At 42.0% G+C, this 126,931-nt stretch overlaps 1 protein-coding gene, 2 long non-coding RNA genes and 1 other non-coding gene across 4 annotated transcripts; 3 read left to right on the top strand and 1 right to left on the bottom strand.

Moving 5' to 3' along the window:
• The first annotated feature begins 18,426 nt into the window (after window positions 1-18,426).
• LOC143654771 (uncharacterized) lies at window positions 18,427-22,317 on the top strand. The gene is made up of 3 exons (XR_013161930.1): window positions 18,427-18,695; window positions 19,647-19,834; window positions 22,059-22,317. It is a non-coding gene; the product is annotated as an uncharacterized LOC143654771 (long non-coding RNA).
• Window positions 22,318-44,170: 21,853 nt separating this feature from the next.
• LOC143655544 (uncharacterized) lies at window positions 44,171-50,783 on the bottom strand. The gene is made up of 3 exons (XR_013162150.1): window positions 50,484-50,783; window positions 46,171-46,214; window positions 44,171-45,033 (listed from the first exon to the last, which is right to left on the bottom strand). It is a non-coding gene; the product is annotated as an uncharacterized LOC143655544 (long non-coding RNA).
• On the top strand, window positions 50,722-76,135 carry TMX1 (thioredoxin related transmembrane protein 1). Its single transcript, XM_077126776.1, has 8 exons — window positions 50,722-50,951; window positions 53,895-54,010; window positions 55,413-55,458; window positions 57,231-57,359; window positions 61,108-61,153; window positions 61,250-61,351; window positions 61,477-61,543; window positions 74,763-76,135. Exons 1-8 carry the CDS (start codon window positions 50,800-50,802, stop codon window positions 74,933-74,935), a joined length of 831 nt encoding a protein of 276 aa, XP_076982891.1. The 5' UTR covers window positions 50,722-50,799; the 3' UTR covers window positions 74,936-76,135.
• An 11,960-nt stretch (window positions 76,136-88,095) lies between these two features.
• On the top strand, window positions 88,096-89,053 carry LOC143656667 (18S ribosomal RNA). Its single transcript, XR_013162572.1, has one exon. It is a non-coding gene; the product is annotated as an 18S ribosomal RNA (ribosomal RNA).
• The last annotated feature ends 37,878 nt before the right edge of the window (window positions 89,054-126,931 follow it).

Genomic DNA, 126,931 nt, shown 5'->3' with positions numbered 1-126,931 from the left:
AATCGGTCAAACGACAACAAGGACCTCTCCTGTCCGTGGCATGTGGGGTGTGGAGACCCTCTGGTAAGTTGTGCGTTCAGATTGCTAAGAGTCCTGTGGGTGAGGGTTTGGGTAAGTTTCAGATGGAAAGTGGGAGCATTCCCTTCCACGGTAGCTGTAGTATTCATGAGGGGAAGTGTGAGGATGGCGAAGTTGGCCACTTCTGTGATCTGTTCTAGGAACCTTGAAGAAAGACAGCAAATCACAGACGGACCAGCTGTCCATCCAGGGGATGCTAGGAGACCCAGAAAAAGGTTACCTGGCAGATTTAAGTCGATGCTTATCTCCTCCTGATGAGGCCTAGGTGTGCATTCAGGAGGCTCAGTGATCACACCTGACAGGTGTCCTTCAGTCAAATCTGAGCCCTTATAAAGAAGGAGTAAGATGCTGAGACGTGGGTCTGAAACTTTGAAGCCCTAGAATTTCCTGAACCCTCTAGCTTGGAAGAAGCATTTCTCTCCTGTCTCTGGAGAAGACTTGCCCCTCTCTGCCAAGAGATGACACAGAGACCCCACCCAGGACAGACGCTTTCGCCCTTTTCAAGCGCTACACTTTCTTCCACTATGGCCTCCAGAGCATTTAGAGTGAGACTCAGCGGCGCCCACGCAGTCCCTGCTGTCGGAGCAGCCAGCTTTCCTACTGGTCTTACCGACGTGTCCTGAGAGGAACCTGAAAACACATGGGAGTGGGTCTTGAACGTGTTGGGCAGAGGGGTGTGGAATGCAAGGTGGTAGAGGTATTCTTAATTTGCTAGGGGTGCCATGATAAATAGGATGTACTGGTTGGCGTAAACAGCAGGAATTTATTTGCTCACAGTTTTGGAGGCTAGTAGTCCAAAATCAAGGTATCGACAGGCCATGCTTTCTCTGAAGTCTAGAATTCAGGTGGTGGCTTGCTAGGAAGCAATCTCTGCTTCTGTCACATGGCAACCTACAGCCTCCTTTCTCCTCCTGAGGCTGCTACTTCTATGCCCAAATTTCCTTTGCTTAGAAGGACTACAGTCGTGTTGGATTAAGGTCCTCCCTAATTCTATTTGGACTTATCTCAAAAGGATATTTTTTTTTTTTCACTTTTTTTTTTTAATTAATTAAAAAAAAGAATTAACAAAACAATTAGAAATCATTCCAATCTACATGTACAATCAGTAATTCTTAATAACATCACATAGTTGCATATTCATCATTTCTTAGTACATTTGCATCGATTTAGAAAAAGAAATAAAAAGACAACAGAATAAGAATTAAAACAATAATAGAAAGAAAAAAAACAAAAAAAACAAAAACAAAAAACCTATACCTCACATGCAGCTTCTCAAAAGGACATTTAAAGACCCTGTTTATAGATTAATTTACATCTAAGGACTGAGGTTAAGAGTTAGGACTTGAACATGTTTTGTGGATGACATAATTCAATCCCCGACAATAGGGGAGCACCTACTGATCCGGGCATACCTTGTGTGACTCAGGACTTAGCTTCACGGTAAGAATGCTTCATATGCTGCTGGCACGGCTCTTTGACAATTGGACCTGACAGTGTTATAGTAAATGAGGCCCAGGTGCCACAACTGCCTCGGCAAGGGATGGAGAAAAGAGGCAGGAGGACATGTTTATTACATGACACCAGAGAAACTGTCAAATGACTATGGTCCCCACTAAGGAATGGGATGCACCAGCAGACGAGGCCCTGGTGCTGTCCTCCCAGTCCTAGGGCCACATCCCCTCACCCGTCTGATTCCAGCGCAGGCCTCAGGATGGGATGCTGGCACTGGTCAGGGGACAGTCCCTGTAAATAGTCAAAGTCTTGCCTGTGCTGGGCGTTCTCTCTGCTTTTCACCTTACAACATGGTTTTAGTTTGCTGAAATTGCTCAAAACAGATACCATAAAATGGGTTGGCTTTTAACAATGGGAGTTTATTAGCGTACGAGCTTACAGTTTTGAGACTGAGAAAAATGTTTAAATCAAGGCGTCATCAAGACAATGCTTTCTCCCAGACTTTTCATCAAGACTGGCTGCCGGCAATCCTGAACTTCGCTGTCACATGGCAAGGCACTTGACGGTGTCTGCTGGTCTCTCCCTTCTCTTCGGGGTTTCTTTGCTTCCCTGCTTTCCTCTCTGTTTGTCTGACTTTCATCCTCTTGACTCCACTAAGAGGATTAAGACCCACCCTGAGTGAGATGAATCACATTTTAATTTAAGATCCTACTCACCAAAAGATACTACTCACAGTGGGTTCGCACCCACAGGAATGGATTAATTTGGAGAACATACTTTTCTGGGGTGCATACAGCTTCAAACCATCACAGACATTCTCCAAGGCCTACTCAACCCCACAGATGTGCTCTGGAAGCGTGGGGAAGCGAATACCTTTGAAGACAAGTTCAGAGAAGTTGGCAAATAAACCCACAGCCTCTCTGTTCTTTACTGAGAGAATTCGGAGGCGCCTTCTCCCAAGTCCCTCCGAGGGTCTGTGGTGAGACTGAGCCCCGATGCCCACAGCAGTAAACAGTTAAAAAAGACCCCCCTCTACCGACTGTCTTGGCAGCCTCACTCCTGGGATCCCCTCTTCATCTTCCACCTCCCCATTCTTGTCTCAGGCTATGTTTTCAGGGGAGCCCAAACTTAGGCTCCTCTCTTCTAGAACTTTGAGCTCCTAAAATTGATGTCTGCATCATCTGATGTGCTGGGTACCTCATTCAGAAAACACATCCTGGCCTAGCCTTCACTGATTGTTATAACTCAGGTACACATTTTACTGTCTGCCCCAAGTCCATTTAAGGGAGAAGCAGTAGTTTCCCTGTGCATTCCCAAAACCCTCATGGAGTCCTTGATGGCAAAGTCAAGTTATGCTCACAATATGTATGAGTAAAATAGTCAGAACTACTGTATTTCATAAAGTGGGGTTGCTATTGAAAGCGATGAGGGGAATTAATTAGACTTAATAATTAATGCAATTAACAGCAATTGCATTTTCTCATATAAGCATTTTAGGGCATCTGAGCTCTTAGCCTTCATTCTCCACACTAATTCCCGTTAGGTGTTTGCACCGCCACTTGCTAAGACCTGCCTCTCCTAGAATATTATCATTCGTGTTGCTTCTGGAGCCCAGTTATTTGCAATGTCTAAACCATTAGATGGCTCTGCTCCTTTATTTATTATGAAGAAAACCTTTGCATATTTTGATCCTAGATCTTGAAATGTTTCTCTCTGGCAGACTCCTGGCCTTGCCACTTCCTTGGAAAGGCTGCTGGGTTTCCGTTTCCTCTATAGGTCTACTGTGAGGAATACGACATTGCCTTGACTCTCTCCTCTTCAAATTCTGAGCTCCCCAGAGCCCTCCTTTCCAGATATCCCAGGACAAGGCGCCCTCAGCAAGGCAAGGCCTGAGATTCAGACAACTCCTCAGGGGCCTCTGTGTCTTTTTATGCCTCTCCAAACTGCTGTGGTCCTCCAAGGGGAGATTTCTTGACCTCAAGGATAGTGGCTTTCTAGTTCAGTTCTTATGCAAAGGACACATAAGAGAAAATCTAATACATAAAAATGCGTTTTTATGAAGATTGAACCAGACATAAATTCAGGGAATACAAAGGAAAATTTTAAATTGTGAGATCTTAATCCCCAACAAGTGAACAGTATTTTGCCTTGGGTTAATATTAGAAGGCGCAGTGAGCGGCTTCACATGGCTATAACATACTTCAACAACATTTAGGTAATTTAGGTTTTCTTAAGTAATTTTAAAACTCAGACTACAATAAGTTATATAAGCTGGAGAGAGGGGAGTCACAGAACCAATCATAGTCCTATATACTTTTTTTTTGGTATGCTGTGTGGTAGGCGTCACGTTTCATTCTTTTTCCATGTGTGATCGCTGCACCATTTGCTGCTTTTCTCTCTTTGGGGTGCCTGGGTCGGGATCTGAGCCCAAGTCTCGTGTGTGGCAGGCGAGGATTCCACCGCTGAGCTACCATCCTCTACGCAGAGTGACATCATGCATCCAGCATCAGTGGTTCCCTTGAACCAAAAGGGTGTAAGAAAACATGGCACTAGACAGAAGACAGATCCACAGAGAGAGTTAAGGCGTCAGACGCGGACGGGACAGCGGGGACTGTCCAATTTCACCCCTCATTCTGCACCCGTGGGCGTCCAGCTGGTCAGTGGCATCTTCTCACTCCTGGGTCCAAGACTTTCTACCACGCCATGTGCATGTGGGCAGTGAGCTGCTTCGTTCTCCTCAAGCTGTGAGCTTATCTGGAAGACAGGAAGGAATTCTAGGCATCTGCATAAAGGGAAAATTTTTGAAATGCAGAGTAAATTTTTATGAATAAGGATATTAGTTATGAGATATTTATAATACCAAGAACATATCTAAATCCTAAGAAGAAGGGTGTTTTGGTTTGCTAATGCTGCCAGCATGCAGTATACCAGAAATGGAGTGGATTTCACCAAGGGTATTTTATTAGGTTACAAATTTACAGTTCTAAAGGCAAACATGTCCAAATTAAGGTACCAGAAAGAGGATAGCTTCTCAGAGGAAAGGCAGCCAGTGTCTGGAGCACCTGGGTCAGCTGGGAAAGCACATGGCTGGCATTGGCTGGTCCTTGCTCCCGGTTAATTGCTTTCAGCTTCTGATTCCAGTGGCTTTCACTCTAAGCATCTGTGGGCCCTCGCTTAGGTTCTCCAGGGCAAACCCCAGATTTCACCTCTTAGCTTAGCAGCTCTGAACATCTGTGTCTTGGTTTCACCTTTCTGCTCTGTGTTGGTTCTGAGCTCTTTGCTCTTTTAAGGATTCTGGTAAACTAGTTAAGACCACCTTAAATGGGCAGGGGTCACATCTCCATGGAAATAATCTAATCAAAAATCCCACCCACAATTGGGTGTGTCACATCTCCATGGAAACAGTCTAATCAAGAGATCCCACCTTAAAATGGGTCTGCACTCACAAGATTGATTAGGATTAAAAAAAAACTGGCTTTTCTGGGGATCCTTAACAGTTTCAAACCAGCACAAAGGGAATAGTTAAGTAATTAATGGGGTAATCATGCAATTGAATAATGTGCACCATTAAAAGTACTCTACAAAATTTCTAATGCTGTTATGGGAAAAACAGCACATTTAATTTGTGTATATAATATTATCTCAACTGTATAAACGTATATCTACATGTAGAGAAAACCAGAGAAGTCATACAATAATGGTAGCTGTGGTTACTGTGAACTTTGTAAGCTGGAACTCGGTGACGATTTTTTTTGAATAATGCTACATAGTTTTCATAAAGATTTTGTAACATGAAAAATCTTTTACTTTCTTTTCTTTTTTTTTTGCATGGGCAGGCACCGGGAATTGAACCACAGGTCTCTGGCACAGCAGGCGAGAACTCTGCCACTGAGCCACTGTGGCCCACCCCAGGAAAAATCTTTTAAAAAGTTCTGTTACTCTAAGACTATATATTTTTATGTGAAGGTAGTTTTCAATGACTCAACATCCATCTTTGAATAGAAATGGGTATATATCAGGAGAAACCAGGCATTTCACCATCACACTGTGTACTGGGGATATACTGACGTGCAAAGGGGAAAATATCTACTGGTTTTACACTTAATTTTGACCCTGGAAAGAAAGGCATTAAATGTTCCATTTTTTTTCTTACTCTAGGCCCCTCATTATTTTTCCCACAATTTAAAATAGATTTTATAAACTACAAGTTATCTTGATTTTACTTCCTGTGATGATATAAATATCACAGTCTGTGTTAGTTCGGGTCCTCTGAGAAGGATAGGATAGGAAGAGTCCAGACAGGTGCAGGACAGGCTCTGAGATGGGGAGCCCCGCACCTCCAAGGAACGCGCCGACACGTGTCTCCGTCCTTCCCAGGCCCTGGTCGGGAGATGGTGGAGACCGTGGACCGGACCTGAACGCGGGGTGGACCCAGAGGCGCAGCCACCAGTCTGCAGGGAAAGATGCAGGAGGTCTGAGTGGCCCAGGTGTGGGGCATGTGGTGGTTAAGGCACACGTTATAAGGACTGGGTAGATGTATGGTTCCCTATGTCTTTGAAACACAGAATGAGTGGCACTGACATTTTCTTGAAGTTCATTCCTGTAAGCAGATGTGCATGCTTTTGCCAAGAAGCAGTGCCATAAAGCAACTTGGAGTGAGGCACATTTGAAAATGCTGGCTGATAATGTGTATTATTTTCAAATAATTACTGGAGAGCAGAATGTAAAGCTGTCATACAAACCAAAGTGTTTCTCCTACAACTCTGAAACTGTAATCAATCTGGTCAAAGCTATTTATTAAACTAGTTGTATTTTGTTATACATTCCACATAGTCTAATGACTAACTGGTTTCTTTAGGTTTAATTGAGTAGATGTTGAACTGCTGTGATAACGTAACCAGCATGCCCAAATGACTTTTAAGATGACAAGATTGCAGAAAATTCACTGGAGCTAACATTAATGAGTAAAAATCCATCTCCTCTCTATCATTTTGCACTTCAGACAAAAACACTATTGCATTATAAAATAGTCAAATTACCCAGGAAGCTTGGATAATACCTTAAGTGCTCACTGATGTTCTGAAGAGTCTTGCCATCACTGAGGCGGGAGTGTAAGTGAAGCTCAGTCTCTGAGGCCGTCTCCCTTAGGGGACTGCATTCCCCACCCACCTTGCTGGTGGAGGGACCCAAGCACTACTTCTGGAGCTGATCTGTGTTACTCTCGAGTCCAGAGTCCGACGTCTCAGTCACGAGGCACCCACACCGGCGGCTTTCAAAGTGTGGGTCAGGGGCCAGCATCACCAAGGAGCCATGAGAAATGCACGTTCCCCAGCCCACGCCAGACTGACTGGATCTGAGACTTTGGAGCTGGGGCCAGCAATTTGTTTTCTAGCACACCCTGCACTTCACCCCAATGCATGCCACGAGGAAGTCTGGCTAACCCCATTTCTCAAAGTGTGTTCTTCAGAAAAGTATTATGTGGCATATTAAGTGTTATGCAACAAAACGGTTCCTAGTTCAGCTAAGCTGGGGAAATTGTGGGCTAAAAGTTAAGTACAGCCCACGGACCGTGCACCTTCCCAGAACCACTTCTCCTTACCTGTCACTAAGTGAAACCAGCACCTCCATGGTGTGACTCAGGCGCGTTCACCTGAGAATCTGGGTCCCCACTTTTCTCATCTACTCATAGATAGAAAGAGTTCTTGCTCTCTCTTAGAGGTTCTTTCTTTTTTCACCCCAGGCTGCAGGCTGCAGGGAGACCCACCATGCTCTGATGATCCCCTCCCTCCACGGCAGGGCGATCTCAGTCACTAACTGGCAGAGCACATCACCCAAAGTCCAGGTTATTCAGTCCTCGATAACTGCCCCTTTGGGACATTCAGTGCAGTCCAAATGCATCTGCATGGGCAACTCCTATTACTAAGCTGAATTAAAACATCTCAGTCTAATCATCTGTATTTGAATTATTTCAGTGGTCCAGGGATTTCCTGAAATTAGTGTGGAGATACCTGCTTTCTATCTGCTTGCAGTTCAAAACCTTGCAAAGACTTGTCCCCAAGAATCATTCCAGTTTCCACTTGAGCATGCACAAATGGGTTATGGACCCCCAAAGGGCAGTTTTTCAGTTTCAGCAACTTAAATCTCAAACTCTGTCTCCAGTGTCAGGAAGAAACCGCAGGCAGCTTAAATATCCCACTTTCTGCCTGATACAGTGACTATTTAGTCAGACTTAACTGAGAGCATCCAAATTAGCTTTTCAGTTAAGAAAAAAATCTCATATTGTTCCGATGCTTTTGACGTTTAGTTTATGTATCATTGTGGCTCCCTACAGTAAGCAGGACAGGCACGCGGAGAGAGGGATTATTTTAGTCTCTACAGAAAATAACGTGTTTCTTGTCTTTCACATGGGTCAATATATAACCCCACGCGGTGAGTGACGGACCTCTCCTGGCGGGCCCTGACCGAGGCTGGTAGAATCTGCGTGAGACAGAATTTGGAGAACAGCCCAAGCATGACTTTAGATTTCAAAGAGGAATTATACCGAGCTGCTCGTGCCTGGTTCTAATGAGAACTGTTCAGTTCTGAAGGAGAAAGGGCATTGATTTAAGGGTTGGTTGGCACAGCAAACAATAGATGATGCCTCGTCCCTTTACATCCTATACTAAGTGTGCGTCATCCTAGCCTACTTCCGGTTCCTCTGACTCAAATTCATGTTAAAAACTTATTAAAAATACATTGAATCAGGGCACTTCAGACAACAAAAATAGAGGCAGTTTTTGACATCAAGCCAAATAATGTAGGCTTTTCATCCAAATATTCATGTAAACAAGCTGTCAGACACCCATACATACGGATGGAAAATTATTCATAAAGAGGGTGATGACAGATTCTGAAGACAGGCCCCACTGCGGGGAGTCACTGGCGCGTTTGCAGAGGGCTGTTCCTTTGCTGCAGTGTCATGCCACATTAGCAAATATTTTATCTTGTTTTCGATCACTAACACAAAACTCTTATGCAAATTACAGTAATTAAAATCCAGGTCTTTCAAAGAAAAGTTAGTAAGCATTTTCTGCATGTGGTTTCTGCTTTCTCCATAGAAGAAGAGAGGGAAAATGTACAACAGTTTCTAAGGTTCAACCTTAGAAAATGATCACAGAAAAAGCAATCACATCATTAAATAAATGGTAACATCAAAAACTTACGTTGGATTTAGAAGAACCTGCACCTAGGAAAATGAGAGCAATAAAAATGTAAACGGATTTAATATGTTAAACTACGCTAAAGATTTTGTTCTGATTGGATGAGGGATGGTTGATTCTAATTAATTCTTGAAGTATATCAGAAAATCAAAGTTTTGGTAGCTTTGGCAGATGACTGCCCATATCTTTCTGCATCTTCTTTAGGCATCAGATTTGTAGCTGGGCACGCAGTCACCCAGAGCGTCTGCATTTCACAGGCTCCCTTACAGCCAGGTTATGCTTTGCCAGGGATGCTGGGACAATATCTCACCCTGGTTGGCCTAAATTTTGGGAATTTATTGACTCATACTTCTGGAGACTAGAAATTCTTTACTGCACAGATTCATCTACTAAAAGTCTGGAAAGAAGGAGAAACAATAGCAAACAGGAAAGCATGAGAAACAGAATTTAAAATAAAAAATCAGGAATATGACTAAATATATTGGTGATTAAAAATAAATGTAAGTGGGCTAAATTCCCCCAATAAATATGTTAACATTTGTCAGGTATGACAATGATTCAAGCCTGGAGTTGTTAGGAAATGTGGGTCTTTTAGAGAAAGAACAAGAGCACATCAAAGGAGCAAAAACAGAAGGGATTTTATGGGGATAGAATTTTCTGGAGAAAAGAAGAACTTCACTTTCAAGAAATTCTGTGTGCAAAATTCCAGGGAGCTGGGGCAGGCCATGGTGGCCTGAATTCTCACCTGCCATGCCTGAGACCCAGGTTCAATTCCTGGTGCCTGCCCATGCAAAAAAGAACAAAAATTCCAGGTAGCTGTTAGTAAGCTGATTAACAGAATCAGTAATTATTTCAGCCAAAAAAGCATAGAGGCTGAAAGCCAGCCTTACCGCCTTAGCGATCTGAATGGGAGCTGCTCACAGGACCTGGTGGCAGGGGGCAGTTAGGATGACCCAACAATCAGTTCTCACAGAGAGAAGGACAAGCTCAACTGGGCTCAAGTGCTTGGGAGTCATCCAATTAGCACGAGTGCCGACCCCAGCCTCGTCTTGCGCTTAATAAGACTTGCAGGTTTGAGCACGTGTGGGACTCTCACACTGGGAAGGGTTGTGGTCCTGTGCTTGGGGCTTCTCCTCTGGGGCTACCCGGGGACAGAAACGGGGAGGAAGCCTGTGTTCTTGTGGGGCGCTGCAGACGGCGCTCTGAACTCTTGTCCTATCACCAGCTCACTCAGGAAGTTGTGTCCTATGTGTCCTGTCCATGTGACATATCACGCAGGGACTGGGGATGCCGAGGGGGATGAAATGCCCTCTGCCTTCGAGGAATTTACATCCGATGGGGAGAAAAATCTAGGATAAGTGCTCTCCCTTTCTCCTCCCATCAATTCCCCTTGATACAAAAATATAGATAGATACACCCCAAAAGTTTTTAACATATGTGCCAACTGTTGGCCTTACAGTTGAATTCTACAGGTCCTATCCCCACACTGGAGTGAAACCTAGAAATTATGGGTCCATTTCTGCTCCCAGATCAGTTGTCTCTGAAAAGCTGAAAAGAGGAAAATAAGGGCCTCATGCTAAATCCATTTTTTCTGATATTTTAGCACTACCAAAATTTAGGGGTAAAGGGAAAACTTAGACTGAGTTTTTAAAAGTAATTTCCATGTCTCTTAAAGATCATTATTTAATTTGTGCTAATTTTTGACACCAGTTGTGACATTCTCTGGCACCAGCACATGCTACCTGAACAGTAGACTAATGAAAAATCGCAACAGTGCATTATGGAAGTGACTTGAGCTCATGTCACAAATGTTTTGAAGAGCTTTGGTTTATTTTTGCTGGGTTACTAACAGCTTTCTGAAAAAGAAACTCTATTTTAGGGCTTACAGCAAAAGGAAGCAAGGTTAAACAAGAAGCTTTGGGCCAAATTTCTATCTTAGAGATGCAATTTTGAGACTACAGTTTTCATTCACTGCATGCAGAGACCCATTTTATCCATAGCAAATGCATTGTATGCGTAATGGAACCAAATGAAAGTCATTTGAATTATTACAGTTGTTCCTCTTCTTTTTGATTTTTATCATCAAAGAGTTGCACGTTCTAGGGTTGGCTTTACTCAAAATTACCACAGTTATCCAGCACTTACGCTTTGTCCTTGGCACCTCTCACTTCCTCTTTCCAGTCTTCCTTCTCCCCTTTTTTTGTTTGTTGTTTGACATGGGCAGGAAGCGAACCTGGATCTCCAGCATGGCAGGCGAGAACTCTGCCACTGAGCCACCATGGCCTGCCCTCCCTCATTCTTTCTAATATGCTCAGTTCTGGTGCCCGAGTCCTGTTCTCGCCATCACTAGACCCCTCACACTCACTGGGCTGGCTTTCATCGCTCTTTTTCCTACCAAAATTGAGCTTCTGGTGTCATCCCCGTAGAACTCTTTTCCCTCTTTCCCAAACATTGTAGAGCTACGCTGCTTAAGTAGACAGAGTTAATCTATTTGTGACTGTTAAATGTTGTAAAGCAGAGATCATTGGCTTCACTGAGCTTTGTTTTGAGGTTATTGCTTCAAATTTTATCAAAGGTCAATGTAATGAATGCTCACAGGAAGGATGATTTTATATTTTTTCCTAAATTACTGTTGAAAAAAAATTGTTCTTCTGCTTCCTAGACACAAGAGTCCCTTTTAAGAACTTAGTATCAGAAAACGTTATCTCCTCTGACAAATGGCCTTTTCTTTTAGCAGGTGATAAAAGTCATATAAAGCATCATAATAAAAATTTCATTTGGCTGACCTGAGGAAACTGAGAGCTCAATCAATGTTTAAATGTAGTGATGATATTAGTCTACTATTTGGGCATTTTTATTCTCTTTTGTGGTCTTAGGGTAAAGGTCTCATATTATAGGTTGCCTCATATTTTCCTAAAAGCAAAGCAAGCAGATATAAAATATACATTAATTTTGTTTTCATCACATAGTTGTGTAGTCATCATCATGATCACTTTTTAGAACATTTGCATCACTCCAGAAAAAGAAATAAAAAGAAACAACTCATACATACCATACCCCTTATCTCTCCCTCTCATTGACCACTAGTATTTCCATCTACCCTATTGATTTTACCCCATATTCCCCCTATTATTTATTTATTTTTTTATCCATTTTTTTTTTTTTACTCATCTGTCCATACCCTGGTAAAAGGTTTTCACAATCACACAATCACGTTGTAAAAGTTATCTCTTTATATAACTGTCATCAAGAAATACGGTTACTGGAATTCAGCTCAACAGTTTGGGGTACTTCCCTGCAGCCACTCCAATACCCCATAAACTGAAAAGGAATATCTATATAATGCATAAGAATAACCTCCAGGATAACCTCTTGACTCTGTTTGAACTCTCTCAGCCATTGAAACTTTATTTTGTCTCATTTCTCTCTCCCCTTTTCGGTCAAGAAGGCATTCTCAATCCCTTGACGCCAGGTCCTGGCTCATCCCAGGATTTCTGCCTCACATTTCCATGGAGATTTACACCCCAGGAATCATGTCTCAGGTAGGGGGGAGGGCAGTGAGTTCACCTGCCGAGGTTCTCTAGGAGTGACTCTTGGAGTAATTATAAGTAGACTTAGCCTATCCTTTGCAGGAATAAGTTTCATAGGGCCAAACACCAAGATCGAGGGCTCAGCCTGTTGATTTGGTGTCCTCACTGCTTGTGAGAATATCAGAAATTTTCCAAATGGGGAAGTTGAATATTTACTTTTTTCTCCCCAGTCCCTCAAGGGAACTTTGCAAAAACTTATTTATTCACTGCCCAAATTACTCTGGGATATACTGGGGCATCACACTAACCTGGACAAAGTAACAAAATCTCACGCCCTGTTCAAGATTCCATGTACTTATGGTGCTCAACTAAACTGACCATACAAGTTAAATTAGGAAATGTACTACCCAAAATAAAAATTTTGCACCGAATCTTTCTTTTTGGTCTCACACAGAAATTGAAGCTTTAAAATATGGACAGAATCATCCTTTACGCTGTATTCTGCTCTACCTTAGCCCTATCCAAATCAGAGTCCTTCATATCTCTAGTTGAAGTCTGATCCTTTTTTTCACCTTATTAAACATTTCCTTTATGGGGTACTGCTGTCTTTCACAGCTTCAAAACTTTAACTCTGAGTCTCAGGTGTCACACAAATACCCAAAGTTTCTGGGAATGACCAGGTTATATACAAACAGCTCAGTATCTCAGAATTTATTTGAATCTATTGTTTGGGGTATGCTGCACTTCTCGGATCTGTAGGTTTAAGTCTTTATTAAGATTTGGGAAATGTTCAGTGATAATTTCCTCCATTAGTTTTTCTCCTCCTTTTCCCTTCTCTTCTCCTTCTGGGACACCCACAACATATATATTTGTGCACTTCATGTTGTCATTCAATTCCCTGAGTCTCTTGATCATATTTTTCCATTCTTTTCCCCATATTTTCATTTGCTTGTCAGATTCAGATGTCCCATCTTTCAGTTCACTAATCCTATCTTCTGCCTTTTGAAATCTAACATTGTAGGTTTCAATTGTTTTTTCATCTCTTCTACTGTGCCTTTCATTCCTATAAGTTCTGTGATTTGTTTTTCAGACTTTTGATGTCTTCTTTCTGTTCATCCCTTGCCTTCTTTATATCCTCCCTCAATTTGTTGATTTGATTTTCGATGAAGTTTTCCATGCCTGTTCGAACATTGTGAATTAATTGCTTCAACTCCTGTATCTCATTTGAATTGTTGGTTTGTTCCTTTGCCTGGGCTGTATCTTCAATTTCCCTAGCATGATTTATTATTTTTTGCTGGTGTCTAGGCATTTAATTTCCTTAATTAGTTTATTCTGGAGATTGTTTTCACTTTTTTTTACCTAGGATTTTCTTGCTGGATCTTTGCGGTCTGTCTGTTCTTTGACATTCAGTTCAGCTTATTCTAGACATAGAGGTTAAGTTTTATTTAACAGATCAGAATTTTTCAATTCTTGTTTTTCTGTTTCTTGCCCTGCCTGTATGGTGCCTTTTTTTTTTCTTAGAAATGTCTACTTAGGTATAATAGACCCCAGTTAGATTTTCCCAGACCAGACTGGCCTCCTCTCAGGAGGAAAGAGTCACCTGCATCAGTTTTCCCCGAAGGTGAGATCCATTAGGTTGAAAGACTTTCCTGTGAAGTCTGGACTCTGTTTTTCTTGTCCTGCCCAGTATGTGGTGCTTGTTTGCCTGCAGGTCCCACCAGCATAAGGTGATGTGATTTTACCTTCAGCAGACCCTCCCTGATGGGGGTGTGGTCAAGACAGAGGAGAGGTTGTAGGCTGGCTTTAATCCCTTAGTTTTCCAGTCCCTGGGGTCTGAATTCCTTGAGGGAGGGATTCCACCTGAGCTGGGCCCCACCCCTCTCCTGGGGAAGGCCCAGGCTCCAGGAAATTACCTCCTTTCACCTGACCAGCCTCTTTGTCTCTCAGACAAGCTTAATTCAGCCTAGGCCTGGGGCAGTGGGAGCCTGAGAAGTCCTTCAGTTGTATCCAAAGAGTAGTCAAGCCATAGAAACACAGCCACTAAAAAGAAAAAGAAAAATCCCTTTCAGAGCAGGACCCTGTTTCTCAGGTTTGCCAATCAAGAGCTTAAGTTGGTTCATTGCTCTGTGTGTCTTCAGGTCCATTATGCCACCTCTTTCCTTCAGGGCCCAGAGCCTTTCACGTATTATGTGCTATCTGATCCAAAAAACCTCTGTTTGTTTTTTTTCTTTTTCCATCAGCCCTGACCCCTCTGCAGTGGGGCAAAACCCAGCAACCTCAGCTTTTACTGGAGGTCAGCTGAGCTGGGGGCCTATCATAGTAGGGAGAATTAGTTAATTGGAGCTTGGTTGGGCTCAGCCCCTGCTGCTGGTAAAGTCCTTTCCTGTCCCCTCTGGGAAGCAGCCTGTGGGGGAGGGGTGCCGGCCTCTGGGCTTGGGGTCCTAACAGTTCTGGGGGGGGGGAGGTGCTCACAGCTGGTCCAGCTGGTCCAGACTGGGCTATGCTGTGTGTCCAGTCACTGCCGTGGGTTTTGTCCTGTTCCTGGCTATTTACTAGCTGCTCTGGAGGCTGAACTGGATTCCACACCTCACTAAGCCGCCATCTGGGCTCCTCCTCAGTATCTGAGAATTTAGAATTATCAGTTACACCCTCCGAATATGTGTGATGCTGTAAGAGCTTACCATCAGGACCCTTTACACTAGGCCCCAACAAGGTAACCCGTGCTCTCGACTTCAGTTCACCGAGTTTTTATATTACAGTTAGTCCATATGAGTGAGGCAGGATAATATTTGTCTTTTTGTCTCTGACATTTCATTCTGCATTAAGTCCTTAAGGTTCTTTCACCTAGTTGCATGCCTCACAGCTTCATTCCTTCTTCCGCCCAGCAGTCCGTTGTGTGTGTACATCACAGTTCCCCCCTCCACTCCTCAGTCGTGCACCCTTAGGCCACCTCCATTTGTTGTGGGTTGTGAACACTGCCGCCAGACACCAGTGTGCAAACGTCCATTCCTCTCCCCACATCAGCTCCTCCAGGTGGGCACTGAGCAAAGGGGTTGCAGGGTCTTATGGCAAGTTCCACCCACCTCCTGTCTCCTGTGGAGACACCACGCTGCCCTCCCAGGGGCTGCGCCCCTCATTTCCCGACTGACAGTGAATAGGTACATCTCTTTCTCCACATTTTCTCCAGCACTTGTTTCTCCCTGTTCATTTTTAAAGTTTTATTTGCACATCATACAATCTGACCTAAATATGTGGACATGCCTTCACCACCATGAACTATATGAAGATATTTCCTTTTTTTCCACAAAGAATCCATGCCCCTCCCCTATGCCCCCGCCTGCTGACATTTAGTTTTGGAATAGTGCCTTTGTCACTTTCTGTGGAAGCTTCTTACATATACATTACATTTTAAAATGTGACTCCTCCCAGAAGCATATTTGTCATTTCCCAGAATCACTGGACACAACTGACTTACCCCAAAGCAGTGGCTAATAAGCATCATCTGGGAGATAATGTGGCGTTGGGGAGACCTGGGGCTGTGGTCCTTCCCTCGAGCCGCAGCCCGCAGAGACCTGCTTTCCCAGGCCCGCTCCTATGCGGCCTGGTTTGACTTCTGAGGAAGGGAAATGGAGGGAAAGCCTCGTAGAGTTGAGAGAGACAACTGTGCAAAACGTGCACAATCAGTCTGGTGTGGAAGACCCGGTGAGGGCCGAGGACGGAAGAACTTCCCAACAAACTCCTCTGACACGCAAAGTCAAGCCTAGTTTTCATTGATCTAAACGCTATTTTTGTGTCTGAAATGGTGCCTTGCGGGAAGAAATCCAGGGCAACCACGGCCGGTGAGCGCGAGGGGTTGCATAACAGTTTTAGTTCTAAGAAAAGGCTCCGTGTTTTTCCAGTCCACCCCCACCTACCCCCAACCTACTTCCCGTCTAGTCCCCCTTAGAAGAAAACCTTGACTTAAATAGAACTCAACCATGGCTCTCCTTGAAGTGCTGGGGAGCGGCCTCTTTCAGAGCTCAGTCCTCCGCAGCTGGACCGGCCGGGGGTGTGTGCAATGCGGGCTCCCCAGGAACCCCGTTGCTGCCGGCGCTTTAGACTCGGCCCCTAAAGAGGAGGCGTCCCCTGCGCCAAGGTGCCCTCCCTGCCTGCAGCGCGGCGGGGGCTTCTAAACGCGGCGCCGAGCGCCCGCCCGCGCGGGAATGGGGCGCCCTGCCGAGGGGGCGGGCAGGCCCCGCAGCAGATGCTCCCCGCGGCTCTGGGAAAGCGGCGTTTGCAGAAAAGGAAACCGTTTTCCATCCAGCGTAAGTCACACACATTTCAAAGTCGAGGTGTCCTGAAATGACCCAAGAAGTAACTAGAACTGCTCTCCCGACTCATGCAAGACACGGAAACCTACGAGGAGCGCGGATGAGATCGCCGCCTGCGGGGCCCTGCGCCGGGGCCGCCACACCCGCCTCTGCCTCGCGGTCCCGCGGCCGCCTGGACATGCCCGGAGACCTTCACCTTCCGAGGAAACACCCGGCAACTGGGCTCCTTCCCCCAAACCTTGCTGGAATCTGCCTTTCTCTAACTGCTGCTCGGGGTCCTCTTTGTTCTGCCCTCTGCAGCAAGCAAGATGGTCAAATTGTTGTTTTTTGTCCTGATATGATGTCTTCACTTAATACCAAATGGAACGATGCGCCCCCGTCGCTCTGTTTTCCATCATCCCCCGAGAGCCCCTGGGGAGTCTGTGCTTCTCGTTGCCGCGCCCTGTGGGTCCAAGGCCCCGCTCACAGGGGGGCTTCCTTCCAAAGACCCCATAAGCCTCCGGCTGCGGCTGCCCCCGGCACTGGAACTCCTTGTGCCGCAGCGGCGGCCGGGCAGGAGCGCCCTGAGGAGGCAGGCCGGCTGCAGAACGGAGGAAGGAATGGATTTGGCACCCAGGTGATCTCGTGAGGCAGCCTTGGGTTCTCCCAGGCCCATCGTCCTGCACGTGGGCGAGAACGGCCACAGATGTATCAGGCCTGGTGAGAAGGAGCCGATATCCCTCAGCGATGGCGTGCTGAGCCATTCTGCCAAACCGAAGATGAGCCAAGGAAGAGAAATGAGTGTCATGGATGGCCCCAGGGCCATCTGCCCAAGGAGAAACCTTCTTTGTTTCCCTCCCCTGCCCTCTGGAAGCTTCCCCAGAAGTCGTAACCTACGCGAATCCTGCAGATGTGCCTAGATGGAGAGTACGGGGATGTGAGAGGCCAGCGGGTGGAGCGCTTGTGGGCTGGTGTGTCATGGACGTGCTGGCCGTGATGGCCCGGACCACGCCTGTGCCCATCCCGGGCTCCCTTCCAGTCCTGTGGCCAGGACACTTCCGAGGCCGGAACCCTTCCCTGGGGCGTGTGTGATGCTCCATTCCAGGCAGGACAGTGCTGCACGTGATTCACACCGCAGAGCATCCTCCCCTCCACATACACACGCACGCGCACATGCACACACACGTGCCCACACGTGCCCACACACACACGCACACAGGCATGCGTACACACACGCACACACGCGCACATGCACACACGTGCGCGCACACACGCACACAAGTGCATACATACACAGGCATGCACACACATGCACACACGTGCACACACGTACATGTGCACACATACGCGTGCACACACATGTACATGTGCACACACACATGCCACAGCAGAGCAGGCCAAAGCTTGACTTTCCCTCATGCCACCTCCTTGCTCAGCTCCTTCTCTTTCCTCACCCCGCCGCCCTCATCCCTCAGAGGATTTTCCTGAAAACCACCCAGATCCTCTGAGGGATGATACCCAAATCCCCACCACAGATTCTGCTTCCTGGGAACCTAACCGGAGACCCTGTCGTTCCTGTTACTCTGGGAGCCGGACACAATTTACAAGACGACTTGGACCGATAATTCAACAGTGGGTGAAGTCAGAAGGGAGGAGAACCCCATGCTATTTTAGGGAAAGTTAAAGAAAATGTTCCCCAAATAGAAATTTAAGTTTCAGAAGTTCTGATTAAGCCTAAACACTGAAATAAAAATACAGTTGGTCCCATAAACTAAATGTTAACTAAGAATGACAGAGCTACTGTTAAACATGTTGTCATAAACGAGGATACACTGTTGCTATCCTTGTGATGGTTTGAGGCCGTGTGTGCCCCAGAAAAGCATGTGCTCAGGCTAATCCAGCCCCGTGGGTGGGCCCATTGCCCGTGGGGTCTTTGGGTCAGCTGGCGCTTACGGTGGGACCCCCTTCGTTCAGGGGTTCATCTTCTTACTGGAATGCTTTGTAAGGGGCTGAAATTCAGAGGACACAGAGAAAGCCTCAGAAGCTGAGGAAGTTCTGGAGCCAGAAGCTGGAAGCAGCGAGACCTGAAGGGAGGGGAGAGCCCAGCAGACCCGCCGTGGGCCCGGCCCCAATCACCGTCCTAAAATGTAAAGTTTTACGACGGAAATATTGACTTATAGATCTCTATATTTTGGTCATACATAATTAAAAACTTAAGAGTTTCAAGAAATTTTACAACTGAAAACATTTTTGTTATGAACTGATGCATGTTTCCAGAATGAACACTTCCCCTGTTTTTAAATATATTTATATCCCTTTTTCGCTTGCATGAAAGCCTTTTTGAGTTTCTTGTTTTCATGTCTCCTTATTTATTGTAAACATTTTTGTGTCACTCCTTTTAACGGGTATACAAATTGCACTCTGCTGAGCTACCCAAAGGGGACAGTTCATAGATTCGCGTGTTGAAACTGACCAGTCCTTAAGATCATCTGACACGGTAATTTTCAGACCTACATATTTTCACCTCTACAGGTGGAACTCTGATGGAGGCAGAGGGGAAATAGGAGACCCCCCGTGACTCCCTCTCACCGCTGGCCCTCAGGGGCCCCTGAGGTGTAGCCAGGGAACCCCTAAACTCTATAGCATAGAACGAAAACTCATCCCCTTACTGTATAAACGAAGAGACTGAGCTCCATAGAAGGAAAGCAGCCTGCTAAGGCCACCAAGCGTTTCCTTGGGGCACATTTTTCTCTAATAGATCGAAGGATTTAAATGGTGCTATAGTTCTTATTAAATCAGTCTTCAAACAGACTCAGCTTTCAAGATCTGATGCATGTAGCACATTGGACGGCTGACTGTATTCTCCTGTCCAAGCCTTATTTCTTTTGGGGTCTCATCTAGCAGCCTTCAAATATCTCCACAGTCTAAAAATGTCCACGGGGCCCTTTTACCAGACAAGTCATCACAAATGTTCTAAATTGTTATTGTTATTATTATGTTTGGTAGAAACTTTCAAAGTTTTTCTTCTGTGAAAATTAGAGAAATGTTTTAATTATGCAAACACTAACTGTTTGGTAACTATTTGATCAATTCTCCAGTTCTTGGTGATCTGGGCAGGAATGTCGCGCTTTGATTTCTTCTGGCAGTGCAACACCAGCAACGTTCGTCGCTTCTCTTGGCACTCTTCTTTGAAATTTTGTTCTTTTGTCCTATTACCTTCTTAAAGTGGGTCAGAGCATGGGCATTTCACCACTGCTTACTCAAGACTGATTTTAACTGCCTGCAGGTATGCTGTGCTTGATCACCTCATCCTAAAAGTCACACCAGAAAAGAAGATAACTCAGAAAATCACAGATAGATATCGTTTTTACTTTCAAATCTACAGTTTTGATAGTAGAAATATTTAATGTAACAGGGGTTGGAGACATAAACTGTATCCCGAGGGGGTTCAATGACTTCCGCTCACTACAAACGTGTGCTCAAACAAAGGAGGGCGGTCCTGGTGAAAATCCGCCTCCCCAGCATGCACGCTCCCCGCTGAGCCCTTGTTTTGGTTCTCCTACTACAGACAAGAGTCCTTCTGCAGTATATTTAATGTCAGCCTTTTTTGCATTTTTGTGTTATTTGCTGGTGATTTTGCTGCTTAAAATGGACCTGAGGAGTAGGGCTGACGAGCTGTCTGGAGTCCCTGAGTGCAAGAAGGCTGTGCTGGGCCTTACAGAGAACTCCGCGTGCTTCATCCATGTGCTGCTGTCTGAGTTCAGTGCTAACGAGCCAACACCACATATGAACCAGGGGGTTTTAAACAGAAGTGCCCACAAAACACGCTCATGTGTTGATCAGTTGACAAAACAATGTGACCCAGACTCACAGGAACCTGCCATGTGTTTTCCCGGGGAACATTGCTTCAGTATCCACCAGTTCAGTTTCTGCAGGAACTTTAAAGAACAAAGCTACCATAAGTAATAAGAAATGACTGTCTTCATCTATTTTTATTATATTTCATTGCACTATTGGACTGTGACAGGGAATTTTAAAAAATAGTCCTTCTCCACAGATACTTTGAAAAAGTGTTAGATTTGTGCTCTTCTGTTGAATTACAGGATGTACTGTAAATGCCTTGACTTAAAAAGATGGTGACTTCTCATGAATCTATGCTAAGAAACACACCGAATGAGGGAGCTTCAGGATACAAATGGGTTAGAAGCTGCCAGACCTGATTCTATTGGAATATAGCACATTACGTTAGAACTGTTTAAACGTTCAGTTGTCCTGGGACACACTTAATGTGGCTCTCCCAGGGTCAGGCCTATGGGCTCTGAGATGCTCCAAATGTGGCCCTTTAGGCTGCTGGTTTCGGGATGTGCTCGCCTGAAGGCAATGGGCTGCAGTTACATGAGTCTTTGGGAACAGTTTTCACCTTTAATTCTTTCTTAAGGCAAAGTATGGGCCATGGAATATTGTAGATATTTTTTTGCCACTTCTTATAATGGGTATGTAAATTTCACCCTATATATAAATTGGGAGGACACGAGGAATGAAATTAGTAATCTATGGATACGGGTACGAGAAAACATAGGAGGGATTCAGTATTCAATCACAGAGGAGCAATACACTGGGTCGACTAAGGTGGTGTATGAAAGAAGAGATTTCTGGTTGAAATAATTAGGAGAATAAATGAAGGTATCAATCTCTTAGTGACAGGGATTTCTTTCTACTCCAACTTTAGTTCCATTTCTCTCTTGGTTCTTCTGTCATTTGAAGAACAGTTTGGCATTCCTTTTTCAAAAATGCCCCAGTCATGACTCCACTCGCGAAATTAGTTCCACAATTTTAACTTTCTCTGTGTTTAGAGCACAGGGTAGGAAAAGGAATAGTTATCCTGAAAGGGATTTGAAATCTGTGACTTTTATTATTTCTGTTATAGATATTATAACTATAGCTATTGTTTTCATTTTATTATTCACCCACTCATTTTATACTTTATGGTGTGTTAGGATGAATCCTTCTTCAGGAAATGGATGGGTTAGATGAAGAGAAAATAGACTGGTATAGATTTAAGTTTGAAGAATGGAAGATATTCTTGCTTATGGAAAAAGATGATTTTTTTTCCATTCTAAATCTATTATGTGTGGGAAAGAGTCAGAAAAATATGTTGTTCATATATTCCGGTGGTCATGTGGGCTAAAAATTGTAGGTATATCAAGGTTCAAATGTTTTGTGCTCAGAAAATCTCAGATGAACACAAGTAGGTGTTACCTGCATTTTGGAAAGGGAGACCAGGGATATTTCTTAGATAATCATAAGGCATTATGGAAACAATTTTTGATAAGATAATCCATTATCCAATCTAGCTTTGTTCCTGTGCTCAAATTGCTATTGAATCATCAAAAATACTGTGATATTTTTAATAAGAAGTCATATAAATCTTGCCTCTGCGCAAGATTTGCCTCTTTCTATGTCTAACTTGAAATTTTTTTCTGTAAATTGATTAATCCCTGTTTGTATAGCTTCTTTAGGTCGTAGCTTCTTTCAAGAATTACTTCTGCCCGGCACAGAGAGCAGATGCCTGGAGACAGAAACTCAGAGAGGAGGCCCCTGGCACCCGGAGAGGCGAAGGCTGTGAGAGAAAGACAGCAGATGTCACCTTCCCGTGTGACACAGGATCCCCCGCTGTGATCAGCCTTTCTTCAGAGAAGGTAGCCTCTTGTTGGTGCCTTAACTTGGACATTTTCACAGCCTTAGAATTGTAATTTGTCATCTTAATCAATTCCCTTTATAAAAGCTGAAAAAAAATAGTCCTGCAGCCACAATTATTTGATATTCTGATTGAACTTAAAAATTGCTGGACATTTTTTCCCCATCCATATACAACATGAAGCAAAGCAGAACCCTCAAGAAGAAACCAGGAAATAAAGACGGAGGAGGTGGCTGTGTCTCCTGGGATTTGGTCAAGGAAGGTGTCATGGTTAGGGACATGTGTCAGCTCTGCCAAGTTGTGGTGCCTGTTTATCTGATTGGGCAAGTACTGGCCTGTTGCAATGAGGACATTTCATAGGATTGGGTCATGATCACGTCAGCTGCATCCACAGCTGATTCCATTTGTAATCAGTCAAAGGGGAGTGTCTTCTACAATTAGTGATGCTAAATTGAATCACTGGAAACCTTTTAAGGAGGACTCAGAGGAGACAGGCCCCATTCCTGCTTTGGCTGGCGAGCCTTTCCTGCGGAGTTCATCCAGACCCTCCATCGGAGTCGTCGGCTTCACAGCCTGCCCTGTGGATTTGGACTCTGCGTTCCTGCGGTCACGTGAGATATTTTTATAAATTTTGTATTTGCAAGTGTTCCCTGTTGATTTTGTTTATCTAGAGAACCCTAATTAATACAGAAGGCTTTAAATCTCCAATGTTTCCCAGCCGTGATCCAATCTCCCCGAGGCTAAAAACTTCTGGTTGTTTTTCATGTAGTATTTCCAGAAGGAATATTACCTTTTAAAACAAATGCCACACACCAAATACCCCTGAAGAGTGGGAGAACGACTAAAGGTGCTAGTAGAGTTATACAGAGAAGGTCGGGTTTAACAATGAGTATGATTGCTGAATCAGCACGTTGATATTTCTTTTAGTCTCCGGTGTCCTAAAGCAGCTAGAAGTAAAAACCTAAAATTGTGGACTGTAACCCATACCAAACTCTGATATCTGTTCTACTACTAATTGTTGTGCTGTGTTTTGAAATTTATTGCTTTTTTTGTATATGTGTCATTTTTCATAAAAAAGAAAAAAAAAGTTGATTGTGATGCTAAAAAAAAAAAACATTTATTCCTTCCAGCCTCCTGTATTCTGGAACAGCTAGAAGGAAAATCTGAGAGGATGGTATGGTGGCCCATGACAAGCTCTGGGAGCTGTCCTGTAACTGCTTGAGGAAGAGTGCTTTGAAAACTATCGCTTTTTTTTATTTCTTTGCTTTGTATATATGTTACATTATATAATTTTTAAAAGTTAAATAAATAAATACTACAAAATATCTGAAGTAAAAATGGCAACTGGATGAATTAGAACTTACCAGCTCCCACATTACTTATCCCTGGCGAGGTGAAGTCTGGGTGAGCCTAAGAAAGCTGCTGAACACTAAATTTCAGGTGGCCGCTGAATCTGCACGCGGCCCGCTAACACATACAGTGCAGCTGTTATTTTCATTGATCAAAATTTGGGGAATTTTAAGAAAAACTTGTAAATGTATGCAGCATAATTTACTGAAAATTAAGTACAGAATCTTTTGTCTTCATATTAACTAAGTTAGAGCTCTTTCCTGTAATAACCTTACTAAAGTATTTCTAATGGGGTGGCATTTTTGGTACAATAAACAATTACATAATTTTCCTTCCCCTCAAAGACATTGAGTTCTAAGATAAGCAATACTATAGATATTTTTCAACAATTAATTGTTGTTTGAGGCTCTGCAAATAAAATTTATGTGAAATTACCCCCTACTTACTTCAAGAAAACCTTCACAGGTTCAAACATAAGTGTTATAGAAAAGTTGACATTCACCCCTGTGGTAAAGCTTCCCAGAGGGGAGTCTGGGATTCCTAAAGAATCGGAATTAATGTTGGTCTGTGATGGTTTATTTATCTTTATTTTGTTATTGAAAATTGAACCTTTAATATAATTCAGATTTCTCCCTCTATACTTGGATTGAAAGCAGAATGTAAACATCTTGTCTAGTATCTATTTAAAGGGTGATAGCCGCACTTACATTTTCATGATTAATTTGACTTCTGTTTATTACTTATTTTATAGTTCTTAGGCATAGAGAACAAACTATTGCATATTATTTTCATTACATTTATTACATTTATAAAATGGTACATTTGTATTAGGAAGTTTTGGAAAACCTTAGTATTACAAATGCATTTGTAAATATAAAATGTTTCATTTCTTTATGAAAATTCCAAACGAAGTGTCAATGAAAAATTATATTTAATCTGCATAAATTTCCTTTTTCATTTAAGAAAAAGTAATGATTGAGCCAGTTCATGCATTTGCACATTTTAAGTTTAGCACTCTTTCTATAATGAGAAAGAAATATCCATTTATTATTGGCTAGGCAACTTTGCATATGGCATTAATTATTTTTTTCAATGAGAAATGCTAGATTCTGGGGCATGGTAAATATGGTGGAGAGCTGGTGGCTGGCTGTGTGTGTTCTTTGGTTTCAGTAACACTTGAGTCCTTGAGTCCAGTTGTCTGCTTTCCGTGAAAGTGGGGGAGGCGTGACCTGTTAAAACCAAGGGACGAACACCTCCCAGTGTCCAGCGCACAAGCCCGAGAGTGGATGGCCCACTGTCCCCTGAGGTTCTGGTCGAGGCTCCCCTTGCAGGTGCCTCCCCAGAGCAGGTCAAAGGTAGGAACAAACCCTGTGAGCAAGGACAAGTGTGGTCACCTCCCCTGCTGGAGGGTTCCTGAATCCTCTTTTTTCTTGTAATACCGTCTTAGTTTGTCAGGGCTGCTCTATCAAATCCTGCGAACTGGTTGACTTTCACAGTAATTTATCGGCCCACAGCTTGGCGGCTGGAAGTCCGAAATCAAAGCATCGTCAGGCACACCTCCTCTGAAGACTGCGGCATTCTGGTGGCAGCTTGCTGATGACCTGTCCCTGCCTGCGGCACATGGAGGTCCATCTCTGTATGTCTCCTCCTGCGGCTTGAACTCCCACATCGAAATGTTCGTTCATAAGGGCTAGAGTCGTACGAGATTAGGGTCCATCCTAGTTCGATTTGGCCTTGTCTAAATGGGATCTTTGAAGCTCGTGTTTACAAATGATTCACACTTGCAGGGCCCTGGGTTCGGACTTGAAGATGTCATGGGGCCATGATTTGAACTGCTGAAGAAACACGCTTATAAATGAGGTCTTTAACCTCCATCCTGTGGTGTGAACTTAGTTGTTAATAGGACCTATGAAGAGCTTATTTGGGTGAGATCCAAATTTGTGTGATTCTTTTTCATGTCCCTTACCTTCTCCTGTCACTGCCTTCTCCCCTGCCTTAATCTACTATGACTGAGGAAATTGGGACACATCAGTCAGTAGAAGCCGCAATAGGAAACGGAGAGGCAGACGATCCTGCGACAGAGACAGAGCCTGAGTCCTGGACTGCAGGAAGCCATCGTGGGGGTGCCACACACTTTGGAGAAAGCCTGACCCTGCCAACACCTTGATTTTGGACTCCTACCCTCCAAACTGTGATCCAAAAACTTCCTGTTTAACCAGCTTTAACCAGTGGTGTTTTCTTACAGCTGTCCTGGACATTGAGACAGTCACGCTAATGTATGCTTCGTTAGTGGCCACACGGGCTTGTGGGGGCAGGGGCAGCGACAGGAGAAGGTAAGGGACATGATAAAGGGTCACACATCTACTGTTCCAGTTTCCTTGGCTCCTCAAGCAAATACAGTACAGTGGGAATGTATTGGCTCATGGTCTGGAGGCTCGGGAAAGATCCAAATCAAGGTGTCATTGAGGTAGTGTGTTCTAGCTTCCTCCTGAAGACTGGCGCTCCGGGGCTGCTGCTGGTGACCCCGGGTTCTGGCTCCTCTATCACCCACCAATGCACATGGCGGCCGCTCCTGGCCTCGCCTTCTCTTCCAGGTTCCATTGACCTTCAGCTTTGTCTTCCCATGGCTTTCTCTCTTTCTGTCTGGATTTCATCCTGCTTGTAAAGGACTCTAATAACAGGATTGAGACCCACCTCAATGGGACTGGGCCACACTTTGACTGAAATTACCTCATCGAAAGGTTCTACTTACAACGGGGGGGGGGGGTTCCCCCCATAGGAATGGATGGAGTTGAGGAACATCCCTTTCTGGGGTGCACAGCTCCCAGCACCATACCCACTCTGCTCATCAGATGTGGGACCAACAAGATGGGAAAGGAAATAGTGTAAGATTCCATCTACATGAAACATCTAGAATAGTAGATCCATAGAGATGTCAAGTAGCCTAGTGGTTCCCAGGGGGTGGGGGGAGGTGAGGAAAATGGGGAGTTATTGCTTAATGGGAAGGGAGCTTCTGTTTGGGGTCATGAGAATGTCCTGGCGATGGACGGTGGTGGTCATCAGCACCAGCTTTGTGACTGTGATTAATACCACTTAAGACAGCTTCAATAGAAAATATGTATTGGCTAGTTATAGAAAATATTTACTATATATTAAGACAAAATAAATTTTTTTAAAAACAGGAATGAGCTGAGCATTTCCTACCTCATGCCCCTGATGGGCAAACACCTCTTTTACGGTCCCCAGAGGTGCTGTGCGGCCCCTCCTTCGTCTTAGAGCCCAGTTTCTAGGTGAATAAAAATTACCATATCCTTAAACATTCACTCACGTACTCCATTTTTCAAAACTTGAAGGTTTTAGGTGGGTGATTTTTCTTTGAGCTCTTTATTGTTTGTTTTTAAACACATTGAACACATGCAAAGGCAAAATAACTTCAAGTTTAGATCAGTGGACGCTATGGTTTATCCGTGCTGAACATGAAAGCACTGAGACATGGTCAGCCCCGGTCTCTGCCCACAGAGCCCGAGAGGAGCACCGACCCTCAGGGAGCTCGCCTCTTCAGTTCACATGCAAGTTTAAATTTGTGTGTTGGTCCAGATTTCTTTCCTGAATTCTAACATTCACCATTTACAACTATTTCATTGATCGTGTCCCATTTGTCTTCCGGAAGGCATGTTTTCTTCAAAAGTGCCTCATTAATCACTTTCCCCCAGGCTCCCGTTCGAGCAGGATATGTTCTTTCCCAATCATACGTGCTATGGCACAATTTGTTCTCAATCTAAATGATACAAAATCGCTGTAAGCCGCTGCTCAAATTTCTATTTTTATATTCCTCCCTGCTTTTGTAAAAAAAAAATACCTCCTTTGGACTCTGAGTTCTGATTCCCCTCAGTAAGATGCATATAACTTTTTTTTTTTTTTGCTTAATTTTAGAATTATTTTGCTCGGTTAATCTTAATAATCCCTGCATTTTGTCAAAGTGAACCAGAATTTCTGTAGAATCATGTCTTATATCAAGGAGCAGCTAACAAATCCTTTAAATATTGTTTCACTTTTTAAGAATATTGCCACCGCCGGGCCCGGGGCTTATCGTCACAGCCTAGTGCAGTAAAGGTCCGGCCGTCACCCACGGACTGCAGGGCTCTGAGAACAGGAGCAGCTTTGGGTTCACTGGTTTGGGTTTGCATGGAGGAAGGAAGCTGCTGCCGGGCCAGCATCCCTCTGCGGACATGGCCTTCGCCTCGGTCCCGGGCTCCCTGGTGGCATAGCCGCGACACCGTCCCTTCTGCCTGCGTCAGGTCGGCTCTTCCCGGGGCCTGGGGCTGCTGGCCCTGCTGGCCGCCTCAGCCCTTCCCTCTCCTTCCTCTGTCTGGAGTTCCTGAGGTCCCAACAACCGGGCGTCCAAATGGAAGCACGGGGCGCTCCCCGCAGCCAGCCCTGCTCCCTTCCTGGGAGGAAGAAGGAAAGCCCCAGAGACACTGCAGCCTGAGTCCTGAAGGGATCTTGGAATGGACGTCCACAAACTGACAATGTAGCCAACCATGTTTCTGACCTCCGAGACCATGATGGAATTTTTACAACTCCCCTGTGTCATTTCTATGAGAACAGGAGAGGTTCATCAAAGGAAAATACATATATTTTCTCTGTTTCCATGTTAAGACTTTCTTCCTGGGGAGTGTTCTAATTTCGCTGAGGATTATCGAGAGCTGTCAGTTTATAACGCATCCACCCGCTCCTCCTCCCTAGGATAGATATTCCAGACTTCTTCCCATGTTTAAATGGCATTTTCCCTTTGGAAGAAAAGTTATAATCCAATTATAACATTTTCCCCAGTAGTCGCAAAGTGTTTCTCTCAGTTTCTGTCAGCTTTAGTGTAAGATGCAGAGTCTACAAGTAATCTGCCAGCCTGCCTGAGGATGTAAGAGTGATAGACCAGTCAGGTAACACGAACCTAAATCAAAAAGGAATAGAATGACTACAAGTGGCTCACACCTACTCCCCTCCAAACCAAGAAGCAGAACTGCCACGAGACAGAAATGCCATCTAAAGGAAGTAAAGACAAAGCGATGCACTTGGGATAAATTCTACAGTCATGAAATACAATATTGAACTCATAATACTATTAAAATTCTGGGTTAGGATGGAAGAAACTTCTACTAAAGATAGCCTGTCCTTTGGGACATATGCTTTGGGGTAGAGTATTGTTTGATTGCATTATATTTTACACAGGAGGATATCTTATGATTTAAAAGAGAAATGTCATTTGATCTTCATAGTATAAAGGAGAAAATAACAGGTTTGATAGCTTTACTCAGTAATTCATGAATGGAAATCATAAATACCTGGATGTAGCGTGCTCTTACTCTCACATTAGGCCACAAAACAGAAGAAACAAGCTACGGACCTGTCTGTGTAAACTCTGTGTCGCGTGACACCAAGCACCATTTCCTGCAGCAGCGGAGCTGACATGCCTCGCTGGGCGTATTCCTCAGCCTTGCCGCATGGGCCAGGCCGCCTGATGCACCCAGCAGGGTCCTGTGACCTGGCAGCAGGCGCCCCCATTCAAACACATCGCCACGCCTGTCCTCCCAGCCCGGGCCTCTCCTGTATCTCGACAATGGGGAAGTCATGCCACTGGCTTTCATTCCACACGGATTTCAAATCTCTACAGGGCTAAGGGGAGCGAAGATGGAAGGCAGTTTTTCTGAGCTCTCAGCTGCAAATAAATAGAAGTGGATGTAAATGCACAGAATGAAAAGCGAGAGCTGTGCGGTGTGTAAGCGGATGCGGCCAGGAGGTGGATCCCTCTGCTGGACCAGGAGATGGACCCCTCTGCTGGACTAGGAGGTGGACCCTCTGCTGGACCAGGAGGTGGACCCTCTGCTGGACCAGGAGGTGGACCCTCTGCTGGACTAGGAGGTGGACCCTCTGCTGGACTAGGAGGTGGACCCCTCTGGACTAGGAGGTGGACCCCTCTGCTGGACCGGGAGGTGGACCCTCTGCTGGACTAGGAGGTGGACCCTCTGCTGGACTAGGAGGTGGACCCCTCTGCTGGACTAGGAGGTGGACCCTCTGCTGGACTAGGAGGTGGACCCTCTGCTGGACCAGGAGGTGGACCCTCTGCTGGACTAGGAGGTGGACCCTCTGCTGGACTAGGAGGTGGACCCCTCTGCTGGACTAGGAGGTGGACCCCTCTGCTGGACTAGGAGGTGGACCTCTCTGCTGGACTAGGAGGTGGACCCCTCTGCTGGACTAGGAGGTGGACCCTCTGCTGGACTAGGAGGTGGACCCCTCTGCTGGACCAGGAGGTGGACCCTCTGCTGGACTAGGAGGTGGACCCCTCTGCTGGACCAGGAGGTGGACCCCTCTGCTGGACTAGGAGGTGGACCCCTCTGCTGGACTAGGAGGTGGACCCCTCTGCTGGACTAGGAGGTGGACCCTCTGCTGGACCAGGAGGTGGACCCTCTGCTGGACTAGGAGGTGGACCCTCTGCTGGACCAGGAGGTGGACCCTCTGCTGGACTAGGAGGTGGACCCTCTGCTGGACCAGGAGGTGGACCCTCTGCTGGACTAGGAGGTGGACCCTCTGCTGGACTAGGAGGTGGACCCCTCTGGACTAGGAGGTGGACCCTTCTGCTGGACTAGGAGGTGGACCCTCTGCTGGACCAGGAGGTGGACCCTCTGCTGGACTGGGAGGTGGACCCTCTGCTGGACTAGGAGGTGGACCCCTCTGCTGGACTAGGAGGTGGACCCCTCTGCTGGACTGACCATCTGCTCTGCAGCTGTGACATCCCGGAGGCTGTTAGACAATTAAGTTAGTCCTGTGAGGGCCGCTTGTGAGGGTGGTGAACAATCTTTAACCTAAAAACAACCAAAATGCCCCAGAGGATAGTTGATGCCAACCTATAGTCTATTTAAGACGATTTGGACAGCAAAATCCTGAGGTAGAAGTATAAAACAACTTCTTTTAACTTTTAGGGGGCAATATCATTAAAGCAAAGTTTTACCCTGGAATTCCATTTTTTCTGCAATTATTTGAAGGTATAAGCTTACTATTCAGACAGTTTTGCCCCAGTGGCATAAATAGAAGGGCTAGTTGTAGACTCTTGACCTTAGAGAGCAGGGTCATTAGGTAATGTGACGAAAGTCATATGCATAAAAATCCCTGAATGGTCTCGCTCCATTTTTTACTCTACTGGACTCTGTTTACTATCAAGTGCAATTATAGGTAACTATACTATAGAGAGTCAGTATTTTTATATGCTCAACTCCAACTCAAAAATTCAGGTGTTATTGTTAGTTTGAATTAGGGCAAAGGGTAACCTATAATTTAAAATAGAACACAGCCAAGCCATGGTAAAAGTAAATCTCAAAAGTTCTTCCTTAAAGGGAAAATTAATGAAAACTGAATCAGGCCATGGGGCAGAGGGATTTCTAATTGTAGAACGAACCAAAGCAGGACATTAGATTGACAAACAGGTTGGCTATCTGGTTCTCCAAGCGAGAGCCACTTGACAGCTGCCACACAGGAAGGCTTGTACTGGGCCACATGGAGGAGTAAGAGCAAAGCTGAAGAGCAGCCGGAACTGGGAGTAAATGCAGACCTTAGCAGTCCTGTTGTTTGCATCGCTCCTCACAGAGTAGTCTAGTGTTGTGCTTGGGGCCATTAAAGCAAAGTGCTCCCCTGGACTTTTCTAAAACCTTTTAGTGAATCTTGGGGCCACGTAAGGAAGGCAACAGGTCTAAAAGTGGCAGGGGAATGGCATCGAAGCTGTGACACGGTTCCTAAGGGCAGCTCTGACTTTCCAGAACCAAACTGGGTATAAGAGAGCAGACCGAATAGAAGGGAGAATCTGCACGTGCGAGTGTGTCTTCGTAGCTTCTGTTGTAGCCTCTCTGCCTCCCTAGAGAGCAGGGGCTGCTGGAGGCTGCCACATGGCAGCTTGTTTGGTGCTGGAGATTCTGAGCTGGGTGAGAGGGAAAGTCTTAAAGTCAAGTCAGAAGATAGCAGGAGGAAAGGAACAGGAACTAGAACGATTATCATCTTTCCCATAACACTCCTTCTGGTTGAGAGTCAGGAGGAAAGAGAAACAGGAAAGAAGGAAACAAGCAAAACTAAAGGAAAGAATAGAAGAAAAATTAAACACAACTCAAAAAGAATAATGGCTAACATATTTTGAGAACTTACAGTGCCAAGCACTGTTTTGTTTATATATATATATCATATATTTATGTGTTATGTTATTTATGTTTAACATGCTGACATGCTAATACATAAATATATACCATAAATTACATACTTTTACACATATATTTTTAACATATTATCATTACAACTCTATGGGCACTGAGTTGTGTTTGCAAAGATTTCCATGGGTGGCCAATATTGCTTTACCAACATGATGGCATCGAGCACGGGAGCTGGGAAGAGATTGCAGTAGCACATCATTGTATTATTTCCCCAAACACACATACAATAGACATAACCCCAAAGACATAGATCATCATAAAATAATAAGGAAGTGATGAGCTTTAAGTATTTATTACTTTTGCTTTAGTATAATAAATTTCTTAAATTGCATAATTTAATTTTTAATGTTGGCCGTGTTTAACAATGGCTTGCAGAGTTCCTGAAAACTTTATGGGATTTACAGACAGACACAAGCCAGCACACCACTGCTTATGGGAGTACTGCTATTATCCCTATTTTTTCATTAAGAAGAAACTAAAGGATACAGTTTAATAATTTGTCTAAAGTGCCATAATTTATGAATAGTCAAACTAGGATTACAAACCCAGTTTGTAATCTGAAAGACCCCAAATTCCTCTCTATTAACATCTAATTACTGGTTGAGACAAAAACCATTTTGATCAATCGGTTGGTGGGGAAGATGGCTTGAGAGAGGGGTGCCTGAGTCTCCAACCGGGGTGCGTGGGGGCTTATTAAAAAGAGAGTCCAAGGAACTAACAAGAGCTCCCTCCTTTCTGCTCTCTGCACCCCAGCAGGAGAGGCCATCTGATCTCAAGCTCAATGTACAGAATCGTGTTGAATATCCTTTGGGGAAAATGGCAATATGAATTTACTTTTCTTCTTAAATTAAAATAAGCATAAGATGCCATTTCTGGCCAGATAAATGAATTTATAGAAATGTAACAATCATTTAGGCTAAATCCCACATTTTCTCCAGAATCATGACAAAGATTTCCGAATAAAACTTTCTAAACAAGAATGACACAGCATATAGGGCAAGAATGTCAAATGACACTGAATGGGAAAAGATAGAAGAGGTCTGACACAACTATAAAGTCCTTAATTAACTCTTTATTCCATAGGGACTCTAAGGATTAAGCATGACCTTGGAAATATCTGAAAATATCTGAAACCAACACATCTAACACTAATCCCATCGGAGAGCGGCTAGCATCCAGAAAGCTGGAAGTGCCCTGCCAGTGCCGGGGCTCCCCACGGCGGGGCCGGATGCCCATGTCCTGAAGTCCAGCACACCTGGCTCCAGCCTGGCCCCTGCTGCCCGCCGGCCACTCCTCGCCGCTCGGCCCAGCCCTGCAGGCGGAGAGCACAGCGTCTGCTGCTCGGGCCCGGTCCCTGCAACAACTGGACAACGTAGCATGTGGGCACCCCTCGGCCTGGTGCCTGGGCACAGAGAGAGTTCCATGCATGTTCGTGGTTGCTGCTATTGTTGTTTTTATTACTACAATGCAGCTTATAAGCCAAATTGGCTGATTGTGGGACCAAAGGAGACTCATATAACACGTTAACCCATGAAGTCTATAATACAATTTTTTATTATGTTTTCCAAATCCTGTTTCCCACTGAATTATTTAAAAAATGTTTTCTTATTACAATCAAAAGGAACACCTTCTGCCACCTTGTGGCTCTTTGTGACTAGTCAAGAAAAGACATAAAAGGCACCAAAAAAAAAAAGAAAAGAAAACTTACCTTTAAACAAAGGATCCATGTAGTCGATTTTGAAAAGAAGCAATACATAGAAGAAAAGAACCCTTAGATGTAAAATACTGAAAAACTGTTACTGGTTTTCGCCATAGGCCCATAACGGCTGAATCACGTGGAATATTTCATTGTCCACAGGGTCTCCACAGAGCGATGAGGAGTCGCTCTGGCTTTTAGGTCACGGTAACGTTCGCTGGTTTCTTCATGGCAGAGATGGCACATCAGCACAAGGGTTCTCAGCTTCTGTACTTGTGAAATATAAATATCAGAAATACCGATAAAAAATGTACTCAGTGGCCTTTAATTTCAGTTTCTTAACTGGTGATCAGTACATATTTAATTTGTTATTATTATCTAAGTTGACTATTATGTTTTATATGCAAATAGTAGACTTCACCAGGCAGAAGCAGTGAGAAGGATGGCGCAGACAGACGTGGCCTCAGGTGTAAGGGCAGAGGGTACATCTGAGCAACTGCCCCAGCAGTTCAGGTTCGGACTTGGGTTATGGTGACGGCAGGGGACAGGGGGGGACACGCAGACCCGATTCCCAGAGGCCCTGAACGTCACTCTGGACTTCATCCTTTAGGGACTGGGAGCTTTCATAGGTCTTTATCACAGAAATTAGGTGATAATCATAGAAAACAATGATAAGGGCAAAAGCTACCGCTGAATAAGTAACCTACAATGGGCCTGACCCTTTTTGTTTCCGCTGTTATCTCAATCCTTCCAATAATTTTTAAAACTTTTTTTAGCCTCATTTTAGCCATAAGGAAACCGAAGGTCAGAAAAGTTAAGTAATTTGCTTGCGATTGCACAGGAAGTAAATGAGAAGGGAATCTGGATTGAAAAGAGGTCGCTCTCTAAAGTCCATATCCATTTTACTAAACTACAAAGTCTGTGCCATGTTTCCTAATAGGGTCACATTTATTTTACGATGATGAATTATGTTCTCTTGTTTTGATTGACTCTTTGAGAACTAAGAAACAAACTTACAGTGGGGGGAGAGAGGTGGTGCCTCTTAAAATGTTTATGTACATCACGTGCACAGTAAGTTTTGCTCAGGTTCTTGCTGTGTGGCTCACTGAGCTCTGCAAACCTCTGACTCCTGAAAAGTGGTGGAAGGTTTGAAGGTGAAACCTACTTAGTTGGAACTGCACTTCCACCCAGTTGGTCACCATCGCATAAGGGAGCACTATTCGAACAGCCTTCCCCGGTTTTCTGGGCTACCTCATATTAACCAGCAAAGTGTCTTGGGCACTTGTTGCATGTATAAGTCATGTAAGCCTCACAACAATCCCATGTGGAAAAGCCAGAGGCCCACAGAGGCTGCACGGCTTGCCTAAGGCCTCAGGCTAGTAAGAGGTAGATGAGGAATTCAACCTCAGGCACCGGACTCGAGAACCCTGGCTCCCAAACACTTTGCTACCCAGGCCCCACTGGACTGGGCTGTGTCTCTGCAAAGCTTCTTTCTGCTCGACATTGCTCAGCAGGCACAGTGGGCTCAACAGCAGCCCCTCCAGACGCATCCCCACCTGTCACCTCACAATGTGACCTGATTTGGGCATCAGATCTTATTTAGAGATTGGGTCTCAGCAGATGCAATGACTAAGGCTGGAGATGACCTCATGACTGGACTAGGATGGGCCCTCGTCCACAGCTGGTGTCCTTAAGAGGAGAGGACACAGAGACACAGAGAAGGCCATGTGAACACAGAGGCAGCGAGGGGAGCCATGCAGCTGTGGGTCAAGGCGTGCCAAGGATGTGGGGGTCCGCGAGGGGCTGGAAGAGCAGGGAAATCTCCTTCCCAGAGCCCTCAGGGGAGCGCGGCCCTGCTGACCTCTGGATTTGGTGCTCCAGACCCTGAGAGAGTGTATTTCTGCTGTTTTGAGCCACCCAGCATGCGATACTTTGCTGCAGCAGCTCTAGGAGATGAGACCAGTAGGTTAGTGGTCTCTAGGAGGAGTGAGCTAGGGGCAGCCTGTGGGCAGCGTGGAGCTGGGGCTTCCACTGCCCATCACTGTGGTCTTGAGCAGCTGACCCTGGAGCGAGGAGGGCTGGACTCCGTAGGCTCTGCTGCCTCGGTCTCGTTCCCTGGCCCTGGGCCCCTGCACGGCTGCCTCCGCCAGGAGGGAAGGGCTCTGTAGGCTAACAGCAGCCCCACAAGGGATGGTCGGGTCAGGATGGGGAGAGAGGAGGGGACAGTGCAAAAGAAATTACTAATCTCATGGGAGAGTTCAAAAGTGCTGGAGAGTTATAAAACATGATCTCCTGCTTAGAAGGATCCAGGGCAGGGCTCAAATCTAGAGATTCTTTTAAGAGCCAAGTCTTAAATAAATTCAGAATGACCGATTTATAATAAATCGTTTCCCATTTAAAATAAATTTTTAATATCTGTCAGCCAAGGTGAAAAATATGGTAGAGGGAAAATTAGATTCATAAATACTCAACTTGTCTGCAGTAGAAATGATCACAGCTGAGAAGATTCCTTCCAATCATCCTGCATCAGATTATACTGGCAACTTGAACGTTTTTTAAAAATGAAGCAAACCATGATTATTTTTTAAGACTGCCATTATTACTAAACTAGAGCAAACATTCTGCGCTGGTGCATTTCCGGAGCACTGGAGGTGTGCATGGTGTGTACTGAATGTTATGAGGCAACAGTCAAAAATGCAAACAGCTTGCGGTCGTGGTCATGATTTTTTTTAAAAAGACAGAAATTCAAATAGCAGAATAATGAAGGTTGTGGAATCACAGAAACAGTTGGGGAACATGTAACTTATCCAGAGCTGTTTCTGACTGAGACGATGTTCTTTAAGGAATGGGCCTCCCCACCCCCCCACCTCGACAGCCAAGTTCCTGAGTACAGCTCTCCTTCGAGGCAGACCCCATTCCAGAACCATCGTTAAGGGGATCCTTCCCATCTCGCTTTATAAAGACAAGAACACAAGTAACTGAACATGATTAAATTCTTATTATGCAATGAGATTTCTTAAAGTCTTTGAAACATTTAATTTAATAGAGATGGACAGATACACATTCATAGCAGCTGATATATTTTATATCTCCCACCACCCTCTTCCTCTTGTGTTGTGACGTCTGACTTACATTAGACCCTCTCTGAGCTTCTAGCACAGTGGACAACATTTTCACAATGGGACATCTTTAAAAAATAATTCTATTAAACATGCTATAATTTGAAAAAGAAGAAAAAGATTGTTCTAGTTTGCAAGCTGCCAGAATGCAATGTACCAGAAATGGAATGGCTTTTTAAAAGGGAATTTAATAAGTTACTGTGGTAGTTAGGTTCAGGTGTCAAGTTGGCCAGGTGAAGGTGCCTAGTTCTATTGCTGTGGGCATGTGCCAATGGCATGTGAACCTCATCTGTTGCTGATTATATCTGCAGTCAGCTAGGAGGCCGACCTCATCTCAGCATTCGCAGGTCAGCTCAGGCCTTTGGAGATGCCGAAAGGAATCACCCCGGGGAAAGTTGTTGGAACCCAGAGGCCTGGAGAGAAGGCCAGCAGAGATCGCCCTGTGCCTTCCCATGTAAGAAAGAACCTCAGTTGAAAGTTAGCTGCCTTTCCTCTGAAGAACTAATGAAATATATCCCCTTTTATTAAAGGTCAGTCCGTCTCTGGCGTGTTGCATTCTGGCAGCTTTGGTGGACTAGAACAGTTACAAATGTACAGTTCTAAGGAAGTGAAAGTGTCCAAATTAAGGCACCAACAAGAGGTTCCCTTGACTCAAGAAAGGCCGATGGGTCAGGAAGTCACGTGGCTGCACCTGCTGGTCCCTTCCTCCTGGGCTCTGTTACTTTCAGCCTCTGCTCCTGTGGGGGTTCCTCACGTTGCTTCTCCAGGGCTGGCTTTTATCTCCTGGCCTCCCTTGGCTCTCTCAGGTTCTGGCTTGTTCAACATCTCATGATGATGTCTGCTAGGCTCCAAGCATCTGCAAACATCTGTGTCTCTCTTCTCCGTGTGTGCACATCTGTGTCAGCTCTGCTCTGGAGTTCTGGTCGGCTCTGTCATTTCTGGCTCTCTCCAAAATGTTTCCTCTTTAAAGGATTCCAGTGAACTAAAAGACCCACCTGCAATGGGTGGAGCCACATCTCCATGGAGATAATCTAATTAAAAGTTTCTGCCCTACAGTATAGAATTAGGATTAAAAGAAATCAGCTGCCTCCACAAGATTGGCTCAGGATTAACACATGGTTTTCCTGGAGTACATAATATTTTTAAACCAGCATAAAGATATAGGAGATAAATCCTCCCCTGACTTTTATTACATATCAGAACATACCCAATTATAGCTGCACGGTCACAACTTTACTTGTAAATGTATTATTATTTACTCTTTGTAAATGACAAAAGAATGGTGAAAGCTCTAAAAACCTACACATGTTAAGATACTAAGGTGGGCAGGGGATGAGGCGATGGTAGTTGTGCTGGTTTGAAATTGTTATGTACCACAGGAAAGCCATGTTTTCTTTCCTAATTCAGTCTTGTGGGGCAGACCTAGTACTCAGTGTGGTAATCTTGATTGGATTGTCTCCATGGAGATGTGACACATCCAGTTGTCATTGTGACATCTTTTGTTAGACAGAGATGTGACTCTGCCCATTCAAAGTGGGTCTTGATTAGCTTACTGGAGTCCTTTAAAAGGGGAAACATTTTGGAGTTGCCTCAGAGCTGACAGAGATGCAGACATCTGGAAATGCTTGAAGTACAGACAGAAAGAGAAGACGCCTAGACACAGACGCTTGGAGATGCCGAGCCCAGCAGACGCCGCCATGTGACATCCCATGAGATCCTGACAAGTCAGAACCCAGAGTTGTGTCCTAGAGGAGCTGAGTGAAGCCCACAGATGCTTAGAGAGGAAACCACTGGCATCAAAAGCTGGAAGAAATGGGACCGGGAACAAGGACAGCGGACACCAGGCGTGTGCCTTTCTGTGTGACAGACATTGGTTTTCCTTAAGTCAAGGCATCTTTCTCCGGATGCCTTAGTTTGGACATCTTTATGACCTTCAAACTGTAAACTTGTAACTTAATCCCCTCTTTAAAAGCCATTCCATTCCTGGTATATTGCATTCCAGCCGCATTTAGCAAATTAATACAATGGTAATGATAAAGTCAGCTAAGATTTATTGAGCTCTTATGATGCTGTGGGTCAAGCAATGTGCTGTGTCATTTACGTGCATTATTTAAATTTTAAACAGACTTTATGAAGCACTATTGAATCTATTCAAACACATTTGAATCTATTTGGTCGTCAACGAGACAAAGTCCTCAAAACAGGCAAATACATAATATAACGCCAGGTCATAATGTTATGAAAAAATAAAGAAAGCTAAAGGGAGTAAAGGAGTAGTCAAGGGAAGTCTCTGAGGGGATGACAGTTAAGCAGAGACCTGAATGAAGTGGGTAAATGATCCATTAAATCAAAAGGAAAAAAACATTCCAGGCAGAGGGAACAAGTGAAAAGGCGCTGACAGAAGAAAAAGGTTAGCATGTTTGAGGAACAACAAGGGGACCAATAGATGGATTAGGGTAAGGGAAGGAAAAAATGAGAAGAAACAAGGTCAAAGAAGAACTTCTTGCAGGTCTCATAGGGAGTTGGGAAACGCATGATCTGAAGGAAGGATCATCCTGTCTGTATTAACATATTCAGTCCTTACAGCAAACCCATAAGGAGGATGTATTATTTCCACATAATAGATGAGGAAGCTGAGGATGAGGAAGAGAAAGTAGGTAATGCAATCTGTCTGGTTCCAGATCCAAGTTCTCGGCTGCCAAACCTCTGCCACCATGCCAGCACCATGGGCTCGTGGGGGTGGCAGCCGGCCTCCCAGGTGACCCCTGGTGATCCTCACCTGCTGTGACCACTCTCATGGGTCCTCTCCAGCACTCAGTAGGTCTACTTGTAATGTGGAAGTGACGATGTATAGCTTCCGAGGCTAGGTCAGGCAGATAATTGAGCAAAGCTCATGGAGAAGTCTCCACGGAAAGGATTAAAGCCTGGCACTCACGGCCCTAGGAAGGCCACCTGGGAAGAGGGGCTGCGTCATCAGGAAGGCCTGCAGATGACTGCACTCCCATCCACATCTTCACAACCACGTCGTGTGAGACCCAGCTGGTACCATCAGGAGCCACAACTGAGCTCCTGGCCCTTGGATTATTCTTGCTTTCAGTTACTAGGTTTTGGGGCAATTTGATACAGTAATAAATAAATAACATATCAAGCTTTTATAAAAACAGATGCTGCTTATACTATTGGGTCAAAACATTAGATAAAAAGGAAATATTAAAAAAACAAAGGCATATTGACTGGCTGCTTTTAATTTTTTAAAATGATTAAGTGGTCATTTTCTATAATTAGGAAGAAATTATTATGGGTAAGTGTGTATATCAATGTCCAGATATAAAATCTGATATTTATATACTTAATAATATATAATACATACTATAACGTGTGCTTATATATTAATATATAATTAATGCATTAGGTAAATGTAAATTAATATACAATGCTGTACTGATTAGAACTCAGAAGCAGGGAAACAGGGCTGTCCATGGTCAGGTCCATCTTGCCCTGACCTGGTTCAGTTGCTTCATGTGGTCCTGGCTCTGCATTGATTACGTTCTGTTCCTATGCCACCACGTGGGAAGAGATGCTAATGGTTCTCTTTTTTTAAATTATTTATTTTTTATTGATATATATTATATATTCACATACCACGTAATCATACAAAGTGTACAATCGGTGGTTCACAATATCATCATACAGCTGTTTATCATCACAATCAACTTTTTCTTTCTTTTTTGTGAAAAATAACATATATACAAAAAAAGCAATAAATTTCAAAGCATATTGTCATAAATAGTTGTTGAACAGACTTCAAAGTTTGGTGTCAATTCCACAATTTTAGGTGTTTATTTCTAGCTACTCTAAGATACTGGCGACTAAAAGAAATATCAATATAATGATTCAGAATCATACTTGTTTGTTAAACCCTATCTTCTCTGTATAACTCCAACATCACCTTTGACCTTTCTCCCATTCTTTAGGGGTATTTGGGTACCATTCTAACTTTTTCATGTTGGAAGGGGCTATTGATAAAATGGGATGGGGGATGGAACTACCTGATGTTCTGAAGACGTTGAGCCCTCAAGGTTTCAGGACTTGTCTGGTCCAGGGACCCAGCTGAGGTTATAGGTTTCTGGAAAGTCACCCTGGTGGATGGAACCTTTTTAGAATCTTATATAACACCCTAGGTGTTCTTTAGGATTGGCTGGAATGATTTTGGTTGGGCTTTGGCAAGTTATGATAAGGTAGCAATGTCTAACTGAAGCTTGCGTAACAGTGACCTCCAGAGTAACCTCTCAACCCTATTTGAACTCTCTCAGCCTCTGACACCTTATTGTTATACTTCTTTTCCCTCTTTTGGTCAGGATGGCATTGTTGATCCCATGGTGCCCAGGCCAGGCTCATCCCTGGGAGTCATCTCACATGCCACCAGGGAGAATTTCACCCCTGGATGTTATGTCACATGCAGGGGGGAGGGCAATGACTTCACTTGCAGAGTCGAGCTCAGAGAGACTGAGGCCACATCTGAGCAACAACAGATGTCCTCCAGAAGTAACTCTTAGGCATGCCTACAGGTAGTCTAAGCTTATCTACTACCTATGTAAACTTCACAAGAACAAACCTCAAGATCAAGGGCTTGGCCTATTGATCTGAGCATCCCTAATGTTTGACACAGTATCTGGGGTTTCCCCAGTGGTAAAATTTAATAGTTCCATATTGTTTCTCCCATCCCTCAAGGGACTTTGCCAATACTTTCTATCTGCTTAATATACTCTGGGATGTATCTTGGCATTACATTAAGCTATACAGCATTAAAGGCCCTCATTATTATTCTGGGTTCCCTGTGTTTGGACTGCTTAAATGATCTATCTAGACAGGTTGAGTTAGGTTATGTGCTACAGAAAATTTAGGTTCTGGACAGAATAAACTTTTCTTCCTTTGGTCTCAAAGAGTAGGTGAGGTTCTAAATACAGACAATGTCTTCCTTGCCCCCGTGTTCTGAATAACCTTCATCCCAACCTGATCAGTTTCATTCTTATCTCTACGTACCAGTTTATACATATATAAAACAACCCCTCAAAATCCAGAAATACCAATTACCACTCTGGACTTTGTCTGCTATAAGAGCTTACACTCTAGGCCCCTGTTTTCTTATAAGTATTTTTCCTAAATGAGATAATGGTTCTCTTTTAAGACTTCTCTTTCTCCATCTGAAATTGGCCAAACTTCATAATATAAGACTGGTGCCTCTAGCTTTAGTTTGCCTTGTGCCTTTTGGATAATTATGATACTATATATCAAGGTAATCTTGAGCTACAAAACCCCTGTGACATGCCAGATGATTATGGCGTGACGCTAACCTTTCAGATGACCAGATCTTCACTTATTAATGCTAATCGAGGGTTTCATAGGATGGGAACCCTATGAAGATTTAGAAGATTTTTTCGAGTTAGATTTCAACATTTTATTCATGTGCAAGAACATTATAAAATATTTAATAAGCTTCTTTAAGGTTAAATTTCATAGCCAACCTCATACATTTTGGACGGCTCTTGCTTTTGACTTTCTGTGCCCAGGTGGGGAGGAGAGCTCTCAGCCCTTCCTAATCTTTGGCTAAAGAACCATGAGCTCACCTGAGGAGCTAGTCTTTTCATAAAGATTCTTGGCCCCATGATTCCCCACCACTTCCGACATCCTCACCAGGCCTGCCGGCTGTCTCCTGCTTCCACTGACCAGGCAATATGAAATGACTTCTTCTGAAAATTCTGATATACAAAACTTCTCTACCTCTATCAGTGACACTGTCTACGACTGCTATCTGTGAGATAACATCCTTCCTGTTTTCCTCTGCCGCTGTGGACATTTATAAGGATCTTTTCACACACATGTTGGAAAATACCACTTTTAAGTTCATTCCTTACAGTAAATTAGCTGGAGTGAGGTGCTAGAGTGATTGAACACAGTCTCGACTCTTAAATATATTGCCAAGGTGGTGCAAAGTGGCTCAGTGGCAGAGTTCTCGCCTGCCATGCTGGAGACCTGGGTTCAGCTTCCGGTGCCTGCCCATGCAAACAACAAAACATATTGCCAAATTATTTCCAAAGTACATGCTACTAGCTAGGTCTGATCACTAAAGTGTTGCAACTATTGGGTATTTTTAATCTCAAGAGCATAAAAGGTAAAAGACAGCCATCATTCTCATTTATGTTTATCTTATAAAGGTATAGAAAATTGTATTACATTTACTGAATGAATGTGTGTGTGTGTCTGTTATGAGATAAGCACATAAAACTTCTGTGTCTTTAAGTATGCTCAATTTATTCTTGGTGCCTCTAACTCCATGAGCTGTAGATTTCGTTGGCTTACTGAATTTGGTAATTCAGTAATTACCAATGACTTGTATGGTTGAAGAAAAAATTACAGATATGATAGACAAAATTCATATCTGGGGGCAAATACAATAATGTATGATAAATGCTAAGATAGAAGTTCAGGATTCTGTGGCTGATACTTCACCCAAACCAGTGGGCTCAGGAAAGGCTGCCTACAGAAAGGGAGACATAGGTAAAATATGAAGATTGAGCAATTAGTTATTTAACAATGGAGCACGCAGCTGGAGAATGGAGAAGAAATATTATTAAGAGATCATGGCTTGGTCAAGGTGCTGTAAAAAGTCCAGTGTGGTTTCATCAGCTACTGTAAAAGAGATGAGCTATATTGATTTTTTTTCAATGCTGTCAAAATGCAATATACTGAAATGGAATGACTTTTATAAAGGGAATTTATTAAGTTACAAGTTTACAGTTCTATGGCCAGAAAATGTCCAACTAAGGCATCCAGAGAAAGATAACTTGACTTAAGAAAGGCCAATGTCTGTCAGCTGGGAAGGCATGTGGCTGGCGTCTGCTGGTCCTTGTTTCCAGTTCCATTGCTTCCAGCTTCTGCTGCCAGTGGTTTCTGCTCTAAGCATCAATAGCCTTCACTTAGCTCCTCTAGACACAGCTCTGGGTTCTGGCTTGTCAGCATCTCATGGGAGGGCACATGGCAACATCTGCTGGCCTCAGCATCTCCAAATGTCCATGTCTACACATATGCTTGCTCTGTTGGCACTCCAAGCATCTCCAAATGTCTGCAACTCTGTTGGCTCTGTCACTTCTGAAATTTCTCCAAAATATTTACTTTTTAAAGGACTCCAATTAACTAATTAAGACCTACCTTAAATGGGTGGAGTCATATCTCCATCTAATCAAAAGGTCCCACCCACAATTGAGTGGCTCAGTCTCCATGGAAACAATCTAATCAAAGGTTTCTACCCTACAATATTGAGTCAGGATTAAAGAATGCTTTATTTTGTCCTAAATTTTCTGTGGCACACAGTCTAACTCAACCTTTCTGTATAGTTCATTTAAACAACCCAAACACATGGAGCCCAGAATGGGAATGAAGGTTTGTAATTCTGTATAGTTTAATGTAATACCTGTATGTTGGGCAGATAATTAAAAAGTACTGGAAAAGTCCCTTAAGGGACTGGAGAAAAAATATGTTAAATAGTAAACTTTCCCACTTGGGAAACCTTAGTATTCTCTCAAACACTAGTGACTCTCAAGTCAACAGGCCAAGCCCTAGATCTTGAGGCTTGATCTTATGAAACTTATTCTGTGGTGGAGTAGCTAAGTCTACCTTTAAGTATGCCTGAGAGTTACTTCCAGATGTGGCTTCTCTCTCTCTAAGCCCAATACTGCAAGTAAAATCATTACCCTTCCCTCTACATGGGACATGACCTCCAGGGGTATGGGTCTCCCTGGCCACGATGTGGGACATGACTTCCAGGGATGAACCTGGACCTTACAGTGTGGGATCGACAATGCCTTCTTGACCAAACGTGGGGAAAGAAATGTAACAGATCTGGTATCAGTGGCTAAGAGATTTCAAATAGAGTCAAGAGGCTATTCTGGAAGCTATTCTTATGCAAGCTTCAGCCATATATTGCTAATTGCCACAGTTGGCCAACCCCCAGCCAACATCATTCCTATTAACCCTAAAGAACACCCAGGGCTTTATTTGAAATCTTATGGAAATTGCAGGCACTAAATTTACTTTTCAAAACCTGAAACCTTCAGATGGTTTGTAGACCAGATAAGTCCTGAAACCCAGAGGTGCCAGTATCTCCAAGAACATCAACTAGTTCCATACCCATTCCATGCTGTTGACACCACTTTTCAACATGAAAAAGTTAGAATGGGCATAACAAAACCCAAATATCCCTAAAGATTGGGAGAAGGAGGAGTTGTAACAGAGAAATTAGGATTTAACAAATGAGCATGCCTACCAAATCATTATATTGATATTTCTTCTTTAATCTCCAGTGTCTTGGAGTAGCTACAAGGAAAAACCAGAAATTATGGAACGGTAATCTATACTAAAATCTGTTCTATAACTACCTGTTAAACCGAACTTTGAAATTTGTTGCTTCTTTTGTATATATATTTCACATTTAAAAATGTTTAAAAAAACTAATTGTAGTTCTATATTGTAATGATGAACAAACTAAAAATAATATTAAGAAAACAATTCCATTTACAGTAGCACCAAAAAGAATAAAATATTTAGGAATAAATTTGAAAACTCTAAAACATTGTTGAAATAAATTAAGGAATACTGAAATAAATGGAAAGACATCCCAGGTAGACGTTTTGAAGGACTTAATAGTGTTAAGAGGGTGTGGTGTCTTGGAGTTATGTATCTCAGAAAAACATACTCTCAATCTTAATCCAAACCTATGGGTGTGAACTCATTGTAAAAGGACCTTTTAATGATGTTACTTCACTTAATGTGAGTCCTGAGTCTTAATCCTATCACTGGAGGCCTTACAGAGAACCCCACAGAGAGAAGCCATGGGGAGCTGGAAGTCAACAGAACCCAGAAGTGGAAGGAGAAGTCAACAGGTGCATTGTCATGTGATGATAAATCAAGGAGCCCCAAAGTTTTCTTAGCAGCTGGGAAATAATTGGCCTTGGGAGTAAGCAAGCCTTCTAACCTCTGATACTGTGATCCAATAAATTCCTGTTGTTAAGCCAACCCTTTGATTAGTGTTTGTTTTAGCATATAGGAGACTAAAACAGAGGCCAATACTCTGCTCATTGACTTACAGACTCAATGCAGTTTCTTTCAAAATCCCATTTGGATTTTTTTCCAGACATTAACAAGATGATCTTAAAATTCATATGGGAATTCAAAGGTCCCAGAATATCCAAAACAATCATGAAGAACATAATTAGAATTCTTTCACTTCCCAATTTTCAAAACTTACTGCAAAGATCCATAATCAAGACAGTGTGATAGTGGTATAAGGAGATATCTATACATTTATATTATATATATATTGCATTATGTACACCAATTTAGACACATTCTTAATCTTAATCTGTATTCCTGTCGGTGTGAATCCATTGCCAATAAGACCTATTAAAGATGTTATCATAGTTAAGGTATGGCATAAGCTGAAGAAATGCTTACATAGAGTGCCACAGGGAAGACCCAAAGATGGAAGTCAGTGGAACCTGGAAGAGAAAGGAGAACACGCCGCAATGTGAAATAAGGCAGGGATACATGTCAAGGAACCCCGAGAATTACGGGCAGCCAGCACTAGAATACTACAGATACTGGGAAGCAATCATTACTTGCTGACGCTTTGACTTTGCATTTCTCCTAGCCTCAAAACAACCTATAAACTGAACCAATAAATTTCCATTATTTAAGCCAACCCATTGTGTGGTATTTATTTATCATAGTAGCTAAGGAAAACTAAGACACTATATATCAGTGAAGTAGAATTGAGAATCCAGAAAAAAATACAAATATTTATTGCCAATTAACTTTTGACGAGGGTACCAAAAGAAATCACTGGGGAAAGAATAGTTCATTCATGAAATAGTGCTGGAACAACGGCTGCACAAACAACAGCATGGATTTGGATTTCTACTTCACACTGTAGGGTGGGTTGGTTGGTTGGGCAGTAAGGGCTGCTAACGGTTTTGGTGTTGTTTTAGGGGAGTGATGAAAATGTTTTAAAATTGATTGTTGTGATGTTTACACAGCTCTGTGGATATACTAAAAACCATTTAGTTGTACCTTTTAAGTGGTTGAATTAAGTGGTATATGAGTTACATCTAATAACTTTGTTATAAAAAAAACGCAAACTCTCCCGTCAGAATATGATGGTCTGTGACAAAGCTGTAACAGTGGTATGAAGAGAATGATTTGAACTCAGTTTAGGAGTTAGAGTCAACAAGCTCAGTGACATTATTTGGGAAGGTTCAGATGGTTTGGATAACTCAAATCTTGTAGGATTTCCTCGAGAGCTTTCATGGTAAGATGGAGAGTGATGATAGATCATAAAGGAACTGAAGCAAGAAGAAAACCAGCTCTCAGAGGGAGAGGACTGACCCTGCCAGGACAGACGTCCAGCTGCCATGATAGTAAAGGTGTGTCAGCTGTTAAAGTACTGACATACTGCCATGAAGATTAGAAGTAACTGCTTCCTGGAGCGACCCTCACCTACTCCCCCCCTCCTCCCTGTGCCGCCCGTGGGTCCTCCCAGCTGCAGTGGCCATCTGGACTTCTCCTCCCACCCGGCTCCCCACCTCCCCTCTAAAGGGATCTCCAAGCAGCTAAAGGGTCAACGTCTGCCGGGGGGCAGAGGCTGCTAGCGCCTTGCAGGACAGCTGCGACTTGTGCTTTGTTCTCATGGCTGATTATTTTAGGTGGAGGTTCAGAAAACCGTCCATGGTCACGTTGCTGGCTAACGTTTCGCCTCCAGAGAGGCTAACCTGCTGTCATATACCATCTCTACTCTTTGAAACTCTTTGAGTTTTCTCTGTGGCCTCATTTCTTACCTTGTCCAGGTTGCTAGCACAAACATCACTGATTGGTTAGCTTGCACAGCTAATCCTATGTTAGCATCACCTTCTGCGACGACTTGAATTGACAAATTCTGTTTCAAGCACTTCATGAATGTGAATTCATGTAATCCTAATAACAACTCCAGGAGGCAGGTACAGTTATTATCCTCTTGTTCCCAATGCCAAAACCACGGTGCCAAGTTCCCAGCTTGCCAAAGGCCCTGCAGTGCTTGAGAGGTAAAGCCAGGCGTGTACCCTGTCAGCCCACCCACGTAGCCCTCACACGGAGCGTGCTGTGGTCTCTCAGGGGCAGCGCTCATCTCAGGGCACACTCACCATGGCATGGCAGAATCTGGTCGGTTGACAGCGGTCATGTGTTGAGCTAAATAAAGCTCAGTGGCCGATGCAGTGCATGGTGCAGGCTGCAAACTCGTTTTCTTCAGCTGAGAGAAACCCACTCAGCGTGGGAGGAATGATATCGATAACAGCAGCAAATATATTTAGTATAATGCCATGCAGATCTCATTTAATATTACCCAATTTATCATAATTTATTACATCAAATTCATTTAAACTAATGTTTAGTCATTATCAATATTAATATAATAGGTTAATACTATGATATAATATGGATACATTTATATATTTACTAATATTTATTATTTTAGACAAATTTTTCAGAGACAACATTAGTGTGCTGTTCAACTGATATGTATGCATTGTTAGGTGAAAAACACTGACTCGGAGCTGTGTCATGAGCTCTTTGTGTGTGTGTGTGCCTAGAAACGTTCTGAAAGCATACAAAAGAAATTATTCACAGTGGCTCCCTGCGGGTACAAATAGGAGATAAGAAAACAGTTTGGGGGATATTTTCTTTTCATTTAACAACCTTCTGTTCTGTGTACATTTTAGCAGTAAGACTGCATTTTTTCTCTCATACAAAAAAATTCCCTTAAACCTGAATTTTATTATTAACCCTTATTATCATGAATGATCTATAGTTTAAAAGGGATATTTATGACCATAATATCATTTTATCCTCTCACTGTGAGGTATAAAGGGCAGATACTATCTCCTTATCACCTATAAGCATTTATTTGCACTCTTTTCATCATGTGCACACATTATAATGAAAGCATGGTGTATCTATGATTACCATTTTACTCATTCATATTTGAGGAATAATTGTTCAATCATTCATTTAACAAATACTCATTAAGCATTTATTATGTGCCAATTTCTAATAGAGGTTTAACACTAAACATGAGGGATCACAGTAGTGAACAAACGGTAGGTTTCCCATGCTTATGGAACGACACTGTCCTTGAGAGGAAGAAAGAATTCAGATAATAGCAAACGATCACATTAAGTTAGCATTATACAGAGAATTGGAATGGGTTATGATGGAGAATGACTGGGTGGCCTTCTCAGACAGGGTGGGGAAAGCCTTTCTTAAGTTCACCGGCAAGAAAGAGTCCCGTGAAGACCCCTGGGCTGAGTAGTCTAGGCAGAGAAACAGCCAATGCAAAATCCTCGGGTGGGGGTGAGTTTGACACGTTCAGGGAACCAGGAGAGTGTAGTGGGATGCGGAGGGGGAGAGTAATAATACATAAGGATGCAGAGTTGGGCAAGGGGCAGGTCATGCAGGATTTTGTCTGTGAGGATAAAGAGTTTATGGAATTTGGATTTAATTTCAATTGCATGGGAAAGCAATGGGAGGTGTTTAAGGGGAGATGGTTTGATTTCATTTGGAGGAACAAGAAGGAATGCGGGGGATCCGTTAGGACCTATCATGGTTGTAGAGGCAGGGACACGGATCGGTGCCCATTTTGGTCTACATTCGTGTTTACACGTGTCTGAGACAAACTCTCAAATATTCATTACGACACTGTGTGCCTAGTTACCCGTTGAACTTCTAATTTGGGATCTCTGCACCTATGGCACCTTAGCCCATCGGGGCACGACTCTGAAGTGTGCCCTCCGTGGGGTCTCCACCTTTACTGCAACAAGGGCACGGATGTGAAGTGTGCCCTCCGTGGGTCTTACACTTTTATCCCACCAGCGGCACGGATGCGAAGTGTGCCCTCCGTGGGTCTTACACTTTTATCCCACCAGGGGCACTGATGCGAAGTGTGCCCTCCGTGGGCCTCACACTTTTATCCCACAAGGGGCACCGATGTGAAGTGTGCTCTCCGTGGGTCCTGCACCTTCATCCCACCAGGGGCACGGATGCGAAGTGTGCCCTCCGTGGGTCTTACACTTTTATCCCACCAGGGGCACCGATGCGAAGTGTGCTCTCCGTGGGTCCTACACTTTTATCCCACCAGGGGCACCGATGCGAAGTGTGCCCTCCGTGGGTCCTACACTTTTATCCCACCAGGGGCACCGATGCGAAGTGTGCCCTCCGTGGGTCCTGCACCTTCATCCCACCAGGGGCACGGATGCGAAGTGTGCCCTCCGTGGGTCTTACACTTTTATCCCACCAGGGGCACGGATGCGAAGTATGCTCTCCGTGGGTCTTGCACTTTTATCCCACCAGGGGCACCGATGCGAAGTGTGCCCTCCGTGGGTCCTGCACCTTCATCCCACCAGGGGCACGGATGCGAAGTGGGCCCTCCGTGGGTCTTACACTTTTATCCCACCAGGGGCACCGATGCGAAGTGTGCCCTCCGTGGGCCTCACACTTTTATCCCACAAGGGGCATGGATGTGAAGTGTGCCCTCCGTGGGTCTTGCACCTTCATTCCACCAGGGGCACCGATGCGAAGTGTGCCCTCCATGGGTCTCACACAGGCACTCAGAGACCCCCGGAGCCCCCGAGCCTCTCCTCCCCTCCACAAGGAAACCAGGGGTCTGACTCACTTCAACCCCCATTAGTTCTACAATATTGTTTTCAAAGGAAATAAAAGAAAACCTAAAGGGCGTTTACCGGAAACTGCCTTAGTGACGTCATGAAGTGTAAATTCCAACCTTAGCCGCCGAAAACCTGGTACGTCTTTTACGTAGCCCCGCCCACCTCCTAGCCACGCCCCTTCCCCTGCGTCTTCCCTTCCCAGCAGTCCGGACGCTTGGGGCGGGTTTCCTGTCCTGCGCACTCCGGAGAGCGCGCCTCCCTCCAGGGCCCTGTCATGCGCATTGAGAGACCAAGGCCTGCGCATGAGCGGAACTGGCGTGCTAGGCGGAAGTGACGAGTGCTGCAGGCGGTGGGAGCCGCGTCCGTCCGGGTGGGCGGGCGCGTGGCTGACATGGCGCCCTCCGTGAGGCTCGGGGTTCTCTCGGTAGTCCTGGTGGTGTTACTCTGGGGGGCTCCCTGGACCCACGGGCGGCGGAGCGACGTGCGCATCGTCACGGACGCGAACTGGAAGGAGCTGTTGGAAGGAGAGTGGATGATAGAATTGTGAGTGCCGGGGCTGCCGCGGCGCCCCTCGGTCTGTCGGGCCGGCCGGGGTCCGAGGCCGACTCTGGACTCCGACTCTTCCCCACTCCACGCGGCCCGGGGTCCCCGGAAGGCGCCCCGGGCCCCTCCGATTCTTCCAGCTCGTCTTCGGAGCAGCTACCAGCTTGTTCCCCGCCCCAAGCCCTCGTCCCTTGCTCGGGATGTTAAGTTTCGTCTCAGGTGTCCCCGGCCTCGTCTCCGGGGCTGCGGCGCGGAGAGCTGGTGTTCCTCCTCCGGTTCTCCGCAGGGGTGGGGTGCGGGTGGGGGCCTGACTAGCTCGCATGCACGCTGTTTCGGGGCGATCCTGCACAGGCAGAGCTTCCAGACTCATTTCCACCCAGCTTGACAGGAAAGGAAATTCAGCAGACGCTCCACTTCCTCTTGTCTTATCATCCGTAACAGATAGTTTTATGGTGCTGGAATTTAAGGCTCTTTATTTGATTTGGCACATAATATTACGTTCTTTTTTTTTGTAAGTGCCCAGAAAATTTAACTGGGTTTATCTTTAAATCTTCATTTTCTTTTTCCTCCTTTTTATTGCTTTTTTCTTTATCTCACTCCACATTTCCTTTCTCCTCTGCCTGTGTGTTTTTGTAAAGTAGGGAATATCTTGGGTTGTGACTCCTGAGCCCCTGTGATATTTCATTAAAAGGTAAAATTAATGTATTACATAGTGTGATTATAAACTCTTAGGAGTTCCGACTCATCATCTGTTGTTGAATAAAATCATGAATGTGGCGATTCCATTATAATGTACATTCTACAGCCATTGCTTTAAGAGCTAAAGAAGTGATGGTGACGGTATCAGTGATACATTTGTATTATTAGAGATATTAGTAAAAGCACCGTAATTTAGCGTTAACTGTCTGCAAGTTGCTTCTAACCACCGTGCATACATTATTATATTTAATCCTCCATGAATTCTGTAAAGTAGGTGTTATTTCCCCCATTTTGTAAATGAAAGTCAGATGCCTAAAAACCTTAATTAACCTGTACAGATACTGCTTTATTGTCTTCCTCTGGGTCTGCAGAGCCTGAGATTGAGTAGGCATGTGATAATTGCCAGACACCCCTCCTGTACCAGAGGCTTGGCGCATGTTTCCTGATTCACGGACGCAACTAAAGCTGCCCTTCAGGGAGGCAGGTGTAGGTGGGCATCTTCAGGGGTGAACCCAGAAAGCAGAATCAGTGGCTCTTGAGTCATAAAAACAAACAAAAAAAGGCTTAGAGGAGGGTAGGATAGGGGAAAAAAGTTTATAGTATGCATATAATTTGCAATTCAGTGAAATGAATTTTCAGGCACCATTGAAGCTTTGGCAGGCAGGAAATACAACCAGTGACAGCAGTTGTTTCCAGTCATTATCATGCATAACTTGTTTTAGATTGTTTATGCAATATGCAGTTTCATAAACAATGTGTTGAGCAATAGTGATTATGAATTTACATGCAAAATATAATCAAATGCTCTTTTAAGGATTTTTAAAACTCATTCGATCAAACTAAATATAGCTGTACAAAGTGAAGTATTAAGGTGAACAAAACGCCACATTGCTTATATAGCATGTTCGAATTAGAGCCTGTATCTGAAATTACAGAATAGGGTAGTGTATTTTCTTTTTTCTGTTGTCTTAGCCTAAAGGTTTTGAAATTAAGGAAGTCCAACTAAGCAACAAAAGGAACTGGAAAAGGGCTCTAGTGGTCCTAATGTTAGTTTGCTCTTAATAACGTGTGAGTTACCTCAGTAAATCCATCTCTGATCAGTCCTGTTAGAGAGTTTTCGTTGTGATACAGTTTATATGGAGTTTGGCTTTTATATGTGATACCGGTTTGTCTTGTTCTGCAATACCTATTAATTGTAGTTTTATTTTCATAAAACAAGTCAAGAAAATATAATGAAGTACAAAAACTGTACTCTTGCGTTTAACAGGCATAGGATTCTTGGTTCTGTAAAAGAATTGAGGCAGATTGTAAGGTAATATACCCTAAAATGGAAAAATACAAAGCTTAGGGAAAAATCAGTATCTGGGAGGATAGTGAATACCAGAGACGTAATTAAAATGCTAACATGTTTGCTAGAGAGTTTGTAAACCAGAGAACTTGGAAAAAGGCTGTCCAAAAGAGTTTCATTGGCCTGCCTAGTGTTTGTGTTTATAGGTTAAGTTTGGGGTAATATTTTAACATAAAAATTTAGATTTTCAGCTTTTAAATATGAGTGGAATACACTACTCAACCAGCACTTTCCTGTGGCAGCAATGCTCTGTAGTCCTGTGGGCCTCGAGATATGACACAGACTTCATTATTCACTACAGCTCTTTACTTCCTGTTTTTCTTAAAGCAGCATCTTACGTTTATAATTCCTTCACTGTAAGATTATTAAAATTGGTGAACTCTGAATTTGGCATTGAGTTTTCTGGTGACCACATTTTAATAGAGAAATCTAAAGACTTTTAAAGAACTGTCTTGTATGTGGAAAAGATCTTCTGCCTAAAGAACGGCTTCTTGGAATTATTTTTACGTGATTAGCATCATCAGTTCCTAGTTCCTGTTTTCTAGAGTGTTAGACCCACACTTAAAACTTTTTTGTCTTCATAAAATTAACCGCGTTGCTATCTTCAGTGTTTTTAGTAGAAACTCTTTCACAAACTAAAAATTAAAAATTTTTTTTTTAATCCCAACAGGGATGATCGTATTAGAGTGCTTAACTTTGTAACATATAATTAGAAAAAAATGTACTATTAGGTTTTAGATGAAAGCCATTAGAAGTGTATTTCCTACCGGTGGTCTGTGTATAGTTTTCAAATCTTGCTCTGTATTTGCCTTTGTGTTTATTTGTAAAATGTTCGTGGATTGTTAGATCTCTTTTCAGTTTTAATTCCTACTGTCTCTTTTAATCGTGTTTTTTAGTTATGCTCCATGGTGTCCCGCCTGTCAGAACCTTCAGCCAGAATGGGAAGGTTTTGCTGAGTGGGGAGAAGATCTTGAAATCAATGTTGCAAAAGTAGATGTCACAGAGCAGCCAGGTACCGTGAATGAATGTTGTTTCTTTGCCAATTGGATTGGTATGTTTTTCCTGTTTTCCACATTATGTGGTCTTATTTCTCGCTTCTGTGAGGTTTTGACTGTGTAGCAGTCTGCAGCTGGTAAAGCTCACCCACCTCCCCGGTGCAGGCCTAGGGTGCTATTGCTGCCAAAACCGGACGTCTCGGCTGGTTGCGCCCCTCATTTCTTGCATGTTCTGCTCTTTAGGGACCTTGGGGACATCTTGGCCTGTCCCCGCCTTGCCGAAATAACGGCCTCTGATCTCTTCTTGTTTACATCCCAGGCGCCAGACTAGCGTGTGCGATGCTTTTGAGATGTGTGAAAACATTGTGGTCCAGCTGTACATTGGCCAAGCCATTGTTTGCTTTCACACCAAGCTTCAGAATGAGGAGCGTGCTTTTGAGGCTCTTTGTATGTCAGGGATCTTCTCTTCTTTAGAGAAAATCTAAATCTCTGAAATTGAATTTTTCCCAGATTTAATGTCTTTGATACAAGGACATGGGCTTTTAATTATAAAAGCTCTCAAGGTGGGTGCATGGGTGGTTCAGTGGCAGCAGGAGACCCAGGTTTGATTCCTGGATCATGTACCACCCCCCCTCCCCCACCCCATCCCCCAAAAAAACTCTCAGAGTTATGGGGTCTGGTGCATTCCTGATGTGAACCCCCTCGGCAGGTGGCAGGCCTTGATGATAGGACAGTCCTTCCTCAGAATCAACCTCTTCTCACTTACTCTCAGGGGTCGCAGCAGTAAACTTGGGTTCCTGGCTCTCTTCCCATCCCAAATGATGATAATAATGAATATTTATGAACAGTTCCCTTTTGTTGGCATTTATTATTTAATTTTCATACAATTTGTGAACCCCCAGACAGGTGGGTAAGAAAACTGAGGCCCAAAGAGGTTAATTCTCACTCTTATCAGTGCTTGGCTAGTACTATTATTGCCCCTCTTATGGAAGATTCATACTATTTTACATTTTTAGCAACACCTTAGAATCTGCTTTTGTTTCTTGAATGCCATATGCAATTTCATTTGATTTTAGGCCTTCCTAAAATGATACTGATAAACTGTGTTGTCCATGAATGATCTCTAGTTGTCTTGTCACAATGGTATAATGAGTGTTTATATGTATTTATGAATGCCTTCAATAACATACCTTTTTATTGACATGATATATGGTGATCTCTTTATAAAGTTGCTGTGAGTACATAATTGAGATTTTTTTTTTGTTCATTACAAAGCTCAACTATTTTAAGTATTTCATATTCTTTCCCCATTAGTATTTAAGTAATTAAGAATCAACTTTAAAGTAGCCAGTAATTGACCTATGTAAAACCTGCAATGTGTTTTGTTTTTATTTCTGAAGCCTTTCTTTATGTCTATAGGGCTGAGTGGACGATTTATCATAACTGCTCTTCCTACTATTTATCAGTAAGTATGTAAAGACTTTATAGTTATGGAGAAGGTAGCATGATAGCGTAATATTCAGAATAGTAAGCCTCTGGCTCGCATCACATTTAAGGAGCTGAGGTAATTTTATTGTGTTCGGCAGGTATACTGGAGGGCTGATTGTGCTCTTAGAGTTGTTGTAGGTGCCTTAGGATAGATGAACAGTGCAAGTAACATGGTCACAGTTCTTAAAAGTTTGTAATGATGTTATACTGCACTATAAACCATGATGAGCCCAAAGTAATGGTACAAGTTTAAGTCCTGTAGGAGTTAGGTAAGGGAGAAATAAGCCGCTGTGAGCGGGCATGGCTCCCAGAGAATTTCAAGTTTAAACACAACCTTAGAGGGAGTACAGGGCATCTGAGTGCGGGGTAGGCATTCCTTTCTGAGGACAATCTCATAAGCAGTGATGATAGAAGCACAGTAGCTAAGAAAGGGTTGTGGCTCAGCCTTGGGGAGAGTAGTAGTGATATGGTTGGATTTTGAGTTACGGTGAACAACATTATGTAGTCTTCATTATCAGGTCTTTTCGTTTGACTTCTAAACCAGGGGTGGGAAACTTCAAATCTTTGTACCTTCCCTGTCCTTTATATCATCTGGCTGATAGGTTAAATACCGACATATACTTTTATCCTCATTTGAAATTATGGAAACAATTTGTTGGCAATATTTTGTGTTTGTGTCTTGTATCTTGCTTTTCCTGTTGTTTTTTTCCCCTTATGTTTAAATCTGTTTGTGGTGCCTTCTTTATTCACCCTGCTCCCTTTGTATCTGTTTCTGTTTTCTGTCTCCTTGAGTGCTTTTCCTTTTTCACTCTTTACCCCACATGTCTTTAATTGGCTGTAATGTCTCTTCTTTTCCTTCTTTACTTCTCAGTACTCCCTGAACTTGGAATTTCTGGCTCCTTTGCTTTTAGTTACATGTTTATTATTCCTTTTCCCCTAATTTCTGCTTGTTGAAATCATACTCATCCTTCAAAGAACATCTCAAATGCCTTCTCCAGAAAAATTTTTTTGGGAGGCAGGGGCATGGCACTTGTGGTCTTTCACTCTGGGTGGGGAAAGGATCTCCTGTACCTTCTGTAAGTAGTAGGTGCTATTGGGAATATTTGCACTTTAAATAGAAGAGTTAAGTAGGATTAGACCGGTAGTTCTGTTTAGGGTAGTTTGAAAATGGTGAAGATAAGGGAGCAGGGAGAGTCATTGTGACCCTATGACGAACGTCATATTGGGTTGGGAAGCAGGAGGGAGATCTCGGGGAGAAGCAGCCGGACTGCACAGGAGGGACGGAAGCCCTGAACCAGATGACTCCTGTGACTTAAAGCGTGATGGCTGAGATGATGTGATGATAACTGGAAGTACCGGGAAAATACCTTTAATTTTTAACTTATCATTTAACAGTAGCTGATATTCAGTATGTGCCAGGTACTATTTTAACAGCTTTTCATAAAGTAATTCCTTTAATATGTGTATTATGCATAAAGCTTAAAAGTGATTTTTCTGAGATTTATCTTTGAACTCTCATGGTTTTGTTATTTGTAAGAATAACAGTAACAAAGTTTTAAGTCAGGCTTGTTTTAAAAGTATAGATTTGTTTAATTAAATTTGGGGCTAAAATGTCATGAACAGGTAATGTAATTATGTATGCATCGCTAATGATTTTATGTATTGACAATAAAATGACGTGAATAAGTAGCAAAATCAAATTTGTTATTTACTAGGTGCTGGTTAATTTTTAACTCTGGTCCTTTTTAGTTGTAAAGATGGCGAATTTAGGCGCTATCAGGGCCCAAGAACTAAGAAAGACTTCATAAACTTCATAAGTGAGAAAGAGTGGAAGAGCATTGAGCCTGTCTCATCCTGGCTTGGCCCAGGCTCTGTCCTGTAAGTATGGAGGAATTTTCTCTTAGCCGTTTCAGAATTAATTGGAACGGGTAATTAAATTTCATGCAGATGAAGCATTCACACTGAATTATTTCCTGGGCTCTTAGGGTACATTCAGATTTATCACGTGTTACTATGTGTAAGACCAGAACAGATACTTTCATCCTAGCAAGCTAGAAAGAGGTGTTCTATAGATTTAAGTTGAATCCCTTTTCAGGAATGTTTTAGCTTGGTGCATATGGCCATATGTATCAAAAACGGGAGTAGTCCCCTAAGAGTGTGAGCAGTGGATGGTAGAGCTATGACTTAATAGTTTGAATGAGAACCTTCAAATGTTTCCCTTTGGTCTTCAGTTCTCTGTGTGAAGAGAATGAATTATGTTTGATTACCCCCCCATCCGATAATGCATATGAATAGTATGGAAAATTAGTGACTCTAAAGGTATGACTCACTACTGAGCTTTATATATAGCTGGAAGCAACTGTATTATTACCTGGTAGCAGCTTGCTTTGGGGCAGTAAGGATTGGAGATTGCAAGCATGTTTCCTGCTTTGCCATTGGGATTTAAGGCCGCATGAGTCCTCCAAGAGATATGGGGGTTGCAAGTTTTGCTGAGGTCGTCATGTATTCATCCCAGTGTGCCTTCTCCCTTATGTTTATCCCTAGAGTATGGGAAACTGGGCACTGATTGCATAAGATTAAAAAAAACATCCTGGCTTCTGGGGATGGTGGGGAGTAACAGCCCTAAGCGGTGTTTGGAAATAGCACTTTGCCATTGGCACCTTTCCTTCCATGCCTCTTTCTGTCTTCCTGAGAAAACTCTGAATTGAATTGTCCTTTAGCCAGCAGAGTTCCCCAGCCTAACCACCAGCCAGCCTGAATGAGGAACCTCGGGTTCCTGGTAAGGGTTTAATCAGTGCAGGCCACAGTGAAGCTGCAGAGTGTTTTAGGTTTCGATTCCTTTGTCCTATTCCTATTTTGCTTCTTACAAAACAGATGTGACATGGAAAGCAATGTGATTAAAGTATTTGCTGTTGAACTGAAAATGCAACTGGTCTTTGTTCTGTAAAATCTCATCTTATAAATGAATCATAACCGCTTTCCAGTAGAAAATGGTTGATCATGAGTCTCCATTGAATCCTCAGAGCAGCAGTCTGTCCCTTTTTTTTGTCAAACTGAATAGGGCACTTACAGTGAGCTCAGTGTGTTCCCCACCCCAGTGACTGGTGTTTAAATTAGGATGTTCTATGGTAGCTTCGTCATGTTTGAGCATCCCACAGACCCTTCTTGTTTTTGAAGCCTTCTGCCTTTTTGTAACTGGCCCTAAAGCCCTTGGATTTAATTATGTAAAAAAAAACAATATTTTACTTATATGATGACTTAGCATTTGTTTCCTATGTAATTATTTTCTGTAGCATTAAAATACATCACACTAACACTATTGTAACTTTTATTTTTATGCCAAACTTGATGTAGGTACAGTCCTGGTAGCTTGTTGCTTGTGTAGTGTTTTCCTGCAGTTACACTTAGAGAGTCCATTGATTTCAGGAGAGACCTAGTCTAGTTAAAAATCTCAGTTCCTCTTACATGAGAGGTATTGGGTTCAGAATAAGCTGTAAAGGTGGTAGAGGAAGATGTCCAAGAATATTTAGTAAAAGTTTGAAGGAATAAAGAAGCCACCTCATTCACAGTCCTGAAAGGAGCTATTTAGGAAGTGAACTAAATTGATGGCATTCACAACTACAAAAAGCTTCTTACAGACTCCTCAGGTAGTGCTTGGGCCCTTATTAGGACTTCACTGTTTTTGGAGGAAGCCTTATATTGAGGTAAGCTTTACCTCAAATTTCCAGAGATTTATTCTGCCCCTACCCTAAAAATGTAACTCTCCTTTTATTATTTAGTAGCCATTCAAATCAATATTGTTCATCAGGTCTCTTTCAAACTAATCATCCCCAGTTTCTTGAATTGTATAAATGTTTTCAGGGACTGTTTGTATTGTTATAAGCCTTTATAAATTATCCTAAAAAATGAGCATTGTGAACCTGATGTAATCTGATTAATTTTATGTTTTGGATTATATTGATTGGATAGATATCAAAGCCTATGTCTGGAAGATTGTTAGCCTTTTTTAGTTGCATTGTCAGGTTGGTTAATAATTTTGAACTCTTAGTTAACCAAAACCCTAAGGTTTTTTTTTTTTAGTTTTAGGGGTGGGGTGCATGGTCTGGGAATCAAACCCAGGTCTCCCTCAGGGAAGGTGGGCAATCTAACCACTGAACTACCTGCCACCCCTAAGATTTGTTTTTTTAATGTACGATTATGGTTTATATTTCCTTCCTCCTATTTTGTTTTCTTGGAATGAAGTAATGTAAGACTTTTTTATTTCTTTTGAATTTAATCTTGAAAGGATAGGCCAGATCTAACAAATACCCTTAGGAGATTGTTATCATTCTTTCCTTTTAGAAATATGAAGAACCTATATTTAGGAAAAATCATACAGCTGGAGAATGTCAGGTTTAGGACAAGATGTTAGAAATCTGGGCCCATCTTTTTTCCCCTAGTATCATCTCCTTCCTCAAAACCTCAGGGGGAGGCTGGCAGACCTCTCGCTTTTCTCCTGTCTGCCCTCTACTAACCTCATGGCAGTTCCTGCTTCATTACTAGAAAGTTCACTTTTATCCTTTCCAATCTTATAGCCATTTAGAAGACTGTAGTAGTGGCCCCAGTTTGAAAGTTCTAGATTATTTCCTGAAGTGAAGTTGAAGATGTTAAAAATATTTTAAAAAGGCAAAAGTGAAAAACAGGCAGTTAATCTTTGGTGATAGAAGACAAAATAGTAGTTATATTTGGAGTGGGTGGGTTGGTTTTGACAAAGGAGTCTCCTGGGATTTTGGAAATGCCCTCTATCTTGAGCTAGGTGGTTATTACAGAGGTGTATATATTTGTAAATATTCATCATTGTGACTTACAAGGTATGTTATAGTTCACCTACTGTTTTTTTGATGGCCTCTACTTAAAACACCAAGTTGGTTTATCCTGAGTTTTTTCTTCCTCAGGCTCCCTTCCTTGTTAATTCTTTGGAGGATTTCAAGGGTGCTGTTTGCTTACAGTGAGTGTACCTTAGTCAAGTGGTTCATAAAGCCTGTGATTTATTATTCAGAATGTACTGGAATTTTATATGGCATCCATCTGATTTGCTCGACCTCAGAAGGCATAAGGGGATATTTTATTTTTACTTTTCAAAAACAGTATACAGGGCGGGCAAAGGTGACTCAAGTGGCAGAATTCTTGCCTGCCGTGCCGGAAACCCGGGTTTGTTTCCTGGTACCTGCCCATGCAAAAAAGAAAAACTGATAACAATTGCTAATCCCTCCTTACTAAAAACAACCAAAGATATCTTAGTGTAAACTCTTATAGAAAGAAAAAATAATTATTGAACACTTAGCAAAATCATCAAATAGATAATTAATGATTAGTGTGAAAGCGGTAGGAGAAAAGGAAAAATAGTTATCAAGTTTTATTTATGAGGATGTCACATAGTGGCAAAAATTCAGAAACATTACTTTTCATTAGCAAGCATTCTCATTTCAGTCACGAAATCCGTAATATATCATTAGTCTTTATGCGAGCTATAAAATTGGTTGTGTTGGGGAAATTATAGAGGAGGGAATAGAATAGATTTGAATGTATACACATATACTACTTCAGAGCTATGTATTATTTTTCAATCTTCTCTCTTTTATTTTAGGATGAGTAGTATGTCAGCACTCTTTCAGCTATCTATGTGGATCAGGGTATGGGCTAAAATTTTATTTATATTTTAAATGTTTTTGATACTGTTGCTTTTTATAAAAGACCAGGTTTTTATTTTATTTTTCTTTCGATTTTAGACTTGCCATAACTACTTTATTGAAGACCTTGGATTACCAGTTTGGGGATCATATGCGGTTTTTGCTTTGGCAACTCTGCTTTCAGGATTATTATTAGGACTTGTAAGTATTTCATTTTCAGAGTTCTAGGAAAAAGATTAATTTTAAAAATTTTATAATTTGATATAGTTGTACTAGCTATATGATATATTATGCATTCAGATTTCTTACAGTGTTTATTTTTGCAGTGTATGATATTTGTGGCAGATTGTCTTTGTCCTTCAAAAAGGCGCAGACCACAACCATACTCTTCAAGTAAGTATATTTTTAAGTATTTCCTTTTTATTTACTGTGGTCTTGTTAATTTCCGTAAACACAATCACATATTTAACAGATAGTCTTCTAGCTTAGCTTCCTAAATGTGGAATTGTGGTCTAAATCAGTCATGGACCATGAAACACTGTTATTTTTTTGACTTGTATAAAAGTATGGAGGAGTTTAACATTGCATATGGACAGTAGATATTTAATAGCATTGATTTGATATCAGTTTATTTGGAATTTTCATATTCGTGGATCCATGTATATACCTAAGTCAGAATTTTAGGAAAGTCAGAATGAGTCTTTAAAGTCGTTCATTAGTACAGTGACTACATTTGAAGATTGTTATTTATATATCAGCCAGTTTTAAGGTTTTCTGGGTAGGAAATCGGGAAAAGCGGTTTCTGTAGCTTTTTTAGGATTTGTATTGACACTGTGTACCTTATTACAAAATGTTTACTTAATTAGAAGCATTAGCTGTTGTCTGTCTTAGTATAAATAACTATAGATAATTCTATTATATCTATTGTTCTATTATAGATAATTCCAATTTTTAATCTTGAAAGTCATACTGTTCAGAAAGTCCTCATATTTGCAAAGTCTGTAAAGAATTTTCCCATATCTTTCTCTTGTCCCACTTTCTCTAGACTGCATAGATGATTATGTTCTTGTTTTATGGTTGAGGATGCTACGGCTTAAAGACCACACAGAAATTACAGAGCTAAGTGTAGAACCAAATCAGACTCTTCTGTTGTGCTGCCTGTTTTTTTTGGCTGTATTGGATTTACTGAGATAAAAACATAAAATAAAATCAGTAGAGAAGTGTTGGTGATAGCTGAAATAAGATTTCATTTAGAATGTACCTGTGCACTGGATGACTGAGTTTATTCTTCTCCTAAATAATGGCATTGATACTAAAATAGGTATGTCTAGAAAAGAAATCATTTTATCCATCAAAGGCCACTGACCCACAGGAAAGAATAAATAGTTCCTACTCAAAGACAGATTTGTTTCCAAGTTTAAGGTAAAATGTTCATTCACAACTTGTAATTGTGAATAAAATATACAATTTGATTAATGCAAAAGATAAATCCATAAAAATACCTAAACAGTTATGTTTGGTTTTTCTTGATTACCTCTGCTCTGTCTTTACCCTCAAATAAGTCTTACAGCTATCAGACAGTCTGGAGGGTGATCAGTGTGCACCTTGCCTTGGCTCTGCAATGACACCAGTTGATGCTACAGATACATCCTGGAAGATGTGATCTGTTACCAGATCATGTTCTCATCTGGGTCTGAGAAGGCTGCCGAGGGCATCTGCATAGATTGTTTTCTCTGAGGAATTAGGTGTTGGTTGTCATAATGCTGGCCCCTAAGCTGAGTTTCTGATTCAGAGTTCTGTGGGAGGAGCTGAGAATTTGCATTTCTAACAAATCCCAGGTAAAATTGCTGCTGCTGGTCTAAAGCTCACTTTTGAGAACCACTGTCTTAAAATGCTTTTAGTAAGAAAATCTGTAACTCCCTTGTTCTGAAAGTGTTTGTCTTTTGGTTTTAACCATACAATCTTCTTGAAAGAATATTGGCTCTGATGGGTTCACCAGGATATATATCTGGCGTTTTCAAAAGATGTTAAGTGTTTTTGAATTTGGAGGGTAGGGACAGTGAATAATTTAGCACAATTTAGGAAACTTTTGAAAAGATGAACTTAAAGAAATGGCCAGAGAAGATACTGTATCTCTTATAACAAGTTACAACGAAATTCATTTCTTGGAAATGAGTTTTTTTTAATTTTTTTATTTATTAATTTAAAAAAATTTAGAACAAATAAAAACATTAACATATCATTCTGTTCTACATACATAATCACTAATTCTCAATATCATCACATAGTTGTATATTCATCATTTCTGAGAACATTTGCATCAATTCAGAAAAAGAAATAAAAAGACAACTGAAAAAGAAATAAAACGATAACAGAAACAAAAAGATTAAACATACCATATGCCTTACCCCTCGCTTTCATTTATCACTAGCATTTCAAACTAAATTTATTTTAACATTTGTTCCCGCTATTACTTATTTTTATTCCATATGTTCTACTCATCTGTTGACATGGTAGATAAAAGGAGCATCAAACCCAAGATTTTCACAATCACACAGTCAAATTCTGAAAGCTATATAATTATTCAATCATCATCAAGAAACATGGCTACTGGAACATAGCTCTACATTTTCAGGCAGTTCCCTGAACATCTTGAACAATAAGGTGATATCTACTTAATGCGTAAGAGTAACCTCCAGGATAACCTCTCAACTCTGTTTGGAATCTCTCAGCCATTGACACTTTGTCTCATTTCACTCTTACCCCTTTTGGTGCTGAGTCTCAGCTCATTCTAGGATTTCTGTCCCACGTTGCCAGAAAGGTCCACACCCCTGGGAGTCATGTCCCATGTAGACAGGGGGAGAGTGGTGAGTTTGCTTGTTGTGTTGGCTGGAGGGAGAGGCCACATCTGAGCAACAAAAGAGGCTCTCTTGCAGGTGACTTAGGCCTAAATTTTAAGTAGACTTGACCTATCCTTTGCAGGGTTAAGTTTCATATAAACAAACCCCAAGACTGGGGGCTCAGCCTATAGCTTTGGTTGTCCACACTGCTTGTGAGAATATCAAGAATTCAACTTGGGGAAGTTGAATTTCTCCCTGTTCTCACCAGTCCCCGAGGGGCACTTTGCAAATACTTTTCCACTCACTGATCAAATCACTGTGGGATTCATCATGGCCTCACCTGGACAAACCAACAAAATCTCATGTCCTCCCCAAGATTCGAGTACTTATGGTGTTCAATCAAGCTATCAACATAAGTTATATTAGGAGATGCACTAGTCAAAATATAAATTTTGTACCAAATAAATATTTGCTTTAGTCTCACAAGTAAGTTGAAATCTTTAAATATTAATTACCATCTATTTTCAGCACCCTGCGGTAATGACATTCCTTTGTTCTTCCTCATGCACAAATATTTTTAAAATTTGTACATTTAGTCACTATCATTATACACTCTAGGCATTCCTAGATTATACCATCACAATCTTTATCGTCTATCTTTCTTTCTGATTTCATTTATGTCCCTAGCCCTCCTCCCTCTATCATTCTCACGCGCAGCTTCATTCAGTGTTTTAACAAAATTGTATTACAGTTAAGGAGTATTGCGCCATCCATTTCAGAGTTTTTATATTCAGTCCTGTTGCACAATCTGTATCCCTTCAGCTCCAATTACCCAGTATCTTACCCTATTTCTATCTCCTGGTGGTCTCTGTTACCAACGAAATATTCCAAGTTTATTCACTAATGTCAGTTCATATCAGTGAGACCATACAGTATTTGTCCTTTTGTTTTTGGCTAATCTCACTCAGCATAATGTCCTCAAGGTCCATCCATGTTGTTACATACTTCATAACTTTATTCTGTCTTAAAGCTGCATAATAATTGCATCGTATATATATACCACAGTTTGTTTAGCCACTCGTCTGTTGATGGACATTTTGGCTGTTTCCATCTCTTTGCAATTGTAAATAATGCTGCTGTAAACATTGGTGTGCAAATGTCTGTTTGTGTCTTTGCCCTTATATCCTTTGAGTAGATACCTAGCAATGGTATTGCCAGGTCATATGGCAATTCTGTATTCAGCTTTTTGAGGAACCGCCAAACTGCCTTCCACAGTGGTTGTACATTTGACATTCCCACCAGCAGTGGATAAGTGTGCCTCTTTCTCCACATCCTCTCCAGCATTTGTCATTTTCTGTTTTATTGATGATGGCCATTCTGGTGTGTGTGAGATGATAGCTTATTGTGGTTTTGATTTGCATTTCCCCAATAGACAGGAAAGTTGAGCATCTCTTCATGTGCCTTTTGGCCATTTGTGTTTTCCTCTTCTGAGAAGTGTCTGTTCAAGTCTTTTGCCCATTTTGAAATTGGGTTGGCTGTCTTTTTGTTGTTGCGTTGAACAATCTCTTTACGAATTCTGGATACTAAAGCTTTATCTGATATGTTGTTTCCAAATATTGTCTCCCAGTGTGTAGGCTGTCTTTTTACTTTCTTGATGAAGTTCTTTGGTGCACAAAAGTGTTTAATTTTGACGAGTTCCCATTTCTTTCTTTCTTCATTGCTCTTGCTTTGGGTGTAAGGTCTATAAAACCGCTTCCAAGTAAAAGATTTATAAGATATTTCCCTGCATTTTCCTCTGTTTTATGGTCTTAGACCTAATGTTTAGATCTTTGATCCATTTTGAGTTAACTTTTGTATAGGGCGTGAGATACGGGTCCTCTTTCATTCTTTTGCATATGGATATCCAGTTCTCTACGCACCATTTATTGAAGAGACTGTTCTGTCCCAGATGAGGTGGCTTGTCTGCCTTATCAAAGATCAATTGTCCATAGATGAGAGGGTCTATAGCTGAACACTCTATTCGATTCCATTGGTCAATATATCTTTATACCAGTACCATGCTGTTTTGACCACTGTGGCTTCATAATATGCCTTAAAGTCAGGCAGTGTGAAACCTCCAGCTTTGTTTTTTTACCTCAGGATACTTTTAGCAATTCGGGGCACCCTGCCCTTCCAGATAAATTTGCTTATTGGTTTTTCTGTTTCTGAAACGTAAGTTATTGGGATTTTGATTGGTATTGCGTTGAATCTGCAAATTAATTTAAGTAGAATTGACAACTTAACTCTATTTAGTCTTCCAGTCCATGAACACGGTATGCTCTTCCATCTATTTAGGTTTTCTGTGATTTCTTTTAACAATTTCTTGTAGTTTTCTTTGTATAGGTCTTTTGTCTCTTTAGTTAAATTTATTCCTAAATATTTTATTCTTTTGGTTGCAATTGTAAATGGAATTTGTTTCATGATTTCTCCGTACAGATTTTTGAGTGTTCATCTTGTAACCTGCCACTTTGCTGTCCTCATTTATTCGCTATAGTAGTTTTGCTGTAGATTTTTTCTGGTTTTCAACATACAGTATCATATCATCTGCAAACAGTGAGACTTTTACTTCTTCCTTTCCAATTTTGATGCCTTGTATTTCTTTTTCTTGTCTAATTGCTCTGGCTAGAACCTCCAACACAATGTTGAATAATAGTGGTGATAGTGGGCATCCTGGTCTTGTTCCTGATCTTAGGGGGAAAGTTTTCAGTTTTTTCCCCATTGAGGATGATATTAGCTGTGGGTTTTTCATATATTCCCTTTATCATTTTAAGGAAGTTGCCTTCTATTCCTATCCTTTGAAGTGTTTTCGACAGGAAAGGATGTTAAATTTTGTCAAATCCCTTTTATGCATCAATCGAGAGGATCATGTGGTTTTTCTGCTTTGATTTGTTGATATAGTGTATTATATTAATTGATTTTCTTATGTTGAACCATCTTTACATACCTGGGATGAATCCTACTTGGTCATGATGTATAATTCTTTTAATGTGTTGCTGAATTCGATTTGCTAGAATTTTTTGAGGATTTTTGCATCTATATTCATTAGAGAGATTGGTTTGTAGTTTTCTTTTTTTGTAATATCTTTGTCTGACTTTGGTGTGAGGGTGATGTTGGCTTCGTAGAATGAATTAGGTAGCTTTCCCTCCTCTTCAGTTTTTTTAAAGAGTTTGAGCAGGATTGGTACTAATTCTTCGGTAGAATTCACTAATGTTTGGTAGAATTCACATGTGAAGCCATCTGGTCCAGAACTTTCCTTTTTGGGAAGCCTCTTAATGACTGATTCAGTTTCTTTACTTGTGATTGGTTTGTTGAGGTCATCTATTTCTTCTTGAGTCAAAGTTGGTTTTTCATGCCTTTCTAGGAAGTTGTCCATTTCATCTACATTGTTGTATTTATTAGCATAAAGTTGTTCATAGTATCCTCTCATTACTTCCTTTATTTCTGTGGGGTCAGTGGTTATGTCTCTTCCATTTCCGATCTTATTTATTTGCATCCTCTCTCTTCTTCTTTTTGTCAGTCTTGCTAAAGGTCCATCGATCTTGTTGATTTTCTCATAGAACCAGCTTCTGGTTTTATTGATTTTCTCAATTGTTTTCATGTTCTCAATTTCGTTTATTTCTGCTCTAACCTTTGTTATTTCTTTCCTTTTGTTTGCTTTGGGGTTAGTTTGCTGTTCTTTCTCTAGTTCTTCCAAGTGGATAGTTAATTCCTCAATTTTTGCCCTTTCTTTTTTGATATAGGCATTTAGGGCAATAAATTTCCCTCTTAGCACTGCCTTTGCTGCATCCCATAAGTTTTGATATGTTGTGTTTTTCATTTTCATTTGCCTCGAGATATTTAGTGATTTCTCTTGTAATTTCTTCCTTGACCCACTGGTTAAGAGTGTGTTGTTGAGCCTCCACATATTTGTGAATTTTCTGGCACTCTGCCTATTATTGATTTCCAACTTCATTCCTTTATGATCTTAGAAAGTGTTTTGTATGACTTCAGTCTTTTTAAATTTATTGAGACTTGCTTTGTGACCCAACATATGGTCTATCCTTGAAAATGATCCATGAGCACTTGAGAAAAAGCTGTATCCTGCTACTGTGGGGTGTAATGTTCTATAAATGTCTGTTAAGTCTAGCTCATTTATTGTAATATTCAAATTCTCTGTTTCTTTATTGATCCTCTGTCTAGATGTTCTGTCCATTGATGAGAGTGGGGAATTGAAGCCTCCAACTATTATGGTAGATGTGTCTATTTCTCTTTTCAGTGTTTGCTATATGTATTTTGGAGCATTCTGGTTCAGTGCGTAACATAAATGAAGATTGTTATGTCTTCATGCCGAATTGTTCCTTTTATTAGTACATAGTATCCTTCTTTGACTCTTAACTGTTTTACATTTGAAGTCTAAATTGTTGGATATTAGTATAGCTACTCCTGTTCTTTTCTGGTTGTTATTTGCATGAAATATCTTTTCCCAACCTTTCACTTTCAACCTATGTTTATCTTTGGGTCTAAGATGTGTTTCCTGTAGACAGCATACAGATGGGTCCTGTTTTTTTAATCCATTCTGCTAGTCTATGTCTTTTGATTGGGGAGTTCAATCCATTAACGTTTAGTGTTATTACTGCACGGGTAGTACTTTCAGTACTTTCTTCTGCCATTTTGCCTTTGGATTTTACATGTCATATCTAATTTTCCTTCTTTTTACCTTTACTCTTAGTCTTCCTTTTTACACTCTTCTCCACACCTCTCTCTTTTTGTCTTTTTGTACCTGTCTCTAGTGCTCCCTTTAGTATTTCTTGCAGAGCTGGTCTCTTGGTCCCAAATTCTCTCAGTGATTTTTTGTCTGAAAATGTTTTAATTTCTCCCTCATTTTTGAAGGACAATTTTACTGGATATAGAGTTCTTGGTAGGCAGTTTTTCTCTTTTAAGAATTTAAATATATCATCCCATTGTCTTCTTGCCTCCATGGTTTCTTCTGAGAAATCTACACATAGTCTTATTGGGTTTCCCTTGTATGTGATGGATTGCTTTTCTCTTCCTGCTTTCGAGATTCTCTCTTTCTCTTTGACCTCTGACATTCTGATTAGTAAGTGTCTTGGAGTATGTCTATTTGGATCTATTCTCTTTGGGGTATGCTGCACTTCTTGGATCTGTAATTTTAAGTCTTTCATAAGAGTTGGCAAATTTTCAGTGATAATTTCCTCCATTAGTTTTTCTCCTCCTTTTCCCTTCTCTTCTCCTTCTGGGACACCCGCAACACGTATACTCTTGCGCTTCATATTGTCATTCAATTCCCCGAGTCCCTGCTCATATTTTCCATTTTTTTCCCTGTAGTTTCTTTTTCTTGTCGGATTTCTTATGTTCCATTCTCCAGTTCACTAATCCTATCCTCTACCTCTCGAAATCTACCATTGTAGGTTTCCATTGTTTTTTTCATCTATTCTACTGTCTTTCATTCCCATAAGTTCTGTGATTTGTTTTTTTCAGACTTTCAGTTTCTTCTTTTTGTTCTTTCCTTGCCTTTTTTATATTCTCCCTCAATTCATTGATTTGGTTTTTGATGAGGTTTTCCATGTCTGTTCATATATTCTGAATTAATTGTTTCAGCTCCTGTATGTCATTTGAATTGTTGGTTTGTTCCTTTGACTGGGCCATATCTTCAATTTTCCTAGTGTGATTTGTTGTTTTTTTGCTGGCATCTAGGCATTTAATTACCTTAATTAGTTTATTCTGGAGATTGCTTTCCCTTCTTTTACCTAGGGTTTTCTTGCTGGATGAATTTGTTGTCTATCTGTTCTTTGACATTCCGTTCAGCTTTATCTGGACCTCTAGCTTAGGTTATGTTTAACAGGAGAATTTTTCAGTCCTTGTTTTCTTGTTTCTTGCCCTGCTTGTATGGTGCCTTCCCCCTCCCCACCCTTAGGAGAGTCTACTTAGGTATTATAGACCCCAGGGGATTTTCCCAGACCACCCTTGCCTATCAGGAGGAAAGAGTCACCTGCATTGGTTTTCTGTGAGGGTGAGATCCAGCAGATTAAAAGACTTTCCTGTGAAGTCTCTGGACGCTGTTTTTCTTATCCTACCCAGTATGTGGTGCTTGTCTGCCTGCAGGTCCCACCAGCATAAGATGATGTGGTACCTTTAACTTTGGCCGACTCTCCCTGCTGGGGCGTGGTGGAGACAGAGGAGAGGTTGTAGGCTGGTTTTAATGGCTTCAAATTACCAAGCCCTGGTGTCTGAATTCCTTGAGGGAGGGATTCCATCTGAGTTGGGCTTCACCCCTCCCCTGGGGAAGGCACAGGCTCCAGAAAAGCCCTCAGACGAGCTTGTTTCTGCCTATGCCTGGGGCAGTTGCAGCATGAGAAGTCCTGCTGCTGTATCCAAAGGCAGTCAAGCCTTTGTAGAAACACAGCCACAAAAACTTCTGTTTCCTTCTGGTGTTTTTTTTTTTTTTTCTTTTTCCATCAGCCCTGCCCCCTTGGCACTGGCGCAAAAATGAGCGACCCTCTGCTTTGACCAGGTTCACCTGAGCTGGGGGCCTATTTTTAGTAGTCAGAATTTGTGAATTAATTCCACAATTGGTGTTTGGTTGGGCTCAGACCCTGCTTCTGGTAAAGTCCCTTTCCTTTACCCTCTGGGAAGCAGCCTTTGGGGGAGGGGTGCTGGCCACTACGGCTTGGGGAACTCATGGTTCTGGGGGGCTCACAGCCAGTCCAGCTGGTCCAGACTGGGGTACGCTGTGTGTCTGCTCACTGACATGGTTCCAGCAGCCGTTCTGTACTGTTCCTGGTTATTTAGTAGTTGTTCTGGAGGACGAACCAAAACGTGTACAGTGCTAAGCTGCTACCTTTGGAAATGAATTTTTTAAGTGACTTAGCCAACTGATGTCAGGCTACTCAAGTTCTTTTCTCCTCTGCCAAGATTCACAGTAAAGTAAGAGAAACCTATACTTTTAAATATCTGTGAATTTGGAGAGATTGAAAGGCATAAAATAATGGGTTTTCTGAATGCTGTCCCAAATTATTCACTAAGAAAGCAGTGTAGTCTTTAAACTACAGATTTGATTGGGGATTCCACCCCTTCTGCTTTTGAGCAGTATGACAGAAGTTTCCTAACTTATCTGAAACTGTAACCTCCATTAAGAAATGGAAACAATTACACCTGCCCCCATTGGATCATTATGAAGCTTATAAGATAGATATGCAATGCTCACGTTATCCTGGTGACAGGTACTAAACACTCAGTATTTACTACTCAGATGATTATATAATTTATTTTTCTTGGTGACACTGATGGATATATTTTAGTGAGATATTACTGCCTCTGTAGGAGGCCCCATGATTTCAGTTGTTTTACATTATGTGTGTTTGATTAATTTTGAGTTCTTAGAGAAAGAAACTCAACTTAGTATAGTTTTGAGCAAAACAGGATGTATTGGCTTATGTGACAAAGGAGGCTTGAGGGCAGAGTTGAGTGGATCTTGGGGCTCCAGTGATGTTAAGACACTGTGTTTCTGAATTGCTCAGTTCTCCATACCTTTGCTTGACTTCATTCCAGCCTGGTCTTTCTAGTTGGTACCATCAGCCAGTTGTAGAAAGCTCAGCTCACAGTCCTGGAGTAAGAAGACAATCCACTGTTTTCCTACCCCCTTCTGTTTTTTGAAGGATTCTGGTTGACTCTGTTTGAGTAAAGGGCTCACTTAAATCAGTTACTAATAAGCAGGATTTCTCAACTTGCCCGCTATGGGCTAGATAATTCTTTATTTTAAATGACTCTCTTACGTGTTGTAGAATGTTAAGCAGCATCACACTCTGTGTACCCCTCCTCCCCCTTTGTTGTGGTGGTCACAAATGTCTCCAGACATTGCCAAATGTTCCCTTTGGGGGCAAAATCATCCCTGATGAAGAACCATTCCTGCAAAATAGCATTCACCAGAACTAGAGGGGATACAGGCCCTCTAAAAAATGTAAAATGTATATGCATGTTTGTACATATTTAAAAATTCATTCATCGTATAGGTAATTACATTCATTTTAATTTTTGTAATTAAACCTTAATAAAATTATGTATTTGAGGGTTGAGAAGGGTGCATTTATAAAACCAGTTGAAAAAAATAAGGACATGAATGCAGCCTTCAGACATAAGTACTTGATTGCTTTCCCTTGGGAACTGAAACAATGTTAATGTTCAAGCTTGTTTCAGTATCTCTATTGACTGAAAATGTGCAGGCATACCTAGAGATATCACAGGCTTGGGGCAGACCACCATAATAAAGTGAATATCGCAGTAAAGTGAGCCACATATTTTGGTTTCCCAGTGCATATAAAAGTTATATTTAAACTTTACTGTAATCTCTTCAGTATGCATTAATGTTATGTCTAAAAAATGTTCTTACCTTAATTAAAAAATACTTCATTGTTAAAAAATGCTAACCATCATGTATGCCTTGAGTGTGAGTTGAAATCTTTTTGTGATTGAGGGTCTTGCCTTCATGTTGCTGCTGATGAGTCGGGATGGTGGCCACTGAAGGGAGAGAGGCAGACTTAAGACAATAGTAAAGAGGGCCGCAGAGATAAACTCTTTAATGAAAAATTTCCCCATAGCATGTGGTGCTGTTGGAAAGCACCTAAAGAAGTTTTACCTAAAGTAGAACTTTAAAAATTGGAATCAGTCCTCTCAAACCCTGCCACTGTTTTATCGACTAAGCTTATGGAATGTTCTATATCCTTTGTTGCATTTCAGCATGGTTCATAGTGTTTTCACCAAGAATAGTTTCCATCTCAAGAAACCGCTTTCTTTGCTCATCCATAAGAAGCAACTCCTCATCTGTTAAAGTTTTATCATGAAATTGCAGCAATTAAATCATATCTTCAGAATCTACTTCTAATTCCTGTCTCACTTGCTGTTTCGACCATATCTGTAGTTATTTCCTCCCTGAAGTTTTGAACCCCCATGAGATTTGGAATCAAAGTTTTCCAGACGCCTGTGAATGTTGCTATTGTGACCTCCTCCTATGAATCACAGATTGTCTTAATGACATCTAGAATGGTGACTCTTTTCAGGTTTTTGATTTACTTTACCCAGATCTAGCAGGAGAATCACTATCTGTGGCAGCTCTAGCCTTAGGAAATGTATTTCTTAAATAATAAGACTTGAAAGTTGAAATGACTCCTTGATTTGCGGACTCATTGGCTGCAAATTGGACGTTGTTTTAACAGGCATGAGAACGACATCCATCTCGTTGTATGTCTCTGTCAGAGCTGTTGGGTGACCGGGTGCATTGTCAGTGAGCAGAATTAAAGGGAATTTTTTTTTCCTGTGTAGTAGGTCTCCACAGCAGGTTTGAAATATTCAGGAACCATGTTGTAAGCAGATGTGCTGTCATCCAGGCTTTCTTGTCCCACATATAGAGCATAGGCAGAGTAGATTTAACCTACTTTGGGGCCCTAGGAGTTTTAGAATGGTAAATGAGCATTGGCTTAAGCTTAGTCACCAGCTGCATTAGATGCTGTCAGGAGTATTAGCCCCCTAAGAGTGGCATCCTGTCCTTCGAAGCTTTGAGGCCAGGCATTGATGTTTCCCCTCTATCTTTGAAAGTTGTGGATGGCGTCTGCTTCCAATCGAAAGCTGTTTGGTCTGCATTGAAAGTCTGTTGTTGACTGTAGCCGCCTTCATCGGTGATCTTACCTAGATCTCCTGGATAACTTGCTGCAGCTCCTGCATCAGCTCTGGTAGCTTCTTCTTGCACTTTTTGTGAAGGAGGGGGCTTTTTACCTTAAACGTCATGTACCAACCTCTCCTAGCTTCACACTTTTTTTCTGCAGCTTCCTCACCTCTTTCAGGCCTTCACAGAATTGAAAAGATCTGGGCCTTGCTCCTAACTAGGTTTTGGCTCAAGGGAACGTGGTGATTGGTTTGATCATCTGTCCAGACCACGAGCATTGTCTCTGTATCAAGAGTAAGGCAGTCTGCACTCTTATCATTTTTGTGTTCACGGGAGTGACATTTTAAAAACATCTTTCAAGAACTTTTCCTTTGTACTTGAAGCTTGGTTGTTTGGCTCAAGAGGTCTACCTTTCAGCCCGTCTCAGCTTTTGACATGTCTTCCTCACCACAGCATTTACCAAGTTAATTTCTCTGTCTTACGTGGGTGTGGGTTGGAGGCACCTAAGAACAATTACTATAGTAATATCAAAGTTCAGTGATCATAGATCAGCATAACAGATAGCATAATAATAAAAAAATTGAAATACTATGAAATTACCAAAATGTGATACAGAGACAGAAAGTGAGCACATGCTGTTGGAAAAATGGTGCCAATAGACTAGCTTGACAGAGTTGCCACAAACCTTCAAATAGTAAAAGATGCAGTATATGCAAAGTGCAATAAAATGAGGTAAGCCTGTATAAAATAGTTATACTTAATGCGGTATATTTTCTTACAACTTGCTATCTGGAGAATTAATTCTGGTTCATTAATTTCAGTTTGGCTTTAAATAAGTGGGTAATTGATTAAATTTGATAAGTAAATAGTCTTCCAAGCAAGTTTTTATTTTTATAATAGCGACTTGTTTTGTCTTATTCTTAGTGGTGGTTTCCTTCTGGAAATTCAAATGTGTGATGAACACGAAAGCAATTTATGGGCCTAAAATTCACTATTGCACTGTGAATTTATCTCAGTTTTAGTCTAAAGTTAATCTAATATATCAAAAAAACACACATATCTGATCTTTATCTTTAAGAAAAATTATTACCGGAATCTCCACCATTGAGAAAAGTGGAGGAGAAACAGGCCGATGAAGATGCTTCCGAGGACGAAGGTGGAAGTAAAGAGCGAACCAACAACAAAGACTTTCCGCAGAATGCCGTGAGACAACGTCTTGTGGCTCCTTCATTGCCCACAGATAAATGCTAACTAGTTTTTATAAGTATCTTAATATTATGATTTTGACAAAAACGGAAGATCTATCATTTGTTTTGGAGCAAACTGTGACTTACCTTGCAAGGGTCGTTCTAGCTTGTCATTAGATTGAACAGCCTACCTTCAGAAAATGAAAGTAGCGCTAGGTGTAAAAGTTTGAAGGGTGGTTAAGAGCAGTGTGGTGGTAAAAGTCTGCTGCTGAGTAATAAAGTTTGACTATGTTTATTTAACAATAACCTGGTTCAAGTCTGAGTTGAGAATTGACACTTCCTAAGTATTGCATTAGTGAGGTATTTGAAGATGTACTAACGAATTTACGTTAGGGAAAAATATTTAATTGGATATAATTTTTCTCAGTTTCACTGTGTGAAGAAAAGAACATATTTCCCATTAATGGGAATTTTCCCCATAGTCTCAAGAAGTGTATATTTCACTGACACCTCTGTGGTGTTTTAGAGATATAGTCCAAAATTTCTTCATATTTTTAGATTATACAATTGATAAAAACTATTTTAATTTAATTATAGTTTTCTACACATAGTAATTAATACAGAATATGCTACTGATTTAGGGAGATTTTATAAATCCATGGTTATTGTCTTAATTCCCATAAAGGTTGATTATTGCCTTTTTTGTCCCTCTCTGTTCAGTGTATTGTTTTTGTTTTCCAATTTGGATGATAATTGCCTGGAAATTTTCCTTTTTTAGTAACTAGTGCTTTTTTGTTGGTACAATTTGATATAGTTTACTAAGGGATCCTTAAAACTGAAGAACTGTCTACAGATAACTGTAAATTTGTCAACTTGTGGTGGAATGCTTGCCTTTCAAGTAGGACACCTGGGTTCAGTTCCCGGACCATGCACCAAAAAAAAAAAAGGTGAAATTGTGAATTTGGCAACTCATCTCAGATTTTTATACTTTTTCTTTCCTTTTTTTAAAAAAAATTATTATAAGGTGAACATTCCTGATTTTTACTTGGTGTTGTAGAAGAGCTTTGATATTTTACATTTCAAAAATTCACAGAAGCTTAAATTAATATAAAATAAAGTTTGCATTCTGTTCAGGAAAATGCATCTTATAGTGGATGTTTCCAATGGATTTTTGTATCCATATACAGGAAGTTCTTAATTGATTCTGCGTAGTCAATGTATGCTGGATGTTTTAAAAGTAATAAAACATTGTCATGTTTTTGAAAAGACAGACTCTACCTTCTGTACTTTTTTTTTGACTGCTAATAGTGTGTGGTATTTCACACATACATATCAGCAAGATGGAAATTAAATGTACTTTCAGACCATAAAGAGAAGACAGGTTTTCAGCTTCACAGGAAAGAAGGGGGTAGGACGATGGACAACTGTATTAGCCACAAGAAGAGGAAGAAGCACATAAATATTTAGAATGAATCACCTATCCTTTATGTACTAGACATTTTCTGTGATGTCTCCTGTCTTGTAGGTTTTGCTGCTGTGTGAATCCATTATACTTATAGTATCATATTGTACAACAGTCTTCTTTAAAGATTTCTCCTTTAGAATGTTATTCTCCCATTGAAGAATCTGAATATGTAATAATTTTGTGATGCCTTAGAAAAATATTTTAAGCATGAAATAAAGTTTTTTAACCACTTCAGTAGAGCTGTAGACTACTTATTTTTAAATATGCTTAATTGCTTTATATTTCATTGTTCAGATGCGTAGATGTCTGCCACTGTATGTGTGTTTGATGTTTGTAATGAAAAGGCTAGATTGAAATACTTATATATTACTTGGGATGATTAAGGGAAATGATATTTTCCTTAAGGAGTCGATAATTCGGAAAACATGATCTCACAGTTCTTCAGGATTTTTGTGGCAGACACATTATTGGGCAAAGCAGGGTGGGTCTGGGGGGGCTGTCTGCATTTGCATACATTTGTTTTATACAGGTATTTGAGAACAGATGACTAAAATTTAAGAGGTAAGAAAATTCAGCCGTGATCCTTTCTGACCACCTTTCCTATTTACCTGAAATACACTGGCTTGTACTGTTCTCTTATTCCCTCTCATATGGGGTCAGTGGTGAATTGGGCTTTGTCCACCAGCAGAGAAGTCAGGGATTGGCCTACAGAGCCCTGAAATCTAGGGAAATAATGTTACACCAATTTCCCCGCACTAATAGGACTGTAAGAAGTTTTATAAGAACATGTAGGAGCGCAGATGATTTTCTCTCACACCAGAGGCTATGGGAACTGTACACAGGCTCATGTTCACTTTAACGGACCCCTTTTGTTTTCACTAATAGCTTAAAGGTGCTTAGCATGTACAAATAATTTAGGAGGGAATAAAATTCAGTAGCGTCCTCTAGAATTTGGAATGCCCCCTCCCCAACCCAGCAACATTAACTGCAGTATTAAATCTGATCATTACTATGGAAAAATGCAGTATTCTATGATAGTTAGGTTCAGGTGTCAACTTGGCCAGGTGAAGGTGCCTAGTTCTGTTACTCTGAACTTGAGCCAATGATAGGTGAGGTTCATCCGTCACTGATTACATCTGCAGTGGGCTAGGAGGTGTGCCTGCTGCAGTGAATGACTTAACCGGCTGCTGCTTAAATGAGAGACTCAACGTAGCACAGCCCAAGCAGCTCAGCACACCTCATCTCGGCACTCGCAGCTCAGCACACCTCATCTCGGCACTCGCAGCTCAGCCCAGGCCTTTGGAGATGCAGAAAGAAATCACCCTGGGGAAAGATGTTGGAACCCAGGGGCCTGGAGAGAAGGCCAGCAGAGATCGCCTTGTGCCTTCCCACGTAAGAAAGACCCTCAGTTGAAAGTTAGCTGCCTTTCCTCTAAAGAACTATAAATAAATCCCCTTTTATTAAAAGCCAGTCTATCTATGGTGTGTTGTACTCTGGCAGCTAGCAAACTAGAACATCTACCGTATATTGTCTAAAGACAACGAAAATTAGCAAGACTGAAAAAAAAGTTGTAATGAAGATTCTTGGGCATATATAATTGCTGCCACTAACTGAGTACCTTTTGAAGGTGTGCTAAGTTTTCTCGTATTTAGTCCTGACAACTACCATGTAGGGTAGGTAAGCATTCTACGTTTTTCAGATGAACAGGTTCAGAGGGCTAAAGCAAAAACAGGGGAATTTGAATCCAGTTCTGATTCCTAATCTTTTTTTCTTTTCAATATTAGTACTGAAAACGTAGCAGTCCGTATTTTGTTCTTAAAATTTTGCTCCTATAGACTAACAGTTTTTCTGATTTGCAATCTCATATTGTTGGTACTGCATTGAGGAATCATGGTTATTACTTTAAATGATGTTTTTGAAAGTAATTTTCTATTCTGAATCAACTGCTTAAACGGCATGGTTCTGGATTTAAATAATTATGAGATTAACATTTTTGAATGGCATTATTCTCGTTTTAGGGCTAGGACATTCTCCAAATTAATCTTCATAGTTTAAAGTAGAGTTTCTTACAATAAGTTACTTTTTTTTAATAATTTTTTTTTGTTAGAGAAGTTGTAGGTTTACAGAAATATCATGCATAAAATATGTAAAATACAGCATTCACATATACCACCCTGTTATTAACACTTTGCCTTGATGGTATACATTTGTTGTAATTCATGACAGAACATTTTTATAATTGTACTATAACTGTAGTCCATTGGTTACAATAGAGTTCATAATGTTGTACAGTCCTATGTTTTCTTCCAATTTTTATTCTAGTAAATAGAATATTTGATATGTGTAATCAAAAGGCCGGATTTTAAAATATTCTATTACTTGAGATGATTGAGGAAAATAATGTTGATTAATCATGCATTCTGTTTTATAGTGATCCAGTATACATACATTGTAAATGTCAAGTTTTTAAAGTAAGTTTCCCTTTTAACCACATTCTCATCTATAACTCAGTGCAGTTAATTACATTCACGATATTGTGCTGCCATCACCACCATCCATTACAAAATTTTACAGTCAACCCAGTAGACATTCTGTACAGTTTAAGCATTAATTTCCCATTCCCTACTTCCAACCCAGCACCTGGTAATCTGTGTTCTAGATGCTGACTCTGTGAGTGTGCTTGTTCTAATTATTTCCTGTCAGTGAGATCAGACAGTATTTGTCCTGAACATGTGCTCAAGGTTTATCCAGGTTGTCGCATGGATCAGAACTTCATTCCTTCTTCATGTTGAATAGCACTCCCTTGTGTGTATATATACATGCAGTACATCATTTATCTGGTCATCAGATGATGGACACTTGGGTTGCTTCCATCTTTTGGCAATTTTGAATAATGCTGGTGTGAAATCAGTGTGCAAATCTGTGCATGTCCCTCCTTTCATTCCATAGTAGTGGGATTGCTGGATCACTTGGTGATTCTCTATTTAGCTTTCTGAGGAACTGACAAACTGTCTTCCTCAGTGGCTATACCATTTTATGTTTTCATCAGCAGTGAATGAGTGTTGCTGTTTTGATAATTATCATCGAAACAATTAGCCTATTTATTCAACCAATGGCCCTAACAGTACGACTGACCGCCAACATTACGGCAGGTCACCTATTAATACACCTAATCGGAGGAGTGACACTAGCACTAATATCTATCAGCCCTACAACAGCACTAATTACATTTATTATTCTAATCCTCCTAACCATACTTGAATTCGCAGTAGTTCTTATCCAAGCATACGTCTTCACCCTCCTAGTTAGCCTTTACTTACACTTACACCAACCACACGCCTACCACATAGTTAACCCAAGCCCCTGGCCGCTTACAGGAGCCCTATCAGCACTTCTAATAACCTCAGGACTGGCAATATGATTTCACCTCAATTCTTCAACCCTTCTTATACTAGGATTATTAACCAACTTTCTAACAATATACCAATGATGACGAGACGTAATCCGAGAGAGTACCTTCCAAGGCCACCATACATCAACAGTACAAAAAGGCCTATGTTACGGAATAATCCTCTTCATCATCTCAGAAGTATTCTTCTTCGCAGGATTCTTCTGAGCCTTTTATCACTCAAGCCTCGCCCCAACCCCCGAACTAGGTGGATGTTGACCTCCCACTGGAATTTTACCACTCAACCCCCTAGAAGTACCACTACTAAACACAGCCGTACTATTAGCCTCAGGAGTGTCCATCACATGGGCCTATCACAGCCTAATAGAAGGAAATCGCATACATATGCTCCAAGCACTCTTTATTACTATTTCACTGGGCGTATATTTCACCCTATTACAAGCATCAGAATACTTTGAAGTCCCCTTTACAATCTCTGATGGGGTATATGGATCAACCTTCTTTATAGCCACCGGATTCTACAGGCTACACGTGATTATCAGCTCATCCTTCCTAATCGTATGTCTTTTCCGCCAATTAAAATTTCACTTTACATCCAACCACCATTTCGGTTTCGAAGCTGCAGCCTGATACTGACACTTCGTAGACGTAGTCTGACTGTTCCTTTACATATCAATCTATTGATGAGGATCTTGCCCTTTTAGTAATAATCAGTACAGCTGACTTCCAATTAGCAAGCTCCAGATAGACCTGGAAGAGAGCAATTAACATAATATTTACCCTATTAATTAACACCACCCTAGCCCTACTACTAGTAACCATTGCATTCTGGCTACCACAACTCAACAACTATTCAGAAAAATCTAGCCCATATGAATGCAGACTTGACCCAATAGGGTCAGCCCGACTTCCTTTCTCAATAAAATTCTTCTTAATCGCAATTACTTTCTTACTATTAGACCTAGAAATTGCCCTACTATTACCCCTGCCCTGAGCAACACAAACTAACTAACTTGAACTAATACTAGCTACAGCCTTATTCCTAATTTCCCTCCTAGGACTGGGCCTAGCCTATGAATGAATCCAAAAAGGACTAGAGTGAACAGAATATGATAATTAGTTTAACTTAAAACAAATGATTTCAACTCATTAAACCATGATCCAACACGTGATTATCATATGTCATCAATTTACATAAACATTCTATTGGCATTTTCAGTGGCACTGCTCGGACTTTTAATATACCGCTCTCACCTAATAACATCGCTACTATGCTTAGAAGGGATAATGCTATCACCATTTGTCCTAAGCACAATAACGATCCTAAGTACATGCTTCACCCTATCAAGCATAATGCCAGTGACACTGATAGTCTTCACAGCATGCGAAGCTGCTGTAGGACTAGCCCTCTTAGTCACAGTATCAAATACATATGGCCTAGACTACATACAAAACCTCAATCTCCTGCAATGCTAAAACCAATTATCCCAACTATCATACTATTCCCACTAACCTGACTTTCAAAAAAAGAAATACTATGAATCAACTCAACCACTCATAGCCTGTTAATCAGCTTAATTGGCTTACACTTATTTTGCCAGCCATTCGACCTAAGCCTAAACTTCTCCCCCACTGTCTTCACAGACCCATATCGACCCCACTACTAGTACTAACCATGTGGCTACTACCTCTGATACTCCTAGCAAGTCAATCCCATCTATCTAAAGAAACAGTTACACGAAAAAAACTCTATATATCAATACTAATTATACTTCAAATACTTCTAATTATAACCTTCACGGCTACAGAACTACTCCTATTTTATATTCTATTTGAAGCAACATTAATCCCAACCCTCATTATTATTACCCGATGAGGAAATCAGACGGAGCGACTAAATGCAGGCATTTACTTCCTATTTTATACACTCCTAGGCTCACTGCCCCTTCTAGTAGTACTAATTTATACCCAAAATAATACAGGCTCACTAAACTTCCTAATAATAAAATATTTGGCCCAACTACTATCAGCACACTGAGCCTCAAATTTCCTATGACTGGCATGCATCATAGCATTTATAGTTAAAATACCACTTTATGGCCTCCACCTGTGACTTCCAAAAGCCCACATCGAAGCACCAATTGCAGGATCCATAGTCCTAGCAGCCATCTGATTAAAACTAGGGGGCTACGGAATACTAGGCATAACCGTGATACTTGACCCACTCACAGAATATATAGCCTACCCATTTATCATACTATCTCTATGAGGCATAATCATAATGAGCTCAATCTGCCTTCGTCAGACAGACTTAAAATCCCTAATCGCTTACTCATCGGTAAGTCATATAGCACTGGTAATTATAGCCATTATAATTCAAACACCATTGAGTTTTATAGGGGCATCCGCATTGATAATCGCCCACGGGTTGACATCCTCTATACTATTCTGTTTAGCCAACACAAATTACCAACGAATTCACAGTTGCACTATAATCCTAGCACGAGGCCTTCAAACAATCATCCCCCTAATGGCTGCTTGATGATGCCTAGCAAGCCTAACAAACCTAGCCCTCCCCCATCCATTAATTTAATTGGTGAACTATTCATAATAATCCCATCATTTGCATGATCAAACTTTACAATACTGCTAATAGGCCTAAATGTAGTAATCACAGCCTTATATTTACTTTACATACTAATCATAACACAACGAGGAAAACCAACACCACATGCCCACGTAATTAAGCCAACTTTCACACGAGAAAATAGCCTTATACTAATACACCTCTTACCACTAGTCTTGCTATCAATCCACCCAAAACTAATTCTCGGCCTGTCCTACTGCAGATATAGTTTACACAAAACACTAGATTGTGAATCTAGAAACAGAACATAAAAACTCTTATCCACCGAGAAAGACTAATGCAAGAACTGCTAACTCCTGCACCCATCCATAAAAGATGGCTTTCTTACTTTTATAGGATAGAAGTAATCCCTTGGTCTTAGGAACCAAAAAATTGGTACAACTCCAAATAAAAGTAATAAATGTATTTGCAGTACTCACTATAATTACCATTACAATCTTAGTCCTCCCAATCATAACACCCATTATAACAAACAACAAAACAACATTCCCCTACTATGTAAAAACCTCGATCATATAAGCTTTCATAACCAGTATAATCCCAACCACCATGTTTATACTATCAAACCAAGAAATCATTATCTCAAACTGACACCGAATTACAGTACAAACAATAAAACTCTCTATAAGCTTTAAAATAGACTACTTCTCCCTAATATTCATCCCAGTCGCACTTTTCGTAACATGATCAATCATAGAATTTTCCATATGGTACATACACTCAGACCCATATATTAACCAATTCTTTAAATATCTCCTACTATTTCTCATCACAGTAATCATCTTAGTAACCGCCAACAACCTCTTCCAACTATTCATCGGCTGAGAAGGAGTTGGCATTATATCATTCCTACTGATCGGGTGATGATATGGACGAGCTGATGCCAACACCGCAGCCCTGCAAGCAGTCCTGTACAATCGAATCGGAGACATTGGTCTCATTATAGCCGTAGCATGATTTATACTTAACTCTAACTCATGAGACATACCACAAATCTTCCTACTCAACCTCGACGTAACTCCCGTTCCACTAATAGGACTACTCCTGGCCGCCACGGAAGATCAGCCCAGTTCGGGCTGCATCCATGACTTCCATCTGCAGCAGAGGGCCCAACTCCAGTATCAGCACTACTCCGCTCGAGCACCATAGTAGTAGCCGGAGTATTTCTGTGAGTACGATTTCACCCGCCACTACAAAACAACCAGCTAATTCTCACAATAGCCCTCTGCCTAGGAGCTCTCACCACACTATTCACAGCTCTCTGTGCTCTGACACAAAACGACATCAAAAAAATCGTAGCATTTTCAACGCCAAGCCAATTAGGACTAATAATAGTAACAATCGGACTTAACCAACCATGCCTAGCCTTCCTACACATCTGCACACACGCTTTCTTCCAAGGAATGCTATTCCTATGCTCAGGTTCTATCATCCACAGCCTAAACAATGAACAAGACATTCGAAAAATAGGATTATTTAACGCACTACCACTAACTACTTCCTCTCTCATCATTGGAAGCCTGGCACTCACAGGAATACCCTTTCTCACAGGATTTTACTCTCAAGACACTATCATCGAAGTAGCAAACACCTCTAACAAAACGCCTGAGCACTGCTAATCACCCTGATTGCCACAGCCCTGACAGCTGTGTACAGCACACGAATTATCTTCTTCTCCTTGCTTAACCAACCCCGATTTCAATCAACCATCACCATTAACGAAAACGACCCATGCGTGCTTAATCCAATTAAGCGCCTGGCAATCGGGAAGTGTATTCGCAGGATTCCTAATTACAAGTAACATCCCACCAATATCAGTACAACAAATAACCATGCCTCCATATATCAAACTCACAGCACCAGTAGTATCAATTGCTGGATTCATATTAGCAATATAACTAAATAATACAACCCGCAACCTACAGTACAACTACCTCTCTCAACATCACTCTTTCTCTACCATACTAGGATACTTCCCTAATATTATTCACTGCCTATACCCCTACTCAATCCTCACAACAAGCCAAAACCTAGCCTCCTCTATACTTGACTTAATCTGACTAGAAAAATCGCCCCAAAAAGTCTCTCCAAAGTAAACATTTCAGCATCATTAATTACGTTCCACCAAAAAGGACTAATTAAATTACATTTCCTATCATTAATGCTGTCCATCATACTAGCCCTCATCACACTGGCCTTTTATTACGAGTAATTTCAATAACAACAAAAATACTGATAAACAAAGCTCATCTGGCCAAAACCACCAACCGCCAACCGTGGCTATACAAGGCGGCCACACCCACATAATCCCCACGAACATACCAGTCACCTAATAACTATAAACTGCCCAATCCTCTCTATATTTTAATCCACAAAACACCCCGTAAACACCCTCATAACTAGCCAATCATAACATAACAACAGCTTCCATAATGACACCAAAAGCCATTGCACTAAAAATAACCACATTCGACCCCCACACCTCAGGATACTCCTCAGTAGCTATCGCAGTGGTATACCCAAACACCACTAACATCCCACCTAAGTACACCAAAAATACTATTAGCCCTAAAAAAGACCCACCAAAACTTAAAACCAACCCACAACCCACACCACCACCAACCCCAACCCCCCATAAATAGGAGATGGCTTCGACGAGAAGCTCACAAAGCCAATAACAAATAGAATACTTAGCAAAAGTACAAAATACATCATAATTCTTACATGGGACTGCACCATGACCAACGACATGAAAAATCATTGTTGTACTTCAACTATAAGAACTAATGACTCACATCCGTAAAACCCACCAGCTATTCAAGATCATTTATCACTCATTCATCGACCTCCCCACACCATCAAATATCTCAGCATGATGGAACTTCGGATCCCTACTAGGAATCTGTTTAATTATCCAAATCCTAACAGGCCTTTTGTTAGCAATACATTACACATCAGACACAATTACAGCATTCTCATCAGTCACTCACATCTGCCGAGATGTCAACTATGGCTGACTCATCCGCTACATCCACGCCAACGGAGCCTCGCTATTCTTCCTATGCCTATACCTACATGTAGGCCGCGGCCTGTACTACGGCTCCTACCTATACTTAGAAACCTGAAACATTGGAGTCATCCTCTTACTAGCCACAATAGCAACCGCATTCATAGGTTACGTTCTTCCGTGAGGACAAATATTCTGAGGCGCCACTGTAATCACAAGCCTATTATCAGCCATCCCATATATTGGAACAGACCTAGTAGCGTGAATCTGAGGGGGATTCTCAGTAGATACAGCCACCCTGACACGATTCTTCGCGTTCCACTTCATCCGACCATTCGTCACCCTAGCCCTAGTGGTAACACACCTATTGTTTCCTACCATCCGTCACCCTGGCCCTAGTGGTAACACACCTATTATTTCCTACCGTTCGTCACCCTGGCCCTGGTGGTAACGCACCTATTATCTCCTACCGTCCGTCACCCTGGCCCTGGTGGTAACACACCTATTATCTCCTACCGTCCGTCACCCTGGCCCTGGTGGTAACACACCTATTATCTCCTACCGTCCGTCACCCTGGCCCTGGTGGTAACACACCTATTATCTCCTACCGTCCGTCACCCTGGCCCTGGTGGTAACACACCTATTATCTCCTACCGTCCGTCACCCTGGCCCTGGTGGTAACACACCTATTATCTCCTACCGTCCGTCACCCTGGCCCTGGTGGTAACACACCTATTATCTCCTACCGTCCGTCACCCTGGCCCTGGTGGTAACACACCTATTATCTCCTACCGTCCGTCACCCTGGCCCTGGTGGTAACACACCTATTATCTCCTACCGTCCGTCACCCTGGCCCTGGTGGTAACACACCTATTATCTCCTACCGTCCGTCACCCTGGCCCTGGTGGTAACACACCTATTATCTCCTACCGTCCGTCACCCTGGCCCTGGTGGTAACACACCTATTATTTCCTACCATTCGTCACCCTGGCCCTGGTGGTAACACACCTATTATCTCCTACCATTCGTCACCCTGGCCCTGGTGGTAACACACCTATTATTTCCGCACAAAACGGGATCCAACAACCCACTAGAACTCTCATCTGACATAGATAAAATCCCATTTCACCCCTACTACACCATCAAGGACATCCTAGGTGTATTCATCATAGCCGCCACATTATTGACCCTAGTACTGTTCTCACCAGATCTCCTGGGGGATCCTGACAACTATGCACCAGCAAACCCACTCAGCACCCCACCACACATCAAACCGAATGATACTTCCTATTTGCCTACGTCATCTTATGATCAATCCCCAACAAACTAGGTGGAGTAGTAGCCCTAATCTGCTCAATCCTAGTACTAATAATCATGCCACTACTACACACAGCCAAACAATGGAGCATAATATTCCGACCACTAAGCCAACTACTATTCTGACTCTTAGCAGATAACCTACTCATCCTGAAATGAATCTGCGGCCAACCCGTCAAACACCCCTTTATCATTATTGGCCAGGTAACTTCAATCTCATACTTCTCAATCATCCTAATCTTAATACCACTAGCAGGCATCCTAGAAAACCACCTAATAAAACTATAAGCCCTTGTAGTATAAACATTACACTGGTCATGTAAGCCAAAAATGAAGTAACCACTTCCAAGGACACTCAGGGAAGAAAAACGCTGTTCCACCATCAAATCCCAAAGCTGAAGTTCTAATTAAACTATTCCCTGCTTCAATTGTAAAGTTGAACAGAGAATTAACTCATGTACTATCTCAGTATTAAAATCCCATGTACAATAATAAAAATTTTTTTAATTGCTGTGCTTAATCGTGCATACATTTATTTATCCCATGAATATTCTTAAGTACATAATAATATTAATATTACATAGCACATTCCTTATTTTCCCATCCTTAACAACACGCATATCACCACCAATATCTTTCCATAATCACCAAGCTTCGAGAAACCAGCAACCTGCTTGAATTGTGTCCCTCTTCTCGCCCTGGGCCCATCACCTGTGGGAGTTTCTAGCCTGAAACTATAACTGGCACCTGGTTCTTTCTTCGGGGCCATTTCAGTTAGATATCGCCCATACGGTCCCCTTAAATAAGACATCTAGATGGACTAGTGTCTAATCAGCCCATGATCACACATAACTGTGGTGTCATACATTTGGTATTTTTTAATTTTTAGGTGGGGGGGGATTTGCACTGACTCAGCTATGGCCTACAGGAGGCCCCGTCACAATCAATTCAATTGTAGCTGGACTTATATTGAACGTTGGTTTGACCGGCATGTTAAGTTAAAGGTGTTATTCAGTCAATGGTAACAGGACATACATATACATACACAACTAAAAGCCACAAAAAAGAGGAAATATATACAGGATAACCCCCCCACCCCCCTTAAACTCTCAGCACCATACTTACACAGTTCTACCAAACCCCCAAAATAGAACTAATGCAGCACCATCGAGCAAACAACAAGAGGTACACTTAAAACCCTACCTCCCCATTTATTGGTCGGACAACATTTTTGCCAATACTGACGTAGCACTCAAGCTCTCGCAACTTTTTAGTATAGAAAAAGCCTATGTCCTAACAGAACAACACCAGTTCATGTCGCTTAACCCTAAAGCAAGGCACTGAAAATGCCTAGATGAGTACTGTGTACTCCATAAACACAAAGTCTTGGTCCCGGCCTTTTTATTGATTTTTAGTAGAATTACACATGCAAGCCTCAACGGCCCAGTGAGGATGCCCTCTAGATCAAAACAAGATCAAAAGGAGCAGATATCAAGCATGCAAAACACAGCAGCTCAAAACATCTTGCTAAACTACACCCCCACGGGATACAGCAGTGATAAAAATTAAGCAATTAATGAAAGTTTGACTAAGTCATACTAGTCTAGGGTTGGTGAATTTTGTACCAGCAACCGCGGTCATACGATTAACCCAAATCAATAACCTTCGGCGTAAAGAGTGTTTAGGATCTCCACCCAAATAAAGTTAAATTATTCCTAAGCCCTAAAAAACCCCAGTATAAATAAGCCCAACAACGAAAGTGACTTTAGCATATCCGAACACAACACAGCTAGGGCCCAAACTGGGATTAGATACCCCACTATGCCTAGCCATAAACACAAATATTCAAACAACAAGAATATTCACCAGAGTACTACTAGCAATAGCTAAAAACTGAAAGGACTTGGCGGTGCTTCACATCCACCTAGAGGAGCCTGTTCTATAATCGATAAACCCCGATAAACCTCACCACCTCTTGCTAATACAGCCTATATACTGCCATCTCCAGCAAACCCTAAAAAGGAATTGCAGTAAGCACAATTATAACCATAAAAACATGAGGTCAAGGTGTAGCCCATGAGGCGGGAAGAAATGGGCTACATTCCCTAATACTAGAGAACATGAAAGTCTTTATGAAAACGAAGTCTGAAGGAGGATTTAGCAGTAAGTCAAAAGGAGAGTGCTTGACTGAACCAGGTCATGAAACACGCACACACCGCCCGTCACCCTCCTCAACCCTGCAACACTAGATCTATGATTCATGTTAGCAAACACCTAACTTTAGAAGAGATAAGTCGTAACAAAGTAAGCATACTGGAAAGTGTGCTTGGAATAACCAAAGTGTAGCTTAAACAAAAGCACCTGGCTTACACCCAGAAGATTTCAACTCATTAGACCACTTTGAACTAAACCTAGCCCAAACACATTACAACAAAAATTCACCCAAAACCTAAATTAAAAGATTCACCAACTATAAAAGTATCAGCGACAGGAATTATAATATACAGGCGCCACAGAGACAGTACCGCAAGGGAAAGATGAAAGAACTATTAACAGTACAGGACAGCAAAGGTCAACCCTTTCACCTTTTGCATAATGAGTCAACTAGAATATCACTTGCAAAGAGAACTTAAGTAAAAAACCCCGAATCCAGACGATCTACCTGCAGACAGTCGAAAGGACCAATTCATCTATGTGGCAAAATAGTGAAACGATCAGTAGGTAGCGGTGAAAAGCCAATCAAGCCTGGTGATAGCTGGTTGTCCAGGAAATGAATATAAGTTCAACTTAAAATTTACTCTAAAAGAATGAACCAATAGCCCAAATGTAAGTTTTAAATATAGTCAATAGGGGTACAGCCCTATTGATACAGGAAAACCTTAATTAGAGAGTTCCCACAACACACTTCCACAGTACACTTAAGAGCAGCCATCAATGAAGAACGCGTTCAAGCTCAACAATAAAAACTACAAATACCATTAAACACCAACAACTCCTAAGCCACCACTGGACTAATCTATCTTAATAGAAGAAATAATGTTGATATGAGTAACAAGAATACCTTTCTCCACGCACAAGTTTATATCAGACCGAATAATTCGCTGATAGTTAACAATTAAACTAAGCTTATCCATAAAATATCCTATAGTTACACCCATTGTTAGCCCAACACAGGAGTGCATAACGGAAAGATTAAAAGAAACAAAAGGAATTCGGCAAACACAAACCCCGCCTGTTTACCAAAAACATCACCTCTAGAATCACATTATTAGAGGCACTGCCTGCCCAGTGACATGCGTTCAACGGCCGCGGTATTCTGACCGTGCAAAGGTAGCATAATCATTTGTTCCTTAATTAGGGACTAGTATGAAAGGCTTGGCGAGGGTTTTACTGTCTCTTGTTTCCAATCAGTGAAACTGACCTCCCTGTGAAGAGGCGGGGATGAGTATATAAGATGAGAAGACCCTGTGGAGCTTAAATTGCCAGCCCAATTATATCCCATCAACCCTCCAGGGCCAACATACAATAAACTGGGCTAAACATTTCGGTTGGGGTGACCTCGGAGTAGAAAAAATCCTCCGAATGATTCATAACCAGACCTAACAAGTCAAGTTAGTAGTTTATCATTAATTGATCCAAGAAATTGATCAACGGAACAAGTTACCCCAGGGATAACAGCGCAATCCTATTTTAGAGTCCATATTGACAATAGGGTTTACGGCCTCAATGTTGGATCAGGACATCCAAATGGTGCAACAGCTATTATTGGTTCATTTGTTCAACGATTAAAGTCCTATGTGATCTGAGTTCAGACCGGAGCAATCCAGGTCGGTTTCTGTCTATATGCTTATTTCTCCCAGTACGAAAGGACCAGAGAGATAGGGCCAACTCGAACCAAAAGCCTTAAGACAAAATAGATAAAATTATCTAAATCTAGTTAACTAGGCAAAAACAATCCGATACAAGGGTTTGTTAAGGTGGCAGAGCCCGGTAAATGCATAAAACTTAAACCTTTATACCCAGAGGTTCAACTCCTCTTCTTAACACATGTTTATAATTAATATTGCATGCTTAATCCTCCCAGTCCTATGAGCAGAAGCATTCCTAACACTAGTTGAACGAAAAACTTTAGGATATATGCAACTACGCAAGGGACCAAACACCGTAGGCCCATACGGCTTATTACAACCAATCGCAGATGCTGTAAAGTTACTCACCAAAGAACCCCTTCGTCCACTAACATCATCAAAACTATTATTCATAGTGGCACCAACACTAGCACTGACACTAGTACTAACTATATGAATTCCACTCCCAATACCCCACTCACTTGTTAACCTAAATCTAGGAGTACTCTTCATTCTAGCAATTTCAAGCTTAGCCGTGTACTCCATCCTATGATCAGGCTGAGCATCAAACTCAAAATACGCCCTAATTGGAGCTCTCCGAGCAGTGGCACAAACCGTATCCTATGAAGTAACCTTAGCTATTATCCTCCTATCTGTCCTGCTAATGTCAGGATCATTTACACAAACAAACCTAATCATGACACAAGAACAAGTATGATTAATCATCCCAGCATGACCACTTGCCATGATATGGTTTATTTCAACACTAGCTGAAACTAACCGATCCCCATTTGACCTAACAGAAGGAGAGTCAGAGCTAGTATCAGGATTCAACGTAGAATACACAGCAGGACCTTTCGCCCTACTCTTTTTAGCTGAATACGCAAACATCATAATAATAAATGCCCTTACAACACTTCTATTTTTAGGAGCACTCCACACAACCACTCATCCCAGAAATCTACACAGCCAATTTTGTACTAAAAACACTAATACTAACAGTTATATTCCTATGAATCCGAGCATAATACCCACAATTCTGCTACGATCAGTTAATACACCTATTATGAAAAAACTTTTTGTGGGTGTGAAATGGTATCGCATTGTGGTTTTGAGTCTCATTTCCTTAGTAGTTAGTAACGTTGAGCATCTTTTCATGTTCTTTTTGGCCATTTGTATATCTTCTATGGAGAAATGTCTGTTCAAGCCTTTGCCCATTTTTTAATGGGGTTGTTTTCTTTTTGTTGAGTTGTAGGACTTCTTTATAAATATTCTGGATATTAAACCACCTGTCTGAGGTGGTTTCCAAATATGTTCTCCCATTCTATAAGTTGTTTTTTCACTTATGATGAATTCCTGTGATGCATAAAAGTTTACAATTTTGAGAAAGTCCATTTATCTATTTTTTTCCTTTTGTTGCTTGTGTTTTTTAAGTAACAACCACTAACATCCTGAGGGATTGTGTGTCCCCTAAAGTACTCTTTGGTGCAGGTGTGGTGGTGTAGTTACTTCTCCTATACCATGCTACCCTAACCTTGCATGGGCCTTTTTTGTATGATACCTTGCAATTAAAGCTTCCTACTCTTGTCAAATTGTGGCTTTCCAAGCATACCCTCAAGTAACCCTTTCAGTTAAGCAAAGCTGAATTTCATGCTTCCCGTATTAAGGGCAGTGCTACATTGTAGAGTCTTAGTAGTATCTTGGAGTAACAGCAAAGATAGGATATTTGATATTTGATACTTGGGTTATTTTGGGGTCTTCTGGAAGGTGGGCCTTTTGATTTGGAGGCTTGTTTTTGATTGAGCAAATGTGGGGCTAAGTTGTAAAGTGAATTTTGAAAAGTAAATAGTCATTCAGTGCTATTTATCATTCTGAGAAGGGAGTATATACTTTAATGACAGTAAATTTAGTAGTCTTGTGTTTGTTTAAATTAATTTGGGGATGTTCCTGAAATGAAAAATAAAGTTACTTGCAACTTTAACTTTCTGAGCAAGAGTTTCCTAGAATATAATGCCATGTGAACGAAGACAGTCAACAGAGTGTTAATATTGACAGCGAACTTGTGGTACAGATGGTTTCAGTTCCCAGTGTCCCCACTTGCTGACATTGCTCTGCCTGAGCTGGAGATGCGATCAGTCCAGACCATACGGGTATCCTAGGGTCACGATCCTGTATCAGGTTTCCTGGATGGTGGTTTCAAGCTCCCTGTGTTAGGTGTTTCTGTTCTTCTGTTGGATGGCCGCTTGTTTGTTCCTGTGATACAGCAGCAGTTGTATAGCCACATTTAAAATGCTATCAGACATCTAAGCCCTGTAATAGACAAATACCAAGAAAAGGATTATAATGAGTTTGGAGTTCTCTTTCCAAGCTACCAGCCAAGAGAGCTCATGTTAAACCAAAAAGGACAGATAGCTTACTGGATCTCTAGTAATATTGGTGGTGCTAGAGAGGTCTGCAGGGATGTAAGTGTACCTACCATTCTTTCCATAAAAGCACATGCTGCCTCTCAAGACACCCATACTGTATCTGATGGGGCTTTTACTCTGTCTAGTTCCATGAATCTTGAGTGAGAAGTTCTGCAGCCTTGGTGACACTGTCTAGTTCTCCTGCTCTTCTCTGCACTGTAGCATTTAGGATTTCTCCCTACTTCAAGCTAGGCCCCTTGTAAAGTGAAGTGTAAAGGCTTGAAGAGAAAAGAGAACAATCTCGAAGTCTCCTTCAGCGGTTAAGGTTTCAGTTCTCAAAGTAAAGTCCAGTTACTCTCTTTTCATTAAGTTGTCTCATCTGTTTTTCCAAGAGGGGAAATCGGTGAGCAAAACAGATCCTGGGTGATTTTAAGAACTATCCTGTAGGCCAACATCGATTTACACAAGTAACAAACCCTTGTCCAGGGTTGTCACAGGGAGTAGCCAACAGGTTTTTATGCTACCAGTCCAAAACCAGTCAGAAGTGGCACAACCAGTGCTGTTTTTGGTCAAAATACACCTGTGTGATTGTCAGAATAGTTTTGTAATGATTTGGTGCCACTTATAAATTACGAGTGGTCTGGCTCCAGGCAATGGAACTTACAGTATCAAGACCATTAATTAGGTATTTCTAAAGTGAAAGAAAAAGTGATTTGTCGTAAGAGGATAAAGTAAGACAGCTTCATATGCATACCATTTATTTCCTATTTCTCTTCCATGTCCTAGATCTCTGAAAGCTCCCACAAAAGTTCCTGGTATGGTTATGGGGGAGACAGGAACTTCTTTTCTAGATAGAACTTGATAGGAGGCTTTAGATTTCTGGCTATCCTATCGTCATCTAAAAAGTCGCCTAATGATTGGACCCAGTTACCCAGAAAATCAACTGATTTTATTACAAGGAAACAGAGCCTAGGAAAACTCCTCGGCTCCTTCCAAAGGAAAATGTATACAAATCCCCAGCTTGGTGGTATGCTTTAGGGAGCTCAGCAGTAGCTGGGTATTGGGTTTATACCAACGGATTACTAGGTATGCGCAGAAAACTATTAACAATAGAGGCCTAATAGGTAACACAGTTAGTTTTAACTTAAACCAGCAAAATAAGAATGAGATAGGAAAATAAAGAATAAAAGAATGCAGATTAAGACATGTCAGTCTGTGGCCTTATCCTGTGTACCTTGGGTGGAAGTTCTCTATATGCTATTTGATTTGTTTACTTGGTTCAGAGGTCCTGGGTAGAATCTATCATCTTCTGGAGACCCCCTGCTTCTTGAAGATTTAGAAGAATCCTTGGCTTGAAGTCTCCAGTCAGGACCATCTTCCAGTGATTCAAGGATGATTTATCCCTCTCTAATTGAGAGACATGAATTCAATGATCACTTCGGAGTTTCACTACAGAGCTGGTTACTGACAATATCTAATCAGATCCTTTTTTTCAGGTCCAAGGGCTATCTTTTGATGTCTCTTCTAGAAGACCAAGTCTTTGTGTTTTAGTTCATTCATTTTAGTTTGGGAAAATGTTGAGGAAAGGCTGCACACACCTGGGTGTATTTGATGAGTTTCCTGCGATCTTAGACCATGTTTGCTTGCAGTGGTGTAATGTCTAGAATCAAGACATAATATTCCTCGTTGCCTGGGCAGATCTATTACTTACTCATCAGGCAAGAGTTGAAGAACTCCAGATGAGTCTTTAAAGCCTATGGAAATATCTTACACCATGGGACTTTGAGAGGCTCTGAAAGCTTTATAAACTGAGTTTCAGAATCCATTTGTTCTTTCTACTTTTCTCCAAAAGTGGGAAAATAGCGATATTATTGTAGTTTCTGAGTAAGTGGCAGAACTTTGCAAAGCTGTTTAATTACAGCCCCAGAAAAATTGGTGACCCTGTCACTCAAGAGAGAAGTTGAATTCCCTGAGTTGGAAACATGAAATCAAGTAATATTTTCCCTATTCTAGAGTAAGAACAGCTTCAGTTCTTTCCAAATAAGCGAACAATAAGCAGGATATATATTAAACTTACATTGCATGGTGTACTTGTATAAAATCCATTTGGAACATTAAAAGAGGATCTGAGTTTGGGGCTTTCGCCCATATTCAACCTTTCCCATTTTGCCAGGATTTTACTGGTGACAGAGACTCCATCACCAACAGTGGCCAAGTCTTCCTTATTGTCGATAATTTTATCCATCATTTATCTAAATATCTAAACATTTTACAACATTCCATGCTGAGAGTGCCAATAATTTGCATATAGATTACTCCAAGTACCTCTCTTTCTGACTTGGCCTAATTGTTGGTTCTCTAATAGCCTCTTTGAATCTCTCTGAAGATTTATTCTCGTGGGATTTCATGGGTGTTAAGACCTTAGCTAGGAATGCTTGTCTGGCATAATAACCAGCTAGAGCATTTTGTTTAGCCTTTATGTTATCCTTTCTTTAGATGAGTTTCTACCTTTATAATAATCACCCCCTTAGGAAGTAAGTATTAGAGTACTTAAAAGTTCTTAATCAGCTAACTGATCTCACTTGAATTTCCTGATGAGGTCAAGAATCCCTGTGTCCAAAGCATTCCAAATTCATGAAATACCCCAAAAGCATGTTGGCTGTCAGTGTAAATATTCTGTGATCTCTAGTTAACCCAAAGGCTAATAAGTTCTGCCATCTGAGCAAATTTTGTTCCTGAGAAGGGATCATATTCTGGAGGTAATGTAAGATCTGTTACAGTATATCTCACCTGACATTTTTCCATTTCAGTTTTAAGATACGATCCTTCAAAAACCAAGATTAAGTCTAAATTTTTAGAACAATTCTGGGCATAGGTAGTTCATAGACAAAAGGTTAGACAGTCACAAGTTTCCCTTTCTCTGGGTAATGAAAGGAGAATAGTAGCGTATTATGACAATAAACAGAATTGTATAAAGGAGAAAGTGGTAGTTTTCATAGGAGGTAATCTTGCAAGCTGGGCAATAGGATGACTTTCCAGTTAGAAACAAAGATTGTACAGCATAAGACACCACTGATTTTAAAGGAGTCTTTAAAACCAAGTTTGCAGAAGCCTCCACTGCTTTAGCTACTGCAACTTTAGCTCTTACAAGGTTGGCAGGTTTTGCCACTGGGTGAAGAGAGAGACTATTGTAAGTCATTGGCCTCTAGTGAGTCCTATGCAGTTGAGTCAGAATATTAAAATCTTGTCTGGATCGTTCTTACACAAATAGAAAGATGGTAATTAGGAAAGCTCAGAGTGAGATGTTGAAGAACTCAACTCTGCCATTGTAGCACAAGAGCAGCTTTGAGCAATGTGTAAACAGATGAGTATGTTTATGTTCCAGTAACATTTTATTTACAAAACAGGTGGTTGGCTCATGTAGTTTACTGACTGCTGATCAAGAACTACATGTAGTATAGAGAATTTAGTCCCTTAACACTTATTGCGATTGCTGGTATTTTTGGAATTATTTGTACCATGTTATTTCCTGCTTTGTAATTGTTATTGTTCTGCTTCTTATAAGCAATTTTTTTTTCTCTTTAGGTTGATGAAGGTTTTTTTAAACTTTTAATTCCATCTTACTCCTCCACTGAAAATGTTACTTTCTTTTAAAACATACTTTGTGGTTCTCCTAAAAATTATAATAAGCTTGCTTAACTTAAAAATTTCCCAAGTTTTTAACCACTAAAATTAATTAGCCACTACTTTTAAACCTGTTTTCCAAATTATATGCCCATTTAAAAGCTTTTCTCTGTATACCTCAACCATACATACATCTTAGGCATTATTGTTATTGTTGCCTCATACAACAACATATTTATTATTAGTTTAGATTTTTGTGCTTATTTTCCATTTATTTTGCTCATCATTAGTTCTTGCATCCCAGACCTTCCTTTTTGGCTCATTTTACTTCCTCCTGGAGCAGATTCTAAGGAGTTTAGAAGCCAGTTATTACTCTAATTTCTTTATAGCAAAACTGTTTTTTTTCTCTGGCTCCTTTTAAGATTTGCCTTTTGTTCTGTAATGTCTGGGTGTGACTCTCTTTATTTAACAATCATTCATTAAGATTATTGAATATGAGGATTTGTGCCTCTCACCAATTTAAGTTTTCAGCTATTGTATCTTTGAATGCTGCCTCATTCCTATATTCTCTATTTCCTTCTGAAATTCTGATTAGAGGTATGTTAAATGTCATTGCTCTTCCTTAATATCTCTTAAATACCCTTTCATATTTTCCATTTCTTCATTACTCTTTTCTTCTTTTTGGAAAATTTCCTCAGAGCTATCTTCAAATTCAGTAGTTCTCTCTTCAACCATGTCTGATCTTCTGTTTAATCTCTTCATTGAGTTTCTACATTCAGTCATTACATTTTAATTTGTAGATGCTCTGTTTATGAATTATACCTGCTTTTTAAAATGTATTATTCCTTGTTCATACTTGAAATACTATATTTTTATATTTAAATACTTTTGTCCTAATCAGATTATATTCTTTCTTTCTTTCTTTTTTAATTTTAAGTGTTTTAATGCACAATAAGAACATCCCAGAAGCAGAACGAGTATTGATTTATTAAAGATGAAGCACTATATAAAGGAGAACCCTCCCCTCCTTAGTAAATAGGAATATAGTATAAATAGACATGAATGGAGGATTAAGTGCAAACTCTAAAGTTGCATACAACATTCATATATGGCTTATTATCTCATAGCAGTAATATTTTCATAATGATGTATATGGCATTTATACTTATTGATAAGATATTTTTGACTCAACAGTTTAAAAAAATGCTGAAAAGGTAGTTTTGCCAATGCAAGGTGAGAAAAAGGCTTTACCTTGCTTTCTTTCCCTCAGAATCTGCGACACTTTCCTTTCATGGATCAGCCAAGAAGATAATCATTTTTCTAGAAGGAAAAAGACAATTGACAGCCCCCTAAGAACCAGTTTTTCCAAGGCGACAAGGATGTTTTTCAAACACTGCTCTCAGGGTTTCCTGAGCAGTCAACTGATACTGTTTCTCTCTTAGTCTTGGAAGGAAATAGATTCTGGCTCCATGAAAAGTTAAGATCTGAGGAGTTGTGGAAATTCAACCAGTTTTCCCCTTAAATCTGTACATCATCTTATGATGGTAACTTCTGCAAAAATCAGTTTATAATGTCGGTAAGTACCCTGTTCCTGCAAGTCAGTGATGGCCTTAAATTATATATTAAAATCAGAAATAAAAGTTTGAAAAATTTTCTAGTTGGCCTGTGATATTGCATGATGATGAGTACTACAGATTACCCCATGTGATTCCCATATTTTGGTCGTATTTCATAAAGTCATCACGTCTTTGACTCAAAGGGAGCTCTGGCTGATTGCCAGGTGTTTTGTGCTGCTTTATCCGTGTTGGAAGACCTGGCATGAGGAAGGTCTGCAGGTACTCAAACGGTGGTCACCTGACCACAAAAAGATGAAGGAAAGGGAGGGTGGGAGAGAGGGAGGAAGGAGGTTTCAAGGGGCAACGAAACGTTTTCGGTTTGCAGGACTAGACAGTCCTTTACTGGACCCTGTTTAGGGACCACCAAAAACAAGGTGATATAATATTAACCAGGTAGGACTTGGCACACATAAGAAAGCATAAGTGCAGTAAAAGAGATTTATGGTAGCCCCAGCAGAATATGTACATGTTAGTGCAGCGGGGACGCCTGTAGCAGGTCACCAGCTGACCAGTTCCATCGCACAGCAGTATTGAGAACAACGTGTGCGAACTCCAAACAGGTATCCACATACATGTGCCCTTGGAAGTGTGTAAGGTGAGAAATAAAGGTCACAAGCGAATAGCACTTTGCCTGTCACGCACCTTTCACATATATATTCACACGCCCTTTCTCCATGGTGGTCTGTGGCCTCACCTCTCGCATCTCTACGGAGCCAAGGGTTCTCCGCAGTCATTGAGTCAGGCCACATGTGCACTTCGCCTGTTTCCACTGATTTGGGTCACTGAGTACCCGCCTTCACTATTCAAACCAAATTTATAAATAATGCTTGTGGCTCTGTAACTGAGAAATCAGGATTTAAGGGATGCTTTTGCTTACTGAGTCATTCCTTTTTGCTTTCTGTTATATTGGAGTAGACGGAGGGAAATTCCTGGAAATCTCTAAATTGTAATCCAGCTGCCTTGATCTCTGATGATGGTTGTACAGCCCTTATCTTCTGCCCCTGTGACTGTAAAAACCTGTGACTAAACTTCACTTGTACCCAGCTATCCTGTTCTTAGTCTTGTAATTGCTGAAGACAGCCAGTAATGTTTATTAATGAAGGGTCTTGGGTTGGTCTAGAGCATCCAAAGTTATCTTGATAACCGAGACTGGATCTAACCAACGTGGGTCCACCTGCCATGCGCAGTAGCTTAGACTTTTAACCTACAAGTCACCGAGACCTCACTCTGCCATTTTCTTTCCACATCCTGTGACTGAGCATGTCCTCAGTCTGTGCTTCCTCAATACTCAGACCACCTCTAATCACATCACCTGGGGCCACTGTGCTCCTTATCCTAAGCCTGCCCATCTTTTCTCTAATAAAACTATCCGAATTATTGCAGTTTGGGGAGACAGATTTGGAGCCGCTAGATCATCTGCTCTCCTACCACACACCTAGGAATAAACTCTTTATCTCTTTAAACCCTGAGGTCGCAGGAATTGGTTACTGAGCACGTTGGGCAAAAGAATCCATGGCCTTTGTTTGGTAACAGCTCTTCCCATCACAAGGTTGTTGGGAACAGAAATCTAGTTAAAGTCATACAAATGCTGTACACCAGTGTGCAGAGGGGAGAGCAGCTTTGTGTGCTTTTGCACCCCCTCCGCCCCAAATCTATCCATGTGTCTTTTATTTTGCTGGTTGGCTTTGTACCTAGGAAGATTCTTGCTCTTGGGCTCTCTCTGTCAGCTTCTTGTTCTCCTTTGCCTCCTGGACAATGCCTCTCAGCCGTTTTACATCTCCTGGGTTCAGCAATAGGTGGCCATGGTATCGTGCCTTTTGCGAGCTCTTTAATGAAAAATAGATACATTCTTTATTGCTCTCCTTACAGTTGTCGTGACTGATTTGATTGGGTTTTGCAGAACATCAGTCTTGATTTATTTCCTTTTACACGTAAGGGTTGTTTTGTTTTGTTTTTATCTTGTTTATGTGTACCTAGTGTAAACTTTGGAGACCTGGCTTTAAGAAGTGTGATGATGGTAGGATATGCTTTTGTTTCTGTCAGGCACCCAGTGGTCTTTTAAACTGAATTCCCACCTTGGGGGTTTTCCCACCTACAGGAAACCGGCCTTCGTGTGCAGGACCAGCCTGTGGGTAGAAATTCCCAGAGGAAGCATTGCTTTCTCTTATTCCAGAGCCAAGGTAAGAGGGAACAATTTTCTTGTCATCTTCTTCTGTGGTGCTGTCCCCTGGTTCTCCTGGTCACAGAGAGTCTCAGACGCCTCTCCCTGTGGCCCTGCTCGGACAGGGGCCGGAGTCTGGAAAGGCCCGGTCTGCCAGTGTCAGCAGAATCTGAAACTGCCGCCGCCGTTGGTCTCGCCACCTCGCTGGGTTCAAGCTCACACTCCAGTTTTGGCCTCTGAAGAGTTTCTCTTTACATGCGCACCCACGAATTTAAAGAGAGTTAAAGAATATTTCATCCAGAATGTTTAAGCATCCGACCTGGGGACTTTTCACACGATTAGTTGTCTGAAGCCGAAGTGCCTCCCTATCCTTTTGGGCACTGTAGGTTTATACTTTAAAAGAAAATCTCCTTACTATTAATGTAGTGAAATTTTTAGAAAGCAAAAGATTAACAAAAACTTTTTTTTTTGTAGAAGATCATTTAACCATCACATTGTGACCTTCTTTGTTCTGAAATACTGAGTGGTGGTGTCAGAATCATAGAATTGACATTAAATTTATAGTTGCATCTGAAATTAAGTGTGATTCTTCTGTTCTTCCCTTTTATTATAAATTATTATTGCTAAAAAAAATTGCTAAATCAGACGGGTTTAGCCTATGAGCATATGTGTTTGAGGATGTGTTCTTGTTTCATTTTACTTATTTAAGCTCTTATAACTGATAGCTTCAATCAAGATATACTCATTTTTGTGACACTTTTAAATGATATAAAGTAGATGCAACAGTTATAAATATTGGGACTTGTACTTCTAGGTATAATTTCCGTAGTATTAGCTCTTTATTAAATTCATAAAGGCCAGATAAGTGACCTTTTCTTGGGCCAGAAGAGAAATTGCAGAGAGATACTTCAGCACTATCCTCTTATAATCTTATTGAGATAAAAATCTATGTTTGTAGCAGAGGAGTTAATTAATTTGGTAAAAGCAAATCTTTTATTTGGATGAGACATGTTTATAATTAATTTTATGAGAGGCCTGTGTGGGTATTTTAAACTAAATTTTCACCTTGGGGTAAAATTCTCAGTAAGTGAGGTAAAATTCTAAATGAATAAGGTAATATGAAGACGTCATTTATTTGGATAGAATCACAACAGCATGATTTCTGATCAGGGAATCTGGTCTTCAAGTTTGCCGTTAAAGACTGGGTTAAGACATGCTGTTTTGAGAGGCTGGCTATTTCCTGTGGATGTTTCAGACAACAAGGAACTTTGTGGGCTTGTTAAGCACAGTGTTAGTTCAAATTGCCATTTTTTTCTCTAGAGAAGACGCTGATTGATGTTTTATAAAATGAATGCACGTCCATAGAAAGTAGAAGCATGAGGGGAAAGAACAATAAAAGTTTTGTGTACACAATGTCAAGTAAGTGAATGTGATCGGTGTAAGTTGTGAGGCGCCTACTCTAGTAAAGTACTGGATCTGAGCTCTGAGTATATTGATGTGCAAATTCTGTAGGAAGAAGGTTGAATACATTTCATAACATCAGCACAACAGTTTTTACTTAAAACTTAATGAAATAAGACATCCTGTTTAGCAAATTTGGGGAAATTGGAATAATAATGTGCTATTTGTGCTATTTCTGCTTTCAAGAACATAACTTCTTAATCTGGAAGGAGTCACTAAATGCATACCACGTGCTCAGAGTTGAGCTGAGTTCTATTAAGTCCATTCCAAAAACATAAACTTTTATTGGATACCCCCTGTGTACCACTGTAAATCCTCTTGGGTATTAGTGTTTGCATGGCCAGTCTTAACAAGCAGGGAGCAGAAGCCAACGGATAGATGCTTCCTCTTGTTCCCCAGCAGACAGTTCGGAGACACATTTAAAAGGTTTCTCAGAATATCCGATCATGATTGAGCACCAGACACCCACAGGAGCGCACAGCTTAGTAACCCTTGCATAGTTTTCAGTTCCACATGCACTGCTCTGTAGCTTCTGCCTGGGGCTCTGGTTTTCCTGGTGGGGAGTGAACCATGTGCCTTGGCCCTGCCCCTTCAGAAACGTGCCCCATGGAAATGTTTCCACCTCAGGAACCACTTAACAACTTTTTATTGTGAAATAAGTTAGATTTACAGAAAAGACTTGGAAAAATGGTACAGAGATCTCCCATATACGCTTCACTGAACATTCTCTCAATGTGACACTTGTTGGACAGAGAAAATATTGAAACCAGGAAATGGACATTGACACAATATCATTACAAACCTTATTCATATTTCAGCAATTTCCCCATGAATTCCCTTCTTCTGGATCGGGACTGCCACCTTAGTCTCCCCAATCTGTGGCAATTTCTCACTCTTTGTCCTTCATGCCTTTATACATTTGAAGAGTATTGATCAGTTATTTTTTAGAATGTCCCTTAAATATGGGTTTATCTGAGGTTTTCTCATGATTCGAAGGAGATGATGCACTTTTTGTAAGAATACCCCAGAAGTTTTCTTTCTTCTTTGTGCGCCCCGTCTGGGTACGCATGTCCACCTTCCTGCCTCGTTTCTGGTGATGCTCACTTTGTCCCCTTGGTGAGGGGTATAACAGGCTCCTGCTAAACGAAGTATTCCTTTTAAATCATCAAGCATCCTGTAGAGAGAGCTTTTGAGACTATGAAAATACACTGTTTGTCATAATACATTTGCTCACTAATTTTATTATCCATCAGTTGTTCTTCTCTACAATAGTTATTAGGTATGTTGTTTGCCTAATGGTGGATTTCTAGTTCCATCATTCCTTCCCCATTTATTCATTCGAATGCTGTTTTTAACAGTTTGGGCTCATGGGTATAATCTATTACTGTCATTATGTCATTTCTTGCTCAGATTGTCCCATCCTTAGCTATTGGAAATCCCTTCTACTTGACTTCTACGTCCTTTCAACTTGCCTATGTCATTTTTTTTTTTGAGTACTCCCTTACTTTCTGGCACCAGAAAATTCTCTATTTATCTTGTATGTTTCTTTTCCCAGCCCCGGAATCAACCATTTCTCCAAGGAGATCTGGTTCTTTTTCTTGGAAAATGCTCCTTAGAAAAACTAAGACCTTGGAGTTATGTGTGTTCATTGCTAATGGAGCTAGCTGTGCTCAGGGCTTCTAGGCCCTCTTAAAGGATCGAGCTGAAAATAGATGAATATATATTAAACCCATGTGTACATGCATGCACACACGTCTTTATTTATGTGTCTGTCCATCTGTCTATGTATTAAAAACCATGAGTTCATTCTGCACCTCCAATTCCAACCCAATACCACAAGGCTCAGTCTAGCACGCCACCCCTTCCTTATTTGTAATGTTTTTCTTTGATGTGATGAATCTGATTGCCACTAGCCATAATATCTTTGCTTATTGGTTCAGTCCAGTATTCACATGGAGTGGTTTTAGAATTGCTAACCCATACTCCTGTGAAAAACACATTTACTAAGTAGAGTATATTATTTGTGCACAGTTCTTTTCATTTTTACTTCTTTTTACAATAGATGGTCACAATACTATTGCTTAGCTTAGCTCTTTTCTTCCCTACCTCCTTCATGCGTTTATATTACTCATTTTTGTAATAGAGTAAGCTCATGTGTTGCTGTTTGTATTCACTGTTGGGTTCCTCCCACAACAGGGTTTATTTTCATTATTTTCAGGGGGAGCTGTGTGAGAAACATTGCATAGCTTTAAGGGGCAGAGTTATTTAAAAAAGGAATGCTTAGAAAAGTTTTGGTCCCCCCTCATGTCTGCTACCCTGCTTTTCCTACCCTGTTTCCATTCACTCCCAATGTAGGCAACCAGTCTCATTGATTTATGATTTTCCTTTGATGATTTCTGTTGCACAAGTATATGTATACATATTCTTATATTCCCTTCTCTGGTACATAAAGGGTAGCATACTATAGATTCTCTTTCGCATTTTGTTTTTTTTTTCAATGTAATATCTCCTGGAAATCATTCCACATAAGTTCATAGAGATCTTTATTTTTTAATAGCTGCATAATACTCCATTGTGTGGATATACCAGTATTTAGCAATTAGAAACGATGCCACTGTAGGTCAGGGGAATAGGGAAGGTCACCATGACTTGAGTTGTGTAAAATGTGCCGCCCCCTCTAGACGTCACCTAATCCCCAATCCTGTGCATATGAATTTCCATTTGCCAGAGGTATATCTTCAGGGTAGATTATTATTGGAAGTTAGGTTGGTTGCTGGGTAAAAAAAGGGAACCTATAACTTTGTTAAATGTTACCAAATTTCCCTCCAGAAAGGTGCTCATCTTCATTCCCACCAAAAATGTACAAGACTACCTGTTTCTCCAGGTACTTTTAAGTTTTGGCAATCTGATAGGTAAGAAATGGTATAGCTGTGTTTTAATTTGCATTTCTCTAATTATATATTTTTTCATATTCTTAAGTGCCACTTTATATATGTTTGGTGAATTATCTGTTGATGTCTTTTTTTTCATTTTTTCTATTGGATTTTTGGTCCTTTGGACCTTTTTTTTTTTTTTTTTTTTAAGAATTTGTGGGTTTACACAAAAATCATGCATAAAATACAGGGAACCCATAAGCCACCCTAATATTAACACCATCCCATGGATTTTTAAATACAATTTATATTCTAGTGACACATGAACAACCTAAAATTTCCCCATCTTAACAACATTGACTTATATAATTCAGCGTTGATTGTGCTCACACTGTTGTGTCCCCATCACGTCCACCACTACGAAAACTCTTCCACCGTCCCAGATAGAACACTGTGCACTCTACGCAGTAACTCCCTATTCCCTGCTCTTACCCATCCCCTGCTAACCTATAGCCTAGATTCTAACTCTATAAGTTTGTTATTCTAATTATTTCATTGTCCTTTTGTGTCTGGCTTATTTCACTGAACATGTTTTCTTCCAGGTTCATTCATGCTGCCTTATGTATCAGAACTGCATTCTTTTTGTGGCTGAATAATATTCAATTATGTGTATATATGCCACATTTTGCTTATCCACTCATCCATAGATGGACACTTGAGTTGCTTCCATATTTTGGCAATTGTGAATAATGCTGCTCTGCACATCAGTGTGCAATTACCTGTTTGAATCCCTGCTTTCAGTTATTTTTGGTATCTATCTAGAAGTGGGATTACCAGGTCATATGGTAATTCCATACTTAAGTTTCTGAGGAACTGCCAAACTGTCTTCCACAGTTGCTGCACGATTTTACATTCCCATTTCACATCCTCTTCAACACTTGTAATTTTTAATTTTTTTTATAGTAGCTATTCTAATGGTATGAAATGGTATCTCATTGTGGTTTTCATTTGCATTTGCTTAATGACTAAGGATGTTGAGCATCTTTTCTTTTGCTTTTTGGCCTGTCACTTATCTTCTTTGGAGAAATGTCTTTTTAAGTCTTTTATCCATTTTTAAGTTGTATTGTTTGTCTTTTTGTTGCTGACTTGTAGGATTTCTTTTCTGGATATTAAATTGATATCGGATATGTGGTTTCCAAATATTTTCTCCCAATTGTGTAAGTTGTCATTTTACTTTCATGATAAAGTCCTTTGATGCAAAAAAGTTTTTTATTTTCATGAGGTCCCTTTTTTCTTTTCTTTGTGCTTTTGGAGTGAAGTTTAAGAAACCATCATCTAACACAAGTCCTGAAGATGCTTCCCTATATATTTTTTCTTTTTTAGGAGTTTTTTAGTTTTGGCTCTTATATTTAGGCCTTTGACCCACTTTGAGTTGATTTTTGTATATGGTGTGAGGTAGGGGGTCCACTTTCATTTTTTTGCATATAGAGACCCAGTTTTCCCAGCACCATTTGTTGAAGAGACTTTTCTTTCCCAATTGGTCTTTGTTTCCATGTCAAAAATGAGTTGGCCATAGGCGGTGGAATGGTGGCTCAGTGGCAGAATTCTCACCTGCCATGCTGGAGACCTGGGTTCGATTCCTGGAGCCTGCCCATGCAAAAAAAAAAAATCAGTTGGCCATTAATATGAGGGTTGATTTCTGTACTCTCAGTTTAACTCCATTAGTCTGTATATCTGTTCTTGTCCCTATACAATGCTGTTTTGATTACTGTGGCTTTGTAATAAATTTTAAGATTGGGAAGTGTGATCCTTGACTTTTCCATTCTGATTGGGATTGTGTTGCATCTGTAAATGGCTTTGGGTAGTATTGACATCTTGACAATATTTAGTCTTCTGATCCAGGAACATAGAATGTCCACCCATTTCTTTAGGTCTTCTTTTAGCAATGTTTTGTAGTTTTCTGTGTACAAGTCTTTTATATCCTTGGTTAGATTTACTCCTACATATTTGATTCATTTAGTTGCTATTGTAAAAGGAATTTTTTCTTGATTTCCTTTTCCAGTTCAATGTTTATGTATAGAAACACTGCTGGTTTTTCGGTGTTGATCTTGTACCTCTCCACTTTGCTGAATTCATTTTTTAGCCCTAGGCGATTTTTGTGTATTTTTCATATATAGGATCATGTCATCTGCAAATAGGGATAGTTTTACCTCTTCCTTTTATTTCCCTTGCCTCATTGCTCTGGCTAGAACTTTTAGCACAACGTTGAGCTGCAATGGTGACTGTAGGCATCCTGGTATGTTTCTGATCTTAGGGAAAGCGTTCAGTCTTTCACCACCAAGTATGATGTTAGTTATGGCTCTTTGAAATCCCTTGATTTTTTGTTTGTTTGTTTTTATTTTTAACTTCTTGGCTGAAAGCCTTTCTCTTTCAGGGTCTTGAATATATCATACCACTGCCTTCTTGCCTCTGGGGTGCTAGTTGAGTGATCTGAATTCAGTCTTATTTGGTTTCCCTTGTATGAAGTAGGTTGTTTTTCTCTTGCTGCTTTTAGAATTTTTGCTTTTCTTCAACATCTGACAAACCGATTAGTATATGTCTTGGGGAAAGACTATTTGGATTTATTCTGTTTGGAGTTCTTTGGGCTTCCTTGATTTGTTTATTTATGTCCTTTATTAGGGTTGGGAAGTTTTCCCCCATTAGATCCTCAACTACTCTTCCTAGCCCTTCACTCCTCTCTCCTTCTGGGACACCAGTGATTCTTATATTTGTGCCCTTTGTTTTCTCTATCTTTTCCCTGAATTCCCATTCAATTTTTTCCATCTTTTTTGTCAGTTGCTGTTTGAGTCTTCAAAGTCATTTATCGTGTTCTCTGTATCATTCATTCTTTTTTCTGTTTCTTCAAATCTGGTGTTGTATGCCTCTAGCATGTTTTTTATTTGTTCAACAGTCTTTAATCTCTGTGATTTCTGCTATTTTTCTATTCTTTCAAATTCCTCTTTGTGCTCTTCTACTGTCTTCTTGATTCCCTTTATGTCATTTGCCATCCCACTTATTATTTTTTTTATTAATTAACGGAAAAAAAGAAATTAACCCAACATTTAGAAATCATACCATTCTACATATGCAATCAGTAATTCTTAACATCATCACATAGATGCACGATCATCATTTCTTAGTACATTTGCATCGGTTTAGAAGAACTAGCAACACAACAGAAAAAGATATAGAATGTTAATATAGAGAAAAAAAATAAAAGTAATAATAATAGTAAAAAAAAAACCTATAGCTCAGATGCAGCTTCATTCAGTGTTTTAAACATGATTACTTTACAATTAGGTATTATAGTGCTGTCCATTTTTGAGTTTTTGTATCTAGTCCTGTTGCACAGTCTGTATCCCTTCAGCTCCAATTATCCATTATCTTACCCTGTTTCTAACTCCTGCTGGACTCTGTTACCAATGACATATTCCAAGTTTATTCTCGAATGTCGGTTCACATCAGTGGGACCATACAGTATTTGTCCTTTAGTTTTTGGCTAGACTCACTCAGCATAATGTTCTCTAGGTCCATCCATGTTATTACATGCTTCATAAGATTATCCTGTCTTAAAGCTGCATAATATTCCATCGTATGTATATACCACAGTTTGTTTAGCCACTCGTCTGTTGATGGACATTTTGGGTGTTTCTGTCTCTTTGCAATTGTAAATAATGCTGCTATAAACATTGGTGTGCAAATGTCCGTTTGTGTCTTTGCCCTTAAGTCCTTTGAGTAGATACCAGCAATGGTATTGCTGGGTCGTAGGCAATTCTATATTCAGCTTTTTAAGGAACCGCCAAACTGCCTTCCACAGTGGTTGCACCATTTGACATTCCCACCAACAGTGGATAAGTGTGCCTTTTTCTCCGCATCCTCTCCAGCACTTGTCATTTTCTGTTTTGTTGATAATGGCCATTCTGGTGGGTGTGAAATGATATCTCATTGTGGTTTTGACTTGCATTTCTCTAATGGCCAGGGACATTGAGCATCTCTTCACGTGCCTTTTGGCCATTTGTATTTCCTCTTCTGAGAGGTGTCTGTTCAAGTCTTTTTCCCATTTTGTAATTGGGTTGGCTGTCTTTTTGTTGTTGAGTTGAACAATCTCTTTATAAATTCTGGATACTAGACCTTTATCTGATATGTCATTTCCAAATATTGTCTCCCATTGTGTAGGCTGTCTTTCTACTTTCTTGATGAAGTTCTTTGATGCACAAAAGTGTTTAATTTTGAGGAGTTCCCATTTATTTATTTCCTTCTTCAGTGCTCTTGCTTTAGGTTTAAGGTTCATAAAACCGCCTCCAATTGTAAGTTTCATAAGATATCTCCCTACATTTTCCTCTAACTGTTTTATGGTCTTAGACCTAATGTTTAGATCTTTGATCCATTTTGAGTTAACTTTTGTATAGGGTGTGAGATATGAGTCTTCTTTCATTCTTTTGCATATGGATATCCAGTTCTCTAGGCACCATTTATTGAAGAGACTGTTCTGTCCCAGGTGAGTTGGCTTGACTGCCTTATCAAAGATCAAATGTCCATACATGAGAGGGTCTATATCTGAGCACTCTATTCGATTCCATTGGTCGATATATCTATCTTTATGCCAATACCATGCTGTTTTGACCACTGTGGCTTCATAATATGCCTTAAATTCCAGCAGCGCGAGACCTCCAGCTTCGTTTTTTTCCCTCAAGATGTTTTTAGCAATTCGGGGCACCCTGCCCTTCCAGATAAATTTGCTTATTGGTTTTTCTATTTCTGAAAAATAAGTTGTTGGGATTTCAATTGGTATTGCATTGAATCTGTAAATCAATTTAGGTAGGATTGACGTCTTAACTATATTTAGTCTTCCAATCCATGAACACAGTATGCCCTTCCATCTATTTAGGTCTTCTGTGATTTCTTTTAACAGTTTTTTGTAGTTTTCTTTATATAGGTTTTTTGTCTCTTTAGTTAAATTTATTCCTAGGTATTTTATTCTTTTAGTTGCAATTGTAAATGGGATTTGTTTCTTGATTTCCCCCTCAGCTTGTTCATTACTAGTGTATAGAAATGCTACAGATTTTTGAGTGTTGATCTTGTAACCTGCTACTTTGCTGTACTCATTTATTAGCTCTAGTAGTTTTGTTGTGGATTTTTCCGGGTTTTCGACGTATAGTATCATATCGTCTGCAAACAGTGATAGTTTTACTTCTTCCTTTCCAATTTTGATGCCTCGTATTTCTTTTTCTTGTCTAATTCCTCTGGCTAGAACCTCCAACACAATGTTGAATAATAGTGGTGATAGTGGACATCCTTGTCTTGTTCCTGATCTTAGGGGGAAAGTTTTCAATTTTTCCCCATTGAGGATGATATTAGCTGTGGGTTCTTCATATATTCCTTCTATCATTTTAAGGCAGTTCCCTTGTATTCCTATCTTTTGAAGTGTTTTCAACAGGAAAAGATGTTGAATCTTGTCAAATGCCTTCTCTGCATCAATTAAGATGATCATGTGATTTTTCTGCTTTGATTTGTTGATATGGTGTATTACATTAATTGATTTTCTTATGTTGAACCATCCTTGCATACCTGGGATGAATCCTACTTGGTCATGATGTATAATTCTTTTAATGTGTTGTTGGATACGATTTGCTAGAATTTTATTGAGGATTTTTGCATCTATATTCATTAGAGAGATTGGTCTGTAGTTTTCTTTTTTGTAATATCTTTGCCTGGTTTTGGTATGAGGGTGATGTTGGCTTCATAGAACGAATTAGGTAGTTTTCCCTCCATTTCGATTTTTTTGAAGAGTTTGAGGAGAGTTGGTACTAATTCTTTCCGGAATGTTTGATAGAATTCACATGTGAAGCCGTCTGTTCCTGGACTTTTCTTTTTAGGAAGCTTTTGAATGACTAATTCAATTTCTTTACTTGCGATTGGTTTGTTGAGGTCATCTATGTCTTCTTGAGTCAAAGTTGGTTGTTCATGCCTTTCCAGGAACCCGTCCATATCATCTAAATTGTTGTATTTATTAGCGTAAAGTTGTTCATAGTATCCTGTTATTACCTCCTTTATTTCTGTGAGGTCAGTAGTTATGTCTCTTCTTCCATTTCTGATCTTATTTATTTGCATCTTCTCTCTTCTTCTTTTTGTCAATCTTGCTAAGGGCCCATCAATCTTATTGATTTTCTCATAGAACCAACTTCTGGTCTTATTGATTCTCTCTATTGTTTTAATGTTTTCAATTTCATTTATTTCTGCTCTAATCTTTGTTATTTCTTTCCTTTTGCTTGCTTTGGGATTAGTTTGCTGTTCTTTCTCCAGTTCTTCCAAGTGGACAGTTAATTCCTGCATTTTTGCCTTTTCTTCTTTTCTGATATAGGCATTTGGGGCAATAAATTTCCCTCTTAGCACTGCCTTTGCTGCATCCCATAAGTTTTGATATGTTGTGTTTTCATTTTCATTCGCCTCAAGGTATTTACTAATTTCTCTGGCAATTTCTTCTTTGACCCACTTGTTGTTTAAGAGTGTGTTGTTGAGCCTCCACGTATTTGTGAATTTTCTGGCACTCCGCCTATTATTGATTTCCAACTTCATTTCTTTATGATCTGAGAAAGTGTTGTGTATGATTTCAATCTTTTTAAATTTGTTAAGACTTGCTTTGTGACCCAGCATATGGTCTATCTTTGAGAATGATCCATGAGCACTTGAGAAAAAGGTGTATCCTGCTGTTGTGGGATGTAATGTCCTATAAATGTTTGTTAAGTCTAGCTCATTTATAGTAATATTCAGATTCTCTATTTCTTTATTGATCCTCTGTCTAGATGTTCTGTCCATTGATGAGAGTGGGGAATTGAAGTCTCCAACTATTATGGTATATGTGTCTATTTCCCTTTTCAGTGTTTGCAGTGTATTCCTCACGTATTTTGTGGCATTCTGGTTCGGTGCATAAATATTTATGATTGTTATGTCTTCTTGCTTAATTGTTCCTTTTAATAGTATATAGTGTCCTTCTTTGTCTCTTTTAACTGTTTTACATTTGAAGTCTAATTTGTTGGATATTAGTATAGACACTCCTGCTCTTTTCTGGTTGTTATTTGCACGAAATATCTTTTCCCAACCTTTCACTTTCAACCTATGTTTATCTTTGGGTCTAAGATGTGTTTCCTGTAGACAGCATATAGAAGGATCCTGTTTTTTAATCCATTCTGCCAGTCTATGTCTTTTGATTGGGGAATTCAGTCCATTAACATTTAGTGTTATTACTGTTTCGATAATATTTTCCTCTAACATTTTGCCCTTTGTATTATATATATTATATCTGACTTTCCTTCTTTCTACACTCTTCTCCATACCTCTCTCTTCTGTCTTTTTGGTTCTGACTCTAGTGCTCCCTTTAGTATTTCTTGCAGAGCTGGTCTCTTGGTCACAAATTCTCCCAGTGACTTTTTGTCTGAGAATGTTTTAATTTCTCCCTCATTTTTGAAGGACAATTTTGCTGGATATAGGAGTCTTGGTTGGCAGTTTTTCTCTTTTAGTAAATTAAATATATCATCCTACTGTCTTCTAGCCTCCATGGTTTCTGCTGAGAAATCTACACAAAGTCTTATTGGGTTTCCCTTGTATGTGATGGACTGTTTTTCTCTTGCTGCTTTCAAGATCCTCTCTTTCTCTTTGACCTCTGACATTCTAACTAGTAAGTGTCTTGGAGAACGCCTATTTGGGTCTAATCTCTTTGGGGTGCGCTGCACTTCTTGGATCTGTAATTTTAGGTCTTTCATAAGAGTTGGGAAATTTTCAGTGAAAATTTCTTCCATTAGTTTTTCTCCTCCTTTTCCCTTCTCTTCTCCTTCTGGGACCCCCACAACACGTATATTTGTGCGCTTCATATTGTCCTTGAGTTCCCTGATACCCTGTTCAAATTTTTCCATTCTTTTCCCGATAGTTTCTGTTTCTTTTTGGAATTCAGATGTTCCATCCTCCAAATCACTAATTCTATCTTCTATCTCTTTAAATCTATCATTGTAGGTATCCATTGTTTTTTCCATCTTTTCTACTTTATCCTTCACTTCCATAAGTTCTGGGATTTGTTTTTTCAGTTTTTCTATTTCTTCTTTTTGTTCAGCCCATGTCTTCTTCATGTCCTCCCTCAATTTATCGATTTCGTTTTTGAAGAGGTTTTCCATTTCTGTTCGTATATTCAGCATTAGTTGTCTCAGCTCCTGTATCTCATTTGAACTATTGGTTTGTTCCTTTGACTGGGCCATATTTTCAATTTTCTGAGCGTGATCCGTTATCTTCTGCTGGCGTCTGGGCATTTAGTCAGATTTCCCTGGGTGTTGGACCCAACAGGTTGAAAGATTTTTCTGTGAAATCTCTAGGTTCTGTTTTTCTTATCCTACCCAGTAGGTGGTGCTCGTGGCACACGTTTGTCTGCGGGTCCCACCAGTAAAAGGTGCTGTGGGTCCTTTAACTTTGGAAAACTCTTGCCGTGGGGGAGGTTCGCCAGCCCAAGCGGCTTGGAATAGTGCCAGCCGGCCCGGGGGTCTGAACGTGGGGTGGGTCGCTGGCCGCCGCAGGCTGGGAGAGCACCCGTCTGAATTTCCTAGTCGGCCTGGGGCGCCAAGTGTGGCGGGAGGGCGCCAGCCACCGCAGCCCGGGAGAGTGCACGTTCCCCGGGAGTCACGGGTTTGGAAGGGACCCTGGTCACCATTCTCCACGGCCTGGGGATTTCCGATCCAATTCTCTCAGTTGGTCCAGGGGGCCGCGCGTGGTGGGGGTGCCCGCCGCCGCGGCTTGAGGGGACCGCCTGTTTACTTCTCCCAGCTGGCCCGGGATGGAGGAAGGGAGGGACTCCAGCCGCTTGCCGCCCTGCCCGGGGAAGCCCACGCCCCTCGGCGATCTCACCGGAGCTGGTTCTCTCAGACAGTCAGCCGTTCCAGGATGGGATATGCTGTCTTTTTGATCTCTGTTGTGGCTCTGGGAGCTGTTCTGTATCGTTTCTACTCCCCTAGTAGCTGTTCTGGAGGAGGAAAGGTAGGATGCCAAGGCTGTCGAGGACAGTGGCGGAGGAGCCGGTGAAGGCGGAAGAGGGCACGGTGGTGGTTGGAGAGCCGCCGGAGCAGGAGGAGAAAGGGAAGGATAAGATGGCGGATGGAGCGCCGCTGGAGCAGAAGGGGAAAGAGAAGGGCAAGATGGCGGTGGGCGCACCGCCGGAGAAGGGGGAAGAGGAGGGCTAGATGGCGGCGGGAGCGCCGGCGGAGAAGGGGGAAGAGGAGGGCTAGATGGTGGCAGGAGTGCCGGCTGAGAAGGGGGAAGAGGAGGGCTAGATGGCGGCGGGAGCGCCAGCGGAGAAAGAGCCATCCCACTTATTTTATTAAGTAGAGTTGTATGAACATCTTTGATTAGTTGTTCCAGCATCTGTGTCTCCTCTGGGGTTTTAATTTTGTCATTAGGCAGGGCTGTATCTGTCTGCATTGTGATATGCTTAGTGAACTTCTGCTGTCTTTGTGGTATGTAAATATCTTGATTGATTTGCTTTGGGAGTTGATTTCTTTCAGTAATCTAAGGCTTGTGTTTGTGGGATGGTTGTGCTGCAGGGAGCATGGCATGGGGTGGAGCCCTCAGTGCAGTGATTTGTTTCAGGGCAGGTATGGGCGCAAGTTGAGGATTTATGTTGATGCTTGTGAATGTGGGCTCCCAGCAGCCAGGGAAGATGTGGGCGCCCAGCAGCCAGGGAAGAGGTAGCTGTGGGGGGGGTGCTGGTCTGGGGGGGCGCGTAACCCTGGGGTGTGCTGGTCTAAGGCATGGGGACCCTTGTGCACGTACGTAGAGCCGTGGCAGCAGGTCAGCATTATGCCTTCAAGGATTGGGGGCAGATGTGACCCGGCTGCCAGGTCGGCCCTTTCTCAGGGCTGGGAAGTGAGGCTGATGGCTGTGCTCATGCGCGGTTCTAGGACTACTGTAAAGTGCAGTTCCCAGAGCTGAATGATGTGGTTGAGGGGTCCCGGGTCTTCAGCATGGCAGGCGAGAACTCTGCCACTGAGCCACTGTGGCCCACCCTACTCTTTTGTGGTTATTTTTTAGTTTATTCTTTTGTGTGGTTTGAAATATGGATTTAATTTTATCTTTTTTTCCAAATGCCTACCTACCCTGTTGACCTGGCACCACTTATTAAAAAATCAGTCTTTGCCCCAGTGATTTGAGATGCCACTTTTATCATATACTAAATTGCATAGAATCACTTTTTAGCAATTCCTTTTTGTCCCTTTGCACCTTGTCGTATGGTAGTTTGTATTTTGCTATATATTCACCTGCCTGTGGTCACAAGTACTGTTCCAGATTGGTGTTTGTTCTTCTGAAAGAATAGTTAATTACTGCAGCAATAATCTTGTAAGCTGGAGAAATTTACCTTCTGGCTGTGTATTTATAAAACAGCGTCACCCAGAGTGAACCCACCGCTGTGAGACGTTGTTCCTTCTGTCCGAATGTTATCACTCTGTTCTCCTGTGAAGTCGTGAGGCTGAAACGCTTCCAAACCTGCTCTCGGGCCGCTTTGGAGCCGCTGCATTGCAGCCTTGGAGAGCGCCTCGTGAGCGCTGGTTTACTCAGGGAGTAGCTGTCTTTGGCTCCTCAACTTGTTTCCCTAATTCAGCTGTTGGATCTAGGTCAGCAAATCGCAGTGCTGCGGCTACTGCGCGTGAAGTCACTGAAATCGGGAGTGATTTAACCGTCGTGTGGACCTAACATCTTGAGTGCACCGTTGCCTGGCAACGCTGATGTCCTCATTAAAATGCAGAGAAACGAAGTCAGTCCAGCCGCTGTCCTTCCAGGACGACTTTGCTTTGAAGTGGGGGAGGAAGACTACCCTAGAGAATCTTCTTCTTTTCAGAATAAACCCCAAGTTGGTGTTTGGAGAAACAGATGAATGAGAGCCGATGCGGGGCGTACCTTCCGCCCGTGCTAGGTGTTTGATCAGTGCCATCCACGTGGCTTTGCACAAGACACCCCAAATTTTTGGGTTTCAAATTCCAGACTAAGAGTAAAGAGTCAGGGGAATTTTAACTGTTGCCTTTATTTTGGCCCTCTATTTTAATACTAACTAATTTTAAAGTGAGGAAGAAAATGCAGTGAAAAATGAATCCATGGCTCTTAAGATAGGTTTCTTTTCCCCTTTACAAACAGGTTGTTCATACCCTGAACCGCGAGAGGGCGCAAGAGAGCTACTGTTGTTCAGGAGTTCTCATTTCTGGGAAAAAAGGAAAATTTTTCTTCCCTCCTCTTCTTTCTTTTGTTTTGACTTCCACTGTACTTACACAGGTATGTAGCTTTTGAAAAATCATGTCTTTATCAGATATTTTCTATTTCCTTAGAGGTTTCCCTAAGGTGGATTTGAGTGGAGCTGTTTCTAATTGCCAGCCTTCCATTCCCTTCTGGTGAGGGGACCTTATGGTCCAGGGAACAGGGAGTCCAAAGGCACCCAGTGGGGCTTTGCTTCAGCAGGTGGGGCTCTTTCCTCGGAAATAGTGCGAATCCTTTCACCACCACCCCTCCCCAAATCAGAGAGGCCGAGGTGTCCTTTTCTCCTTCTTATTACCCAGCAACAAAAACATCAGATAGTATGGCCAAACATTAAACCCTAGGTTCTTTTGCAGAGTTAGAGAACCTCCCTCCAGGTGGCTCTGGGCTGAACGTTGGTGTACGGCAAGCTGTTTGTCGACAGAAACAGCAAAGCTGTCAGGGAGTGCTTTGTTTTCTGTTGGCCTCCTGACTGCACAGAGTTTTCTTCATGATGACACATCCCAAAGAAGTATTTAAACTCTTCCTAGCATAAAAGCCTATACAAATAGATGATCTAGTTACAACATACATATTTTCTCTCTCTTCCTTGATTATTGCTAAATTCAAGATGGGTTTTGGGTGGCTGGGTCTGGACCTGAGAGTTTACCTTGAGGCTGAGTTGTGATCAGGATGGGATTTCTCCTCCCTTGTCCTGAGATGGACCGGCCCACCAGGCCCCACCAGCCATGGGACAGTCTACCTGTGGACGGAGGCTTCTCCACACCATGTATTGGCTTCGGGCGCCATCTATATCCTCATGACTCCCCACTCTTGATCTTCCTCGCTGACCTTTCTTCTGAGCGGTTGCCGTGGTCGATTGAACCATGCCTCCCATAAAGACCATCCCGTGCTAATCCCGGTGCAGTGGGTGGGAGCTCACCTGCAAATGAAGCCTTTGAAGATCCTGTTGATACGAGGCCAGGCTAGGCCTTCGCTGGTGACCGGAGTCCTTATAAGCAAAGGAAATTTGGACACAGAAGTAAAAGCACAGGAGGAGACCGGAGGCAGCACGTCACCAGGAAACAGAGGCGTAGACTGATTGCCAGCAAGCCACAGCCTGAATGCCACAGATCGGGAGGAAATTTGGCCGGCTGATAACCTCGATTTTGGATTTTCAGTCTCCAAACTGAGCCAATAAATTCCCATAGTTTAAGCCAACTACTTTGTGGTATTTTGGTACAGCAGCCCTGGCAAATTAAGGCAGATGTCTAATTGGGATTTCAAATTTACTAGGATCAAAACAGAGTCCTTAAAATTTTCCTATTCCCTAATCCCATTCTGGTAAAATAGACTGCCATCGGTGTGTTTCTTAGAAGTCATTCCTGGTTCAGCCCCTTTGCTTCATCCCCTACCATCTAATCTGTCAGCTAATTCTGTTAGTTCTACCTCCAAAATATTTCTTAAACCTGAGTACTTACTATGTGGCTTCCAACATTCAAAAATAGAGTTTTGGAGAAAGACAATAGGCTGGAAAGCTACTTTTTGTCAGGTGAGAATGAATTTTATAAATGTCTTTAGTTGCCATTTAAGTAATGAAGATGAGGCCTGGAAGATGAGATCATAAATTTCTCCCATAACATGTAAAAGATATTTACCCAGCATCAATGCTTAGTGATAAGTCTGGAGTTCAGAAAATGGGGGGCTGAAATAAAGCCTACCCTCCATCCAAATGGACCTCTGAAGAAAAGGCAGAGAAGGGAGATGGAGGCCGGCGGGGAGGTGTCTGAAGCCCTTGGAGGCTGAGGCCCGTAACCGCCTAGAGGAAGGCGCTTGCTCCTGGCTTCTGGCCTGGGGCAGTGGGAAGAGGTCACCTGAAGGCTCCTTGAGGTCCTTGGCCAGCCTAGTGGTGACCACCTGAAAATAAATTCAGAGATGTGGTCAAGCAGAGCGCGAGTCTAGTTTGTATTCCCGAGTCCTGCTCTGTTCTCCTGAGGTGTGAGCACAGATTGGATGGCCAACAGTGCTGGCCCCTCCTGTCATCATGGGGATTGGAGACCCAGAAGGAGTATTTAAAGCCAGTGGGGGCAGATGTAGCCCGAGTCAGCCAGGAGGTCACTGGGGTCCCGCAGAGCAGAGAAGGACAGACCCACCCCTCTACCAGCTGTGGACTCCGCCTCAGCCACAGTGGCGCTTTGAGGCAGACGACCGCTGCTGGAGAGCCGGAGGATCGGAGGACGGTGTATGGTTTTGAGGACCTTGCCCCCCAAACCCACAAGGCCATGCAAGCTTCCATCCCCCCCATACAGTCTCCGGGGGCAGGGGAGGGTTACTAAGTCTAGACACTAAGCATTTTTAGTGCAAGAGGCTGGGTTTTATCTAAAAGCACTGTTTGAATTCTTGTATTGGTTTAAGTGTTCTCCCCTGCTCCATTTGTTTCCCTATAGTGATGGAGCTAGTGAGGAGGACAGATCAGCTGTAGACAAAGCAGATGTCTATTGTTTGCATACTTGAGTCATGGAATTCATTTGCAGCCCTGCTACACTGGCTGCTTCCTGCCCCCCCTTTACCACTCCTGCAGAACCTGCCCCACACAGAAGGCAGTGCATCTTTGAAAGTGTGAAGATCTGATCCCATCTTCTACCCCAAACCTTCTAACACCTCCCCACGGGAAGAGAATGAAATACAAGCACTTCCTGGCCTACGGGGTCCCACATAAGCTAGGTCCGACCTTCCTCTCTGTCTTCATCCTGTACCTTGTGCCCTGAGCTTCAGCTGTGGGGGCCCCTCTGTCCCTTGACTGAGCTGTGCTCTTTCCCATCTCGAGGCCTTTGCACTTGCTGTTTATATTTGTGTCTTCCATTGACCCTTCGGGTCCGGTTTCCACTCTTTCTTACCTTGCCCTGTGTCCTGTGAGACTGACCCTGTGAGCTGCAGTGACGGGAGCTCTTGCCCATCTGCCTTCCTGTTGGCCAGTGGGTGCACGGTCCGCAGATCAGAGAGAGGGAGGGAGGAGATACTGATTCAAGGTTTTAATCCCTCAGCTCTTTCCCTGCCAGGTCACCTGGGGTGGACTGTCTCCCTTTACATAGACCACAGCTCCTTCTCCATATTTTGGCAACTGCTCCTCCCCTTCGCCCAACAGGCCAGGGGGCTCGTGCCTCTCCGCCTTCTCCTCCCGTGGTTAGCCCTAGAGTATCACACCATCCTCGGTAAGCTTCCGTGAATCCTGCTGCCCCTTCGTCTCTTCTGAGCATCTTCTGCTTCTTGCCAGACCTCAGCGTCACTCAGATGTCACCTCCTCGGAAGTCAGTCTTCTCTGATCACCCCGTCCTCTCACTGCCACCCTCATGCTCTGTCTCCTGCCCTTTGGTCTTATCGAAGCTTAATTATAATTTCGTGCATTGCACTAACCACAATCTCACACTATCTTTTGTCCTGTTCCTTTTTGTGTCATTTTGTTGTTTCTTACTCTTCTCTGCCAATGGGACTGTAAGAAGGGCCGGAACCCAGCCTGTTTCCCTTACCACTGTGTTCCCAGAGCCAGAGCAGAGCCTGCTCTTAGTAGGAATGTAATAAATCGTTTCTAAGGGAACGAAGAGCTGATTTTTCACGTACATGAGATGCTAAGGCAAGGAGAGAGGGGAGTATCTCAACTGGTCAGGAACTTGTCTCATTTCCTTGTATCTTTTTTACAACCAGGAGGTAAAGTGCTTCTCAGTATTTGTAACTAACTCAATCATCAATACTTATGAAGTAGAAAAGGAGAGACAAAGTAGTAATACTGCAGAATAAACTCCTTCTGGATGGCAATATCGAGGCTTTTCTTATACCACCTACTCTCACTGGCTCCTTTACCCATCTCAGGTGTGTCCAGTCTCAGCGTAGGGTGGGGGTGGGGGTGGGGGAACCACAGACACTGCTTTGCATTTCCTGAAAATCTTGAAGTATTGGGATTGGAGATGGTGCTGAAAGAATGCCAACAGCTTCTTTCATGCCAGGAAATGAATAGTGTGCTTTGAGACAACCGTGTGGAATGCTTGGGCTGCATAAAAACACCTAGAAGAGTGCCTAGGAGTGTGGTTCTAGCTGATAATCTGAGTCACCTGTGGAACTCGGGCAGCTTTCCAGGTGCACTGCAGGCCCGCTGAGGCGTCGATTCCAGGGTTGGGCTCTGTACTTTATAGGCTCCACGGATGCTTCTCGGGGGAAGCCGGGGTGGGGGTAGGGAACCACTGGACCGGCGTGGAGCATGGGCTCTGCTTGGTTCCAAAGATTCAGGGAGATAATTATGTTGTTTTAAACTGCCTGAACATTATTAGTACAAGGCTGATGAGCTAAAAACATTTTATGTTTGAGTTAATAGGTTTTTCCAGTCATGTCTTCAGAATTATTTCTTAGTAACAATCGGGACCTCAGAAACTTGGCATTTGAAGGTTAGTGTTGTTTTCAGTTTAAAGAGGAAGAAACCGAAATTCTGAAAGAATAAGAAACTTATTTGATCCTGGCACGGACACCAGTATCCTGCCCCCTCCAAGTCCTGTTATAACTTAACAAGCCACTGCATAAAGCTCTTCTTAGTTTACAATAAGGCCCCTCTCAGGGTCATATAGACAAGCCTGCTCGTTACCTCTTGCCCTGCTTAGCCCTCCATGCCTTACATCCATAAGGGGTGGCCTTACAAATGAGGTTGGCATTGCTGGGCAGGCCCTGTCTTCAGAAGCCTTCTTGAGCTCATTTTCATTTTCCATTTGTTGCTTGTAAAGTAGAGTAATCTATTCATCAAATTCATGCTCCCGGGTGAGGTTCTAGTCCTTGTGTGCACAAGTCAGGTTGTACATTTTTGTAATACTATCACAGGTGGATCCGACGGTATTTATCTTCCATTCAGATTTTATTCCATGCATATTTTAAGGTCAACTTTATTGAGGTATAATTTACATAGAATAAACTTTTAAAGTGCATAGTCACTGGGTTTTGACAAATGCATGTACCCTTGTAACCACCACCACAATCAAGACACCAAACATTTCCATCACCCCAGCAAGTCCCCTCTTACCCCACCGCAGTCACCCTCCCCCTGATGGTGGTGATGGTGATGGTGATGATGATGATGGTGGTGGTGGTGATGGTGGAGGTGGTGATGGTGGTGATGGTGGAGGTGGTAGTGGAGGTGATGATGATGGTGGTGGTGATGGTGATGGTGGAGGTGGAGGTGGAGGTGGTGGTGATGATGGTGGTGATGATGATGATGGTGGTGATGGTGATGGTGGTGGTGGAGATGGTGATGATGGTGGTGGTGATGATGGTGATGGTGATGATGATGACGGTGATGGTGATGGTGATGATGATGGTGGTGATGATGATGATGGTGGAGGTGGACGTGGAGGTGGTGGAGGTGGTGGTGATGGTGGTGATGGTGGTGGTGGTGATGATGATGACGGTAATGATGATAGTGGTGGTGATGGTGGTGATGATGATGATGGTGGTGATGATGATGGTGGTGGTGATGATGATGATGGTGGTGGTGGTGGTGGTGATGATGATGGTGATGGTGATGATGATGGTGGTGGAGGTGGAGGTGGAGGTGGTGGAGATGGTGGTGGTGGTGGTGGTGGTGATGATGACGGTAATGATGATAGCGGTGGTGATGATGGTGGTGATGATGATGGTGGTGGTGGTGATGGTGATGATGATGGTGATGGTGATGATGATGGTGGTGGAGGTGGAGGTGGAGGTGGTGGAGATGGTGGTGATGGTGGTGGTGGTGGTGGTGGTGATGATGACGGTAATGATGATAGCGGTGGTGATGATGGTGGTGATGATGATGATGGTGGTGATGATGATGGTGGTGGTGATGATGATGATGGTGGTGGTGGTGGTGGTGATGATGATGGTGATGATGATGATGGTGGTGGAGGTGGAGGTGGTGGAGGTGGTGGTGGAGGTGCTGCTGCTGCTACAGGAAGTGATCATGGATACTGATGGTGGATGTGGTGTTGATTTGTTGGTGGTGAAGGTGAAGGTGGTGATGATGGTAGTGAGTATAGAGATGAAGGTGATGATGATGAGGGTGACAGTAATAATGATGATGCTAATGTTCTCAAGAACACTCAGATACAAGAACTAAGGAGAATGGAAAATAGGACCTATCCTTTCTACCTTGCTTTGGCCCTTTTTTTCTCATTCTGTGTTCACAAAGTACTGTGAAATGCATATTGTTATCATCCCCATTTTATAGTAATAATAATGATGATGATTATGTCATTAGATGAGAAGCCTGAAGCCAAAGAGATTTCTCAACTATCATTAAGAGAAGCAGGTAATAAGTATTTATTGTGCTCTTTACATCTCTGGTGTTTGTGAAACTCAATCAATTAACATTTTAGTAGCATATATTAGGCATTTGATAATTTTTCCAGAAGTTGCAATTTTTCCATGCTTAAAATAAAAGCAGATTTCCTCTACACCAACTTATGGCTAAGCCTGTTAGTAAGAACGAGTTACTCTCTATTCATTAACTTGGAAGGATTCCCTATGCTGTTGTTATTCGTGTTATCCTCGGGTGGGGAGAGGCAGATACAGATGGATGTATGTGGTGCGGCTCCGGTTTCACGGAACAGATGTTAACCTGTTCCCCTGTGGCTTCCAGCTTCGTTCGGCTAAGCCGTGGCAGTGTCAGGAGATCAGAGTGGGAGGAGAGGGAGGTCAAGTTTCCCCCCTGACCTTGCCGTGGCCTTGCCAGCCGCCGCCCCACCAAGGCTCCTCTAACGCCTGTCCTTCCTCGGGCCCCTGAGGAGTGTGCTTGCTTCCTGAGCTGCCAGCTGCTGGCTGCTTTGCAGTCCTTGTCGGTTCCCTTAACCCTGCCCACACCCCTTGTGCCCAGCGCCGAGCTAATGCTGCTCACTCCTAACCACCCTCCTGGGACCTACTTTTTAAAAATTTTTATTTAAAAAAATTTTTTTTCGCATGGGCAGGCACTGGGAATCAAACCCGGGTCTCCAGCATGGCAGGTGAGAACTCTGCCACTGAGCCACAATGGCCCACCTTATGCCCTGCTCTTTGCTTCTGGTGCTGGAGCTGAGATTCTGCAAATTAAGAACCCCTTTGCTAGGGCAACCTGTTAGGGCTGCCCATGGGGGATGCGGCAGGGGGCCTGCAGAGCTGGAGGAGGGCGATGCGCTGGTTCCTTCCCAGGCTCGCCTTGCCTGTTACTCGCCTCAGCCCCCACCCGCCCCGTGCCCGCAGCTGGCCCTGGCCTCCAGCTGTGCCTGCAGCCTGGACCCAGCCTCCCGGGGCCCACTCACAGGTGCCAGGCCAGCCATGGAGCGCCCCTTCCTCAGGGCTCAGAGCCGGCTGCTTTTCACGCTTACTTTTCCGTGTTACCTCAGTGGGCCTTTGCACACTTAGCTCCCCATCACGCCCTTCCTGTTTCATCCTGTCTGTTAAACTAGCTGCTGTGGGTTCCGGTTTCCTGACTGGACTCTGAGGAAATGCATCTCTGAAAATCATTCTTTCATGAAATAATTTTTTGATTAGATTTTTTAACATGCTGGGCCTCTGATGACATGCTCTCTCATGGAGTTACCTGGGAGGTGGAAATAAAAGGAAAACCAAGCACAGTACTAATGAAAATGGAAGCCTGTTTTATATCGGAAGTATATATTAGGACCAGTAGTTTTCCAAACGAGGCCACATGCGCGCATCCCCTGCTTCATCCCTTAACCAGTCCACAGCCAGAGAAGACGACTAACAAATGCAGGAAAGTGAGGCTAAACAGACCCTCTGTGGCTCTAAGCCTGAGGATCCAAAAGAAAAGCCAAGACCGGAATCCTGTCCCCTTCCTAAGGGGACATGGAAATAAAATAAAAGCCGCTGCAGTCAAGGTGGGAAGAAGCCCACACGTCTGTGTCCTGGAATGAAATGGAGACTCGCTCCGGCCCACACGAGGCCGGGGTCCCAGACTGCAGCCCCTGGGGGGTCAGTGGCACCTCAGCACCCGCCCGAAAATGAAAAGTGTGGTTACATTTCCAGGTAGAAGATGCCTGGAAAATCCCCACCCACCGCCACCTCACAAATTCCGGACACTGGCTGTGGCCCCGGCTCTGTGAGGGCCTCCCCGGTGGGGTGGAGCCCGATGCCTTCGAGAGGAGCCCTCTCGTCGGAGTCACCTGGTAGGATGAGGCGCCCACTGGACCGAAAAGGGCTGGGATGGGAAGCAGGAAGGACTGGGGGCAAGTCCAGCCCTGTCCCTTCACAAGGCCCAGGCTGGCTGCACGTCCGGGAGGAGATCCAGTCAACCGCCCCCAGGAAGGAAGGCCTCAGAACGGCAAGTCTAGGGGAGAAGATGAAGGCGTTTCTCTAGCAGCTGTTAATTTAGAAAACCTGAAAGCCTAGGGCGAGTACTGCTTCCTCCTGGAGCCGTCTGACTGGTGTGGCGCCCTTGAACTTGGGTAGGACTAACTTTGAGAAAAGACAAAAAAGTTCATTCATGTGAGTTTTGCAGTTAGATGTTATGGGACACAGACGTGAGCTAACCTTACAACCAGGGACTCTGAACTCTGAGAAATTATGTTTAGGGTTGTGTGTGCATGGGGGATCTGGCACAATTTCCTGGGGCCTATAGCTGTCATCTCACCCTCAGAAGGGTCAGTACCCCCTGCCACCTCCTCCTCCCAACTCCAGGTTGGAAACAGGTCTAGGTTACGAGTCCCTGGAGGGCAAGGGCCGCGACTCTCATCCTTGAATCTCCACCAGAACTTACCCAGAGCTTTGCATGCCATCTCTCAGTAAGTATGGACTGAACTGGACATACATAAGCAGGCTTCCACTTCCAGGGGTCTGCAACACATCCCTTCCTTCTTGAGTGTTGGCTTGTGCTGGGAGAACCATTCATGGATTTCCAGAAGTTTCTTCTGGTGTGGCCTTGAAATCAGAGGAGATCGAGCACCGGTTTGGGAGGTTCTGTATTAGTCTTGGTTTCCCCACAGACACTCTGTTCTTTCTTCCTTTTCAGTTTCATCGTCTGCAAAGTCCTAGCCTCTTTCCCTTTCTGCTTCACAACTAAGTTATTATGGGGAATGATGATAAAAATGCAAGGAAGGAATTTTATGATAAACATAAAGTCATGGTATAAACGCTGAGAGTTAAATAGAAGTTAGTTCCAGGTTATTAGAAGAAAAGTAGAGACAGGTTAAGGGAGGAAAAAAAAGACATGGGATATTGTCATTAAGGTCATAGGGAAGCAATGTTGGAGGAGATGAGGAAGCCGACGCTGAGGTCCTCACTTTAACACAGAGGAATGGAGATGAGTCAGCACTATAGGAAGTGAAGACTATTAACTCATTATTATTCTATTCTTGGAATTATCTCCTCATTTTAGTCATGATCACTGGGCTGGTAGGGATGCGGAGGTGAGGAGTGGGAGGAGAGAATGGGAACCACAATTCATTGTCTCCAAAATGCCCCTTTTCCACATGCCAGCCTCCCTGGGGGCCGGTGGGTGGTGTGCGCTCGGCTCAGCGGACACGCAGTTGTGAATGTGTCAAAACTTGGTCTCGGCGTTTCGTATTGTCATCACTTCGGGTGAATTTAGTGCAGGGTCGGTTCTGCAGCTGTTGAGTTCCGTTGCGACTGTAAGAGTCCTCTGGTGTGGTTTGGCACTAGATGAAAAATGAGTGTGCAAAAGGGCAGAAGCAGAGCAGCGGGACTCTCACTTGGCCTTAGGGAAGCAGGTGTGCACGAGGGACGCACACAAGTGCGTCGTGTTTGCCAAGCAACAACCAAGACCTTCCTGAAACTCGGAGAAGCAGCAGCGGCCCACAGGCAGAGGCAGCTGAGCTGAGGCCCGCGTTGGGATGCCCCTCGCAGGCGCAGCTGTGCAGGGAAGGCAGGGGCACTTCTGGTCTCGGGGGGACGAAGGACGTGCCCAGCAGCAAGGGCCGGTGACTGGAGGCTCGTGGGGAAGGCGTCGCGTCGCGGTTTCAGGGGCAGTGTTCGTCTTCCTCAGTGGCACGTAGGTGAGGTGTAGCTGAGAATCAAGGATGCCTTAGATTCGGGGGGAAACGCCCAAGCGCAGACGGGGGTGCGGGAGTCGCTGCCACTTTCAGGGGAGGGGGAAGGCAGCCTCCTCGCGGGGGGCCTTTCTTAGGAGACTGGCACAGAGCTGCGGACGCCTTCCTGTGCTGACCGCACCCTGGGAGGCAGCGCTGATGCTTCTCTAGAGGTTTCACCTGGAACTTAGGGCTCTGCTTCCTCAAAGGACCCAGCCAACAGGAGAGAGAACGCGTCTGAAGATTCTGGAAGGAAAAGAACCAGTCCTCCTCTTAACAGAAGGACTTGAGGTGGACAAAGGATTTGGAAAAAAAAAGTCTAGTACTTTATTTTTAAAAGTTTATACTTTGGGGGTGCTGCTTCTAAAGCAGCATAAATGAAACACAAATTTTTAAAAAGTGTAGCAGTTTCATGCCTACAACAAATATAAAATGTTTTCTTAAGTAAATTTAACTAGTAAATATTTAATTGTCTCAAAGATTATGCCTTTGAATTTACCGAATGTGATTATTTCATGAGCAGAGTAAGTTCTACATAATCAATTACTAATGTCCCTAAAATAACAGAATCACTTCAGATGAACCAAAGCACCAGAAAATTAAGTATTACATCTATCAAGTTTCTCTTAACAGACAAAACATGAATAAAAAAACCCCATATAAATCGGTTTCTTTATTCATCTCAACCCATCCTCACCCTGACTTTTCTCGGGCATGAATAAAAATCTCTAGACGTTTCAGGTTCTTAATTCTCCTCAGCATTTGTAGTTGTTCTTAGTCCAGGGCTCCCGGGCAGAGCCCGTGACTGGGCTTCTGAAATCGTATTTTTTTGGTGGTGCTGGGAAAAGGGGTTTGGATGCCATCGGTTCCTCAACGGTGC

This window comes from Tamandua tetradactyla, chromosome 14 (genome assembly GCF_023851605.1).
Source record: "Tamandua tetradactyla isolate mTamTet1 chromosome 14, mTamTet1.pri, whole genome shotgun sequence".
Taxonomy (NCBI): domain Eukaryota; kingdom Metazoa; phylum Chordata; class Mammalia; order Pilosa; family Myrmecophagidae; genus Tamandua; species Tamandua tetradactyla.
This window is presented reverse-complemented; position numbering and strand designations above follow the sequence as displayed.

Coding starts and splice junctions, on each gene's coding strand:
- TMX1 (XM_077126776.1), top strand. CDS start 50,800: ATGGCGCCCTCCGTGAGGCTCGGGGTTCTCTCGGTAGTCCTGGTGGTG. Junction 61,352..61,476: donor CAGGATTATTATTAGGACTT/GTAAGTATTTCA, acceptor TTATTTTTGCAG/TGTATGATATTTGTGGCAGA. Junction 61,544..74,762: donor ACCACAACCATACTCTTCAA/GTAAGTATATTT, acceptor TTTATCTTTAAG/AAAAATTATTACCGGAATCT.